At 44.9% G+C, this 144,179-nt stretch overlaps 1 protein-coding gene across 1 annotated transcript; it reads left to right on the plus strand.

Moving 5' to 3' along the window:
• Positions 1 to 11,293: 11,293 nt before the first annotated feature.
• On the plus strand, positions 11,294 to 119,076 carry FRRS1L (ferric chelate reductase 1 like). The gene is made up of 5 exons (XM_085606844.1): positions 11,294 to 11,778; positions 52,139 to 52,223; positions 58,018 to 58,156; positions 76,105 to 76,351; positions 117,053 to 119,076. Exons 1-5 carry the CDS (start codon positions 11,562 to 11,564, stop codon positions 117,223 to 117,225), a joined length of 861 nt encoding a protein of 286 aa, XP_085462970.1. The 5' UTR covers positions 11,294 to 11,561; the 3' UTR covers positions 117,226 to 119,076.
• The last annotated feature ends 25,103 nt before the right edge of the window (positions 119,077 to 144,179 follow it).

Genomic DNA, 144,179 nt, shown 5'->3' on the forward strand with positions numbered 1-144,179 from the left:
ATGGACAATACATTGATTGTTATGGTTCCACACGCTGTAGACACATTATTAAATAGGACCAAGACACAACACTTGACTAGTGCGCGATTATCAGGTTATGAGCTCACACTGTTAGCAAATCACATACACATAAAAAGATGCAATACGCTGAATCCAGCTACATTGTTGCCAATTCCAGCAGACTCAGACGAGATTGAGCAACATGACTGTCTGTTCAGAACAGAAGAAGAGACGAAAGGAAGAGTAGATCTAAAAGATACTCCCCTGACTGAGTGTGATGGCACTTTATGGGTGGATGGTTCATGTTTCAAACTCCCTAATGGTGACACGACTGCTGCATATGCTATCACGACTTTACACACGGTCGTGGAAACTGCACGAGTGCCACATAATTCGGCCCAAGCAGCGGAATTAATCGCCCTCACGAGAGCATGTGTGTTGTCTGAAGGAATGAGAGTAAATATATACACAGATAGCCAGTACGCCTTTGGCGTGGCTCATAATTTTGGGCGTTTGTGGAAGGAGCGTGGGTTCCTGACGTCGCATGGAGCTAAAATTCAGAATGGCAAGTTGGTGAATGATCTCCTTGAGTCACTGACCCTACCGTTGCAGGTTGCGATCATGAAATGCAGTGCGCACAGGAAAGTCACAGATGATGTTGGACGTGGGAATGCGTTTGCTGATGAGACCGCGAAAGAAACAGCACAGAATGTGAAGACTAGAATGTATGTTGCAGGCCCCGCAAGATGGGTTAATGATGTGGGAATGTGTGAGAACACAATAGAGAGTGTGAAGTCGCTTCAAGCTGAAGCCACAGAGAAAGAGTTAAGCAAGTGGAGAGAAAGTATGGGTAAGTTGGATGAGAATGGTTGTTGGATTGATCTGACAGAACATAGGCGATGGTTGTTGCCTGATGCATATGTGCTTCCAGTGGTTACTATGGCACATGGAATGGCACATATCAGTACGAAAGGTATATGCAAGTTGTTGGCTCCAGTATGGCAGAATGCTGGGATTCCCAAGTGTGCAGAGAATGTGGTCAAGAATTGCATAGTATGTTTGAAGTACAACCCTGGTAGGGGAACCCCAACTCCAGCTGGTCACTTTGCACCCCCATCATGTCCATTCGAAGTTTTGCAGCTGGACTTTATTCACATGGAAAGGTGCAACAACCTGAAATATGTACTGGTGGTTGTTTGTGCTTTCTCAAAATGGATAGAGGCTTATCCTCTGAAAGATAACACTGCCCTATCCACAGCCAAAGCCCTTGTGAAGGAGTTTTTCCCTAGGTTTGGAATGCCGAGAATGGTGTGGTGTGATAATGGAAGTGAGTTTGTGGGTAAAGTGATGAAGAATGTATGTGAAGGGCTAGGGATAAAGCAGAAGTTCCACGCTGCAAATCACCCCCAATCAGCTGGATTAGTAGAACGCTACAATGGAGCCTTAAAGCTCAAGCTGGCCAAAATCCAGGCGAGCACCGGTCTTAAATGGCCTGACGCTCTGCCTTTAGCACTCCTGTCCACCAGAATGACCATACACTCACGAGTGGGACTTAGCCCTTACGAGGTTGTTTTTGGCCGTCCGGCCAACGTATGGGGTGTACCGAGGCCTACGAAGTTCAGTGAGATAGAGCATCCAGTACTGCTTGATTACCTGTATGATTTGACTGTTAAACTGCGTGTTTTGCACCAACAAGTACATGATACTCTCCCTCAAGCCTCTGAAACTCCTGGACACCCTATCAACCCTGGTACATGGGTGCTCGTCCGAAATTTCCAGCGCAAGAGCAACGACGAGCCTCGCTGGATCGGCCCTCATCTTGTTCTTCTTTCGACAAGATCAGCAGTGCGAGTGAAAGGGAAGAAACACTGGATCCATGGTACCCACTGCAAAGTAGTCCCCTTGCCTCTGCCATATGACCAGTGGGTCAAGGAGGGTATCGCCGACTCTGAGACGGACACTGTACCTCGTTTTGTACCATTCAGTGACGCACGCATAAAAGACACAGTTTCAGACCAAGAGAGTGACAATATTCTGCAGGAAGCTGTGCCACCATCAAATCGACTGGACACCACTGAGCCTGAACTTTTGTTTCAAGACCAAACAGCACCTGGCCGTCTCCGCTATAATTTGAGACCTAGGCCCATGGACAAATAAAGATTTCCTCACTATTTCCTTTTTAACATTTTTGCTCTCCCATCTGAAGGACTTTCTTGATTTTTGTTTTTCGAACCACCATCCGGGTTCTGCCGCAGGGTCGCGGTGCCAAGACTTTGGGGTACAGGCCGAAGACGTTAGGTCAACGGTTCTGGTTGGTCTGTTTCCCTGGACTGACAGGCGTGCCCCTTAGCAGAAGACACTCATCCACCGCGAGCGGCCCGAGTAGAGGATGGAGTTTTTTAAGATGGAGAGACCGATTGAGGAAATGAACTTTAACGCAAGGATGTGTAGAATTGTAAAAAGTAAATGTTTTGTATTTTTGTGCCTTTTTACACTGTGTAGCATAATGATGTTTATTGTAGGGTTTGTGTTCTTCTCCGCTCGAAAGCCCATTGAACCCACTGAACAGCCTATACCTCTTTCTACTGCCTCCTCTCACTCTTTTCACCCTTTGCCTGAGCACAAACAGACCAGACGATCAGAGTTCATAAATAACTCGTTTATCCAACTCTTGCACCAGCACCAACTGGTAATGAATACGACCAATTGCTGGGTGTGTGGGTTAATGCCACATACCATTAACAAGGGTATTCCCTACCTGGTGCTGCCGTATAGTTACAATGGATCGTCATGGGCATTCCAGACCATGTTTCTCTATGCTCTAGATACATATTCCCCTCGCCAACCGCGTTCCATCAGACCTATCACCAATAATAAGGCTTTGATAAAAGGAGTTGCCGATATGAGTAGGGATATCGATGCATACTCATCCATTCCCAAAGAAGAGTTGAGACCTTATGTAGGATGGAACGCGACGGGGTATAGTATTAGTCTGGGTGAAAGACAGCGAAAAATCTCATCTCCAATCTGGGTCGTACCCCACATGGGTCGGTTCTGCTTACAGGGTAATGGTCAGAATCCTAGAGCTCAACTGGGAAGAAGTGACTGTACTGAAACGTACACCTTCCCGTCACAGTTTTCCCCTGCGTTTTTGGCTGCCAATGGCACATATTTCATCTGTAATGACCGAGCATATACATGGCTGCCCCCTGATTTCTCGGGCACATGTTATATTGCGAACTTGCTACCGCCGACATTTACTGCTGCCTCTGACTATCACAAGACCAGAGTTGTGAGAGGTGTGATTAGTAAGGAGGATACTGCCGGTCAGGAAGCAGGAGACTTCTTCTTGGGTTTCCTGCCGTTTTGGGGACCTATGGTCAATAGTAGGAACCTGAGACAACTGACTCGTGTGGTTGAATCCACTGTCAATGTAACGGCTGGTGCCCTTAGTAATCTGACAGCTGAGCTCCAAGCGGATCGCCTTATGACTCTGCAGAACCGCATGGTTCTAGACGTTATTCTTGCAGACCGCGGTGGGGTATGCAAGGTCATCCAATCCAGTTGCTGCATTTTCATACCAGATAATGCTCCAACAGTGTATCAAGCCATCTCCAAACTCCATAAAATATCTGAATCCATACACATGGATAAGGGAGATTGGTCACTGGTGGGGTGGTTCTGGGAATTGATATCTGCCTGGGGTTGGAAAGTTCTGATGGTCATTGGAATGATCTTAGCCATTCTTTTCCTGTTCTGTCTGTGCATACAGTGTGCTCCTGCGATATGTGGCCTCTGTGCTACCTTATGTGTAAGGAAACCTGTATCGAGGGACGAACTAAGTAATAGGATGATGCTACAGCAACATCTCCATGACTTTGTGAACATTGACCTAGACTCGGATTAAGATGAGTATAGTGATTGCCTATGTAAGGGCAAAAGGAGGGTCTGTCGTACTTTAATCTCTGGGACCGCGTAGGGAACAGGGCCCTACCCCTGTCTATCTTGGTATTAGCAAACCGCAAATGGTAAATGCGGCATGTACGAGTGCTTTATATATCGTTCTAGCTATGAATGCACTGTGTACACGTTATTCTGCTTCAACTACGCGGGTTCCATTTTGGAAGCAGTGGCCATCTTGTCATTGCCCTCACATAGGCTATAATGGAGTAAATACGGGCCTCACAGTACATGGGCTTCTCCTCTGACTTTTCTGTGACCTGGGCAGCTGGCTCTGCTGCCCCAGGTCAAACCGGTCTCACGAGCTCCCCTTCCTCCGTCCACCTGTGATTAGCATCAGGGCTTGACCCGTCATAAAACCCTTTCATTCTACACAAGCCTCCGGCTAATCTCTTTCACACCTGCTTGTTCCTGCTTTATGACTTGTTTCCCAAAACAGGAGATGCTCGTGTTTATTGGGGGGTCTATTGACATCCGACTTGGGATCTGAACATTACTGTGTAAATCATTGTGGGCTGGCCGAACTGGAATGTGGGATGGTCATCATGACTCTGCTTTTTCGTTTGTAATGTATACTTGTAATGGCCATATCGTAAACCGAGGAATGTGTGCCTGAAGCATGATATTTTGTATTTAAGGAGAAGCCCGTTCCTATGATTTTCAGCAGTCTCCTGAGAACATACACGCTGTTGTACTTCTAGGATACCTGTAATTGGTCTGCAGCCAATAAATGAATCTTTGACTTCACTCAGAAGACTCTGTGTTTCTGTAGGTCTGGAACAGGGTGAACCCAGAAGTCATAGGGTGTGTGCCCCTGCACCGCTGGGACTAAAATACCCAGTACTTCATTCTCCCACATGTACAGTTTACCTTAACATGGCCAGAATGGAGTGGTAATAACATTCTCCTTGCTTTCTGCTCCTTTTTGGCAAATTGGTAAGGTCTTTAATACCAATTATTTATTCTATTTTAACAATGCCTTACTGACTCACCTTTTGCTTGCAGCTGTTAACGCAGAGCACTTTCGTTAGAGTACATGCTGTTTTGGAGCCTTTCACTACATAAACTAACTTACTCACGAGCAATCCTTTACTGACATACAAAAGAGGTCATTAAAACACGGAGCATTTCAGTCAGCATTTTTCATAATAGAATCCTCAGACTCCTATAACTCCGCTTCAAAACCTATTATCTTAGTGCTGCCATTCATCGTTCAATTCAGGCCACCTCAGCCCTACAAATTAAGCTCCTTCTGACTGTCATTTTACATTCACTTCATTGCTACTGCGACGATAATTTTATCAAAGGGGCAGTGCACTGTCTATCATATACACAAGCCAGAGCCAAGCTCCACACTCAGCTCCTTCTGGCATGTACCTTTTGCACTAACTACATTACTGCAACAATAAGTGGTCTCGTGGCTACGGAGGTGCAGTGTCTATTGTTTTGGCATTCACCAAAAATATAGGGCAGATACCCTTGTCTATCATTCTCATGGTTCTCTGATTCCGCCACAATCCACAGTTTCATTACTGTTTTGCTATTGATTTTTCCTCATTACAACTATTTCATCTGCTAAACTTCCTCGCCACTACCATTTAGATAAGTTGTCTTGTGCTACTGTTATTTGTACTCTTTTACTATATCACAGACAATATCCAAATGCCTAATTTCAAGAACGAGAGTAAGAACTCTAAGCAGCCTCTTTTCACAGAAGTTCTCAAACAACCCCAAAGACTGGCTGAGAAAGGCTCAACCTCACCAGTATCTAATCCATCTTCGGCTACCTCCTCTACAATGTCAGGGGCAACTATGGATCGCATTTTACAAGAACTCTCAACTATCAGCTGCCGTTTGACAGATTTAGACATTAATATCTCCTCTCTCACCACAGAGACCAAATCAATCAAAGATGAGTTTGTACAATTCAATGCTAAAACAAATGGATTAGACCAACGACTAACAGCAGTGGAAACCAAGATGGATTCTATGCAAAGCAAAGATCAAGAACTCTCACTTCTCCGTAGTAAGCTTGTTGATCTGGAAGATCACAGTCAACGAGATAACATCCGTTTTTTTGACTTTCCTGAAAACATTGAAGGTCAAAATGCTAGAACCTTCTCATGCAATGTCCTTCCCAAATTGCTGGATATCTCCTTCACTCCACTGCTTGAAATCCAGCGTGCTCATCGAATCGGTCCTCTGCGTGCCTGCCTCAGGTTCTCGACCAGGACCCCTCATTGCTTGCTTTTTAAGGCATGAACAAGTACGTCAAATACTACTGGCAGCACGCACGCAAGGCTCCTACATCTATGCTGGCCATGAAATCCGTATTGCAGCTGACTTTTTCCGAGAAACCAATGAACGGAGAAAGGCTTTCCTCTCTATGAGGCCCCAATTACGGAAAATGGACATCAAGTATGGTTTATTTGATCCTGCTTGTTTCCGCATTACCAAAAATGGTGAATCCAGAGACTTCTACAATCCTGCAGATCTACAACACTTTATAGATGAACTGCATATTCAGGACATGGAAATACAACATACATCTATTGAACAGTTACCTCACGATTCTCATCATCCTCCACCACTAGTCGATACTGGATGACGCACCATTAGTGAAACTCGATCTCGTGGTAGAGATATTGAAAGATCAATATGTATTCATGAAGACAAAATCTCTGCCCTTCAAATAGCATCTACTTTTACGCAAGATCTCCATAGAGACAAATCTAGATCTCCCTTAAAATCTGCCTCGGATGAAGAATGACTTTGCTAATATTTACATTTATGGTCTATGTAATCGATAGTTCAGATTTTACCTTGTATAACATTTATTTTCTCTGATATTGCATACTGTGGCTCATAATGATGTGATTGATAACTCCTATCTTCTTCACACAAAACAGAGAGTCTACCTTCTATAACGGGGGCTATCTGCCTTCTCTGCAAAATTGTTTCTCAACCTAGAACAGTTATAGAATTATTTATTACATATTTCTTATTGCAATGCATTACTAGATTTTACTTGCATCTATTATATTTGATACTATGTATTTAAGGTTTTGTGGTGTGGTGGAGAAGGAGACAGGGAGACCGTGAGAAAGTAAGGTAATAAAGGGGTTTATTGACCGAGGCCTCTTAACACAAAAGGGACAAAAAGTAAACAATGTCCGTTGTGGAGTTCTTCCCTCTCTTTCGTCAGAGAGTAGGGAGTCAGCCACTGAGGTTCCAATTCTCAGGCACACCAAACAGCAATCCCCCGCTCCGTGTTGCCAAGGAAAGAAAACAAAAGAAAGGCCTGGTAAGGGGGGGACGTTTCCATGAATATAACACACAAGGAAAAGGGAGTGAGGGACTGGGCACCCAACCGTCACCGTGAGACATGCTACTTCCCTGAAGTATGTTATGCGCGACTGGGCTTAAACCTAATCAGACTGCCCACACATCTCTCCCGCCTTCCCCTTGTCCCACACGGCCCGCAGCTGGCCCCGTACCTTTTGAAGCCACGACCCTCCTGGGCCATGGCTGGCTCTCGCGTGTTGCATGAAGCGGTCCGGCTCCCCCTTTTCCTCGTTCCGGGATGGCATCTCTCTGACCCGCTGGGCTTCCAGTTCGGTCCCGACGAAGGTTCCCGGCTCTCCGAGTCCCGAAGTGATGAAGAAAGTTTCTACTCCTCTCTCTGACCTCCACGACGCCGACACTCCGTGTGTTTGAATCCGTGGCAAGCGCGCTAAACCTCCCGCGTCCTGCTCCTTGAATGGGAGAAGATCAGCTCACCACGTGATCCCATCCGGAAGCCGAGGGCGATGGAGACTTAAAGGGCCAATGCATCTTGGTTGTCCCGGTGGAAGGCTGGAAATAGATAAGGGACAAGGCAACAAGTAAGGGGGCAATTGGTCAGTCAATGCACAGGAGGAGGAGGAGTCCGCAGGCAGCTCCTCATCACAGGTTTACTCTTTCACTTTCAATAAGTAGTTTAATTACTTTTCTCTATAAGTTAGAATTATAGGCATTTGACTATGTCCCTTCACATCTTCTTAGCTTCACTTTTTCCTTTTACTATTTATTACTACCTATGTTATTATTATATATTAGATAACATCTATGTTTATAACTACATTTTGTTCTTAAATGTTACCTATTTAATGATATACATATCTATTTATGCATGTATTGTTACTTATCAATTAATGGTTGCACATTTTATGCCTTTACTTATACATCCATGGATTACTGCATCTTTTTATATACTTCTACATTCATGGATTAATACATATTTTTTAAATATATATATATTTGCATTGTATTAGTTCTTCCTCAATCTTTTCTATATTAAATTATAGATATTCCACTTTTATAATATCTATACTTCTATTCATATACAAGTTTATAATACTGATTTTTTCTATTATGATACGTCTTTTTATATATATATTTATATCTGTTTTACTTTACTCTATTTCATAAGCGCATATTTATTCTTTAATAAATATTACTTACAGTTATTAATAATCAATAGCTTATTCTGTATTTTGGTTTGTATTTAGGCGATATTGTTTATATATCTTTCTGTACTCTATCAATCTATGTCTCTTCCCTTTCAGCGCTCATTCTTCTATATACTTGACTCTATCCCTCTTCTTTACACACACTTGGCTGCTCAGATTCTTTTGTTTCTCTTACATAGTCCTCGCCATGTTTCAACTCTCCTGGCGGGGGCCATACCAGTGGCGGTGCTCTAGTGAACCCAGACCCGCGGCTAACGTTCTTTTCCTTCCTTTTTGTTTTTGTTTTTCATACTTTTATCTTTTACATTATTTTTTCTTCTTTTTTCTGACATCTTGTTTCTTTAGATTCCTTTCTCCTACTAGATTTCCTTATACTACACGGTATCCTATTAATACTCTCTCTCTTTCCCTTTTCCTTCCTTCCCTCCCTCCCTTTTTTCTTTTACACTACTCCTTGGATTACTCACTTAATAAATCTTGTGCTTGCTCTCTACTTAATTTCTACCTTTATCTTAGTTCGTTACTTTCTTAACTTTTTCAAGCGTTCTGTTTTCTACTTGAAGTATGACTACTACTCATTCTCTGCTAAACCATTTCCTGGCCCCAATGGAAACAGGCGGGTATTTCTACTCTAGATCAACTTATACATACTGGTGAGCTTAAACCCTTTACCCAGTTAGCTGAAGAATTTGGTCTTCCGTCGCATCAATTCATAAATTATACTCAACTTCATCTCTGTCTTATCAAAGCCTTGGGGGCATGCCCATAGTCTCTCCAAGCTTCACCAATCCTATCCTATCTATATACTTGGGGGACTCATAAAGGGGTCATTTCTGGTTTATATAAAATATTCACATCTCATTTATTCTCCCAACCCTTATCATGTGCTCTTCGTCTCAAATGGCAAACACACCTTTCACTTACATATAATGATGAAGACTGGCTTACTCTTTTGGAAACTTTAACCAGAGGAGTCATAGCAGCATGTCAGAAATTTTGCTCATTCAAGATTTTACATGAATGGCATTGGTCCCCCTCAAAACTGCATAAAGCTGGACTTCTTCCTCATACTAATTGTTGGAGATGTGCTATTTCTGGTTGTGACATAGTCCACATCCTCTGTTCTTGTGCTATCATCCAATCCTATTGGTCCTACATCGGTCAGGTTTTACAACACACTCTGCCTTTGGATTTACCATTAATACCAGCCATCATTCTTCTGCATGATTTACGAACTTTACCACACCTTTCCAAACCACAATGCCGTCTTTTATATATCGCCCTAACCACAGCCAAAATATACATACTACGGCAATGGAAATCTTCGACTCCACCCTCTTCAGTATCTTGGCTGGTGGCTATGGTTCAAACTGCCTCTTATGAAAGAGTTATCCACAATTTGCAAGATCAGACACAATCATTTAATCAAATTTGGGCCCCCTTTCTACAATTGAAAAATCCTTCTGTGATATACTATTCCGGTCGCTCTATAGTGGATTCCACTGTATCATAACTTGTTCTCTCCTTCTATTTTACTCTTGCTTCTAATTTTCTTCTTTTCTCACCTTTACTGTCATGCATTTACATATCAACACTGAAAACCTGTTCTAAATCCGCTCTCAGCTTATTTCCGCCAATTTCTTCCTTTTTATCTTTGGTTAATTTCCCTATATAATTTTCTATACTGTACGTTCTATTCTTTTATATTTTACTGAATTTATACCTCTCCTTGATTATTCTTCACTTTCTTTCTACCAACATTTCCTGTCTTTCTCTCACTTATTCGTTTGTAATTTTATGCTTCACCTTACATCAAGTTCTTGATCCTTTTTTGCTTTAAAATTACTTTTTATGTCACCGTAAGTCATTAGAGTTTTTCAATCAAATAGCTTATTGTTTTATTCACAACTGAATTCTTTTATCCTCCTTTCATCTTATTATTGTATTACTTGTATTTAAATAAGATGCAGTCTTCATCCTTATGAATTCATATATATTTAACTTTATGCATTACTTCCAATGTAATTTATGTTCTCATATGGCACATTTCTGTGTTGTATTGCTTTTATTGTTTTATATTTAATAAATGCTAATAAAACAATTTCAACACAAAAAAAAGGAACATACCCTTGTATGTATAGCGCTTCTGGGCCATTACAAAAGACCACAGATCCCACCCATGCAAATCACTCTTAACACTCTCCCAGGAGGGCAGGTCAGCCCTAACTGCCAGGCCACGCCCACTCTGTGTGGGAAAACAAACAGTCCCTGATGTATCACAGCCTTATTGGGCCTCATCAGTGATCTTCAGCTTGATTTGGCCTTTCGCTCATAGGTGCATATTGACTTTTTGGGCACAGGGAACAGGGAGCCTACACTTCGATCGTCCACAGCGCCATGACAAGAAGGATTCCTGAACTAATTTGAGTCAGGAATTCATCCCTTAAAATATAGAACTTTTTTCCTAGCCTCTTTCTTAACCTTAAAACCCTCTGCCTGAATCCACCAGTGCCAAGGGGCAATCGTTGGGGGTGAGAGAGAGAATAACGATATTTAAAAACATGTACATTGTTGTTTGTGTGTGTGTTGGTCTGGTAAAGAGAAGACAAGCACAGGTATTACATTGAATTGTACCATTTGTGGCAATAAGTAGCATCCCAATCTCTGTTGTCGCTTTTTGTGGAGACATAAACATCGAGGGGGGCGTGATAATAGAGAGGCAGGGCATCGGATGGACGTGCCCGCGGGGCCATCTAACTCCAAAAGGGGTGCATTTTGCCATCCGCCGCGATCCGTCTACTACTCCCTCCGATCCTTGTCTTTCTGGGGGAGGGAGCGAGAGCAGCGTGGGAGGGGAGTGAGGGAGAGGGCGACGGGAAGCTGACGGAGCCTGGGAAAACACAGGGTAGTTAAGGCCGTCGCGCGGCGGCAGAAAGGTCGTTTCTCTCTGCTCCGGTCCAGGGCAGTCCCATCTCCCCAGGGCTCGGTTCCTGCCCTCGGCTGCCCGACCAACATCCGGCCCCCACCTTACCCCTCCCCCCTGCTGTCCCCCCACCTATCTCCAGCTCATCCCCCGGCTCTCGCAGGGCCATGCTGATGATGATGATGGGCTGGTGGTGGATGCGCTGCTGCCTGGGAGGATGCTGCTGCTGGGGAGCCTGGTGGCTGCTGCTGCTGGCCGGGGCCAGCCCCGCGGACGAGAGCCGCCGGGAAGGGGGGCGGGATTCAGGCCTCGACGACCTGCACCAAGACTCATACGGCACCTTCGCATCCGAATTCTACGACCTGCGATACCTCTCGGAAGAAGGTGAGGAGAGCACGCGGTCCCCCATCACTCAAGCAGTGCTCGGGGTGACAGGGGTCTGTCTGTCAAGGGACATTGACATGCATGCCCCTTTCCCAGTCTACCCTCCCCCCTGCCTTATCAATGTCGCTGTTTACAAATGTGATACAATGGCGTTCGAGCAAGTGTCCTCAGTGTTACGGGAGCCTTCAGTGTGCACATCTCGGGCTGGGAGAGGGGTAGGCGGCTTAAATGCGCTATTTTTTCACAACCATGTTGGCGATGCAAGCGGGGGCCTCCCAGCGCGTGCTGTGCATCGAGTCTTATGAGCACGCCAAACTGCAGATTCGCTTTATGACTATTTCTTCTGTGTCCTAATAAGTGATGCAATGATAGTGTTGCTGTGGAAAGAGCGTGGATGTTTAAAAGGGGAGGGCAAGGGAGTGAGTGGGTAAGGAATCAAATAGCGGGAGCTGTCTCTGGAAATGCCCATATGGACGCACGTACAGATGCTCTTCACTTCAGCACAAAGGCCAGCAACTTCCGGTGCAGCAGGCAGCATCTCTTGATTTAGCGAGAACACTTTCCCGAATGGATTCGTTTTATGCATCGCGTCACACACATAGTGCCCACGTTTAAAGAGCCACGTGACAAACCAAAACAGAGTACGTTGATGTTATTCTGCGTAAGTGGTGACAGACCGAATAAAGAGGTGTCACAGAAGCATGTGGAGTTTGTATGCCTTAGTGCAATCATTGTTGAACCATTGTTGAACCATGAGTGTGCTGGGCGGGCTCCCCATGGGTTATCAACTAAAAGCAAACCAAAAATAGGAGTACAAACCTTCCTGAAATTATCCCGGACCACCTCAGGGTCTATGTTTTTCACTAGGCTGGACATGATCTCGTCGTGGCTAATCGAGATCAATTCCAGATTGTGAATTGCCAGAAACTGGGAAAGCCATTGCTGAAATCCAGGGGGGTTGGGGTCCCGCCAGGCTGATGCTATACACAGTCGCAAAATTGCAATATAAATAAACACTAGATCTTGCCCGGCATCACCCAGCTCCTCTTCCGCCACCCCTAACACAATCAAGCTTCAAGAGAGGGAACATTCTACTCCTAAAGCTTCCTTAAAAAATTTGGTGATATCTTGTTTTAACCTCATGAGCATATTACAGGAAGCAAAAATACGAACCAGATCTGCATGGTGTAATGCACAACGAGGACAATATGTCCCTGTGCCCCTCCCCCATTTAGCAATCTTATGTGGGATGTAATAGGGAGAAAAACAGGTCTTGCAATATTGCGCTTGTAGCCGAGCAGCAATTAGAATATTCTGTGCCATTTTAAATGATTGCTGGAATATATCCTCCAAAATACCAATTGTCTCTTACCATTTCAACAACCAATGCTCCAAATCATCTCCCATCAATGAGTTAAATAGAATATAGGTGCCCCTATTGCCAGATCCCTATTCTCTACCAATTTGTCTAATATAACATTTCTGGAGAATCCTATTGGTCCGCCTCCTTTCTTAAATAAAGAGTCCCGTATTTAAAGATATTTGAAGAAATCCCTCTGATCTAGCTCAAACTTTTCTTTAAGATCCTCAAAGGATACAAAACCCTCCAGAGAAAAGAAGGACCCTAGTTTAGTCAAACCAGCCTCCTGTCATCTTTTAGTCATTTGGTCCTTACACATTCCTAGTAGATTTAGGTTATTTGTTAGTGGTGTTAAAAATTTGAGCCTGCCAACACCAATTAATCTTTCGACTGTTTTCCACACTTTAAAAAACCCCAGTAATGTCTTAAAATGAACTTTTTAATAATGGTTATCGTTTAAATATCGCCACAGCCATCCCCAGGCCTCTTCCCCCATTATACGTTTAAGGGGGTTCGGAACCTCTTCAATGTTCCTTTCAATCGGTTTCTCTTGCAACAGGACCAGGCTATGCAATAGTGCGGTGGCCCAATAGTAAAGTCTGAGATTAGGTAAAGCCCATCTCTCTCTTTCCCTGGGCAATGTAAGAAATATAAAAGCCCTTCTTGTTTGGCATATGCTCATACAAATCGAAAGAATAAATCTTCTAATTTCTTCAGCCATTGAGTTGAAAACTGTAATGTAATTGCACGGAAAAGATGTAAAATCTTGGGAAAGAATAGCATTTTGACTATATTACATCTCCCCACAATAGACAGATGGAGATTGTTTAATCTGAACAAATCCTGTTTAGTTTTGGCTAATAGGGGTTACCTTTACCATGTCATCAATGTTTGCAGAACTATTGATCCCTAGATAGGTTGCGTTCTTTACCACTCTGACATTATTTACCGTTATATTACCATTGACCACCACTTGTGTTTTATAGCGATTAAGAGCATAACCGGAGAGTCTCCCAAACGTCTCTGCTTCCTCTTCCTGAAGAGCGGTTGTAGGGTCAGGGTTCACAAGGGTAATGTTGTCAGCATAAGTCAGCGCATGGAGAAACTGCTAAGTCATGCAATATTTAAGTTGCGGTGAGAATAAAAAAAATGTTTTAGCAGGTATGCTGTCCATGCCTGTAGCTTTTCCATTAGGAAGGCTATTAATGCATATTAGAACATTGGAATGTTGGGAGCTCCATTGAAGACAATGGAGTGCTCCCTGCTTCTACGGGCCGGTAAAGGCCCGCAGAGCAATATTCCAATGTTTTACAAAGGCCTCTCGGAGCTCGAGAGGCCTTTGTTTTATTTATTAGAATATTATGACCTCTAGTAGCAGAATGTTCTATTAGTATCAGGGCTATACCGGCTATTAAAGTCCTGCTACCTTGTTAAAGTCCCTCGCCTTCGGCTCAGGCCTTTAACGTGGAAGCGGGCCTTTAAAAGCCGGTATAGCCCGCTAGCACGGGCTAGAAGACTATAGTAATATTTCTATACATTGTGGGAGATCATCTAGCTGTTGTTATTCTTCTGAGGAAAATTGCTCTCCTGGGGTTAAGTCCAGATATTCCTTGATCTCTCTAGGGTTCCCCTTTAAATCATCCTAATATAGGTTTTGATAGTACTGATGAAATGTGTGTCGAACACTAGACCCCTATTTGGATCCCGAATCTCCCGTATTAGGTTTTACATCTTTTTTTGCCTAGCTCTCATTGCCAGGTGGTGCCATATAGTCTCACTTATTTGAACACAGCTCAGCAACACATGCCTACCCTCGGGTGCAATTTTGCTGTAGCAGTACTGAGCAGCTGTAAATCTGCAGCTTCTGCCTTAAACCAAAACCAGGAGAGTCTTATGCACTCCGACACCTGGACCACACAGATCGCTTTCTTTCATTCTTCTTCCTCTGGCAGACTCCACCAGCACCGGAGTCTCAACGCTTCTGGATGTTCCGGGACAGTCTCACATTATGCAGGTTTGACAGGCTCCTCCCCTTTCTCAGCAGGCAGGGTGACTTCTAGGCAGCTCAGGTCAGATAAACAGCTTCTTCCAGAAAAGGAAAACTTAAGTCAATGTCTCCTCATCAGGCAAACATGAGCCCTGGTTGAACATCAGTAGTGGCAATTTAAGGGGCTAACCCAATACCCTGAGAACCTGGGCACAATTGTACATAAAAGCAGTGTTTCCCATGGGAGCAAATAGTTCATTGTGATTTTAAAATATATTGAAGAAATGATAATTGATAATAAAGCAAAAAAAGGACAGAACTGCATAAACAAGAAATATATTCACAAAAAGTGCTGCAATTGTTCAAAGTGATGCAGCATAGTGCACAGGTGAGTAGAAAATATCATACAGTAAGGAGTACTTCAATTAAGCAATGACTGTCAGATGCAAATAATAGTGCATGAAATAATCCGCTAGAAACCTGCAATGGTCCTAATTAGTTTTAGAATCAAACAGTCCAAGGAGGTTACCCTCTATGTTTCAACCCCCATTAGTCATTTACAGAGTCATCATCAGGAAGGGGTCTTACACAATTGAAGTAAAAGTAGCAGCCTAAGCTGTGATGAAAAAGTATAACTCAGAGTGAGAAGAAAGGAAAACCTGGTGCACTCTTGCTGTGGGTGAGTTTTTGGCTTTATTGGTTAGAGATTAGGCCTCTCCTCAACTTGTTATGGAAGTGCCTGACTGCCATGTCAGTTTCAGCAGCTTGTGTCCATCCACATTATTGTTAGGTTTCTTTCCCCTGCAGTGGCGGCCAGCCGGGATCAGGGTGATGGGGCGGGCGTGTGGGCGGAGGGGTAGGGGGTGTTAAAAAATAAAGAAAATAAAAACACTTATCTTATCACTGCATCAGACTCGGACCGCAACAGGAGGCATCCAGGGTCCCCTAAGCCAAACACAACGCTGCAATGCAGCGTTGTGATTGGTCTGATTGCCACAGTTTGGCGCTCAGACAGGGAATGGGAGCCTGGGCATGTTCTCCACCCAGGGTGTAATGCAGCCTGGGTGGAAAACATGCAAAGTGCACATGACTGTTTGGCCGGCACGAGACGGCCGGCCAAACAGTCATATGTACTTAGTGTGCCCACCAGTCCTCCTCCCCCAGCTCTGTGAGCAGAGCAGTCCCACCCCACCCCGCCCCACCCCGCAAAGCTGCAGCAGCAGGAGAAAATAAAATGACAATAACCTCAAGTTATTATAATTTTATTTTTCCTTTATTTCACTGCTGCAAAGCAGTGAGTGGGGCAACACTCCTCTGCCTTAGCTGAGGACCTGCCACTGTGCCCCTGGCCCTTTGTCCCCCTTCTTTAGAGGTAAGTAGGAGCAGACTTAACTCGCATAATTTGCTGTAGCCTATTTACACAAAATTACTGCAAAATCACACAATATTATACAGAATTACATGAGGAGCGTAACCAAGCAGTTAGCAACATTTACTTAGCGCAACACACACCTTTGCATCAAAAATGGACCAGAGGATGCATTTTGTGCTAAGAAAACAGCACTTAATCCAACAGAACACTAAATGCAGCAGCCATTCACACTCACTAAATTCATTGTTCCTGTGCACCAGCTGGAACATTTTGTTGTGCCAAGTTACTCATAATTAAGTGAACGGGTGCAATGGCATAGTTTTCACTGATTTCACATGAAAAGTGTAATGCAAAATTACAGAAATTACTCCTGTAAGCTTTGTTTGCATCCTGGACCCTTCAGTACTTATTGGCTGTTACTTGCCTCTCAGTCTAAGTTATTCTTTCTTTCCTTACAGCTCAGGTTTCTGTTTTTTCTTTTGCATGGAAGTTTCATTATATTGTTGTGTGACTGGCTGTATTGAGTCATCATTATGTAATCTTATATAATGAATTTATAATTTCCAAACCCTTAAACTTTTGAATATCATCTTCTATAATTGACATTGATTCTCAGGTTAATTGTTGGCATATATTGTGCAAAATGTCCATATTAAAGGCAGAGTAGAAGCTTAATGTACAGTCTGAGTCCATCTTAGCTTCTACAATAAATATATGAAAGTACCCATGATAACTGCTGTAGGCCAATTATACCAGAAAGTAGCCCTTGCAAGGCAGTGGAACAGGAGCTATACACGTTGATTTGCATGGTCTGAAACGGGTCTTGCAGGTTACAAGTGGTAAGAAAAACTAACAACCTTTTTTTAGAATTTGGCAAACAGTGTACTCTGCCAAAAACTTGGTGCAGTACCCTGTCCTCCAAACTCATGGTTCCCCCACTCTATTTAGAGTCAGAGCAATCACAATGATCCCAGCGGCGAAGCCTGCATTGGTTCCGTCGGAGGAAACCTTTCACCAAAGACCCGACTGACATTTGGCCAATAGTCAAAGTGCCCTAGACTATTGGCCCTATTTAGGGCGATTACTCTTGGAAGGCCACTGAACACCGATTATTGCTATATTTTACTACTAAACAAGCAGACAAGTGCATTTATCTTGCAGGCGCAAGGGTTATGATTTGAATAGTGCAGTAGGTGCAGTGGCACAGGGGCCACAAGTTCTAGGAAACCCACTGAACACTGATTCTTGCTATAGGTTTCTATTATAAATTTAGTCACAAGTTCAGTTACCTTGCAGGCACTAGGGTCTTGATTTGAATGGTGCAGCAGGTGCAGCGGCACAGCTGCCAAAAGCTTTAGGAAACCCACTGAACACCGATTCTTGCTATATTTTACTACTAAACAGACAGTCACAAGTGCAGTTACCTTGCAGGCACTAGGGTCATGATTTGGATCAAGCAGCTGGTTCAGTGGTACAAGGGTCAAATACTCTAGGAAACCCACTAAACACAGCTAATTTATATATTTTACTATTAAACAAACAGTCACAAGTGTTGTTACATTGCAGGCACCAGAGTCATGATTTGAATGGTGCAGCAGCACATGCCCCAAAATTTCGGGGAAAAACACTGAACAATGATTATTGCCATATTTTAAACTAAAAAGTAGTCACAAGTGCCATTAGCTTGCTGGCGCTAGAGTTATGATTTGAATGGTGCTGCAGATGAAGTGGCACAGCGGCCAAAAGGTCTAGGAAACCTACTGAATGCCGATGATTGCAATATTTTACTGCTAAAGAAGCGGTCACCTGTGCAAAAACATTGCAGGCGCTAGTGTCATGATTTCAATGGTGCAGCCGGTGCAGTGGCATGGGGCCAAAAGGTCTAGGAAACCCACTGAAGGCCTATTATTGCTATATTTTAATGCTACCCCCAACTCGGAACCAGCTCTGACCTCTATGGTTCCACTCCTTAGCGACTGTCTGTCATACCAATACTCCCGATGGTGGCAGGCCTTCCTGGTCCTTCCTCTATTATCTCACAGGCTCCATCCCTTACAGGCTTCCTCTTCTCCTCACCTAGGCCACTGGCGCACCTTCAGAGTACAGATCACCTTTGTTCATAGTACAGCCAGCTTTTATAAAAAGCACTTAAACCTTCTATAACGTATTTCTGCGCTTTATAACATTACCAGTTATATTGCTCAAATACACTTTTTTATGGCTCTGCGGAGATTCCATTATTTGGCATGGATCACAGGATGTTGAGCTGATGCAGAGACTCGAATCCGATTCCCCAAGTCTGTACCTCTCTCTGTTATTTCACATCTTTATTATAGTTATCTGCCACAGCTCCAAAAAACATTGACAAAGACTATAGATTTTGCATAGGCGAACCCTATTGGCTTTGGCAGTTCTTGCTCTTTATTATTACATATCATACAATCATTAAAAACATACCTTCAGGATGTGCGCTGTGCGAAAATGTCTCCAATATTTGATTTTAATAAGTGTTGTCCATGTAGAATAGCAACCCAGGCCATCCAAAGGGTGCACATAACTGACTTGCCTCTAAGTTCATTATTGGCATTGTCAGAGTGGGAGGAAGCATGAACGTTTCAAAATTCATGTTTGAAAACTATTCCTTAAAAATGATTACTTGCACTGATTTAGTATAATGGTCTACTACTACTAAAATGAAACAGTGCTGTATGTGAATAAAATACATTTTTGGAATTTTTAAAGAGACTTATTAATATTTTACATGTTTGTTGCAGAATGTTAACTGTGCAGGACACCCTAGTTACTTGCTTTCTTTCACATCGATTAACTTGTAAATAAATGCTTGCCTGTTTTGGATTGGGGGCAGCATGCACTTACGGCCCCCAGACTATAGATTCTAAAGGGACGTAATAGTAAAGATTCTACAGTAGCGCTGGCTTCAGTGCAGCATAGCTGCAAGTAAAAAAAAAAAGCCTATAGTGCAGTCAGTGCTGGCTATGTCATAAATCTTTTATTCTTTACTTTTAGCCATTTGCATCATTGCTAAAAAAAATTGGCTATGCCAATAGATCTCGCATAGGCAAAAGCTATTGGTTTTGCGAGTGCTTGTTCCATTATTGATTTTATATTCCTTTCAGCTTCTCTTTCGAGTATCATTGTTAACATAAGGATTGTTTCCAATGGGCAGAGTTGTCATAACCCTGTTTGTCTTTCTTTAATTTTGGTTCTTTCGCCAGTTAGGCTTCCTCTAAGGACCATTGGGTCTGGACTTAAGTTGTTCCATCAGGGTACGAGGTTGAGGTGATCTAGGGTTCTCCCAGCAGATTTTGAAGTTGAGTTGTTTAGCAGTTGTGCTAGTGATTTTATTCCTTGTTTTTTGACGAAGCCCTAGCCAATGATATTTTAGGTGCGGTCGATTAGGTTGGTAATTTTTTTTTATATCAGTTGATCATTCGAATTTTGCCAACTCTACCACTTATAAATAGGTTGTTCGACTCTAATTGTTATAAACCACACAGAGAACTAAAGAGGGCCATTAGTTCATGCCCTAGAGATAAAGTGCTAATAGTCTCAGGTAGGCTGGCTTACAAAATGCAGTTGAAAAGGCAGCAGATATTTCTCAATGATGAGGCTTGGGATGATTTGTGGCAAGCGAGTTGTCTTGCAAAAAGTGCCCCATTTTGGAAAATTATCAACCCTCCGATTTTCTCTGGCTCTGATACTGCAATAGTTTGTTCTCATATTGCCCCTGATCGCTGGGTGAGACACTTAGAGAGATTTACAATGCCCCACTTGATGACTGGGATAATGTATCTTTGCCTCAGTATGAAGATTTTTCTAAGCTGTTTTTTTTCCTTCGAGGGAGATAAAGTTGCTATTTTGTGATTATCAAAAGATAAAGCCCCTGATCAGTTGGGATTCCAGCTGATCTTTACATTAGCAACCCAGATTTGTTGGACCCTCTACTTATCCAGACTCTTAATGGTGCTGTTAGGGAGGTTCCGTTACCTTCTTGGTCTACCTCTGTTATTGTTCCGGTGTCTAAAAAGCGTGGCAAAAACACCCTTCAATGCTATAGGCCCATATCGGTGATCGACTCTGTTGTGAAGGTTATGGGCAGGTTGCTTCTAATGAGGTTATCTTCTTGGATGGAGGACATTCAAATTCTTTTGATCCTACAACATGGCTTTAGATCAGATCTGAGTATCATTGATCAATGCATGAATTTGCACTGTATTATTAAAAAATATATAGTTGCCAGACATGGTTCTATTCATGGAGTCTTTGTAGACCTCACATCAACATTTGACGGGGCCAATCAGGTACGGTGTAGGTCTCGATGTGGTTTATTTTATGAATGACTGCACATGAATATGTCTGCATTGTTCTCCTATAACTCTGATGGCTCTTGTTCAGATTCTTTTAAATTCAGAAGAGGAGTTCATCAAGGCTGTATCTTAGCCCCATTTCTGTTTCTGGTGTATATAAACCAACTAGAAATGTTTTAGTTGACTTGATTGATTGATTTTTATGATTTAGAGCTTCAAGGAGTTTTACATAAAATGTACACATAGTGCTAAAACACCAATTCTTACATTTATTATACAACAAGATCAAATACATTCTAGAAGCTAACAGTTTAAAGATCTCACAATTGATTATATATAGTGTATAGTCCGTAGCAGCAAAAAATAGGAAAAAACACACTCCATGTATAATAAAAGTCCTTAACGCATAAAGTGCATGTGTGCCAATGTGTTTAGAAAAGATACAAAACCTGGCCAACATATGACATACATTGGGGACAAGTGTGCAGTTCTATTATGGTATCTCAATACAATTCAATACAAACACCTTTAGGCAATATAAATACTCTAACAATTTCAACAGTACATTTCCTAATACCCTATGATTCTACTTGTAATGTACAAATCTTGTTACCCCACAGGGCCATATTTACCATGTCCAAAGCAGAGAACAATATCATGATCCTTTCTAAAAAATGTTTGAAAATTGTTTAAACAAGATAACATTTTTGAAGCATACTGATTCAGAGGGTGGGGGCAAAAGACAATTCCGGGCCTCCACTGCAGAGGTAGTAATATACTTTCGGAACACTGGTCTTAATAATCGACGTCGTACTGGCTGAAGTAGGGGACAGACAAATAGCACATGGTTTAAATCTTGCATCCAATTTCCATACAGGCGGCAGAGTCTATCCTCACTAGCTAATCCCTCGCATGCTCCTGTTATGATTAATAATGGGAGCAAGTTCAGCCTTAGTAACAGAATGGTTCTACGCACTCCATGGAGAAGATTCCATAAGACATATGGTTTAGTTTTTTTGCACATGCTACTCCCCACTATAATGACATTCCTAATGTGCCATGAACACAGTACAGTATCTCTTTTGCAACTAACTTAATAGATTATTTTTTTATTTAAAGTTTTCAAAACCTGCTTTGGAAGAGGGCTTGCTTTACTTTGCCCCAATCTGAACATAACTGAAGCTTTCTCATAATTTCTAAAAACAACACTTTTTCCCTTCAGACAAGAGAAGACTTCATATTTTATCACAGCCCCTATAGAACTCACTTCACTATTCAATAAGTTATTATTACACCACCTTAGGTTTGCTGCCATAGCAAACACATTGGCCAAAGAAGCCCAAATTCAAGCCGAAGCGGTGCTGGAGCTGCTGCACAATTCAGCTTACATATTTGTGCTGAATGTACCCTTCTACCTTCTCAAAAAAGTCCCAGTGCTGCTCATCCACCGATTTGCAAGCGTAACTCAGTGAGGGCGGGATTTTAATCTTATAAACTGCTAAAACGTGGGTAAAATGTCTTTGTCCGCAGCATTTATAAAGTCTGCCAATTGCAGAAGCCTGAGATGTTGCCTTACCACTGCACTGATGAGTGTGCTCAATGCTAGAGCAGTTGTTTGAAAAAAATTGTACCTAAATACGGGTACAATTTTATTGCTTCTAGCTTATCTTTCTCCAAAAACCAGTGCACATTTTTCCTAAACCCTGCATCTTCGGGACCAAAAAACATAATTTTGTCTTGGAAATGTTTATTTTTAAGCAATATTCATTGGCATAGTGTTCTAACTCATTGAGACGCCACTGTAAGCCAGGGTTAAATATAACAGGGTAGCGTCATCCGTGTAGAGTATACAGCCAAGTTTAATTGTTCCTAATTTCGGTGAGTCCCCCTTGCAGGGCCCCACCCTACCAGGCAAGTTATTGATATAAAGGGAAAAAAGGAGAGGTGCTAGTAAACACACTTGCTTCAACCGATTATGGGTTTCTACTTTATTTGACACACCCTGCCCCCTCCCATCAGGACATGAGACCAAGTGGAAGAGTGCCATGCAATAGTCAACCTAAGCAAGTACACGGAAATTCCCATTGTGACCAATTTCCTCCACAGCGTCCCTCGGTCGATCCTGTCGAACACTATGGAGAAATCTATAAAGGCAGTATACAAGGCGATTTACTCACTGGGTACTTTGCAATCAAGATTTCAGAACTGTGATGCGCCACTATGCTTACGGAAACCCGCCTGCTCCCCAGGAACAAAATAATTAGCAAATGCCAAGTCCTCAAGGTGAAGATGAATACTCTTAGCAAACAATTTTCCCATCGCATCTAGCAATGCGATCTGTCTAGAACTGGCAGAAGAAGTTTTAGGACCTACGCTTCCTTTCCAAGAGGATGGAATAGTCCCATGTACATAGCCATATTAAAGCACCGGATGGAGAAAAGGGGCCCATGCGGAGATATCTTGTTTAATAATGGCTATCGAGAGAACGTCCGGGCCCATCGCCCCAGAGTACCTTGCTCCTTTAATAAAACACTCTATCTCCTCACGAAAAAGAGGGCCATAAGCATTCACCTAATGGGGAATCACTGGTTGATTCCAAATAAAACCCGCCCCTAGAATTTAATGCATATAGTTGTGAGATGTATTGAACTTATTCAGCATCGGATATTAAAATGGCTTCAGCTTTAATTCTGCAGTCACAGTATTTGGCTATTAAAGCCCAATATTTGCGCAAGTCACCAGAAAGTTCAACCTCTCTCAGTTTAATCAATTTTTTATTCTCTGCTCCTCTACGTTTAGATGCCTTCAATCTCGTTCTTACCCGCTTTAATCGATTCATTTTCATTTGCCTCACCAATGATGGCTGCTTAAATTGTTCCTTACTAGGGAGTTCAGCTCCCGGTCTAACTTTTTACCTCCCAAGAGGGAGCCACTAAGTGGTTAGCACCATTAGCTCGCTTCTTGCTCCCACATGATCTAAATAACACCAAATGCTGGAGAGTTCTCTGGAAATCTCCCATTTAAACTAACAAGGTCAATGGTTCTCAGACAATCAAAAAACATAAACCTCACCTTTCTAATCTAATGTGACCGAGCAAATATGTCTCAGGGATGTCCCATACACCTCCCAATTCCTGATTACCAAAGGTCAAAGAGGGACAATTTGAGATTTTATCATTGAAATCTCCCACCATAATTATCAATGGGCATTCTTCTAAGATTTTAATATTACGCATGAAAGAAAACATGGATTTAACCAAAGAGTTAGACGGCTTCACAGGGGAAATAGAAACATTTACCAATAAAAAAGTTGAGTACTGTCCTATAACATTACCCAAAGCCAATGTTAAGCACAAGATAAAAATTTTACAGTTATGCAAAGATCACAGTATTCCAATTTATACTACCGCTAAGTAAAATAGCTAACCCTCTGCCTGCATGACTTTTTACTGAAGGTTTTGCTGTACAGCAGAAAACAAAATAGTTCTCATAATTAAAATCTGCACAACTCCATGTTTCCTGCAAACAAATGATCAATGGTTAAAATAACATTATTAAACTTTTACTTGAAGCTTGGGTGTCCTAAACCTGCCGTATTCCAGGACAAGATTTTGCCCAGGGGACTACCTCTGCAGCATGGGGAGTTTTATGTTTCCTTTAGAAGCATTAAGGGAAACGGCTACCCAACTCCAATGGGCCAACTCATCTCCCCCTCTGAATTCCCTGACCCTTTGGCCAGCATATCCCGCAATACTATTCACTCTTTTCCCTGTAATGCTGCAACCAAGGTTAAAATACCCTTTGGATTCACAACCCCCTGCCGTTAGATACGACTCTACCCTAACCCTAAATGTCATCCCTACAAGAGTCTATTTGATCGACCTCCAACTCCCCTAATGGGAACTCACCAATCCCCTTTCTGCTGAAATGATCAATATGAGCTGAAGGTTACTCTGGAATCCAGAAGTTTTCTCGAGGATCCTGAAATACCTGATCATTATCTCTACTTGCTACCATTCTCAGATCCCCGATATCAGATAATAACTGCAGTAGAAAACTTCTATTAAAAGGTCCCAGTTCCCTATCGAACAAGAAAATGAAAATGAGAGAAGTAGATACATGTCCTGACTCAGGTCCTATAACTGCCTTATTGCTGTGCCTCTTTTCAAGCCCCAGTTTAAAAATTTGTGCTGGTGGAGAAGTAGAAGCAGCCCCCCATTAAAACATTTCCTGTGATTAAGAACAATCCGTACAGGGAGAAAATCCATACAAGAAAGGGTTGAGGGAAATCTATCCGAGGTGTGTCCTGCCCCTTGCAGATCCCTATTTGCTTTTACTGTTATATTCTCAAAATCCACTGTCATGTAGTTCCTATAAATCTATATAGGATCTGCGTGTTTGGACAACATAAACTAAGGAATTTGTATCCAGATTGATTCCAGACACCCCCTAAGGATATGTTAGTCTGTAGATCAGCTAGCACACAGTGCCACAGTAAGCCCCACAACCTTACCAATAAGCAAATAGTTTCTGGCAACTGTCGAACAAGAAAACCCTGACCCCTCAGGGATCGTGAAAACAGTGCAGTACTTTTCGCTTAGTCACTCGTGATTCCTCTGTCTCTAAGAGATTTACTGAATAAACATTGGGGACTTTTTTTTAATACGCATTTATTGAACCAGTCTCATTCTATTATAAAAAACGTGTGCTGCAACAACCATTAGACACAAACAGATGTATATGATTACAAGCACCAAAAGAGTAAGTGAAATGGAAGAATTCTACCATGGTGCTAAAACTCTGAATATATGCAGGCATATAGAAACATGGCAGTAATCAAGTGCACTCCTATGATGCAACCCTAGCTAAGTGTACGTAGGTGTACCTAGCATGTATGTAGGTGTAAAGCCAAGAATCCCCCAAGGATAAAGTTAACCCCATTACCTTATGTGAGAGAACGAAGGACCCCGTCTTGGTCTCAAGATGGACACCCCGTGAGGGATGTCCGACCACTGCTTGTTGGAGTGTCTGTGTGCAGGGACTTCAGCGTCTCGTGTCAGCATGGGAAGCTTCTCTTCTGGTTTACCCAGCGAAGAGGTGATACTTACATACCCGAAAGGTACCCTCAGGGGTTCTACCTAGATGTGTCATTGTATGTCGGCCAAGGATGACGATACTGGTGACCCTTGTACAGTTATTATGCAGAAGATGGTAATTCTGCTTTGATACTAAGAATCCTCATGCATAATAAATGAGGCCAGTTTTCGGAGAAAACCACACAACATTTATTCAGCACCTAACTAGGTAAAAGGTCAGCACCAGAACCGTTATGTAGAGCAAAGTAGGACAAATGTAGGTAAAAGGTCATGCAACTACCTAGGCCTATATTTGGGGTACATTGGGGTTCATAACACCACCAAACCTATACCTGCTTCATCATTCTGTAATCCAGTGCCCAATCCTCCCCAATTATTATGATCTGATATCCCCATGTCCGTAAACCCTTTAATGCCCTTGTCAACCTAATACTGGTACATCTTTTATAACAGGAAAAGAGAGAATTTGCTACCAGGGACCCCGACTCCTGACCATCATGAGGCCCAACTATATTCAACTCATTTACTTCTTGAGGCTGAATAGTGAAGCCAGACTCTTCTGGGGCATTGGAAACCTCAATTTGTTGGCTTACATTTCATAATAAGCTGCATCCTTTTCTTCTTCTCCTTCTGTATTTTTAACCCATTGCAATTCGTGTGAGAGGCGCCCTTCCCAGTAGATCCTTCATCCAGTATGGCCCTTGACAGATTAGCAATAGGGGGGGTCATTTTGTGGGCCTATATCACGAGATGGAGGGATGACCCCTTTTTTAAAAATCGGGAAAATCTGTGGAGTATACTTGAGTGCAGATGCATATACATTTTCCCCTTGAGCAACGGGGCAATGGTCCCCAGGTACCTAAATTTGGGTGGAGGAACAAAGCATAATATCTGACTTGTTGATATCTTCAGAATATCCAATGGGGAAAGCCCTCGGGCTATCATTAGTAACCACTTAAACTCCCATTTTTAACATCCCATATGACGCCACTTTGTTAGTATGAGAAGCCTGAGATTTCAGCTCAATACTCATTTTCTCCTCCCTATACATAAATCGGCAGAAGTCAGGTGCTGCACACCATTAAAATGCGTCCAACACATGGTCAGAGTTAGCAATTGATTTGTCCAGCAAAGCCAAGATTGAAGAAAGGATCCTCTCTAAAGCATAAAGAATATCGGAATTAGCTGTCCCTCCACCATTCCCATTAGTTCACTCATTCGACAGTCGCGATGATGCTTGAGTCCCTCCACTTAAGGACTCCTCTATTTTTATCAGTCCCAATGAGCATAGAAAAGATACACTTGAGGAAGGTGTACTGCTGTACAGAGCTGGAAGAGGTGGACGACTGACAGGACAGTCCAATGGCAGGCTCAGAACAGTTTCTAGGGCAACTGACGATTTAAAATTAGCTTCCAAAACTAGATTTTATTCCATATATATTGCGATGTCCTGCAAAGAAAAGTCCTCCAATTCACCAGGATCAAGGCTGCGTACATCCCCACATTTCTCATTATGTGACACTCAGGGGACCTCTTTAGAATGAGACATTTGTGGTACTGACTCAACTTTTAAGGGAAAGGATAGAGCCGCAGGCCTCATAGGCTCAAACGTGAACATCGGCTCGGAGATCAACCTAATACCAACACCATTTGGTTTGAGACCAGCCATAGCGTCCTCTATATCCATATCAATTTCTTCTACTGCTTCCACTATTTGACATTGGTTGATGAGCTGAGTATGAGTGATAGGTTGCACTGGGTGTTGTGTGATGAGATTTAGCTGATGCAGGACTGTGTCCTGAGAGAGGACCGTGACGGTACCCAGCTTTTCTTCTATGGCTGCACCTGTAAGCGTCCACATTTCTTTATTTCTTACTACTCTGCCCCTGTGTCCCTTAGAACTTATGGACAATACGGTGGGATGGGACTTCAAGTAGAACAGATGGACTTGAGGCTTCTTCCGCCGGATAATTTTTAACAATTTTGGGGAGCTGGCGTAACTAGCTGCTGAACCAAATAAGTCTGAAGTAGCGATTAGATGACTGTAGCCCAGGCACCTTGATGGCATCTTTAACCACCTTAAGAGCCTAAGGAGATTAATCACAGATGTCCACTTTGCTACTTGACCACAGATGCCACAAACATCCTCTACCCTTCATTCTGAGACACTTTCACTGCAGATCCACAGTAAGCTCTACCTCTTCAGAGGGTAGAGCGAGTGTAAGGGCGAGGGCTCCCTAGGGACACAAAGGGGCGTAGAGCTTACGTAGAAGCACTAGGAATGCATACTGGGAGCAGCCCTCCATCATGGGGCACAAACTGAACCAACCTAATGCTGACTGCTTCCTCACCACCAGGGAGGGGCTGTGGCCTAGGCCTCCCCAACACACGATGACCAGCCTCCCTCACGATTGCTTGATGCTTACTTGCTGCTTTACTGTTTAAACTCCCTGTGCTGTTTGTATTTCTGTTGTTTATATAATATTGTGGGCTATTGCTCCTACTGCTTCTGCTGCACCTTCTATGGACCGATGATTCCTCTACCTTATGAGGTGATGAAATGTAGGGATCGCGCTAGAAAGGTGAGCTTGTACAGCTCCAGATTTATTGAACGCTGCCCCACTGCTACACGGCCCGTAGGCTAGAGCAAGGCATCCAAATCCAGTATTTGTAGAGCACAAACTACTCACCCTTAAGGGTCTCAAGGCGCTGGGGGCATCGGGGAGATTAAGTGTGCTATTGCCCAGAGTCACATGGTGCTGAGCTGCGGCCGGCACAGGGGATCGAATCGTGAGCCACACGCTCCGGAGTCAGCTGCCCTTTTCTGTTACCACACGTATTTCCCAACGCAGAATGACCTCTTATGCAAATTACTCAGTTCCTAGAGACCCTGAAACACCAATTACTAAATGCCTTTTAGAGCTAAAAATTGCCTGGTACAACACAATGGATTCAGGCGGGGTCCTGATTTTTGAAGCAAAAACTGCTTTATTTTCACAGCAAATTGCCTGTGCTTCGATACAAGTTAAAGGAGGTAAGAGAGACAGCTGATTACGTTTTTTAAATCTTCCGCCTTCCCTCTTCTAAAATGTTGTCAGTGAATCAAAGTGATTCCTACACTCACCTGACATTGTGTCCAGAAGTGTGGCGCCTTTGTACTGGGTGCCACGCAGCTGAGCTGCTTTGAGACATCAGGGCTGGCAGGACAGGAGTGTCCTTCTCTGTCCTATCCGAAGTCTTGTTTGAGCTGTCAGCTGACCTGAGCACCTGCGTCAGGCAGGCTGGGACAAGTACGTGTTGGTGCATGATGTCTGGCGGCTGGTGCAGCAGCATGTGGGCGCACAGAGAGTGGCAACATGTTTTAAGATGACTGCACCAGGCTAAGACCACCATGGATGCGTGCTGTACCACTTGTCAGGCCAAGAAAAAGTTTAATCCAGGCTGGAGCTGCCGCGTAGACCATTGACTGCAGAGTCCCCTTCATGCCTGGAAAAAAACAGAAGGCATTGGTGAGTGCACTTGCGCTGGGTCTGGCGTGCGCTTGCTGCTACTGTTTGTTACTGAGCAAATGCTGTATTCGTTTAGAAAGATTGGGTCCACATGTCCCAGAGACTGTAGCCAGTCCTGGCCACAGTAGGCTTGTTTTTTTCTCAGCCCTGCTCAGGCTTTGCGAAAACAATGTATAACAGGCACAGTTGATAACTCACTGTAGCTACGATTCCAATGAAAACGGCAGCTGTGAGTACAGAGCCGCAGAGCTAATTAAGTTGCCTGGGGGCAGGCAGCAGCAAAACAGCAAGTGCCGATGCTCTTTTGTTGTTATTATTATCAGCGCCTCATGGCACATTCAGTTCAAAGGAGCTATAAATGCGTGACTTAGGGCCAGATGTAGGTAAAACCGAAATACTGAGTTCTTAATGGCGAATTTTACCGATTCGTAATTAAGAACTCAGTATTTCAGATGTAGATAAAAAATCGGTAAAAATTACCGATTCGGTAAAAATCGGTAAAAAAATTACCGGATCCCCATTACCAAATAGGTATTACCGATTCCTTAATACCGATTCGGTAATTAGCAAATCCGGTATTTTGAATAATCCCAAATTGTTGAATCAGCCAATCCTGTGCTTCCTCATGACCTCACAATGCAGCTGCACTGATCCTGAAGCTGTTGGAGAGGCAGGGAGCACAGCAAACAACCCAGGAGCAACTTTTCCAAGTTTTTGCTGACATCCCAGTCCTGAAATGGACAACCAGGAGAAGGAAAAGAAGGCCGGAGAGCGCAGAAGGAAACACAAATTCAGTGACAGGGAGCTGGAGGTCCTGATTGAGGAGGTTACAAAGGACCATGATAAACTGTTTGGAAAAAATTCCCTGCATGTCCCTGAATCACAGAAGAGGCCGATATGTCTGGTTATCCAGGAAAGGATTAATGCCATTGGTGTAACCCAGTGCTCCATTGAAGAACTTAAAAAACGCTGGTATGACCTCAGGAAGCGTGCAAAGGAGAGGTTGGCAGAGAGAATGAGGCAAGCCAAGCAGACAGTTGGAGGGAGATCCACAGCACCTGCACCAACTGCCCTGAATCTCCTGGTGGAGTCCACCCTCCAGCCGGAGAGTGTGAGTGGGATTGGGGATGCAGACAGCTCAGCCAGAGCTGGCAACAGGCAAGGTAAGATGCATGCACAGCATGCTGTGCCCCCCACTCCCTAACCCCAATCCCCAATGAGGCAGTATGATTCCCACTCCAGTACATAATTTACTAAAAACCAGCAATGCATTATGGGAGCTGTAGTCAGAAGTAACACATATCATAACAGTCAGTCCACTAAACCCAAAGGCATGTGACACACATCAGCAATTAGCAAGCAGAGGACAGTCAGTTTGATTGGCAGTCATGAAATGTATTATTACGCAAATGCTGCCAGACAAGTGAGCAAATGTACATTCTGTCTCCACAGGCGAGCCATCGCGCAGGGCGGCAGAAGGGGACACAGGAAAGGCACCCATGAGAGGGAAAACACAGGAGGAGGAGGTCTTGTCGCCTGCAGAGCACACCACACCACCACCACCACCACCATCACCAGCATCACCACCACCACCACCACCATCACCAGCATCACCACCGCCACCAGCATCACCACCGCCACCACCACCGAGAGCCAGGAGGCATACAGTGGCTAGCCTCCAGCAGATGGTGGTGTCCGAGGAGGACAGCATGGGAGGCCAACATTCAGGCGTTCCTGACTGCGGCAGAGCTTTTTCCGAGTCTGATTGAAACCTAAAAATAAAAGGACACCACGAGTCAACTTGTGTTCACTTTCTATGTCTACAGTAAAAGGACACCAGAAGAAACGAGGATCTCTCATATATGAATCTCCATGTAGGAGTTACTTTATCAACAATTAGATTCATCTAATACGGTTTGGCAAAAGTATATAAAAACGAAGATTGAGCTGTTTGCTCGTCCCGAATTCACAAAGGGTTTTTTGTGCAATTATTAACTGTCCTGAAGATGGTCTGACGGACTTCTGCCACCAAGACCGAAACGTCGACACCGTCATCTAATTCCACATTATTTGATAATTACAGCTGATTTCTTTTCATTTATGAAATTAATCTCTGTTAAAACCACCTGGAAATAGATGTTTTCTGATGAAATGTGGATTTAAGTTAACCCATCTTTCATGTTATATTGCTTGAAATTTACTGTTCCTTTGTGTATCCCCCTTATCTTGATTTTGATTGATATATAAAAAGACTTGTGTTTTATTCACAATCATTCCCGTGTGTGTAATTTTTATCTTTGATAAGTTCTTGACAAACATTTATTGTATGTGTATAATTGATCTAAAATACACTTTCAATCTTAATTACAAAGAAATAGAACTAAGTAACCTCAAGTAAAATCCCTTGTTGGCAATCTCACTATATCAACATTCCACGCTGGCAGAGGGTGACAACAGTGCAGGCACATAGTTCCCCACCGAGCGCACCCACACAGGTGTCAGACGCCGCAGAGCAAGGGCAGCCAGTCCTGTTGCACAGGGCGAGGATCCAAGTGTATTCGCCGGTCTTGAGGGGAATATGCTCAAGGTGCAGCGCCTGCAAGGCAAAGCAATCAGATCAGTGCAACGGCAGATGGTCCACATGAATAGACAAATGCTGGAAATCAAGGAGGGCATTAACAGCATGAAGAATACTGTGGCTGAGGGCATGAGGGACATGTCAGAGGCAGTGAGGCTGCTGTGCAGCAAAATGGATGAGGATCGTTTGGTGAGGCGCAGGGACCAGTAGAAATTGGATAACTACACTAAGGCGGTTAACCGCCTCTCCACTGCCACCTCTGTGCTCTGCAGGTGCTCCGTGGCCATGCAGGAGGAAATGGCCCACTGCAGCCGTGACGTGGCAAGGGGGCTGGTCACAAATAGCCACTACAGGTGCAGGTGATGGGGGGGATAGTGAAGAGGCAACTAGCCGCAGTAGCATCACGCCCCCGACAACCGAGTCCAGGAGGCGCAGTGAAAGCACAGTGCTGCCACAGGACAGACCGCCAGTGAGGACAGTGTGCCCAGGGAACGCAGCAGTGCTGCACGTGGGCGCAGGAAATAATGCCAGCCAACACCTGTTGTTGTGAAATGGGTGATGTAACCCATTTCGCCTTTGGAATGTCCATTGCATATTGGTCTGGCATGTTGAGGCCTTCATGTTGTGGCGGTGTGCTATGCTATTGCCTGAGTTAAGGTTAATAAAATACCATCACTCAATGACAGTAACTGGCTGTGTCTCCTTAATTACTCAGAAATAGTTGCATGTGATCTTAGCCTGTCTGTGTCTCCCATCTGGTGCTGCTGCCACACCTGCTGCGCTGTGCTCTGGCTGTGGACAATCCTCACCCTTGTCCTCGGAGTCAGTTAGTTCCACTGCTGTTCCTTTCTTTGTGGCAAGGTTATGCAGCATGACACATGTTGCTATTATTTTACAGCAGATGATGGGGCGGTACTGATGTGCACCTCCACTTTTGTGGAGGCAGCGGAACCTGCTTTTTAATAGTCCAAATGTGCGCTGCCCAACATTGCGCGTAGATCTATGTGCCACATTGTAAATTCTCTCACTTGGGGTAGATGGGTTGAGATATGGAGTCAGGATAAATGCCTGCACGGCATATGCGCTATCACCTGAGTGAGAAAGGAAGTGCCATTAATAACAGTCACCAACACATTCATCCAAGGTATACATCAGCGTGTGTCACATTGATTTACCTAGCAGGTATCCTTCTCCAAATTTGCCCCCAGCCAGACGTGTGTAGATCCCACTGTTCCTGAATATGTAGGAGTCATGGGTACTCCCTGAAAATTGGCACCAATGTCAGTGATGATGTGGTCCGCATCGCATATTACCTGCACGTTGATAGAATGTATAGATTTGCGGTTCTAACATATGTACTCCGTAGATGCAGGTGGGCAGATTGGTATGTGTGTCCTATCAATGCACCCTATTACATGTGGGAACTGTGTCTTTTGATAAAAATCCATCTTGGTTTTCTGCAGTTCCGCCTGTGTGCTGGGGAAGCGTATGTAGTGATGCATTCTTTGCATCTTGGCATCCAGGAAAGTGTTTAAAAAAACGTGGCATCCAGGAAAGTGTTGAAAAAATGGGACAGGCAACTCTGTGACACACCACCTGCCACAGCTATCACCCCCTGGTAACTACCTGATGCAAGTAGGTGCAGGCTACAGAGCACCTGAACATGTGTTGGCATAGCGTGCGCCCTTGGTGCACGATGCTCCAGGAGTGGGTGCAGGTCCCGTATCAGGTCTAGGATGGTTTGGGGGTCTAGCCTGTACCTCTCATGGATTTCAGCCTCAGTCAGTTGGAACAGTGTACCGCGCAGTCTGTACACGCGTTCCTCCCGTCTCCAGATCCTCAGTCCTGCTGCTTGCATACGAAGCCGCCTTGCAATGACGTACCACCTGCTTTGAGTCAGTGGTATTTAGCGACTCCTAAATACCGAAAAATTGAAAAATCGGTATTACCGAATTTCGATACATCAATTTGCGAGTTTTTAAGGATTTCTTATTTAGCGATTCGGTATTTGAGGTTTCGGTGTCTGCTAATCGCAAATTAAGGATTCGGTAAGTGGTCTCCCTTATTTTTACCGATTCCTTATATGTGATGGCGTTTGGTGTTACCTACATTGTACATGGCTAAATACCGGTCGGTAACGCAGAAATTCTGTGAATTTCTGCGTTACTGACCGGTATTTAGCCACCTACATCTGGCCCTAATTATTTTAGTATGGTGATGCGGACACCATCACTAAAATGCGTTAATCTAACTCATGATGCGTGGCACTTGATAGGGCTGAGAATGGTTTTCAGGTACTTTTGGTGGTGGGTGTGATTTCCTCTTGTTTGATTGGTGTACCCACCTGCTGGTTTCAATGTGGTCATACAGTAAAACATTCGTCGAGGGACATAGCTTCACTGTCATTTTCGTAATGACTGTGTATTCAGTTACTGCTTGCATATGTGGTATTTCCTAAGGGTTGTAATTAGACACAATTTTCGGCCCAGATTTCATTTAGTAATTTTGTAATTTGATTTTCTCATTATGCCTTGGTGTTGACATTTTCATTGGCCATAATGTATAAAATGTATGGAGATTAAAGGCAAATCCTGTCCATCAGTTGCATCTGTTTTGTTATGAATTCCTTTTGTTGCGGTTTGAAATCATCATATTACTATCTAATCAAAAGAAGCATTTGTAATTTTTTTAAAAGTCCATCTGCTGCTATATCCAACACAGGTAGATTTTTCCCTTTTTAAGTCTCAACCTACCAGACAGTGCAGCTGTCTGGTTTGCTAATGATATCTGGGGCATATTCAGAAAGTTGACCTAGAAATGCATTCCGCCCATTGCTTACCATTGCTTTGTGGTTGTAACTCACACTTTCTGGTTTCTATTTACTGGTTTTAATTGCTTTAGGCTGTTCAGCTCGAGTTCGTCTATCCCTTTGCCCAACCTTAGTTTACTTTATTCTTCCATGAACTCGCTTTTTGTAAACAGGCCTTTAAATCTTTTTCTTATCTTGTTACATTTGCTGTGCATTCAAAGACAGAGTTCAAATGCCAGGCAGTGTTTTCAAGAGAGCTTGGTGTTTGTTTTTATTTCGCTGCCTTCAAAGTGAGTGGATTTGTGTGACAATCATGCTGGCTCCTGGGGCTGTTTGAGGAAGGGTGTACATGTTATTTTGTTTTTCTAGCGCACAACAAAGTTTAAATGTCTGTAAATGAACTCTACTGATGATCAAATCAATGCATTGGGTGGGGGCATTTCCACACATTATCATTTGTGCAATGTATACTTTTATCAGTAAAACTGTATGCGAGTGCAAATGTAATTGCCATTTCAATACAAGTCGTGCTGCCGGTAATGGCAGTACGCTACCATGCCATGCATACTCCATGTTGCCCTACTCCACTCTACTCTGCACCACTCCACACCACTGCACTCTACTCTACTCTACGTCACTGCACTCTTCTCTGCACCACTCCACGTCTCTATACTTTGCACCACTCCACTCTACTCTATGTAATGCACTCTACCCCACACTACTCTACTATGCATCCCTGCACTCTTCGCCACTCCACTCTGTCACCTTACTCTACAATACTACACTGCATGTCACTGCACTCTGTGCCAATGCACTTTACTCCATACTACTCCACTGTACGCCAGTGCACTCTATGCCTATCTCCTCTATGACACTCTAATCTACTTTGCACTCTACTCTGAAACAATCTACTCTGTGACACTGCCCTTGGCACCATTGCGCACTGTGCCACTCCACTCTGCACCACTGCACTCCATGCCAATGTACTCTACACCACTTTACTCAAAGCCAATGCACTCTATGCCAATCTGCTCTGCACCACTGCACTCTACACCACTATTCTCTATGCCACTGTACTCTATGCTATTGTACTCTCACTGCACCCTGTGCCACTCTATTCTACTCTGCACCACTGTACTCTACACCACTGCTCTCAATGGCACTCTAGTCTGTGCCTCTACACTCTATTCCAAACTACTCTACGCCACTGCACTCTATGACAGCATACTCTGAAACACTGCGCTCTCTGCCACTCTACTTTATGCCACAGAACCCTATGCCACTGAGCTCTATGCCACGGAACTCCATGCCACTGAACTCTCCCATCACTCCAGTCTACACCACTGCACTCTATGCCAATCAACTCTAAGCTACTCTACACCATTGCACTCTACAACACTCAACTCTGTACCACTGCACTCTACTCCACTCTATCCCACTACATTCTGTGCGCCATTGCACTTTACATTACTGCACTCTAAGCCACTTCCCTCAAATTCAATACACTCTATGCCACTGCACTCTACGCTAATCTACTCTACACCAGTGTACTGCATGCCACTATACTCTACTCCGCTGCAGTCTACGCCACTCTACAACATTGCACTCTGTCACTTTACTCTGACTGCTCTACGCCACTGCACTCTACACCAATGCACTCTATGCCAATCCACTCTACATCACTGCATGCACTTCACAACACTCTTCCATGCAGCACTGCACTCTGTGCCACTGAACTCTGTGCCACTGAACTCTGTGCCACCCTACTCTGTCACTCTACTCTGCGCCACTTTACTTTATGCCACTGCACTTTACTCTGCACCATTCTACTGCACTCTATGCCAATGCACTCTGTACCAATCTGATCTACTGTGCACCACTGCATTCTATTCTACTCCACTATGCAACACTGCACTGTTTGCAACTGCACTCTACACCACTCCAGTCTAATCAACTCTACTTGCTCCACTCTAGGCCACCTCACTCTGCAACACTGCACTCTATGCTACTTCTCTAAACTCCATTCTACCCTGCACTTTTAGATTCTACCCTGCACCACTCCACTCAACCCTGCACCACTCCACTCTACACCACTTCACTCTCCTCTGAACAATCTACTCTATGCCTTTGCACTTTACGCCACTCTACACCCCTCTGTGCCTCTCCATGCTATGCCACTGCAATCAAGTCTGCACCACTCTACTTTACTCCACTCCATGCCACTGCACTCCACCCTGCACCACTATCTCTACCCTGCACCACTCCACTCTACTTTGAAACAATGTACTCTGTGCCACTGCACTCTATGCCACTCTACGCCACTGCACTCTATGCCTCTGCAGTCTACACTGTACTTTAAACCACTGCACTCTACGCCAAATGCACTCTACACCACATTACTCAAAATCAATGCACCCTACAGCACTGCACATACAACAAATTCTTTGCACCACTGCACTTTACGCCACTATACGCTACCATATTCTACTCTATGCCACTGCACACTACGAAACTGCACACTACATCACTCTACACCATTGCACTCTACGTCACTGCACCCTACACCATTCTATTCGACTCTGCACCACTGTACTTTGTCACTGCTCTCTGCACCACTCTACGACCCTGCACCACTCTACGACTCTGCAAGCTATGAACCTGCACACTACAAGCCTGCACTCTGGCACTCTACCCTGCCTGACTTGGCTCTGACACTCTACTCTGCATGACTGCACTCCGTACCACTGCATCACTCAAATCAACACCACAGCTGTCCTCGCCACTGCACTCTGTTTCTGCACTCTAGGCCTCTACACTGTACCCTACACTACTCCACTCTACCCTGCACCACTCCTCTCTATTGCACTTCACTCTTCACCACTCTACACCTCTGCACTCTACGGTGCACCACTTCACTCTATGCCACTTGACTCTATGCCACTCCACTCTACATCTCTACACTCCACCCTGCACTACTCCACTCTGCGCCACTCCTTTCAACGCCATTGCATTCTACACCACTATAATCCACTCTATGCCACTGCACTCTACACTACTCTACGTCATTGCACTCTACACCACTTTATTCAAAACCATTGTACTCTATGCCACTGCACTCTATGCCAATCTACTCTGCACCACTGTACTTTATGCCACTTCACTCTAGGCCACTTTACTCAATTCTACTTCACTCTATTCTATGACCCACTACTCCACTCTAATCTATGACAATCTACTCTGCTCTATGTCATTCTACTCTGCAACACTCTTCTCACCTCTTAGCAACACCCTGTGCCACTCCAATCTGCTCCACACCACTCTACAACGTTCTATGCCACTCCACTCTACAATGCTCAACTCAGATCTGACACTGTACTCCACTCTTCGTCACTCAACTCTACGACCTTTATCTCGACAAGACTCTGCTCTCTCCATGACAAGCCACAACACAAAATGCTATTTCATGACACTCCACTTCACTCCTCTCCACACCATTCAACTCTACTGTACACCACTCCACGGGACTTAATGACACTCCACTCCATGCCACTCTCCTTTACCCCACAGCCATGCTGAAGAGAAGTCACTTTGGTGTAAAACATTGCTAAAACATATTGGCAAACCCAATAGCTCTTGAATAGGCAAGACCTTTGCCAATGCTTGTTAGAAAATGTTATGGATTCATTGCTGCAACTGCCCTCTAGGAAGTCCTTGAATTAATTGAATAAAGCATATTTGCTGGACTGATACCATTCATAAATCTTGCGCTGACTTATCCCTTGTTGGCAAGTGACAGTTTTGATTGTTATGTGCTGCTGAAATGACTAATTCCGGACAGAAAGGTATCAGTTACTCCAGGGAGTCTTATTTCCGGTTAGTGAAATAAAATCACAATTTCTGTGTATAAGTTTCTTCCACCACAGCAGGGCAATGCATATGGATCCGACTGTTTAACTGTTTATTAAATGCATGCTGCCACGGAGTCTATTTGCTGTTAACAGACAGCACTGTTAGTTAAGTATTTATGCTAGGCAGTGCATGTGTTTTATTATTTCTTTTTTCATAAATGTCACTGATTACAATGCTGATTATAATGTTAGAATTTTATTTTTTTTAAATGCACATTTAGGTTAAGGGGCAGCACCATTAAAGACATGCATGTATACATGCATGGTGCTACACTTCCTCCTTAATGCTAACATACAGAGCATGCAGGAGTAGACCCTGTAGTGGTCAGTTATTTCTGCTTGCCTTTTTGGAAATACAGTAAGTAAATACGTTTTACATTCGAAAGCACTGTTCGCTGATCAATTTTCCAAAGTGATATAACCAATTATTGACATGCACTTCCTTTAGGGAGTTACCTACTGTATTGTTTATGTGTGAAAGCTACCATCATTGACCATTAAACAAAATAATAGTTACAAAAGGGTAGAATAGGAGGTTCAGAGTTAGCCAGATTTGTAGGACAGCCACACACCATCTGTATGATTGTTGGACACCCATATGTTAGAGGCTCTTACAATCTCAAAAATGTGTTTCTTCTTATTCAGTGCCAAATTAAGTCAAACTGTAATGACCAGGCTTAGAATTTGGGCCCCTTTACCCTTGTCCCTTGCGATGGAAGGTTATGGGTGCCTGAGGAATAAAAAGAATACGGATCAATTACAATTTACCAATTACAGTGTAACCCATTTGGCCAGACAGTAAAGCTCAAAGTCGATTGTTGGGATTAAGTATAGATTTATTACACAAATGCATATCCAAGCTGATATAAATCAGTCGCAGAAACATATAAAATATAGACTCAATAAGGGATATTCGAAAAAACATAAAAAATATCCCATCAATAACAGGAAGCAAATTAGGAATTCTGTAGCTGCTATACAGAGAATGAGAAACAAAGTCTGATGAGTAGATTGAAAGTTTCGATCCTTCTGCCTATTCTTGGAGTTGTCTAAAGGATCTACTGAATCGTATTCTGAACTAGAAATCAGGACAAACCTAATAAGTCAGGGAAGCAGAGAAAGGTGTCAGCATAGTAGAACCTCTGTAGAAGTTCTCTAAAGGGAAAGAATATTGTATAGCATAAAGCCACGCAACAGAGATGTTACAAAGTGGTCTGCACCTCCCAAGTCTAAAGGGAATCTGAAACTGGCTAAGGTATGCTCCTCAATTATACCTACAACAGAACCTTCAAGAATCCCATGTCATATGTGTCATTAATTTCCATCTTCTTTATTTTTATTAGATTTTGAAACAAACAACACCAGGTGCTCAACAGCGCACCTCCAAACTTTTCTGCATTGGCGTGGAAATACATTTGTGGTATGTTCATCTGAGTACAGCACAAAGGGCCAGATGTATGACCCTTTTTTTGCCCTCGCAAATGGGAGATTGGCCTGTTTGCGACCGCAAAAAAGGGTGATGGCATGTACAAACACAAATAGCGTATGCAACTCTCGCTATTAGGAAGGGGCGTCCCTTCCTAATAGTGAGACTCACTGCCATGTACTATTGTTTTGCGACCGCATTTCCGGCCGCAAAACCCTTGCAGTTTACCACTTACTTTAAGTAGGTGGTAAACCACGCGCAAATGGTAAGGGGTCCACAGGGGACTCCTTCCCCTTTGTGAGTGTGTGAGAAAATATTTTTTACAATATTTTTTAAGAGCAGGCAGTGGTCCCAGGGACCACTGACTGCCCTTAAAAAATAAAACTGAAAGGTTTCTTTTTTAAGTGCATCTTGTTTTCTTTTAAGGAAAACGGGCTGCATTTTTTTTTAAAAACTACTTTATTTACAAAGTAGTCCGTGACAAGGTGGTCTGCCACCAATCCTGGGGGTGTTAGCCATTCCTAATGGGGTCGCAAATTTCGCTTGCCTGATGAATATTGATGAGGCATGCAATTTGCGACCCCATTGGGAATCGCTAACAGTGTCTGTAACACTGTTGTACATTGCATTTTGCGAGTTGCAAAGCGACGTAATTTGCGAGTCGCAAACTGTTAGGGCTGTACATCTGGCCCTTAGTAAAATCTTGCACAGCAACTACATAAATGGTATATAACATGTAATACCTTCTGAATCATATTATCAAGTAATGGGTCAGTGTGAATGGGGCCGCCCCCTTCTCCCAGGTCTATACAATAATATTCCATCCATGGACCCCATATTTTTGGGATCCCTCGGGCATCCTCTAACTTTATAGGAAGTTTTTTCACATCCATGTACAGATCCATTTCTGTTTTCCATTTCTGAATGGTTGGTATCCTAGTGGCACCACAGTACGTGGTCATTTCTCTCTTTGCTACCATGAGGCCTAGGTTACAGAATAAGTGCTTAGTGGGAGGAAGGCCGACCTCCATCGATACACCCAGTAGGATATATTTGGGGTCCATTGGGATAGTTGTTGCTAGTATCTAAATAAGCTCTCTTTAGATGGCGTTCCAATACAATATTTTTTGGTGCAGCCCCATAGGGTGTGTAGGAACTAGCCCTATTCTGCCCTACATCCGAGGCAGTAGGGGATTCTGCTCTGCCCATTCAATGTAAACTGGCCCTTTCATAATACACTCAATGTAAAATCTTAAATTGGATCAGTCTGAATCTGGTTTTGATCACTACCCCTCTCAGGTGCCAAAAGCAGTGGTATTCAGGCAAAATATTGAGAGAAAAAAATATTGAGGTGCAGAAACATCGAGTTTTAAATATTGTGACTCACATGGGGAAAAGGTAGGCACATTTGGGAAGTGCTGCGAGCACAGGAGATCAGAGCAGTTGGGACTGGTTCCTATATGTTGAGCAGAGAAGTTGTTGTGACCTGTGGGAAGAGAATAGAGCTAAATCTGCCACGCAGTAGAATAGGACTAAGTGACGCCAGGACCCTATTTCCTATCATTTGATGGCTGTATGGATGCCATGCAGGTTAATATTTTGTTTTGTAGAGTTTCACATAAGTATTTTCTGAACACAAGCCCGACAGATGGGCACTGAGCAAGTGTGAAGATGGTCTGATCAGTAGTGTTCTCCTGGTGGCCGGTCATGGCTCTCACAGGTTATAATTCGGTCCAGTCGTCACTCTGTGTGACTCCTGTATCAGTTCTGTGATATTTTACAAGAAATAACCTATTGTTTCATAGAGCTTATCATCTACTTTCAACACGCATACATAAACTATGTTGGATCTTTCCATCTCAAGTCCTACGATATCTGCTTTGGTGGGTGAAGGGAGTTTGGGCCAGTCCATTCCCACCATTACCAAAAACATAATTCACAGTTCCTAGTCCACTTGCCCATTTTAAATAGAAGGATGTGCTGTACGGGATATGGCGCACTCTTCATTGGTTGGTTGTTGGTTACTTGAGTGCAAAGCCCTGAGTATCAGGTCAGTGGGCAGTTTTGGGCTACACATGTAGCCCTTAGGGTGGTCGCTTCATTGTGGATGTAAGTGTTCTTCTTCGGCTGGGATTAATCTCCTATGGCATTCTTTGTGTATGCCATTCTCATTCACCCTGATAATTTTCTTCAATTCTTTGTAGCTACAAAGAGCTGCTATGAGAGTGGTAGGACACATGGAGCTTTAAGTGTACTTTCTTAGACCTTGCTCCATTCTCTCCGGGCTCATATGCTGAGTAATTCACTTGTGTTGGTGTGTGGAAGAAAAATAGCATTGTGAATGCTTGCATATTAGTGAGAGGTTGAATGAGTGAACTTGTAGCTTGTTGGCTGAACATTTGAGACCCCTGCACTACAGTATTGCAATAGAGAATACAGCACACAATTATATCTCCTGCACCTCATGCACCAGATCATCGATTCAATTGAAATGTCCTTTGAAGAAGGTTGAAGGATGTGGCTGCGTTTGGTGACTCAACTTGTTTTTGTAGCTGCTTCTGTCTTGTCCTGACTCCCTTGTTGAGGTCCTCATATGAGAAGTGGGGTTGAAAGTAAGGTTTGCTAGGTGGATTCCTTCCTATCTTGGTTTGTGTTTGGGTTGTTACTGTGCTATGTTTCACCCTATACCTCTCTCGATATATCCTCGACCTCGCCTTTGACTCACCCCAAACCTCTTTCTTCTACTCTGATCTCCCAAAAAATAACCCTTTCTAGAATCGTCCCTCCTTGGACCTCCCCAAACCTCATTTTAGTACTATGATCTCCTAAACAACCCCCTCACCTATCCCTCCTTTGACTCATCCCAAACCTCATCTTAGTACTATGATCTCCCAATAAACTTTCTACACTCTTCCCTCTTCTATCCTCCCTGTTTCCCCCATTATCATTTTCAATCCAACTAACAGTCGCATGTCCACCACTCAAAACAACTCCAATTGTACTATACTAATTCACCACTAATCCTTATTGGGTTCCGGAGTAGCGTGCTACTTGGCAAAAAGTGCTTTGATCCTTCATCAGGGGTGGTAAGTGCTACATAAATGTAATTATAATACAATACAATGCAAGGTACATTAAGGCTGCCTCCCAGTCCATGTCCTCCATTTTACCGATCTCCTGCTCCCACTTGATCCTCAATTTGATCAAGTTATTAAGTGTGTTATTGTTGATGGTTTTCTTGGTCCAGGAAAGTGCCTTAGCCTCTATTTCTCCTTTGAGAAAACTCCCTTCTAGTGGGGCATAAGGATTTCTGCTACATCTAACCTCTTTGCTCCATGCATGATTGAGTTGTATGTATTTAAAGTATTGCAACTTGCTCAGCTTGTATTCCTTCTGCAAGAAGAAAAACAAAATCAACATCTCTCCTTTTATAATATCCCCTAACCTGGTATCCTAATCATATCCCAGGCTGTGAACCCCTCCAATTTGGGGAGAGGATGTGGCCTTATGGCTAGAGCGGTCGACCTTGAAGCTGGGAAACTGGGTTTGAGTCTCGGCAACAACGCTCAACATCCTGTGATTCTGGGCAGATCACTTAATCTCCCCGTGCCTAAAAAAAAATGAATGTGTCCATCTGTAATGAAACTGGTGCTCTTGTAAAGCGCTCTGATACCCAATGTCTCAGGTCAAGTTTGCGCTATATAAAACTCTAAAAAAAGAAAATTACAAAATCTCCCAATCTCCTTCAGAAAGGACCTCACCCACAAGTGAATCTAATGAGTGACCCTTCTGTCCCATCTCATATATTTTCTCGCTTTTGGCCAGGTGTCAATGGCCATTTGAGTTGTAGTTAGCAGTTTTCTAAGTCCACCTCCACCATATAAGTAGTGTAAGTAGGATCTAGTCTGGAACTGTTTACACTCAAGCACGTAGGTGGGGTGGTCACCCTGCATATGGCACCAGTCATTAATTGCTAGGAAGTGTGCTGCCCAATAGTATGCGCATATGTCTGGTAGCGAAATCCCCCTATTATATAGATAGAGCTGCAGTGTTTTAAGTGCCACTTGTGGGTGTCCTCCACTTTATAGTACGTTAAGGACCTCCCTGTGTACTTTAATGAATACCTCCTCTGAAATGGGTTGGTAGGTATTTTGGAGGATATACAAGAGCTTTGGCAGGGTTATCATTGTATACATGGTAGCTTTCCCTAGCAGTATAAGGGGTAAGGACTTCCATTGCTCCACATCTTTGCATAATTCAGCCAAAACCCTCCATATGTTCCGATTCCTACTATTCTCTTTGTCTAGTGTCACATACACAGCCAAGTATTGGAACCTTGCTGTGTCTACCTAGGGGTAACTTGGGAGGGCTGTTCTATCTATTTTTCTCCCTATTGGATAAAGACAGGTATTATCTCAGTTTACGTTGTATCCTGCCTGTGACCCATACTGCCCAAAAACCTCAAACACTAATGGTAAGGTCTCTGCCAGGCGTGTGACGTAGAGAAGAATATCATCAGCATGTGGGAAGATCCTTTCATACCCTATCTCATTTTCACCACATCGGAAACCCGAGATATCTTGGTGGACCTGGACCATGCACGTCAGTGGCTCCAGCACTAGGGTAAACAGTAGTGGGGAGAGGGGACAGCCCTATCTTATTCCCCTCCCTATGGGAAACTGCACCGATTTATCCACATTCAACCTGACAATAGCAACTGGGTTGCTATACAAGAGTTCTATCCACACCTGGAAATAGTTGCCGAATCCAAACCTTATTAGAGCTTGCGTCTAAAAGGGCCAATGGATGGAATCAGATGCCATCTTCGCATCTAATGTTAGGAGCAGATGTGGATCATCTTTTTTCTGTGCTACTTCTAGCCAATTATATAGTCTACGAAGATTAAGTCTGGTTGACCTCTTGGGCATGAAGCCCGATTGATCTTTATGAATCAAGAGGGCTATGATGGTTATCAGCCACATGGCTAATATCTCTGCCAACATCTTCATTTCTGTGTTCAGGGCGAGATCTGGCAAAAGGAACTGCAATTCATGGGGGCTTTCCCAGGTTTCTGAGTCACTGCTATTGTGGCACGACGAAGGTTGGGTGGTATGAGGCCCTTCGCCCCCATGTACATATTGAGCAGGTGTGGTCCCAGGAGTTCAGCATTATTAAATAATTCAGCTGGCATACAGTTCGGGCCTAGGCTTTGGCTGTTTTGAGCCTGCCTTTTGCATCTATACCTACTGAAGTGTTATTTCCTCTTATAGCTCCGCACGATCTTCAGGCGTTATGGTCAGGACTAGCAATCTATCTCGAAATTCCCTGATTTGGGAGGCGTCTGCTAGTGGTAGTCCCTCATAAAAGTCTATATAATATCATGCAGATTCCCGGGCTATCTCTGGGGCAGTGGCATAGTGTTCACCGCTGTCTCCCTCAATGGTGTGTACCCATCGGGTCGCTGCCTCCTTTTTTCCCAACCATGAAAGTAAGTGTCCAGCTTTTTTCCCAGCACCGTATAAACGATGTTGCTAAGCTAGGATCTGAACTTTTACTTCACTATGGGCAAGAGCTTGGTATTCTTTCCGAAGGATTGCTATTGCACAGAGAGTGGGGTAGTCTGCCTCAATCCCAGGCTGCTGTTCTAATTGTAAAAGACGCCCTTTCAGAGTTTTCATTTCCCTTATCTCTTTCTTTTTCTTATGTGTTATTATGTTTTGTATCCTGTCTCTGATCACTGTTTTATAGACCTCCCATAAAGTGACTGCCAACTCTATGGAGCCATTAATTTCAAAGAAATACAGTTCTGTATCTATCTGAAGCTCCTGGGAGACAATCTTGTCTCTTACTTCCCAGGAATTCAGTCTCCCCCCCAATTTTACAGAGTTGTGCGCCAATTGTGATCCAAAGGGGTTAGGTCTGACAGACCTCTTACCACGTATTCCGCTGTCCATCTCGGCAGACTCTCCTGCCATAGCAAAACTGTGGTCCAGTCTTGAACACACCTTATAAGTACTCGAAAAATAGGATTATCGTCGGTCTTCCAGGTGTGCAAGGCACCAAAGTTGAGGTAGACCCAGGGTATGCACAAACCCTGCCAGGGGCGTCTCTCTCGTGGTGGTCTGGTTGTGGCTTGAGCGGTCTAGGTTTAGGTTAAGGGTGTCATTGAAATCTTCCCCAATCAAATGTATGGAAGAGGCAGTTTCTAACAGTATTCCGGTCACCTTCTCCATAGTTTGTTTTTTCAGTCTTAGGTGGGGGGGCATAGAGACTGTGGGGAGGGTGTCTTTTAACCAGTTAGCTAGGAACATGTTGGTGTCTTTACCCTCCGCCCCTTCCGGGAACCCTATAAAGCGTAGGTTATTGCTTTGTGCATGGTTTTCCGCATCTTCTAGGTGCCACACAATATCATTGCTCATAGATTTTAGCTCACTTAATTCTTTTTGAAGATCCTGAGCTGTGTCTCCGACCTTTGAAAACCTGATTTTGGCCTCTGTTACTACGTTACGCAGGTCCTTGTGCTGCAATGAGACCTCCGCACAGACCTCGCCAATCCTACCCACGACCCCCTCCAACACTTACCTCAACACCTGAATTGCCTGAAGTTGTGTAGCGTTATTGGGCATGGGCTGGGCCCCTAAGGGTCCACTTCAGAAATTACGACCTTGGTATAACGGTCCACCTTGTTTTGGCAAGAGTTCTTAGTGTCCTTATCTTTCACCATCTTTCTAGATGGTCAGAAAGCGCTATTGCACCAGGAGGAAACCTGGTCTTCCCCAGGCGGTCGCATCGAGAATACACCGGGGGGTGTATGAGGATGTGTCCACCAATGGCTAGCAGCGTGGTGAAGGCATTGTAGTTAGTCAATGCTACCAGCAGGGTAATGTGTATCACAGATCCCCCTCCACTGATGCTGAAAGTCTGGAACGGTGGGTGGGGGAAGCAAAGGAAGCCCCTGCACACTAGACCTTAAGTCTTTCACCACTGTAAAAAGTCACCAATCTTAAGACCTCTCAGTAATGTAGGTGCCATATCCCCTCTGTCCATTTATCACAAGGCCCTCCATCTCGTGCCCCAGCCAGCATTGACTACCACACCCCTCCTCCATGCGGTTCACTGCCATGCTACTATGTAGTAAATCTCCTAAATCGTGTGTCTTCGTTGGGGCGGTTGGGTAGCACGGAGAGACCAATCTAAGTGATTAGGAAACTATGTGGGAAACAGGGAGAACACCCCAGAGACAGTCCGTGCCCGACGCCGCAGTCCATACCATCCGTGTTGGCAGCCTCTCAGCAGCGCAGCACAGATTGCGGCTCCCAGGGGGCACTGCCCTCTCCCGTAGATTGCCGTCCAGCCCATCTAGGGGCTGCGCTGGTGGAGTTGCCACCCGGGGCAGGCACAGCAGACTCACGCAGCCCCTGACACTCACCGGTCTCCCGAGGGGCCCTCCAAGCACTGATGTGTCTAGGCCACGGGAGGCCCCGGCGTCCTCCCTGCTCTACTGGGGGAGTGTGGTTGCTGTTTTGCTCTCCCTCTGTGAGATGTGGGCATCAGCCAGGGTGACTCGCCCTCCCGCCCAGTGTCCCTGCCATCCTTATTTCGTCCGCCAAACACTCAACAGATTCTCCACTGCATGCCCAGAAGTGTAACAACTCCCCCTCTAAAGTTCTTCTTCTCCCTCTCCTCCCCCTACGGCCCGCGGCCAGGTCGTGACCTTGATGCCTGAGTCATCCACCCGATCTCACACCCTGTTGGCAGGTCCAACAGAGAACAGGCATCCCACCCAAGGCACCAGCACCCCAGTCCAGTCACCGCCGTGTTGGGGTGGACAGGTGGGCCCACAGAATCCGACAGGTGCTCACCTCAGTCTGCCACAGTGTCTCCCCATGGTCAGGTCCCAAATTGGCCCACCGGTGGCCGCTGGCTCAGTTGGAAACTCCTCCATTTTTGTTTCAGGGCCTTTGGTGTAGATGGGAGCACTCCCCACTACTCTGTCCATGGCCTGGGGTATGCTCAGGAAGAATATCCTTGGAATTCCACCATTTTGAGTACCAGCCGCAGGGGCTTGGATATCGGCCGTGTGTCACAATCGTAAGGGGATTTTAGCAACAAGAGCCCTTGATCAGTGATTCAGCACGACCCCAGTGTGGTCGAGTCGTATGGTCATCATATATTGGCCCTTGTCTAGGCAGGATTAAGGTCTGATTCGTGTTGCACAGCCAGAGCTCTCAAAGTGTGCTGCTACACAGCCATGTTGCTGGCCACGCCCCCATTAATTTCCATCTTCAAACAACAAAACTTGGCATATACACTCAAGAGTTCTTTCCTTTGGTCCACACATTAGAACGTCCTTGGATTCCTCCCATCTCCTTAGTCCTCCCTTCGTTAGTTACAACTTCTTGCCCTTGCAAAAAGATACTCCTTTGAAGCCTTTCTATCTCTTTTACACAATGGGCCTATCTTTAACCATGAGCTCACGCAACTGCACCTGCAGAGGAGAGAATTGAAAAACATTCCATCCACAGTAAACATACACGTTAAAGGTAAAACATTTAGAAATTCCAGTACTTAAGGCCTTTAGTCAACCTAGTGCAGCAAGAATCTAAATACACGTTTAAATGCACGATTACAGATACATATATGGTTACACTATAGATGTAAAGCACTATTCAAATTTCAGTTATAAAATAAATGCTAAGTATTATTTTAAATGAATGAGAACATATAAGAATTACAATATTGTTAACCCCACACAAATACAAATATATGCGAGAACTGCAATTGGTTGTTACTGTAAGGGAAAACATTAATATACACACTCATATAGAAATGTCGAGAATACACAGTAAATGCCCTTTCTATATCTGTTCAAGTGCACTACATTACATTAATGGTCTATCTCACTAATACATAACGCCATGTATAAGCATATATGTGGCCTAGTCATAAATGAAAGTATAGTGTCAAAATGAGGCTGCTCCAGTAAGATGGAAGATCCTGAAACTTCAACGGGATAAGTTAGATTTTTTAATAATTTTAACTGATACGGAATCTGTATGTGTGTGAATAATGGCTTAGCTAATATTTAGCCCAGATTTCTCCTCGCAAATGTAAGCAGGCATCCACAGTTACTGACTGACTTTTACCAAGCAGAACTTTATCAATCTGCTTAAAGATTTGCCTCCTTCAAATCCCATCAAAATATAAATGTAGTTTTCCTTACAGTTACCCGAATTGAGGAAAACATTAATCCTCAGTTTAAAACGTCAATATGTGAGCATAAAATGAACTTGGAATTAATGAAAAAAATGCTACAGGACTTGGTACTTGAGGCCCTCATTAGCTAAAAATATAAACTTTAATTTATTTCTTTGCTAAATGAGGCACTCATTAAACAGGCAATGCCTCGTAAACTTTGCCATTTAGAGATAACCTAGGCGAGTGCCTCAGTGGCTTAACGAAACTTGAGGGGGCCCCCTGCAAAGTACATGGAGAGTGGCCCCCTACTCTCCGGATACAGTCAGGAGCGCTCAGCTCTCATCACCTGTGCACAGTGCGCCCTGGAGCTCGCCCCCCCCCCCCCTTACAGGGGCTGCGGGGGCTATTGTTACACCACTGGAGTGCCTGCCAAAATCAAACGGCGCCAAGTAAAATGTTATTGGCATAAGAAATATGATTAAGAGTAAAGGAATGGTGGAGTATAAACAAAGGCTGTTAGTCGTAAAAAAATGAGTACTATACTAATAAGATAACAGCATCCAATGTACAGAAGGAGGTATTTAAAGATATACAGAAGTTGTCTTTAACTGCTGGACTTTCTTCAAACATAAGACCTTAGCAAGATTTCTGTGTCAGCGTAACTCTTTTTTGTTGATACGATTAAGGCAATTAGAGAGGGGACAGCTAAAGAAACTTTTCAAGCAGTCGATGTGCTGATGAAACCCAGTAGTGCAGGTCTATGTGAAATACCTCAAGTTGATTTAGGGACACTGCACAATTTGGTGATGAAAGTCAGGGACTCCTTGTCCTCAAGATATATTTAAACAAGTAATTTGCAGTCCTTTTGCAGCCATGTTCAGTGCCTCGTTGTTCATGGCAACATATGGCAATCATTCAAAAATGCTGCTGTTTTGACAAGTGGCGGCTGGCGTCTACCTGGGGGGGTGAGCGATCGGGCATGCACACGCAACTATTTTAATTAAGTTTAATGAAGAAAAAAAAACGAACTCAGCTCTGGACCTCTTCTCAACAAGACGATGCAGTGCGGGCACCAGTGTTCGTGAGAGCAGAACCCTGATTGGCTGGTGTGGCCTCTCTCGCTGCTCCCAAGGACACTGGATCCCTGCATTTACTCTGACCCAGATGTCTTAAAACAGCTGGGTTAGAGGTTTCAAAGTGCACATGAGTGGCGGGCCGTCGCAAGACAGCCGCCCAAAAGACAGGCCCACGTTGAAAAGTACAAACACAGCCCAACCTCCTCCCTGCAGCTGTCCTTCAGCAGCGGCCCCACCCCCATCCTGATGTGAGTGTCAGGACAGCAGCATGAAAAATAAAATGGTTATGAATTACCATTTTATTTTACACCTTTGGGGGTAATTGAAGTGGGGTGGAGAAGTGGAGAAAACAGGAGAGTGTGCATGACTGGTTTGGTCGGCCCTGAGGCCGACCAAACAGTCAGCGCCCACAAGATTGGGCTAGCCACTCCTCCCCAACCCTAGAACCAACCAAACCCTTCTTCTGCTTTCTCGCAGTGCGAGAAAGCAGGAACATAAAATGATATTTATACCATTTTATGTTTCTGCTTCTCGGACTGCGGTAAAGCAGTGAGGCGACACTCCTCCGCCCACGTGGAGGAGCCGCCCCTTCTTGAAGGATCTCTCAGCCACCTTCAACTTAATCGGTCATGTAATTTTGGGGGATCGTCTAGAGGTGACTGGCTTTAAAAACTCAAGCATTTCAATTTTAGACAGGGCTTTTTCAAGCCCTGCAACTTTACAGTGTGGAATTCCAAAGGATTTCTCCTTGTTTCCACATTTATTTAATATCTCGCTGCAAAGTATGTCAACTTTACATGTATACCAGTGATTTTCAGGATTTTTAAAATCTTTTCTCACAAATGGCATTCCAAAACATAACGCTTTTTTGAATTGGATGGGACTTAACAGGCTGAAATTAAACTCAGAGAACAATAACAAATATGACCTTTGGACTATTTCATACTGGCAACCTGAGATGGTTACCTTGCCCACTCCCAATGATGCAGTAACAAGCGTGGGGGGAGGGGTCATCAATGGTAACTTAGCATGAAACCTTGAAACCTGCCCTGGTTGCAAAATGTATCTTACTGCTGAGACAGATTAAAACGCTTATGCCTTATCTCGCTACTGAGGCTCTTATAACAGTAGTGATTGCTCTGATCACTTTGAGGTTGAACTATGCTAATTCAGTGAACCTAGGTCTTTCAGCCACTGAGCAGTATAGTTTGCAAATGGTACACGATGCAGCTGCTAGCGTGATAACAAGAGCTCCTAGAATTGCCCCTGGAACTCCACTGCTTGGATAACTGTACTGGCTGCCAATAAAGTATAGAATACAGTCCAAGTTCTGTTGTATTGTCCTTAAGGCACTCCATAGCTTAGCTCCTTCCTTCATTCAGTGAGTGAATAGGTGCATGCTTCCACAAACACTATTATCCTCCTCGCACTACTTCCTCAACTCTGACCTTTGTTCAATCAAAGTTGGGAGGACAGTATTTTAAGGTGTGGGCGCCAAAACTGTGGAATTCTTTCCTCATAGGCCTGAGAGCTGCATCTGAGCTGTCGCCTTTCAAACGTTCTATAAAAACCTGGCACTTTAAACCCGCATACTTGTGTTAATTGTATTGTTATCTTGCTCAGCGCCAAGAAACCGTTTGTATCAGTGCGTTAAATCGAGTGCTGGTAAATGAACATCCTGTCTACAGTTATTTCTGCTTTCTATCTTTCCAGGTTACCCATTCCCCACTGCTCCACCAGTGGATCCCTTTGCTAGGATTCGAGTAGACGATTGTGGGAAAACTAAAGGATGCTTCAGGTTAGTGGTCAAACAATGTTCAACATTCTACACCTGACATCTCATTTGCTCCTGCTGGAGGTTGCTGACACAGGTAATGATGAGTAGCTACGTACCAGCTATAGTATGGCCTCTGATGATGTGTCCTTGATGCATTAAGTATAGCAGCAAAAGCCAGACAACCTAAATAATGGGCTGACCATGAAGCATCATTTTATGGACTTGGTACAAATTAGTTTTTCCCATTTTCTTGAAGGTTTGTAGATAATCGTGTTTGGGATATTTTCAAGGAAGTTTGTGTCAAATGTCTGAAGCAAGCAAGGTTTCTTAATCTCGTTCTGTCCTCCAGCTCAGCTCTTCTTTCTTGGTGGTGTACTGTTGAAATAAGGCCTGGTGAGTGTTTGTTTTCCACAGGATCAAAGGTTAACTGCATGCAAAAGCAACAAGATAATGTAGGAGGGGAATGTAAACACTCAGCCAAAACAAGCTGTGCTAGGTAAAGTTAGGACATTTAAAAGCTGAAGTCAGAAGTACTTCCCCGGCTTTCTCGATCAATTCAAAATGGACATTTCATGATAATAAGGATAAGTTATCCTTACATAGTATTGGACAGTGATAAGTTAAAATCTGTCTTTAATTGGACATATTTTATGGGGGCTATGTGAGACACTAAGACATCAGAACATTAATAACAGGCAGTTTGTAGTGTGCACAAATTAAAGACATGCAATACAAAAATGTACAATGGAAGGACATAAAAGTATAAATAAATAATTTCCCTCGAAACTGAGTGTTAGACCTAACCCAGGCAAAAGTAGAACTGGATTTGTCTATTTTTTTTAATTGCACACATATTGGTCCATAAGCATGGCCTTACACAAATAGATATTTCCCTTGAACTGCGCGCCCACCAGACAAATCTCCTCCAAACAAACTATTAGCAGTTGCCAGGATAAATTCATTCACGCTTCTCCTTCGCAGGAGCAATGCCGCATGCATGCACCAGTTCGGGTTTCGCTTCATTTCTACTCACAAATGGAATTCTAAACCATAATTATCCACAGCCTATTCCTGCTGCCCAAAAGCCAACACTAATAACCATTCATAAACTCTGTCAGCCCCTCTAATTTTTCCCGAGAAGTCCCCACATTTGCTTGGCCAGTCTCAGATGTTTCATCATCTCCCTGTTCTAAAATATTTCAGTTCAATGGAAATTCACCACACAATGACCCAGCAGAATTTCTGCCTCCTCCTTATTGGAACATTAGTTCAGCCACTCCGGTGCCTCTTTATGTCTAAGAGATGTGAGAGCTTTTCTTCATAAACCTACTCTGTACACTTTGTCTGTCCTGGTGGACCATGGTTCTATTACTAAGTCCAGCATGCTAGATAAAAGAGTGCTTAGCCCTTTTCTTTATTTATTTGCACTACAACCTGCACATCTCCCTTTTCATAACCAGCTTTTTTGTGTGTTTTTTATGCCACCTCCTCTGCCCCCACCATGACTTTTGTGGCTGATAGAGAGTAAGCAGACAGCCTGGTTTGCTTCAATTCTCCTGGCCCTTCACACTCCCCCCACTCAGCATGAATCGAGCCCCACCAGGCACGCAGAGATACACCCGCATTGCAACGTTTCCCCCTCATGACCTTGTGGTCTGTAGTTCGGGTGTCCCTCTGCATCAAAATCTTCGATGCTGGGGAGAGAAAGGCAGCAGCACAGATATGATATCCCCAATGCTAAACGATAGACCAGGTTACATACCAGTGCCGTCCTTCCATATTATAAAATTGGGCAGACTGGCCTGCCACCTGCTGTACCTGAATTGTCATTCACACTGCACCTAACCGACTGGATATCATTGTAAATAGATACAAAATAGACTGACTAGAAAATAGCACCCCCCCCCCGGAAAAAAAAAGACCTTCAGCACCTCAATAATGCACCCTTTTGCCACATTGCCCGCTCAGTCGGTCAAGGAACATTAGAAGCTAGTGAGATAACCTGAAGAGATTCACCCATCTCGCTGTGCAGTTATGAAACTGCCAAGTGATCCACTCCTGGGGGACCGATGATCAATTACAATCTGTGCCATAGCTAGGCTAAACCAACCTAGGCTGACCCAACCACCCAATCACTCTGGTGGCACAGGACCAGGATACGGCTATCTTCTCTATCCCCACCAACCTTGAAATGCGGCTGTGAACTAAGACTGTCTTTTGTGAGCAAAGCTACACCATTGTTAGTATCGTTATTAATATTTTTCTCACTTATCTTATTTTGTGTATTTATAACATACATTATTATTTATTTTCCTTTATTATTTTAATATCAAATAAAGTGATCAAACTGAAAAAGCTTAGCTTTCGACCTTCATAGAATAAAGGTGTTTCCTGTCTTTAACGAAGTGTTTTTTTAAGTAGTTTGTTTGCTTTTAACACCTCCCAGGATAAACCCCAGTGAAACATTTTACTGTGCAACCCTTAGGCTGCCCGTTCTTTTTTAACTGCAACTGAGTAGACATTATAAGCGCACCCTGACAAAACAGTGGATATTCAGTTTTTTTCTGTCTGACTGATGCTGCTCTCCTCAATTGCTTCTTCCATCACTTTCTATATATAATGGTTGCTACAATCTTATAGAAAATGATTCAATGGTTTCCATTTAAAACTTTGCACATATAGAGTTTGCTTTTTTATTCTTCTATAGTTCTCTTAATTGATTGATCATGTATTATAAGGAATAGAATACCTCCAGTGCTTTACGAATCCTTAAAAAGGCTATAATGCGTTGTTGTTATTATGTCTCCATTTGTGTAATTTGATATCATGTTTACCTTCACTGAGGCATGTACTAAAAATAAGGTCATCTATGTGGTGCCATCATCCCTCCTCCCTCGCCAAACTAACCCCTTAACTGCTGAGGCTTTTCTATACCCAGTGCTGAGCCCTTTTTTATTTTTGGGGTACTCTGTTCTTATGCCTTCATAAATCTTTTTCACATAAGCCACCCTCACCAAGCTTCAAACTTTTTGGGAATTCTAAAGGTACCCAGGATTTGTAGATTCTTCTGGAGGGAACTGAGGAAATAGTCAAAATATAGCTAACTTTTGGATTTTTTTGGTGAAAGAAGTGCAGTGCAAGAAAGCGTATGTTTTCTTAGAAAAATGGCATCAACAAACAATTTTCTCTCCCAGGACCTAGAGATAACATGTGTAACCCAGCAAAATCAATATTTTTTTTTACAGTGTGGAATTTTGGCCCTAGGTCAGTCACTACCCAGGAAAACCTACCATACCTAGATATTTCTAAAAACGAAATACCCAGGAAAGTTCAGGATGGTGTGACTTGCATAGATCTCATGACATGTTTCTACCCACAAGCCCTTGCTAACATCAAACTTTGGCTAACAACGTGGATTATCCTCACATTTCTGTGAGGGAAAGTTCTGAAAATGGCTGTGGGGAGAGGATGGCCTACATTTCCGACCATCCCGTGCTCCTACACTTGCCCTGATAGAACAGTATATTTCTTGTGTTAGTCGGCCCAGGGCCCACAACTAGAAGGGCTCCAATATGCAACATAGGCAGATCATATGTTTTCACTTAGAATCAACCTTTTTTTTTCAATATGGGTAGCTGTTGATTTTGGGCCTGGGCTCAGCTGTGACCCAGTGAAACCTACCAAACTCAGATAGTTCAGTAAAGGAGACACTGTGGAGAGTCCCGGATGATTTGGCTTGAGTGGTTTGCATGATATTTCTCTTAGCCAGAAGGCATTGTAAACTTCAAACTTTGCCTAAAAACATGCATTTTCCTTATATTCCTTTGAGAGAAAGTTGCAGAATCTACAGAGATCCACAAATTCATGCCATCCAACAGTCCCACACTTGTCTGGGTAAAAACACTGCCACACTTTGTGGATAGGCCTCGCGTCTGCAGCTGAAAAGGTCGTAAAAATACAACTTCGACAGATCAAATTTCTCTACTCAAAAACAACCCTTTTTTAGCAATGTGGGCAGCTGTTGATTTTGGACAGGATTGGTGGCCACCTAGGGAAACCTAAACAACCATTTATAAAAACTAGACATCCGGGGGAGTCCAGGTAGGTGTGGCTTGCATGGATCCCACAACTCATTCATACCCACAATACCCTTCAAACCTCAGACTTTGGCAAAAATACATATTTTTCTTATTTCTTTGAGAGGAATTTTCTGAATCTGTATATCCATCCAACTTTGATCTATCGACATTCCTGTCAAAAAATTTCCTGATTTGGTAAAGAGTGTAACAGGGGTATATAGGGTGGGGCTAGGCCATCACCTAGGGAAACCTACCAAACCCACAAGTGTCTGAAAACTATCCACCCAGAGGAGTCCAGGATACTCTTATTTGAATGAATCGTACAAATTATTTTACCCAGAAGGCCTTGTAAACCCCAAATTCGTCTAAAAGGACACATTTGTTCTCATATTTAGAACAGGGAAAGTTTAGGAATCTGCATGTATCTAGACAATTCTTCCCACCCAGCATCTCCACACTTCTCCTAGTAAAAATGCTCTCCTACTTGTGCCACCTAGCATCAGTGTAGGGGAGGCACCAATCAGGAAGTAAAACCAGTGGACACTAATCGCGCCCACTGTTTTCACTTCCATCTGTGGCATCAGCATATCCTATGGTGCAAATTCATCACAGATGTGCGGGACAGGGTTCGGTGCTTAAGTGGGTATTATTCTCTTTCGTCCACCATCTTTGGGAGGGAAAAAAAGAAGTTCTGTTGCTTGCGCAAGAGTTTCAGTTCATAGCCTCCCCAGGGTCAGCTGCTGGCCAACGTTCGTAATGGAGAGGTAGTGCAGGTGTGAACGGCTGGCCAGTGGATGCACTAAAAATGGCAATGTGGCTTCTTTGCTGGTTTTGAGGAATGGGCCTGATCCTTGAGACACCCCTTCCCCTTATGCTCCAACATGTCTCTAGGAAAGCCTTTGGTATCTCACAGCACACTGCCTAGATTAAGATTAGCTGAAATGTGAATTCTTTCTAGGCCATGTTTCTTATTCCTCCACTTGCTTTGTAATGCCAAAATGGCATAGAGCTTCAGTGGTGGAAGGGTGCAAGCACCATCTACATGGAACATGCCCCATAGATATGCAGCTTGGCCTAACCTGACAAGCTCACCAGTGTGGTTCACCCATCACTGTGTAAAGGAATGGCTGAGCAGTAACTTATTTATTGACCAGCAATACCATATACGACTTACATTATACACGCGTCTGTGTATTCCTGTTATTTAGATGTACTCTCCATTTAGGGCTAGGCTAGCCTTTTCATCAAAGATTTTGTTTGGCTGCTTTACTGTGTGTTTTGAATGGTATACACATTTCACCCAATGTAAGAATGCCTTTTTATGTTCATAAACACTACATTTTGCTTTAATCCGAGCTTTTGTGGTTTCATGTTTTTCTTGCTGAGAATTAAAGATCATCTACTAATATGTTGGGTATCACCTCTAATAATGTGCAGCTCTAGAATATGTGATTGCCTCTTATTGTTGAATATAAATGTGCTATTGTACTGTTTCGTGGACGCCATTTGAAGAGTGATAATTTGCAATAAATGTTATTTCCATATAATGTGGTCTACCGAACCTCTTATGTCAGTGAAGGCCTTGGTGTGACCAATCACACTCTTAAGTGTTATGTCTTCTTAGGAATGTATGTATTATAAAGTATTTCAGAGTTATAATGCAAAGTGTACTTATATTTATAAATTAATTACATTCCCCTTATTCCACTCCATGATTTTTATTTCAAATACTTTAGGTATGGCAAACCTGGGTGCAATGCAGAAACCTGTGACTATTTTCTCAGTTATCGACGTATCGGAGCTGATGTCGAGTTTGAAATGAGCGCTGACACCAATGGCTGGGTGGCAGTGGGATTTTCTTCTGACAAGAAAATGGTGAGAAGAACTTGACACGAGCGATGCTTGTTGTTTTAATATGTGCATTTCCATTACATCTGCCATCTGAGAAAACTACAAGTGCACCTATTCACAATACACGGGCCTAATTTTGAACAATTATGCAAATATGTTTTCTTTCCTCATATCCGGAAGAGGTCCAAAGATATAGTTGAGGTCGAAGCAAGTTCAATACTGGCTTGACTCCAGATCACCGTGTTTAGCAACAGGGCAATTGCCAATGCCCCAAAAATAAATCTGCTATTCAGGGTACCACACAAGGGGGTCTATTCAGCACCCCAAAAGACTACCCACTCCCTTAAAGCCCTATAATTATTCCATTATTGGCTGCTACTAAAAGATTGTGCAGTCGAACTGGTCTGATGGGCACCTCTGAGCTAATTAAACCCGTCATTGTGGGCTCAACAGAACCTATTTACTCCCATGAGTGGAATCCTACCATAAAATCGAGAGCTTTCAAATCTGAAAGTCGTAAAACTGTACATCTTCACAGCACTGGATCGGCCTCCTGATATTTTTGAGTCAAAAATTACAAAACTCTGAGAGATCATCAAAATCAGCTATATTCTCTGATGATGGTACAACTGGATGACTAAACAACTGGTCAACTACAAAGTGTTATGCACACATTTTATGTATTAGGGCGCGTTTACCCTGTTTGCGCATGGTGCACCTTAAAAGAGGTACGCCGGGCACAAACCGAGAAAGTGCGCCCTATTACATAGAATGCGCTGCCCCCAGGGCAGCCCCAAACCCGTGCTTCCCTGGGGGCAGTGCATTCTCCTGTGAAAAACAGAGTGGCTGCTTTAAAGTCGCTCAGTGTTTTCACTGTGCAGGCGGCTCTTGCCTACACTTTCAGAGGGATTAGAGATCCCCCTTGCACTCCAAGTACTTCATTCGCTGCCTGTGAAGCTAGAGCTGAGGTTAAACATTACTGTATCATCCACAAAACATTTCAGAACAAAAGTCCATTGCAGACGCAAAACTACTTTCCAGCAAGGAATGTCTAATCAGCTACCTTACACTATAATACTCAACAAAATTTGTAGATACTTAATCATAAAGGCTGATCTCTAAGGACCTCATTACAAGTTCGGTGTATTGTGGTGCGTCGATACGTTAGGGCCAGAATTACAGATTGTGGCCACTATTCATGCAACAAAATACGCTGATTACAAATGTTCTTCCCTGATTGGGGAATAAACACACACACACACACCCCGGTCCTTTACTCTGTGGTTTCCTCCAATTCTGTGGAGAAAATTGCAGACATTTTCTACCTGCTCTGTCAGGTGGTAAGTGACTAGAATAGGCCAAGGATAGGAGGAGGAACAGGGGTTAGTCGTGCTTCATCCTATCTGGGGGAGCATTTTTTGCTCCCCTTCAAGCTGCTGCAAGGGTCAGGTGTGCCGTGCTGTTCAGCTGCCAGCAGCACCAGCCACTACAGCATCAAAGCAGGTCTGTTGTCTCAGGGGCCTGTAATAATTACTGGGTCTAAAGTTTTGCAAATTGATAATTCATGAGATGCTTCAAATTGTGGGTGGTGCCATTCCACCCGGAGATAGCTCACCGGGTGAAATTGCACCACTTGTAATGAGGGCCTAGAAGTTCAAGGACTATAGCTTTATAATGTCCTGAACCGGACCTTGAGGGCAGAACCCAACAATCTGCACTTCAGAAAACATTTAAAAGCTGAGTGGTTCATACAGCTGTTGAGTAATGTCTAGATTTTGTGGTAGTGAAGGAAGAATACCAGCAAGGGCAATGCCTGACATGCACTTCGACTACTAACCGCCCATCTCTTGGCAGTATCTTTTAACCTGACATGTACCTGCTGCAGATCAGAGCTTATAAATTCTCCCTGCTTCCACGGACAGAGTAATTTCACAGTCATACGCACATACACTCATCATACACTGGGGCCCATCACACCAACATTCATTCTATTACCCTATCCACACTGAATATACGAGAGAACTCCTAAATCAATCTGCATCTAAACTGAGGTCAATGCAACCTAATTGATTTGTCTCGAGTCATGATTTAAACAATTAAAACACATTTGAGATCTCAATAAATTGACAAAGAAATAACCACCCGACACTGTAATTCAAACAAAGGTTATTTTATCTAAATTAATTCAAATGAAAGTCATCTAATAGCAAGAACATTATTCTCATAGTTACCTATTCTAGCTAAATGTTAGGACAGGTCTCTCAAAGAGTCTCCCGAGTCGCCGTCCTCTCGATCAGCATCGATCCTCTCGAGCATAAGTTCGGGAAGAAGTGGCCTTAGACCCTCACTAGTCTAACAATATTTATACTAAAGCTTACACATTAAAAGTTACTAACAAGCTCTAAACGTCCGTTGAGCAGAGCGAGCAGGAAAGGATGTTGGCTCGCAACATTTAAAAAAACCTCCGCTCTCGAATATCTCAAAAATAAAAACACGGAAAAAGGAAGCACAAACTACATTCGCAAAATCCATAGATGCTCTTCTCCGGAATTATAGTGAAGCCACCGCAAGTTTATCAAAATGTTCATTGTGACAATTGTTCTCTTCCAAGAATATCTGGCGATGAGCCCAGAGCTGCTGTCCTTTCACAACTTTTACCTTCAGACAGAGGCCGAGGTCATGGTTTCAACCATATTCAGCGAGGCCTCTCTTCGTATTTCATCTACTCAAATGCAGGCTGTAAATGTCGGCCATCTTTCAATAGGGCAGAATGGACAATCTTAATTAAAAGAAACACAAAACAACGTTACTACATCGTATTGATTATACAGTGATAATTCCCACTAATACCCTTATGTGTATGTAATTATCTCGCCTTTTGCGACATAAAGAAGCATTACAGCATATTATTTTAAAGCGCAAACACATAACAGATATCACTTTAGCCACACATATTTAATTAATTTGCTCACCAACTTAGTTCACGTATTAATTAAGCCACATAATTGCATCCCCAAGTGTAATTCTTTCATTAGTAAGGTTGATTAGTCAAAACACTCAACAACAATTAATATTTAATAATTAGTTCTTAGTAATTTTAATTATGACATATAAAACATAAACTGAAGATTGAGTTTAAATAGAAAACCCTGCTCCAGCATACCGTGTTGTAAAGAAACCAATAGGACGATGCACAGCACTTTGTAAAACTTTCAAATAGATAAAGTCATTATTTTAAATTGGAGGCCCTTAAACCCTTTCCTAAAATCTTAATACTTTCTCCTTTTTATTTCCGTAATATTTTCTATAATATTTCCTTAATAATAGTGGTTACTTGGGATATATTGCATCACACAACTGTTTTCCAACAAGAATGAAAAGTTAACATATATTTTATCAAAATAGTATATAAACGTATGTGTGTACACTCTTAGTTAAAGTCTGAAGCTGTTTTTTTGAATGTTTGCAAGCCTTTTTACTCTACACATTTTATAAAAGGTAGATATACATTCACAGCAGAATTAAAAAGATGAAATACTTCTAATAATTGAAGGCAAGGCTAAAACAGCATAAAGTGTCAATAGAGTTTTTATGGACTCCCAAGTCAACAGATCTACATGTTTCAGCCATAAACAGTTGCAAATCTGGTAGGTGCCTTTCTTCAGGACCAATTCTCTATACGGATCCCTAATTATCATATATCTGAGACTAAATACTACTTGAGCAGTCAATATTAGTTAGTACAATTCAAGCATGTTTCTGTCTGTGCCTGCCTTACATATGCAACTATTAAAGAAGTACTTTCTCAGTGCTTAATTTTTCTGTCTTGACTCTAGCGCCTCATAGAGTCTAAGAGATGTTCGGACCCTATTGTCACACTTTCGTCAAGGGAAGCACCCCTCCCAAGAACCTAAGCGTGTCCTCTAAGCTATGCAGAGCTATGCAGAAGAGGTGTGGCGCAGCGGCCAGGGTGCCTGACTCCGGACCATGAGGTTCATGGTTCGATCGCCGGCGGCAGGTCAGCCCAGCACCATGTGACTCTGGGCAATAGGTCGCTTAATCTTCCCGAGGGCCCCCAGCGCCGAGAAAGCACTTCGGATGTAGCTGTGCGCTTTACAAATTCAAGGTTATTATTATTATTGCCAAATGATCCTTTAGTAAAGTCTACAAGACACAGGAGACCTGCAGACAAGTTTAGACAGAGATCCCTCAGTAATACAATCAAAGCTCCACTGTCTTACAGCGTAGAGCCCGACCAGGTACACCAGGTATCTTGGGTGAGGACCTGAGGATGAAGCATGCCACTAATAGTTCTAGTTGGTGAAGATCATTTTAAATTTAAATAAATCGGAATACTCCCCACTGTGCTGATAAAGATTCTTGAATAGAATCCAGACTTAGTTTTTTTCTCTCTTGGTTATCAGCTTAACAACAGGCAGGCACAGCTGTCACCCACTGATGACAACTGGCTTTTGTGATTAATTATTTTGCATAAATATCTTCACATAGATATTTTCCAGCCTGTTTCGGTGAATTAGATAAAACTTGAATGCACCATTGACCTAAAATAATCTCTTGCTTTATAATTGTGGCATATGAAAGTCCCCAATAAATAAGACTGGAGGATCGCAACATGTAAATGTAATGTATTTAATTTATTTCTAAAGCATACTATCACCAGAGGCATCATAGTGCTGACCTGCACAAAAGACAACATAACGCACAAATAACGGCTTTTAAACAAAAAGACAAAGGAAAAGGCACATGAAGTCTTGCTAACAGAAAAAGGTGCTTTTCTGAGAGGGCTTGTCAGAATATACAACTGTAAAGGAAGACCATTCCAGATTTAGGGTCTAAGTACTCTCAATGATCTACCATCTTAGAGGGCTACTGGTTATCTAGGAATTTTCCAGAGAAAGAGGGATGCAGATCATAATATGTGCAAAGGCAAGTGAGGCTTAATCAGATTAGATAACAATTTAGGTCCAGTTTGCAAAAAAGACCATTGCATGATGCATAACACCTTATAATGAATTAGTTCCTTGATAGAGAGCCAGTAAAGGCTCTACATGCATTCGGGATATGGCCATACATTGGTAATCCTTTGAATTTTCCAAAAATATACATTCTTCTAGTATAGACTTATCAGGGTGGCTCTGGGTGCTTCCCAAGTCTCTCAAACCCCAAAAACAGTAGCCATTGTTTAAAAAAAAGAATTTGGTAGTCCGCAAAGGAAGCAAATCAATGGAAACACATACATCAAAAACGTTGAGAACACAAGCACCAACTTTAAGCAATGTTGCCCCATGTTCAGATAGATTCCTTAGAATGAGTGTGATTTTTAGGTTTTTGGAAAACAGCGAAGTAGTCTAAAAGGTATGTAGGTGAATACCTCAAGGAACTCTGTAGAATTTGTCCAGTGATGCCATCTTCTATTAAGTGCATCTTTTCAAGTAATATCTGATAAATCAAAATTCACTTTCACTCTCTCTTTTCTGTTCTTGCTCTAGGTTGCACCTATTCATTTCATGCATATCACTCTGTTACCTTAGGGCTTCATTTGCATTATACAATTCCATTATAAATATAAAAATAATTATTGTCCCAGTACCATCGCTTAAGACGTGTTCAGTTAGCTTCTCCTGGTTTTATTATGGACTATCAGACGTTAGAGTTTTTGTGTAAGTATTTAATATGCAACTAGAAAATGTAAAAAAAAATATGTGTAAAGAAATGTAAGTTATTGCATAGCCCTATTGCCTAGGGTGTGCAGAGGAGTTTAGTGCGAAGCACTGGAGCAAAAACAGTGTGTATAGCAGAGGAATACATTTCAAAATATCTTCGTTGTGTAAATTCTATGCATAGTCTGACTAAAATCATGATATCCATTTGTTTCTGTCTTCCTATACAATGGTATCCTGCACCCACACCTCCTACAATCCTTCTAAACATTGCCCTACTCACCTTCAGTCTTCCAAGTTGTGTACTTTTTTCGATTCTGATGAGGGCACGAGAGCTCAGACGTGTCTGCTCAAGCCAAGTCATGTTAAAGACTGTTCTTATCCCCAGGAATATTACCAGATTTAAAAATTGAGTATCTCTGGTCAATTATAAGAGAGCAGACCCAAGGATGAATGCAGAGCTAAAAAAATTATGAATAAGCAGTCAAATCCCACCAGATGAATGAAGGACGGGCCAGAGATTACGGCCTCCATTAATCAGGAACACAAAGAATCCAATGAAATCTATAAAAACTCCTATAACAACAGACATGTGGTTCATAAGAGGAGCAAGAGCAATGACATGGATTTTGAAGTCTGAGCTCTTCTCTCTGTTTTTCGAGGCTAGTTGACATTAACAAAATCAAATCAAGGTGCTCATATTCACACCCTATGCAATGGTCAGTACAAGGATCAATATGTTATAGGAGCCTCTGTGTTGTGGTTTTCAATTATGAAACCTGTATTGGTGGCCTGAAAGAAGCCAGAGAAAGACTAACCTGTGAAACGCATGATTGTGAACTAGACAATGGATGGATAAAAGAATGAGTCTACTTTACTACTTACTCTGGGCACCTGTGGTCTTCATCACCCACAACACCCTGGAATCAGGAGGAGGCAGCCCACATCAGTCAAGCTCTTTATACTGCCCTTCATTCTCCCTCAGCACTGGACTCTTCTACTAACTCTGTGCGCCTGTGGACTGCCTCGCCCACAACACCTTGCCATCAAGTGGAGTCAGGGCACGACAGCCAAGCTCTTTACAGCGCCTCATTCCCCCACAGCACTGGATTCTGCTACTGACTCGGGGTACCTGTGGTCTGCCTTGCACAGCACACCCTGCCATCAAGAGGAGTCAGGGCACAGCAGCCAAACGCTTTATAACGCAGGTCATTCTCCCACATCGTGAGACTCTACTACCGACTTTAGGCACCTGTGGACTGCATCCTCCACAACACCCTTTTATGAGGAGGAGGCGTAACTGGCCTACTTCTCTTGGCCCCTCATTAAAGGCTCAGTTGACTAAGCACTGTAATTTTCCCCAAGGTGAGGCTGTTTTGGGGAAAAGAAAGCTTAACTTTGCTTCTAGTAACAAGCCATCTGGCCCACCAAACTCGATAGTTAATTTTTTGACAAAGGCGACGGGGGTTTTAAATAACGGAATTACCAGTATGGACGATAGGCTGGCTGGCACACATTGATCTGTGAATAACTTACATATACATGTTGACAATATTATGTTGAGTTAGCAAGAGAAGCAGTCTTGAGCCTTGTGTGCCTATGGACCCGTTATTTTTGGTTTCCTCACCCCAGGACAGCCTGTCACCACCAAATTATAAAAAAACCTGTAGCTTCTCACCCTTGTGCCAAGACTCTTGCACAATAATAAGGGGCTGATCTTAGAGGGAGCAAAGGTAGTATAACCGATAATGAGGATTTGCTCAATTATAAAAAGGGTATCACAACTTATGTTAACTTCATTATTAAGGATCTGGAGTCTCTGTTCAGAGACGCATTGGAATCTATGCTTGGGAGAATCGAAATTTGCCTAGCATAGTAACGGTAAGTCTCAATTCTATTAAGGACACGGAGGCGAGGATAATGCTAATTCCTTCTTCGCTTTATTAACATATTTTCTCCACAGCAGCCAAAAATAGAAACCAACAACATTTCTATCCTCAAACAAGGAAAAAACGATCTGGAGAGAGTCACCATGAGCACCACCAAAGTTCGCAAGACTACAGCTCCCATCAGTCTCAGTCTCATTCCAACGTAGTCCTTCCTCAGTGTTAGCTTCCAGTAGAAGGTCTGCCACATCCGTTGTCCCTCCTCTTTCTTCGCGCGAACGCCTCCACGTTATTGGTCTTGTTTGGATCCATCATTCCCTAAAGGCAAAGTACAAGGCGTAAGAACCTGAAACTGCATAATGTATCACCACAGCATCGTGAAACAACGAGCAGACATGACATCATCCTGAAGAGTAACAAAACATCTTACTTACTGCCATACGGGAGGGTTCGCACAGATTGTGCTAAGGGAGGGATAATCCTCGCCTCCGTGTCCTTAATAGAATTGAAACTTACCGATACTATGCTAGGCAAATTTCGATTCTATGGCAGGACCGGAGGCTCCGATTATGCTAGTTCAAAGCTTACTTACCACCAAATGTGCTAAATCCACCACCGGTTTAAAATAAAACCGTTTAAAAGTCGAATCCGAAGACCAGTCCGCAGCACGCATTAAATCCTGCAATCGAGCCCCCAGGGTGAATGCTTTCGACGCCATTGCTCCTCTGGCAGAATGAGCTCCAAACTGCTTTGTGTCTATCCCCACTTTTTGCATGACCCACCGCACCCACCGAGCAATGGTGGGTGAGGAGACTGCCTTGTGCGGTTTTCGTAATGCAATGAGAAGTTGTCTTTCGCCAGGAGGGCGTAACTCAGAGGTTGTATCCTCATAAGCTTTCAAACAGTTCACGACACAAAGTTTGGGCATCTCTGGAAAGGCCGGATATGATATTGACCTTGAAGCCGACTTCGTTCGGCGACCAATGGTAAAAGTCACGCCATCCGGAGAGAACACTCGCGCCGAAATGTCCAGCGCACGCACATCCGAGACTCTACGACAAGAGACTAGACACAGTAGCATGGCTAGCTTCGCCAAGATCTCCTTCAAGGAGAGGTACCGATTCGACTGCCAAGATAAGAACAAGTTAAGAACCACATTGACATCCCATAAGACGGAATAACGAGGTTCCGGGGGTAAAGACAAACGAATCCCCCTCAAAAGACGACAGACAAAGGGTGTTCCCCCACCGGCACACCCTCTACAAGACAATGGGCCGCTGAGATAGCCGAGCGCATTGTGTTAATGGTTCGATATGCCAGGCCGTCCAAAGCCATTTCGGCCAAGAAATTCAGGATGGGAACAATGCCCGCGACCACGGGATCCAAACCCTGTCGAAGACACCAACGAAACCACTTCGTCCAGGCGGACCGATAGCGTTTGGAGGTGCTTGCGGCCCAGGCCTGTGACAAGAGGTTCTCAGCCGATCCCGAAAGGCCTGGGAGCGACCAGCGTCGCCGGAAAGCCGCCATGCCATCAGGAGGAGAGAACCCTGAGCGATCAGGTGGTGTTGTTCCCCGTTCGGATTCAGAAGAAGATGAGGAAACAGGGGGAGTGGGATTGGAAAATCCCAAGAAAGTTCCAGAAGAACTGGAAACCAAACTTGGTACCTCCAAAATGGCGTCACCACGACCATCTCCGCTTTCTGCCGGCGAGACCGTGCCGCCAGCCTCACAATCATGGAGAACGGAGGAAACGCATAACTCTGTTCCTGGCTCCACTCCTGCAGAAAAGCATCTGTTGCCTGTGCCAGAGGGTCCGGCCTCCAACTGAAAAACCTCGGAAGCTGGTGGTCCAGACGGGACGCAAACAGATCCACCGAGAACGGGCCCCAAAGGGTGGCTAACCACTGAAAAACCTGAACGTTCAGCTTCCATTGACTGGAATCCCGTAAATGCCGGGAATGCCAGTCTGCCACCTGATTGGCCCGACCCGGCAGGTACTCCGCCGTCACAGATATGTGATGATCCAGACAAAACCCCCAAAAGTCTTTCTCTAGGTTTGCCAGAGCCTGTGACCGAGGGCCCCCCAGGCGGTTGATTTAACGAACCGCTGAGATATTGTCCATTCTCAAGAGGACGCAGGAGCGAACCCTGTCTCTGGTCCAACACTGGATCGCGAACGACCCCGCCAGAAGCTCCAGACAATTGATATGGAGCCCCTGCTCGTCTAATGACCAAGCGCCGCCAGTAGAGAAGTCGCCGCAGCGAGCGCCCCACCCCGACCTGCTGGCGTCGGACTCGATCACCATATCGGGAGCGGCTCCGAAAATGGCTCTGCCATTCCAGGCATCCATGTGGGCGAGCCACCAGGACATTTCGTCTTTGACCTCCTCTAACAGGGACACCCTCTGGTCGTACGACACGCCCCTCCGAAGATGATGTGCTTTCAGGCGCTGCAGTGCACGATAGTGCAGGGGACCCGGAAAGATTGCCTGGATGGATGAGGAGAGCAGACCCACCACCCGGGCAATCTGACGGAGGGAGGTGTGGGACTTGGAGATAGTCTGTCGTAACAGGTGCCGAATCTTGGCCAACTTCCTCTGGGGAAGGCTCAAAGACACACGAACCCCAGGAAGACTATAGTTTGAGTCGGGTGTAAGATCGACTTGTCTCCGTTGATGATGAGGCCCAAGCTTTGCAAGAGCGACACCGCCTGACGCAGGTGAGAAAGCAACCGCTGCGGGCATTGCGCCATGAGAAGGATGTCGTCCAGATATACGATCATCCGCACCCCTTGGCTTCGCAGAAACTCCACCACCGGATGGAGCACCTTCGTGAAGCACCAGGGTGCCGAGGACAGCCTGAACGGAAGGACGGTAAACTCGTACACGTGCTGTCTCCACTGAAACTGCAGAAAACGGCGATGAGGAGGGTGGATCGGAACAACCAGATACGCGTCTTTTAAATCCAAGCGTGCCATCCAGTCTCCCTGAAGGAGCACATCCCGAAGGAGGTGGATCCCCTCCATCTTGAAATGGCGATATACCAGCCAGCCATTGAATTCCTATAGATTGATGACCGGTCTGCGCCCCCCATCCTTCTTCTCCACAAGGAAGATATTGCTCAAGAAGCCCTGGGGATGCAGAGTCGACCGACAGATTGCCCCTTTGCGGAGCAGCGCGGAGACTTCCTCGTCTATCAGACTGGCATCGTCCACGGAAAAACTTATAGGCTGTGGGAAGCCTGCCTGGCGGGGTGAATCGTAAAACTCCATGTGGAACCCTCGAATGGTCTGCAGAACCCAAGCATCGCTCGTAATGGCTCCCCAGGCCTCCCTGAAGTGCGCCAGCCGGCCCCCAATTTGAACTTGGGAAGGGGAAATTAGACTTACCGCCACCTGCGGGTCCTCCAGTGGTGTTCTTGTAGCCTCCACGACCCCGGAATTTCTGCCCTCTGGTCGGGTAGAAAGTGGTAAAGTTGGCGGAGGTGTTATATTGACCTCGTCCGGAGCCTTGTCCCCTACCAGGGTTCTGTTTTCCGCCACGGCCGGTCGCGCGGCCCCTGCCACGACCGGCCCCGCCGGAAAAACGAGACTCAAAGACCCGCTTAATATTGGACTGGGCCTTGTCCAAACTCGTGAAGGTGGCCACAAACTTGCCCAATTCCTTCACAAAGGGCTCGCCAAAAAGCCCACCTTCTGCGACCGCCCCTGCCTCGGACGAAGCCAAGTCGCCTAGCTTGGGGTCCAATTTAATCAGGAACGAACGCCGACGTTCCGTCGAAAGGGCACAATTGGCGTTGCCCAGAAAGACCACCGCCCGCTGCGCCCAGTTCGAAAGAACATCGGGAGAGATGGAGGAACCTGTCGCCTTGGCCTCCTCGGCCATATCCAAAATCTTTGTCAAAGGCCCTATCACGTCGAGGAGCTTATCCTGACAGGAGCGCCAGGAACGGTCTATGCCCTTACGGGGGTCCTTCATACACTTGGCCAGGAAAGTGGCCATCTTGGAATCTAATTCCGGCGTAAGGGCCACCTTCCCGTCCAAGGACGGCCTAGGGCACTCCGCCCTTAGACAACCTCTAGCTTCTTTCTCTAAGGGCTTCCGGAGACGACTCGCTACAAACTTTGCCACCCTGTCACCGGGTGCCCAGGCCACCGACCGCGGATGAATGATGTCATCCGGGTTCAGCATACCCGAGGCATCCTGCGGCAACTCCGCGACAGAGCCAGTAGGGCGCCAGGACCGCGAAGACCCTTCCTCCTCGTCCGAATCCGCCGGCGAACCTGCGTCCGGGGACGGGGAATCCGGAACTACGGACGCTGTAGGAGTTGGGACCGGGGATGGCGCCGGGGGCGACAGGGGCGCCTTTGCTAGGAACGCACGCTTTAGACGGTCAAACGCGTCTCTGTCTACCCCCCGCGGCTCCCCGGAGCCTCCCTCCGAGCGACCCTTTTTAGGTACAGGCGGCCCCTCCCCCGGGGAAGGGGTAGAAGTGGAACCCTGGGAAAAAGCCAATTTTGCGCACTCCGCAATAATGCGGTTAGAGAGGCGCTCTTCCATAGGCCCCATCACATCATTTACACATCTATAAATGGAGTCATCCACAGCCTCAAAAAACTGGTCGTCTAGGGGCAAGTATTGAACCTGCTCCTCTTCTACAAACTCCGAGTGGCTCATAGTAGCTAGGCAGCACCTCTTCGCAGACACCAATAGCACCAAGCGCTCACCACCCTAGTAACCTGGCGGCAATCCCCTTAACGGGAAGACAGGGCAAGCCTCCCCTTGGAGTATCAAGGGGGTTCAATAATGGGGGCAGGAACCCCTCAGTGGTATGTGTGCAGCTGGATAAACTGCGAAAAGATGTGGGAAGTGTGAAACACCGCAATAGAGGCCGCACCCGCCTCACGCGCGCAGCCCCCACTTAGTGGCGGGGCCCAACCGCCAACCAGCGCGCCAAAAGCTCTGAAGAGCGAAGTGCGAATGAAGTGTATGCCTGCAGGCAATCAGCGCGGCACTGCCGCTGTACAGACCCCCGCCTGGGCGTCAAAGTATTTATGCGGGAATAATACGGACCCCCACCGGGGCGTTCAGGTGTGGCGGCGCGGGGGACAAGGCTCGTCGGACCGCCGGTCTCGCTTCGCACTCCGACAATCAAGGAGACGCGCAGCGGGACCAACGAGACGTGCGAGCCCACCCTGGCGGCGGTAATTATTAACCGCAGAGGTGGAGAGTCCGCGAAAGGAGCGAAGGCGCTCCCGCGGCACCGGGGAATCTGGAAGAATGCACAGAAAGAAAACCCCGACAAGGAGCCTGGGAACCGCTTAGAAAACGCCCCGAAAATACCCAGCAAACACTGCAAATACACCAAAACCGGCGAGAACAGGAAAAATGACTTATCTGTTGCACCGGAGCAGCGAAGAAAGAGGAGGGACAACGGATGTGGCAGACCTTCTACTGGAGGCTAACACTGAGGAAGGACTACGTTGGAATGAGACTGAGACTGATGGGAGCTGTAGTCTTGCGAACTTTGGTGGTGCTCATGGTGACTCTCTCCAGAACGTTTTTTCCTTGTTTGAGGATAGAAATGTTGTTGGTTTCTATTTTTGGCTGCTGTGGAGAAAATATGTTAATAAAGCGAAGAAGGAATTAGCATAATCGGAGCCTCCGGTCCTGCCATAGAATTGATGTAGTGGAATCGATTGCAGCCATCTGTTTGGAAGGAGTTAACAAACTCAAGCCTATTATAGCTACTCAACAGCATGTAACTGATGTTATTCCCAATGTGGTACTGACTGCAACTGAAAAGCCCCTGGTGTCAAATCTTGCAGATGCTACTGCCCAGATTAGCACCTCGTGTTCACAGTATAAGCAGTGTTTGTGTCCCAGGTCCCATTTTGATGGGCATTGAATAAATCTTTGACATGGTAGTGAACCGACAATACATTTTAGCGCTGATAAACCCACCGTTTTAGATGTGCCTCCTCAGGCAACTCTTTATGTCTTAGTTTTGATGAATGTACTTACAGTTGACTCGTCCCAAGAGCTTGGAAGAGCTGTGCAGTAAGTCTGTCCATTGGCTGGGAAAAAGGGTTGGATTGTCCAGGGATCTCTTTAAGCATATCATTATGGCACAGAGAGTGGACTGGTTGGATGAAAACACGCTATGGATACATAACTTTAGGTTTCCTCCTTTAGTAAAACTGAGCTTAATTTAAAGGAATCTGAGTCTATTTCTATCAAAGCAGTCCAGCGTTTTTTTCTACAAACCACCTGTTAGTGTTAAGAGTGTGGTTGGTTCCCATATTCTCAGTGTAGTAAACAAACAATAGTGGATTTTAATGTACCTACTTTTAATCATTTCCTCCCTTTAGGTGTCTGCGATAATAACAACTGACTGCTGAAGTTTGCGACTTGTGTTCAGGATAATGCAGCACGTAATGCTACCCTAAAGGTTCTCCACACCATCAGCATATTGTTTTTAAGCTAGTAAGATGCTTTTGATTGATAACAGTGGATTTTTACAATAATATTTTCAATTCAGACAGAGTAAATGTGGTGGATAATCTAGAGGGTGATCTGAGAAACCATTTTTCTTTAAGTTTTAATTATTTTGGGGGGTAAGTGATTTTGATGCACACTTATGTTTTTGCCTGCAAAGGAAGTATGTGGTTTTTTGGACTAAGACAAGGACATTTAGACATACTTTGCTCATGATGGTTATGTAGAGACAGTTAATCATTTATTGTCTAAGAACAATTTATTTTCTGCTAATGAATATATTGTTCCTCAAGTGCCCTTTAGTGACACTTTTATAGGCAGAGACGTAAGGAGCACAATGGATCTTACTTTAGATACTCATAACTTGCGTGTTTTTCTCTCTAATTTTATAACCCATCTAATTTGTATTGTTTTAGTGATTACTGCCCTCTTAGTATAGACATTAGAATCCATAATACAACAGATTGTGGCCTTAGCACCGTTCTGGTGCCCCACATTGAACTATCTAGATATGACGGTTGTAGTTTAAGATAAGTTCTTACCTAAACTGGTGAGGGACAGTTCTACACACTTTAAGATCTGTCTAGTTAAGAAATCCAGTGACGATGAGCATATGCCTTTTCAAAACATTTGCAACAGTGTTAAGATATCACTCACTGCTCTAATGGGGGGAAAAGCCAATGCTCCTAGGCTTGCTTTGGCATTAACTGTACTAACACCCTCAAGGATCTAAAGAAGGCTTTCAATGAGACTATAAGGAGTTCTGAAGAAGTTAGTACATGGAGGCAGAATTAGAAGAGGGTGCTGGAGGTAAAAAGAAGTGCAATAAAGGAAGAGACATGGAAAACGCAAGTAACCACATGCCTAATGTGGTTTTCTGGAAAGTCCTTAATACACTCGTCTTTAAAGATTCAGAAGGAATAACGATTGAGATTGCAATATCTTCATAAGAGTTAGGTGGCCCATTTTAATAGCATATATTCCAACTGTGATGTTGTTAATCAAGGTGATAAGGATGCTGAAGATCCTCTTGAGCATCTGTTAAATCTCAATGAACTAATGCCTATCGCATTCACTATAAATAAATTCACAACAGCAGTATAAACAGCTTTTTCAGCAAGGCCCCAGGTCCGGATGTGATTCCCATCGATCTTTTTAAACATATAAAAATATATTTGGGGCCCTTTGTTAACCTTAGTTTCAAGATCTATCTGTAGGATGGGTAAACTTGAAACATGGTCTAATTCTCGTATCATCCCTATTTTAAGGAGGGCTGTCGTAGTGACCCAAAGCGTTATCGCCCAATCTTACAATGGATTTACTTGTGAAAGTGTAATTTTGTTAGCGAGGTTAGAGCAGTTTGCACATCCAATACGGTTTTCACAAGGGTATTATGAATATTGACCAATGTCTCAACCTTGGCCTGCTCATAGGGACCTATACGGTGGACAAGAGGGGAGCTATGTACCTGACCTTAATTGATATGTCGAGAGCCTTCAACTTTGTTAATCACAGTAAACTTTACCGCTTGATGTTAGAGATGGAGGTGGCCAAATCTATTGTTGTTCTTCTTAGGGAAATTTATATGCGCTCAAGGGTTAGAGTCAAATACAGAATTAAAGGGGAATATTGCCATTTGTTTGAAATATTCAGAGAGGTGAGGTATGGGTGTGTGCCATTCCTTTTCACCCTCTTCATTGACAATCTGGAAGCGGTGTTTGTTGAGCAGTGCAGAGACATGCCCCAAATTGTTCATCATCCGGTGCCGGCTCTCTTGTATACCAACAAGGTAGTGCTAATGTCCCGTACCCCTAATGGGCTAGAGTCTTCACTGATCACGCTCACAGATTATATGGCCAACCTTGACCCTAAAGTCAATTTATGGAAGCCTTTTATGAAATGTGGGTACAACACCAGTAAGTCTGCCTCATTTAAGATTATGGGTGCCCATTTACTTTTTCCTATCTGGGGGTCATATTTGTTTCTTCAGGCTAGAAAGTATCCCTTTGACAAATCTGTTGAAGGGCTTTTTAGATTTGTAGCTATGTTAGGAAAGAAACGCCTAAAAGAAATGGGACTCATTTTTCAGGCAAAACGTCTGGTGATAGTGACTTATGGTACAGGAGTATGGGAGTAAGTTGATGTAATAAGTTCGCAGCTATGGGAAAATGCTTTTTTTAGGAGTCTGCTTGCAGTACTGAAGAGTTGTCCTAGTTATTTGTATCATAAGGAACTGGGTTTGCCCTTCCAGGATCATCTTATTGGGATCTGTCTTCTACTATTATGGCATAGGATTTGTCACAGGAAGAAGGCAGCTTTAATGGATTGATAGTGATTGTTTAGAACTATCTTTTGTTCTGAATATTCCATGGTTAAATGAAATTGACAATGAGACAATCTGGGCAGACACGAACTTTTCAATGCTCCAAACTCAATAACTACAAATTAGCAAGAAGGAGCTCCAGACTTTATTGATGATCTTGTTAAATGAATAACGATACAATAAGCAGTTTAACAAACCCAGCATTAGGACACATATCTTGTTGCTCATTAAAGATGATTTACAACCCTACTTGAGTATGTTACTACCATCAAACACAGATCTGTTCTCATGAGAAATGACTTGGTCCAGGTTACTTGCTATATGATCCTGTGGAGCAAAGGACTGCACTTTCCATTCTATTGTAAATATTACAATAAGCCAAGATCAAAGTTTATTGTATCACTAATACGGAAGTTTAAATGTAGTCAATGTAGACCTTCCTTAATATTTCTGTAACAATTGCACACAATTGAGATGTGTACCTCTGTTCCTCATTCATTCAGCAGGCTTTACCTATAAGAAAACATATGGTAGAGGCATAATTAAATCTTGACGATCTGTTTCTTTTTAATTTCTTTGTTAACATTTCAAACAACCCACAGCAATGGACAAGTTATGACAGTAGCGTTATTCAGTATAGAAGCTTAAAGCTCCTCTTCTTAACATCCCAAGATACATTCACTGATCCGGACTTTATATCCCCTGGTGTGAGACACAGTTTCGCCCTGTAGGGTAGAATATAGCTACCATCAAACAACTGGCATGTGTTGCAGTTCTTTTTAGCTCAGCTTTAATATTATGGAAAAAAATACCCAACTTAGTGCTGGATCTTGAGATTCTATCTATTGTAATTTGTTTAGATTGACTATGTCTATTCATTTATTTATTTTAGCCTTTTTGTCTTTTAATATGATGTTGGGCTGTTGACTCAGAGTTTTTAATGGTTTTTAATACTTTTGGTTAATAACACTGTTATGATATGCATTGTACTTTTATGGTGTTAAGAATAAGTAAACAAGTTTCTAATGAATGTGTCCTTTTTGGTTGGAGTTCAAATGTAAGTTATTTTGCGCTTCTGACAATAATTATGCCTTTCTTTAGTCACTCTGAGATACTGGTCTCTCAGGAGGAACCATCTAGATTCACCAGAAATGTTGATACACTCTGTTCTGAATATTGGTAGAGTTTTGAGTGTGCTTTTTTACTGAAAACTTGGGCAAATGCTATTTTCAGAATTGTTCTGAAACTGGTAGCATGTCTGGATGTTTCCTTATTGACTGTGGCTTAAACAACAAGAGGTCCCGCACCATTCTCAATAATTCTGATTACCATATACTGAAGTATTTTTTACTTTGGATGGCATGTGAGGCAGTACAAGAGGTTAATCTGTCATTAAACTATTTCAGATATAAAACAAAATCTTATATTTCCAAAAAGTTAATAATGCCTGCATCTCGAAAGATCTCTTGTCAATTTAATTGGGAAAGATCATGCTACCCATGTGAATAGATTTACACAGAGGCTGACATAAAGCTCTCCTGGGTGCATCTGCAATTTTAACACCATTTTCATTGCCTTTTAGGGTGGGGATGATGCCATGGCCTGTGTTCATGATGACAATGGAAGGGTTCGCATCCAGCACTTTTACAACGTTGGGCAATGGGCTAAAGAAATCAAGCGAAATCCTGCCAGGGACGAAGAAGGAATCTTTGAACACAATCGCGTCACTTGTCGCTTCAAACGCCCTGTTTACGTCCCCAGAGATGAAACGATTGTAGATCTCCACTTGAGCTGGTACTATTTGTTTGCCTGGGGTCCAGCTATTCAAGGTATGTTAATTTATTTAAATAGTTTCGCCACAGTCGTTAATGAATATGCTACCATATTTTACCTTTACTCTAATTTATTCCTTTATTCATTTTAGGGTTCCCAACTATCATGGTTTTTGTACATTTAAAAAAAAATGAAGAGCAGGCCATCTGAATTTAACAATGACTCGCTATGTACATTATAAGCATTATTGGAATGCAGAGGATATGGTGATCCTGACCCCTGTCCCCATATTAATACAGAGTATCAGAGAAAATAGGATTTAATTGGTCCTCCTAATGGCGATCTTGAAGGACCCCACAATATCATTGCTATAGCTGGGTCATCTTTCAGAGCCTACCGATCTGTTGTTTCAAAAGTCCAGATAAAGCTCCTAATTAGCTCTTGTAATCAAATGATGATTCCAAATAGAAAGCTGAGTGGCCCTCTGAGTAATTACATAGATGTAGTTAAAACAGAATAATCCCAGTAAGCCGCCACCCCTAGAGGCTCAGGGCAGGTTTCCATAGTTTTAAATCCTATTTAACAAGCCCTGTTATTATGACCTGGGTGAGAAAAACAAGAGCCATTTTTCAACTTATGACCTCTTTGCATCCTGTGGAAGAAATGGCAATGTTTTGTTTCCAAGTAAAAATAGCTGGGGCTTTAATGTTAGGATGTAATCCTCAAATCCAACTTTTTGAATTTTGTTTTGTAATCATATCATCAAAATTGGCAACTCCTAAGCTTTGAAAAGGATGGGGTATAGTTAACTGCTCTAATAGCGGCGTCTGAAATGAGAGACCCTTGCTGCCGCTAGGAGAAGGCCGAAGGTTAAATAGTGTGTTTTAACTAATACGATTGTCACTTAACTTTGCTAAGAAACCATATTCTCGAACGGGCTTATATATAAAAACAAGTCTACTACTTTCAGTGTGCATCAAACATGTTCACAGTCCCTAGAGGAGTTCGTTATGCACGTCCTCCTAACAAGAACAGTTTGAAAAAATTATGGAAAATCGTTAATTTACCAAGAAACTGTTTCTATTTGAAAAAAAGCCTGAATCTAACGGGGGCAGCATTATGCCAATGTTAGACATGCAGTGCATGCCAGCAGTATGCCAAGAACAATCTCCATTATGCCAAGGCTAGCATTATCCCGGGGAAGAACATTATCAAGACATGATTCCTCCAGTATGCCAAGAATTATAACCTTTCAGACCTGCCTGATGCAAGAAAAAGCCTGTGGCGTGGTATTGGCATCCTGGAGCACCACAACACCCCTGGGTATACAGTACATAGCCCGTCTAGGTTAAAAGTGGACTTACAACCTAGAACTTCAGGTCTTCAGAGAACGCTGAATTGGAATCAGAGATGTGGCATTCTAGGTGAGATAGGAATGTCAGGCAGAGTTGCAGGCGGAGAAATGGAACACTGATAAAGGATGGCAGAAATAACAATTAGAGTGTCCTCCAAAATAGGGATACCCTTTAGCTCACCCCAGTAACTCTCAAATAACCTCAGGGATGTGCCACGGAGAGAAATATGCATACAAGAGGTAGATTAGGACTAGGGCCAGCAAAACCAGTAACATATTGGTTTGTGAAGGCTATGTAGGCTGGACTGAGTGAGTTTATACTCATGGCTAGGAGTAAAGCAATGCAGAATTACAAGTGCAAAGAGATAGCTGCCATTTCAACAGATTGAAAAAAGGAAACATAAGAAATGCATAGCAGTGGTCCTATTGTCTTGGGCTCACTGAAAGAAGGTTGGTGTCCTATTTTTGTTTCTGAAAATGCACTTAAATATGTGAGATCAAAATTCTTTGGGAGATTTCCCCTAGGAAACCCATCTGCACCAGCCCCTTGATGACAGGGTAGCCAAAGAACCAGACACAAGATCTGGAGATCTGCTACATGGAGCATGACCCAACACTGCAGGTGGTCATATGGTTCAGAGCTAGGGGCAACCTTACATTGAAACACAGGTCCTTGGTCCAAAACACCAAAGAATGAGAAATTGGAGCTACTCAGAAGTATGTATTTATGTGTTTTTTTTAATAGAGCGAACCTCGCCAAAAGCAGTGAAGCACCGTACAGGGTCAAAGACAAACATAAAGTCAGTGCATGATAGGAAACATATCTGGTGTGTTAAGTTAATGCAATCTGACATGTGCTTCAAGTCTTTCCAAAATTGGAGCTGCGTTAGAACAGTTTTGAAGAACGTATATGTTGTTCCAAATCCTGGGTGCATGGTTGGAAAATCCTGCTTGTCCTGTTATTTTATTTTATACATTTCTTAGTCTGAAGCCCAATAGTCCAGGTTTGCTGAGAACCACCAGAGTTGCAATATAAGCAGGTGTTGGAGGTGATGTCTTGGTAAATGCTGCATCTGGTTTTGAAGGTGGTGCAGACCAGCAAGGGAAGCCAATAGAGTTCCATCAGGATGGCGATTATGTGATCATAAGTTTTCAGGCACTAGATGAGATGTGCTACGGCGTGTGGGATTCACTTATGGGGTGCCATTGCAGAGTCTGAGAGTTACCACTATCCAAAGGCAAGAGTACAAGGGCGTAGACAGCAGTTCTGAAGTCACTTTCTGGAAGAAACTGTTTCACTTTCTTTAGAAGAGAGAGCAGGTAGCAGGTCATCTTTGTTTATTTGGCAATATGTTCCTTGAGGGTGAAAGTGGTGTCAGGGTGAAATCAGGTGACTTGCATTAGGAGAATGTTGGAAATCGAAGCTACCAAGGTTCATGTCATTGAGCGAGGTTTGTACATTTTCAAGTTTGTTGTTCTTGGCAAGTAACAGGAATTCTGTCTTGGTTGGGTTGAGCTTCTCGTAGGCGCTGGACATCCAAGTCTGGATAATGTGTAAGCAGTGTTGGAGAAGTTGGATGTCTGAAGCAGAAGAGACATTCACGTACAGTTGTGTACCATAATATTGGTGAATCATGATTATGTGTCTATGAGTAGAGACTGCTGTAGCTCCATGTAGAGGTTGAAGATGACAGCAGATAGTTAGTAACCCTGGGGGACTCTGCAGCAGATAGGGATCTTTAAAGACTTGAAGGTGCCCATGTGAACAAATTGGTGTTGATTGGAAAGGTAGGAGGGGAACCAATGAAGGACATTGAGGGTGAATCCCCGTCAAGACTTCAGAATGAGTATGAGCTTGGGATGGTCCACTGTGTAAAAGGCAGCTGAGAGGTCCAGCAATATCAGGAGGCAATAATCATCTCCATCTGTGGTCTTGGGGGCATCATCTACAATGTGTAAGGTAGCAATCTCCATGTTGTAGCATGATCTGAAACCAGACTGGTAATTACGTAGTAAATCAGGAGATGGTTAGCATTAATATGACCTTGGAGTTGAACATAGACTGCTTCTTGAATGATGTTGCCAATGAATGACAGGCGAGTGATGGGGAGTAGTTGAAAACATCTTCAGGATCTAGTGTAGGCCTCTTTAGGAGTGGAAGGTTCTGACCTGTCTTGAGAGTTTCTGAGAAGACTCCTTGAGTGAGGGAGGCATAAACAATGGTGAGTAGGGGATGAGAGAGAATTCCCAGAGAGAGACTTGATGAAGGACGAGGGTAAGGCATCATCTTCAGAAGAAGTGGCTTTGCCGGAGATGAGATACAGAGAGACAGGGTTTTAAAGGCTGACTGTTGCAGGATTCTCCCTTAAGAGATAGACGTAAGAGATGAAGCCGGTTTGGCATTGTTGATGTGCCATTGGATCTTCTGTATTTTGGTCACTGAAGAGATTGATGGCATTCCACTATTTAAGCAGTGGTTTATAAACAAGTTTATGTGAGGGAGGGGAAAGCAGTAACTGGAGTATCTGTCTGCAATTACAGATCTGTTGTCGAGCAAGGAGGGGAAGCAATTGCTCATTGTTTATTGGAAGAAAAGGGTCTGTTGGGCAGGGAGGTAGTCATGGGTATAATCTGAAGGTCATGGCATATGACAGCACCAGTATACGAGGTCAGCATTATACTAGTGGTGGGTATCATCATCATATTCTGGATTGCCACAATTTACCATCAATTACCACCAGCATGCCATGACTGACATTATACCAGGGGTGGTATTATCAGGTCATAGATGCCCACAACATGCTAAGTTTTATCACCTTTAGCCCAGAGTCAGCACTAACTTTGTTGAACATTATGTCACTGATGACCACAATATGCTAAGAATTATCATCATTATTCCAGGGCTAGCAGTAATTTAGGGTAGGATTCATCCTGCCATGAATGCCCACAACATGCCAAGCATTATCCATCAATTGCTATAAAATACTAAGAATTACCAATATTCCTCAAGGGCCAGCGATTTTGTGAAGTATGAGCCCCATCATTGCAACGATGCCAGTAAAATACCAAATATTACCAGTTTTGCCAAGGACAGCATTATTCTTGGAGTGGGCACATTAACTCATAATGGCTTTCGATATGCTACAAACCATTATTATTATTATGTCAGGGCAAGCACTATCCCATGGGTGGGAGTACCCCAAGGATCCGCGCTCAGCCCCAAGCTTTTCATCATCTGCATGGCCCCCCACGCCGCCATCGTCAGACAGCATGGGCTCAGCATAGTCTCTTATGCCGACGACACCCAGCTCATCCACTCTCTCACGAAGAGCCCCGAAGACACCAGACTCAGCTTTCAAGAAGGAATGAAAGACGTCGCAGCCTGGATGAACGACAGCTGCCTAAAACAGAACTCGGAGAAGACCGAGGTCCTCTTCCTTGGTCTCTCCCCCATGGCGTGGGACAGCTCCTGGTAGCCCTCTGCCCTCGGGAACCCACCCACCCCGACGGACTATGCCCAGAACCTCGGCATCATTCTAGACTCCTCCCTCACCATGACCCACCAGATCAACGCCGTCGCCTCGAGCTGCTTCAACTCCCTCCACATTCTCCGCAAGACCTTCAAGTAGATCCCCCACGAATGCAAAAAGACCGTGTTAGACCTGGCACCATTGGCGTGGGTCTCCCTTACATTTTTTTGCTGTTGCCTCCTATGTTTTTGCTGGTCTAGATGCTTTGGGCACTTTGCCACTGCTATTCAGTGCCAAAGTGCAAGTGCTCCCTATTGTAAAGTGTTGTATTGGATTAGTGACTCCATGATTGGCTTATTTGATTTACTTGTCAGACTCTAGTACAGTGCACCATGTGTGCCCAGGGCCTGTAAATCAAATGCTGCTGGTGGGCTTGCAGCACTGGTTGTGCCACCCATAGAAGAAGCTTGTGAAATATGGCTCAGGCCTGCCATTGCAGAGCCTGTATGCAGTCTGGGACTGCCATGTCAACTCGGCAAGTGCACACACTTGCCAGTCCCTAAACTTTCCGTTTTCTACATATTAGTCACCCCTAAGGTAGGCCCAAGTGCAGGGTGAATTGTATGTAAAAGGTAGGACATGCTCTGATGTGTTTGGCATGTCCTGAATTAAGCCAGTTTCTTGTTTCACCATTGCAAGGCTATCTATTCCCGTAGGCCAGAATGGGCAGTTTGATTATAACATCTTATAATCCCAACCGACCCTAGGAACAAGATAGGAAAATAACATTTAGTATGCCTGAACTCAGAGTGTTAAAATACCCCTTTTAGAGTGGGTGATTTTTACATTCTGTGTTTCAAAATACCACTTTTAGAAAGTAGGTATTTTCTTGCCTAACCATCCAGCATGCCTCTTTTAGGTTTCTGTATTCCATGTCTGGTTTGTGAGTGACAGGGGGCTGGAGAAGGCCTTGGCTCCAGCAGTCTGATGGGTCAGGGCTGTGTTGAATAGGCCCTGCATTGAAAAGAGAGTAGGGGGTGGAGATTTCCTTTCACTGACCTGAGCCTTCATAGAATAGAGAGTAGGGGGAGGAGTTTTCCTTTCAGCTTCCTGGGTCAAGTCTGCTTTCAACAATGCTGCCTGCACCTCCTGCCAGGAAGCTGCACCAGGGAGGACAGAACTAGTTTTGGCTGGGCACAGACACCCTCTGCCTTCAGAGGACAAGGATTTTGCAGTATAAATATTGGGGCCCAGACCCCAGAACTTCAAATCACTTCTGGGAATCAAGACAAACCCTTTGCCAAGGAGAAGGATCAAGCAAGCTGTAGGAGGAGACTGCCCCTGTGCTGTTGGCTGTTTGGGGTTTTACCTGCAGTTGTTACTTTATTGCCAAGGAAAGGAGAAAAGAAACTTTGTGTGTACGTTTACTATCTTGATGAGGATCTCCAAGGGCTTGAAGTTGAGCTTGCCTCCTGTTCAGAAAGCTCAGGATCACAAAGACTTCACCAACAGCTAACCCCTGAATTTCCTTGCTGGGAATTCTGCCTACAGAGAGGTGCCTGCTGTTGTTTTGGGCCCTCTGGAGACTGCGTGTCCTGGGAGCTGGAAGCACGACGCATCGAGGAAGAAGTGTGTTGCCACCACAGCAGTTGCCGTCGCATTGCCGAAGAAGCGTGTCGCCGCCACAGCTTTTCGCCGTCGTATCACCAGAGAAGTGTTGTCGCAGGGCCTGTCGTGGCTCAAGAGTCTACCGAGTCGCCGCACGGACGTCAGGCGAGCATGCATCGCATCCACGTTGTTGCATCACATCAAAGACGCCATTTTGTTACATCGCACTGGATTGTCGCATCGCATCGAGGCACCATCTTGTCACATCGCAACCAGAATGCAGTAAGAAACCGATGCATCACCTCCTCTCCGGTAAGGAACCGACACTTCAATTCCCCTGCGGTGCAGTAAGGAACCGATGCATCACCTCCCCCGAAGCAAGGAACCGACGTATCACCTTCCCTGCAACCCTTTTGTTTGTTTTGCGAGAAGCATCCAAGGTACTTTGAGAGTAAAGTGTCGCATTTACCATCTACATTGAACTAGGCTATCTCTACCAGTTTAAAGTCTTATTTTTGATTACAGTATTGTGGATTTTTGTAGTTTGGTCTTGTGTTAAGTCTACATAAAAATTACTTATTTTTCTAAACGGGTGTGGTGTCCATCTGTAGTGTCTTCACTGTATTACTGTATGTGTTCACAAATGCTTTACACACTGCCTCTGAGATAAGCCTGTCTGCTCGTGCCAAGCTACCAAGGGGGTGACCAGGGGTTATTCAGGAGTGTATCCCCCTTTCCCTGACTACAAGCAAGGGTGTCTGTTTGGACAAAGGTGCAAGCCATTGCCAACTAGAGACCCCCATTTCTAACAGACCGCCACCCACGCACTCGTAACCAGCAGACTGGACTACCGTAACACCCTCTATGCCAGAATCAACAAAACCCTGCTACACAAGCTCCAAACCATCCAGAACACCGCAGCCAGACTCGTCCTTGGAACCCCACCACACAAACACATGGCCCCGCACCTACAAGACCTCCACTGGCTCCCGATCGATAAGAGAATAACCTTCAAGCTACTCACCCATGCCTACAAATCCCTCCACAACATCAGACCCAAATACCTCAATGAAAGAGTCTCCTTCCACGTACCCAAAAGGAACCTCTGCTCCGCTGACCTTGCCCTGGCAGAAACCCCACACATCCGCAGAACCAGAGCAGGCGTAAGGGCCTTCACCTACGTCGCAGCAAAGACCTGGAACGAGCTCCCAGTCAACATTAGATGCTTCCCCTCCCTGCACACCTTCAGGAAGAGCCTCAAGACCTGGCTTTTCAACTGATCCAGAGCTGCACCCCACCCCCCAGCACCTTAAAACCCTCTCGGGTGAGTAGTGCGCTTTTAAACCACTGATTGATTGAATCCCTGTTTGTATGTTTGTATATGTGAGTGCATTAATATTTATAAAATGCAAACCTAGCTGGAGAACATCAGGGGCCGTGTTATGGAAAGTGTTATGGAAAGTGTCCCTAATCCCTTTTAAAAGTGCAGACGGGTTGCCGCCTGCACAGTGAAACTCAGACTTGCTGCTTTAAAGCCGCTCTGTATTTCACTTGAATGTGGTGCCCCCAAGGCAGCACGACTTTGCGGCTGCCCTGAGCACAGAACATTAAATCTGATACGGAACACTCTCCTTGTTTAGGCAGGGTTCAACTTTTGAAAGGTGCATCGGGCGCAAAAAAAGAGAGGGCGCTGTATTCTGTAATATGGCCCCAGACCACTGTACAACATCAAGTAGTGTTGGGAAAGAAAACAAGATTATGTCTATTAAGTGGGGTCCATTTGGTTTTTAAATATAATTAATACCAGCCTGATGTAATTTGCCTAGTAGCAGACTTGAATAAAAATGAACTGGTATCTATTGGCTTCTTTTTTTTTAAATTATTAGTATTTATTATTTGTTTTACAAAACCATTCAATTTACAATAATTAATTTCTCAAAATAACACAATGTCAAACATTGTCTTCCATTCTACAATTTCACCACATAACACATCTACAGATCAGAATTAAAATAAATAAAACCCCCTATCCTTGCATACTACCATTCACACTCTAAAGTTTGCAGTTCATGAAGGAGAAATTCTCAAACTCATGTTGTCAATTATTTGACGATCAGTTGTCCCAATATATATCCAGCTCTCCCCTTGATACAAACAGCATTTCACAAATCATGGACCATGTATTATTTAATTGTAACTTTCATTAGGACATAGTTTGGTTTGGCTGTCAATGTTTCTCCAAAGTTACCTCAATACAGGTGTCTGCAAATGCATAATTATTATATCAGTGAATCTCTTTTCATAATTATTTACCATTATTTTTTATTCTTTAGGTATCTCATATAACTTGATATCCGCAGTAAAGCTCCACCATTTTTCATTGAAATGTCTTCTGTGCTAAATTCATATAACAATGACTTAATTATTCCTGCAACCTAAAAGGATGGAAATATAAAATTCACTTGTACTCTTCCATGTCTACTCACAATAATCTAAAACGAGTTAAACATATGCATAAGTTTATTCTAACCAGGTTTAAAAATGCCCATTTAATTGACCTTAAATAGAGTCTTTCAGACATCAACTCACTTTGACCTATTAGTTAAAATCAGTTGTGGTTTTATAATTCTCACCTCTTGCTTCACAGGAAAGCTTATATGAACTCCCATCATAGCTCACATTTTGTGATCCGAGTCTTACCATAATCAGTTTCTTGAGATCAAAAGGATGGAAAAATAAAATGAGAACAGCCTAAATATTTAATGTATGCCAAAGGGTAGGCTGACTTTAATGCGGGTGCAAGAAGTCAGACATGTTAGAATTAGGGCCCTACCCCATAGAGGTTGTAAAGCTCCCCACAAGTATTTTGACATTGCAGATCATAGCACTTTTAGCTCTTGCCTCGAGACAGGCACAGATACGGAGGCATTGGACGTGCATAATTTCTCCATTGATGTATATAAATGCTGTACTATGCACCATTCCAATATAGTGACGCCTTCCATTCCACTCAATAAGGAGGGCTAATTAAAGACCGCACGCTCTAACACTTAAAGTATCAGAGTTTGGCCACTTGTAACATTTGCTACGGCAGAGTATAAAGGAGGCACAGAAAGGTATTTAGGAGTTTATAAGAGAGCTACTCCTGCCTTTGAGATTACTTCAGAGTGCTACAATTATAGAATGAGAAAGTCTGCTTTGGATATGGAAGTTGAATGTAAGACTTTGATTTGTGAGGTGAAACCTTGTCAATGTCAGTTTTCAATCGATTTCTGAACCACATGTAGTTTGATTGGCTCTCAGGTTTGGGGCTTAGCTCAACCTTTATCCCTGGATCCCAAGCACCTACCTTCATCGTGAAGCCATTAGAAGGTTTGTTGGGGGATAGGTTGTGCAGTCCTTGAGCTAGACTGCCTACGTAAGGCTGGACTTGTCTTCAGACCTTTTCTTGTGGACCGGATTGGCTCCATTAAGGCAGTCGAAGGCAGCCACCAAAGTTGAAACCTGCGAGGGACTGCCTGATTGCTGTAAAACGAGCATATTTAATATGGCCTAGTTGCCAGTTAAGTGGACATCAAAATTTCACCCTGCCTAATGCACCAAAAATATTTGCATCCCTACTGTTTCTGATGTAGGTACATAGAGCATGGTAGCACTTCTCCCGTCAGCCTTTTTAATTTTTGTGATGTTCCTATGTGGGTGCCCCTTTTGAGTGCTTTCATGCTAACTGCAGTGTCATACATTTTGACTTATTGCTTTAATAAGTCTTTATGGCGGAGGAGAAGATGTTTGTTGTGAATGTCTTAAAAATTAGTAATTTAGATTCTTTCTTTTGCTATCTGTATGCTTTAAACCAATATCACTATATTGCATATACCATATTTCACAACACTATTGAAGAAGGCAGTGAAAGCTCAGCTTCAAAGCTCTTTTGCGTCATAAAATTTGTTAGACAATTCTCAGGCTGGATTTAGACCTGGACTAAGTATTGGGTAAGGTGGTCACCTTAGTAATGGATGATTTGCGTATGATGGTCAATGGTGAGGATCCTGGGACAGTTATTAGATCTGTCAGCTGCCTTTGATACTCTCAACCACCATACACTTATCCAATGGCTATCCAACATTACAATAACAGATACCATACTGCAATGTATTAAATCCTTCCTTATGGACAGAACTTAAAAGGTCTAAAAAGGATCTTTCTCTTTTAACCCCTATACTTTGGGTTAGAGTTTCCCCCCCCCCCCGAAAATCTTCTTTCTCACTCTTATTTTTAACTAATATTTGAAACTTTTTAGCCAGTGTACTTCAGCATTTTCAATTAAATACATGGAGGTATGGTGACGATACCAAACTCTTTTTTAAGTGTAAATCTATTAAAACTCCGACCATGACCTTCAAACAGGATTGGAAGTGACGTGTATATGGATGATTAAAACCTTTGGAAATTATATCCGTTCAAATTTGAGATACTTCTGCCCACCAGAAGAAAATTAAACTTATAGAAAGATTTGTTAGAGTTAAGTTCTATAAGTATTTGCCCAGATCCACTGCTTGTTGTAAGACTAGAATAATGTCTTAATCTTAAATACGAGATTTCAATAGTGATAAAATCCTATTACCATCATTTACAAATTTTGAGCCAAATATTTCTTGTTCCGGATTTCCTTCACATAACACAGTCTCACATTGACATTTCTGATTCAGTTTATGTAAGACTACCTGATAGAAGGTTCCAGCTACTACAGAAAATACAGAACTGTTTCTGAAATTTCAGGATCACCATCATGTCCTAAAGAATGATTAGATTAAATCCCTGCAGGACTTAATTGATATCAACAGTGGCCAACTCATGTGTTCCCTGGTGGAAATCTACATCCCCTTTGCCAAACACAGAACAATATTTAGTGTAAAAAAGTAAATGAAGTATTTTCTCAAAATTGAAAATGTACTTAAGAATGTTTTTTAAATCAGCCTGCAAGGCGCATAGCATAGTCTACATTGCAGGTCTCAGATTACTATGCCCCCACTATCCATTGAAATCCAGTTTTATATGTTTATTTGTTCTGCCCATATTTTCAATTAAAAGATAAGCAGACAGATCCTTCCATGCCCGGGGTACTCAACTTTGGAATAGCTTCCCCCAGATATTGTTATTGAATCTAAGTCGGGTAAAATTAAAAAATCACTAAAAACTTGGTTGTTCAATCAATCATATTGGTAAAGCATCTCAGGCTCATCATGGGTACAGTAAAGGTAAGAGCTTTGATAGGCCAAGAGACACCCTGTGAGTATGTGTTTGTGCTTTATTCAATCACAGTTATTAACAATATTAATATAAAAAAATATATAATGTCACTGCATGATTCCCTATTTTTATTTCGCCCTCACTTGTGCTGGGTGTGTCTTAAACAGGCTTTCTTTTCTGGAGGGCATTCACTTTGCAGACGTGGGGCCTAACTTCATGTAGAGGAACCCAAACTGTCTGAAGCTCAACTCATACAAAATGTTATGTAGTATTTTTGTCTACTTTATTTAAGTTTTGCAGTCTTACAGTCAGACAAGCAACACATATCATGCATTTCTATATGTGCAACTACTGTTTACAAGCGGTTGATGTACACTTAAAAAGTTATTTTGGAGGTTACAACTTTATATCCGACCCCCTTGTGTATGTGAAAGGGCCTTCTGAATACAAGCCCCCCACTTGCTGAGTGTCTGTGTATGTCTGTGACGCCTTCTGCTCCAAGCCCATTGATACCACTCCCAGTGCCCTGTTGCGGCTAACTTACACCTGTTCTGTTTTGTCCCTCCAATTCGTTTTCTGAAGCTGGCTGTCACGCTAGGTATTCCTGATATGACCCCCAAATATTCTTGGGCCAGCAGCAGATCGGGATTAAAGCATTATAATTATCAGACATGGTTGGAGCAATAAGCTAATTCAGCATGCCATTCCAATATCTTGCGTAGTGGTCCCCGCATCCAGCACATAGCTTCTCGGCACTTTGCTAGCAGTAGGCCAATTGCCGTCAATTTGCAAACTTACTTTGGTATATCCTTCTCGAAGCCTAGCAATGCTACCAGGGAGATCTCCGGTATATGTATCTCCAACATTTCTGTTAAAATGCTAAACACTTCCCTCCAGAAAGCATGGATACCCGGACATTCCCACGTGAGGTGGGTGAATCCGGCCTCGCCAGCCTCACAACGCAGGCACCTGTCATCATCCCGCAGACTGTGTTTGTGCAACCGGGCTGGGGTGTAGTAAACCCTGTGGAGGTACTTGTAGTGTATCAACCTGTGTCTCCCATTCTGTGAAATAGACTTTATATTTTCAAAACAATGCGCCCATTGTGCTTCAGTTATTTTTACTTCCAGCTCTACCTGCCATTCCAGCTGGGTCCTGCTCAGGGCCTGAGTGTCGTGTCTCCTAGTGAGTGCATACAATGCTGTGATGCCGCGCTGTGGGAATTTAGCATGAAGGAGATACGTCAGTGATTTCATCTCTTGTGGTTCTGTCAAGCGAATCCCCGACTATACCCCTCATCGCCTGTCGCACCCTGTATTAGTGCTAAGCGTCTAGTGTGGACAAGGGGGGGGCATGCGCTATTACTTGGTCTCATGTTTTCACTGTGCCATCATGAAAAAAATCCCCATCAGCTCCATTTTAAGTTTGCGCAGAGTTTGTGTTACCGCCCTGTCATCACTAAACGGGACCCAGTCGCACCACTCAAGCGGCAGCTTAGGAGAGTATATTAGTGTAAGCCGATGAGACAGTGCTATTTTCTTCAGCTGTGTCCTTGTACAACCAGTCGGGTCTATCACACCAGCCCTACATCGAAGCCCACTTAATAGTGCTTTGGTAATGGAATGGGGCTGACCTTGTTCCTCTCAAAGTAGAGCTGTGGGAGGCTCTGGGGTCCATGTATCCAGTAATATGCATGCAACAGATGTGCGGCTCGGTAGTATCTTTCGAGGTCAGGAGCGTTTAAACCCCTTTCTGTGTATACTCTTGTCAGGACCCCCCGTTTGACCCGGGACTGCTTCTCAGCCCATGCGAAACGTATCATTAGGGTGCGCAGAGTGCCGAAAAATGATGTAGGTAATATGATGGGAATGTTCATGAATAAAAAGAGAAACCGAGGGAGAATAATCATTTTCATTAAAGCGATGCGGCCTATAAGTGACAGGGGTAGCCTAATCCATTTATCGATGGACTCTGTTAGTTTATGTATAGCACCGCCATAGTTCTCCCGTATTACCACCTCAGGGTTGGTGTGTACCTGAATGCCCAGGTAATCTACGGGATCTGTGGTCCATTTTTTTGGGCATCCGGTAGCGTGGTAGTGGACATTAGTGGAAACATCGTTGATATATGCCAGTTAATGTGTAAGCCTGAGTGTTATCCGTATCTCTCGACCTCTTGTAGCACCGATTTCAGGTTTAGATCTGGAATGCGTATGTGCTATGTAGTTATTGCCATTTTGTTACGTGAAACCGTTTGCTTTGTAAATAGCATGGTCTACTCTAAACCCTCAAATTCCAATACCCATAACATCACACCAGGATCTTCATTGATGGCACTACTAAACCTGCCCATTGATACCACACTAGAAAAAGACGTTTATTTGAAATCTATGTGGTAGACTGGGTGTCAGTTAATGTCTTTGACCCCCCTCAAGCAATATTGTTATTGGTCATGCCTGTTGGTAGGAGGTGATGCTAACATATGTAATTGTGACCCCATGAACCTCAGAATAAATCAAGATTTAAAGGTTCAAGGGGCCAGACTGAAGATGGTAAATTGCACAGCTGCATTTATGAAATTAGCTGCTGCCTAACACTAATTTCTTTTATAGTGCATTTAATCATTTGATGGTACATGCCATCATTGTGAAAGTACAAGAAGATAATGTTAATTGTTATTACATTTTTGAGATTGTGGAGTGGTGTCATCTAGATGAAGGTACCAAGGGGAAGATTTAATACATACAGTAATTGAGAATAAGTTGAATAGCATGCTTGCAGAGCAATAGATAAAAGGCAACAGCATTGTGAAAATCTCCAAAGGGATGCAGGAGTGTGTGTATTGGACAGGCCACATGAAGGGCTTGCTCCCTCCCCGCATGACAGGGCCCGAGCCCCCGGCCCTCCAGGTGTTACCCACAGAAGCAACCCGCACCCCGTCCCATACGGGACTTCTTCCCCCGGACCTCTCTGTATCATGGGGCCGAACCACTACCGGCTCCCTCGCCCGGCCCGGCCGCCATCTTGGACACTGCACCACGAGGCCTCGTGGCCTCAGCTCGACCCTAACCCTGGGCCTGGCCAGGCCCCGACATCCCGGCACCACCATCCACCCAGGAGGTGAACGGACCACTTGGCAGGTCAATGGGAGAAAGAAGTGTCGATGGCTCTCCCCCGCCAGGTGCCGATCGCCCCCCAGCTCCCCCGGGCGCTGGCTCCACCCCCCTGCTGGGTGTCTGGACTCCCTCATCCCGGACCTCCCGACCTCCAAATGCGAGGGTCCGGACATCAAAGGGCGCCAGACCTATAACTGGGGCAGCTCCAGAGCAGGAAGGCAGTTGTATCCTGGAGTCGAGAGACACCGTGAAGAACTCATCCTTGACGGACTACTGGCGCTGCCGTAGCCCTGTTTCGCGAACTATCGTCCTGCCTGCTGGCGCTGCCGCAACCTTCTGCATCCTCCATCCTCGTTGGGACCTGCTGGCGCTGCCGCGGACCGTTGTAACTACCACCTTCGCCGGGACCTGCTGGCGCTGCCGCGGACCGTTGTAACTACCACCTTCACCGGGACCTGCTGGCGCTGCCGCGGACCGTTGTAACTACCCCCTTCACCGGGACCTGCTGGCGCCGCCGCGGACCGTCGCTACCTACGATCATCTTGGGACCTGCTGGCGCTGCCGCGGCCCGTCCATCTAGAACGCCGAGCTCGAGGATTGTGAGCTATCCATCATATCATCGCATCTACCAGATTGGTAACAAGACTGTCCCGCTACCCCCTTTCCCAACCAAGAGACTAGAATCGAGGGGACCCCTGAGTCCTGACCTCCTTGTACCATTCTATCGTACCTAAAGATTGCTTATAAAGAACGTTAAACCTTATCTTTGTGTGGTGTACATCTGTGGAGGGGAAGTTACTCGTCTGTACGATCGCTGGAGACGGCTCTCCCCGGAGACCTCTCCCCTTTACCTCGGCCGACCCTCCCGGTCCGTTTAACATTGGTGGCCAGCGGCGCGATCCGAATCAACGCGTAATCGTACAGTGAGTAGCTCACCCCACGACGAAACCACAATGACAACCAAAGAGAGCGGATCCACCGAGAAATTCCAGATGGAGAAATTGGAAGAGTACAGCCATCGTGAGTTGAAACAATTCTGCATTGAACTAGGCATTGCTACCACCGGTCTGAGTACCAAAGACGATTTCAAGCACGCCATTGAGTCGTGGGCAGAAACCGGGGCCGCCAGACCCCCGGACCAAAACATTGCAGCATCAGAGAGGAACACCGCGGCTCCCGAGGAGCGAAGAACGGGTCTCTCGCAGGAAGAGATCCAAGAGAGAGAAAAAAGCAGACTACATGAGCTAGAAATGGCACGGCTCAAAATGGACGGTGAACTAAAATTAGCTGAACAAAAACTGAACCTAGAACATCTGCGACTCCGAGAAGAACGGGAAGAAAAACAGAGGCAGAGAGAGCTCGAAGAAAAGAGATTAGCGTACGAACACGAGCGCCAACTGGCAGAAATAGACCTACTGAAGCAGAACAAAGAACTGGGGGTGCCCGAGCAACCGCGCACCCCAGGAGCGACAGAAAAGAAAGTCCACATCCCCAAGGATGTCGTTCGAGAGTATTTCCGAGATGACGACATACAACAGTGGTTCAAGGCCTACGAGATCGCCATGACCTCCCACCGGATCGATCGAAGTGACTAGGGAGCCGGTCTATGGGGGAGGTTCGTCAATGAAGGCCGCGATGCCCTGTTACAGCTCCCAGACCATCTGATGTCATCCTATGACCACATGAAGGCTGCCCTCCTCACCCGATATGGGCTCACACCCGAAATGTACCGCCAGAGGTTCCGAGACTGCACCCGGATCCCGGGTACAACTTGGGTGGAATATGTAAACTATTTCAGCCGAGCCTTCGAGGGTTGGGTCAAGGGAAGCCACGTAACGACCTACGAGCAACTTTTTAATCTCATGGTGTGGGAGCACCTCTCTAACAACTGCTTCGTCGAGCTCAGGCAGCACCTCCTCGACAGTAAATTGACTGACCCACGGCAGCTCGCCGCCGAAGCTGACCGGTGGGAAAGCACCCGAGTAGGCCGGAGAGGGCCGCACGAACAGAACCGGAACAACCAAGGTCAGCACCGTCCCCGAGGAGGAGGAGGCCAGGGACGAGGAAGAGACACCGTCCCGGCCGCTCCCGCTGCCAGCACCCCGCCCCCGGCCAGCCGGGGCAACCCCCCGATGCGCCCGGGGTTCCGAGCCAACGTCACGTGTCACCGATGCCAGCGAGTCGGCCACTACGCCAATGACCCGAACTGCCCACAGAACCAAACTCCGAGACCCCGCCAGGTAGCTGCCGCCGCCCTGGGGGGAGAACAAATCTCCGAAGAACAGGAAGAATGCGAACAAGAACAACAAGAGTGGGAACCGGCCGCCATGGTTCTAGCGTTCCTAGGGGGAAGAGACATGGTCCCGCGGGCTCCCCTACCCGCCAACACCAGAAAATATAGTCAATGGGTGAAAATTAATGGACGCCGGGCCGAAGCACTACGTGACACGGGGGCCAGTGTGACGGCCGTCCGCTGTCACCTGGTAACCCCAGAACAGATCCTGCCGAACATTCTCTGCCCCGTCCGTTCAGCCGACAATTCGGAGAGTCTATGTCAGATGGCCTGCGTCCCCTTCGAATGGGGAGGAGTCTCCGGCATGTTGAAGGTGACGGTCCGAGATGATGCCCCAGTGGACTGTCTCCTGGGGAATGATCTTGAGAGTTCCCCGTGGGCCGCAGTAGAAAGAAGAGAGCACCTGGGGATATTGGGCCTCCCGGACTGGGCGTGCGTAACCACCCGGTCCATGGCCGCCCGGGCCATCCCCCCGACCAGAAGAACCAGAATGGCCAGCACCTCCTCCCCCGATTGCTCCAGTGGAGGACACCGACCATACGGACCCCCCAGAGAAAACCCCCGAAGGGCTCGCTCAGCCCCAGGACCTTCCCGACCTAGCTCAGTGGCGTCAAGAAGGGGGGCCCACCCAGGAACAGTTCCGTCAAGAGCAGAAGACCTGTCCCTCCCTCGAGGGACTCCGCCAGCAAGCCCTCGCCCAGAGCGCAGGGGACACCACCGGAGCCCATTGGATCTATTGGGACAACGACCTGTTGTACAGTGAACAGAGAATCGCGGAGTTAGGGGCCAGTCGAGTGCTGGTGGTGCCCCTCCGTTTTAGAGACTTCTTGTTAAATTTGGCCCACGATGTCCCTCTGGCTGGACACCTGGGCCAGGACAAAACCTACAGTCGCCTGGTGACCCACTTTTTCTGGCCAAAGATGAGAAACGACGTCCTCAACCACTGCCGGTCCTGCCCCACATGCCAGGCCAGCGGAAAGAGCGGCCGCAAACTTAAAGCACCTCTGCAACCCTTCCCAGTTGTCACCACCCCGTTCGAGAGGGTGGGAATAGACATTGTGGGGCCCCTGGACCACCGTACAGCACAAGGACATCGGTTCATCCTGGTACTGGTGGACCACGCCACCCGCTACCCCGAGGCTGTTCCCCTGCGAACTGTAACAGCCCCGGTGGTTGGCTGGGCCTTAATGGGGATCTTCTCCCGGGTGGGCTTCCCCCGAGAAGTCGTCAGCGACAGAGGCACAAACTTTATTTCAAAATATATGAAGTCCCTCTGGCAACAGTGCGGGGTCACCTACCGATTCACGACCCCCTATCACCCTCAAGGAAACGGACTAGTTGAGCGGTTCAACCGCACGCTCAAGGGAATGATTGGGGGGTTGGAAGAGCCCCTCCGTCGCCAGTGGGATGTGCTACTTCCGCGCCTCCTCTTCGCATATCGAGAAGTCCCCCAGAAGGCCCTCGGCTTCAGCCCTTTCGAACTCTTGTACGGACACCCTGTGCGAGGGCCCCTCAGCCTAGTCAAAGAAGGTTGGGAGATGGCCCCCCTAAAGACCCCTCCAGACGTCTTCAAGTACCTCCTGACCCTACGCAATCAGACCAGGCGATTCAGAGAAATGGCGAAAGCGAACCTTGAGGCCAGTCAGGAGGACATGAAAAAATGGTACGATCAAAATGCCTCCTCCATCGAATTCGAACCTGGCCAACAAGTGTGGGTGATGTCCCCCACCGAACCATGTGCCTTGCAGGACAAGTGGACGGGGCCCTTCAAAGTGGTCGAGCGCAAGAGCCCCGTCACCTATCTCATCGATATGGAATCTCCACGGAACCCCCTCCGGGTCCTCCACGCCAACAGACTCAAACCCCACTTTGTGCGCTCGGAGCTCAGCATCCTGATGGCTACAGACAGTGGAGCGGAAGAAGACTCCGAGCCTCTCCCTGATCTCCTAAAGACTCGTGAGAAAGATGGTTCCGTGGACGGGGTCCGACTCTCAGATGCCCTCACCCCGGAACAGCGCCAATGCTGCCGGGACCTCCTGCTGCAGTTTTCGACCCTGTTCTCCCTCACCCCAGGGGTCACCCCCTGGTGCTTGCACGACGTGGACACTGGGGACAGTCCCCCTATCAGACATCGGGCGTACCGCGTACCAGATCGGGTACGGGCCTGCATCCAAGAGGAGGTGTCAAAGATGCTCACGCTCGGGGTCATCGAGCCCTCGGACAGCCCCTGGGCCAGCCCGGTCGTGCTGGTCCCCAAAGCTGCTGCCCCCGCACCACTCCTGAGCTCCGATTCTGCGTCGACTATCGGGGCTTGAATGCTGTCACCAGGACCGACGCTCATCCCATCCCCGAGCGGATGAACTGATCGACCGCATGGGGGCTGCCCGCTACCTCAGCATCTTCGACCTGACAGCGGGCTACTGGCAGATCGGTCTCACACCCCGGGCTCAAGAACGATCCGCCTTTTCCACCCCCGATGGCCACTACCACTTCAAAGTCATGCCATTCGGCATGAAGAATGCCCCAGCTACTTTTCAGCGACTAGTGAACCAGGTCTTGGCGGGACTCGAGGAGTTCAGCGCCGCCTACCTGGACGATATCGCTGTGTACAGCCGCCACTGGTCCGGCCGCCTCCACCACCTCCGAGAGGTCCTGCAGGCCCTCCAACGGGCCGGCCTCACAATCAAGGCCAGCAAGTGCCAAATTGGTCAGGGGTCCGTGACCTATCTCGGACACCAGGTGGGAAGCGGTCTGGTGGCCCCTCTACAACTCAAGATCGCTGCCATCCAGTCCTGGCAGCCTCCAGTCACGCAGACCGAGGTCCGAGCCTTCTTGGGGCTCACCGGCTACTACCGGCGGTTCGTGAGGGACTATGGCAGCATTGTGGGGCCCCTCACGGAACTCACATCCAAAAACCACCCGAAGAAGGTCAACTGGACCCCAGACTGTCAAGCGGCATTCGAGAAGCTGAAGGCCGCCATGTGCACTGCCCCTGTGCTCCAGGCCCCCGACTACAGTCGGGAATTCATCGTACAAACGGATGCCTCCGACCATGGCATCGGGGCGGTCCTCTCCCAGTTGAACTCCGAGGGACTTGACCAACCAGTGGCCTTCATCAGCAGACACCTCCTGGCCCGAGAACAGCGCTGGAGCACCATCGAGAGGGAGGCCTTTGCAGTGGTGTGGGCCCTCAAAAAGCTCCGGCCCTATCTCTTCGGTACCCACTTCCGGGTGCAAACAGATCATCGGCCCCTGCAGTGGCTAATGCAGATGCGGGGGGAAAACCCCAAACTATTGCGTTGGTCCATCTCCCTGCAGGGGATGGACTTCACTGTGGAACATCGACCTGGCCAAGACCACGCCAACGCGGATGGCCTGTCACGCTTTTTCCGCCTCGCCGAGGAGAGTCCCCAAGGGGATGGGTGACTCTCCCCGCCTTCAGCTGGGGGGGACGCATGTTGGACAGGCCACATGAAGGGCTTGCTCCCTCCCCGCATGACAGGGCCCGAGCCCCCGGCCCTCCAGGTGTTACCCACAGAAGCAACCCGCACCCCGTCTCATACGGGACTCCTGCCCCCGGACCTCTCTGTATCATGGGGCCGAACCACTACCGGCTCCCTCGCCCGGCCGGCCGCCATCTTGGACACTGCACCACGAGGCCGCGTGGCCTCAGCTCGACCCTAACCCTGGGCCTGGCCAGGCCCCGACATCCCGGCACCACCATCCACCCAGGAGGTGAACGGACCACTTGGCAGGTCAATGGGAGAAAGAAGTGTCGATGGCTCTCCCCGCCAGGTGCCGATCGCCCCCCAGCTACCCCGGGCGCTGGCTCCACCCCCCTGCTGGGTGTCTGGACTCCCTCATCCTGGACCTCCTGACCTCCAAGTGCGAGGGTCCGGACATCAAAGGGCGCCAGACCTATAACTGGGGCAGCTCCAGAGCAGGAAGGCAGTTGTATCCTGGAGTCAAGAGACACCGTGAAGAACTCATCCTTGACGGACTACTGGCGCTGCCGTAGCCCTGTTTCGCGAACTATCGTCCTGCCTGCTGGCGCTGCCGCAACCTTCTGCATCCTCCATCCTCGTTGGGACCTGCTGGCGCTGCCGCGGACCGTTGTAACTACCACCTTCGTCGGGACGTGCTGGCGCTGCCGCGGACCGTTGTAACTACCACCTTCACCGGGACCTGCTGGCGCCGCCGCGGACTGTCGCTACCTACGATCATCTTGGGACCTGCTGGCGCTGCCGCGGCCCGTCCATCTAGAACGCCGAGCTCGAGGATTGTGAGCTATCCATCATATCATCGCATCTACCAGATTGGTAACAAGACTGTCCCGCTACCCCCTTTCCCAACCAAGAGACTAGAATCGAGGGGACCCCTGAGTCCTGACCTCCTTGTACCATTCTATCGTACCTAAAGATTGCTTATAAAGAACGTTAAACCTTATCTTTGTGTGGTGTACATCTGTGGAGGGGAAGTTACTCGTCTGTACGATCGCTGGAGACAGCTCTCCCCGGAGACCTCTCCCCTTGTCCTCGGCCGACCCTCCCGGTCCGTCTAACAGTGTGTATTGATATAATTTTTTATTGTGGTACTAAAAACACATAGCTACAAGCCTGATTGATCCAGTGCATAAAATGAAGTATTGGAAGTGTGGAGGAAAATGGATTTGTGCTTGAGTTTATAGAAATAATACTTACAAGTAATTTCCACAAATGTTGGAAACACCAGAGCAACTGACATTTTGTTGAGGGTGTAAGTCACACCTGGATTAGAGAGACAACTGTTCTCTGTGAACCAAGATGTAGAATATGGATTGATATGCAAAAGGTAAAATCTATTTTACAAAAAAAAGGGTTAATGTTGTTGGGGTGTCAAGATTGTGCATATGTCCTGTGACCAAGTCTTGAGAGGGAAGAAAGGTATGGATGGGTTTAATAGTTGGTACATTCATTCATATGATTAACTAGGCAAATTATGTTTCTCTCAAGCATATGTGAATGAATGGTGCCCATCCCTTAGTGAATAGGTAGATGGGTAATTATGAATAGTAAATGAACACTTACCTGTATATACGTACCTTGACAATAGAACACAGTTAATATTCTTGAATAAATATTGTTGCAGCATGATATTTGTAACCAAAATATTTTGTCAAGAAAATCAAACTTCCCATCCTAGTGATGAGTAGTACCAATTTCACTTACAAGGTTCCTTGTTTTATTTAAAACACTGTTTAGTCATGGGCCATTGGGGCATCAGACATACAATACAAAAATCAGTAACAAGTTAGTGAAATAACAGCCAAAATAAAAAGAAAACAGTGAGACGCATACTATGAGTTTTACCCCTAATTAGAGAGAAGGCATTTAGCAAATTGTTGAAATTCAGTAAGAAAGAGAGAACTTTTGATGTGTTCTTTGATATCTAAGGAAATAAAGAGAAGAAAAAATGTAAGTTGAAATTTCACAATATTGGCGGCACCTGTCTTCAAGGTTAGAATTCTTCTCATGGGATGGTTGCAGGAGGTCTGTAATGCCACACTTTAAGGATACTAGACCTATTCTGCAGTAAGCATGTATTTAGCAACTAAGTGAATGCACCTGACCTCATTTATAGCAACTGAAACGATCAACAGTAGAAAATAATACAGATGTTTGCATTTTACATGTTACATTTCAAAGTGTGAGGGCAGGTGGCATATATTGTAAACAATCCTCTTTTTAATTAAAACTTCATCAATGCAACATTGGAGTACAGAACCGAGAACCCCACCACACATTCCATCATTTTACACTCTTTAGATACTTTCATGCAGTTCTATCAGAAGAACCATTGTTTCAAGACCCTGAAGCCAGCCTCAGTTCAAGTACTAAACAGTACAAACCCATAAACCACCACTTTGCTGTTATCAACTCACATTATCAGGTATTAAAATACATCACTTAGTATTTTTCCATTATTAAATCTCTGAGTGATTTACATTGCTTCAACAACCACTCCACCCCTTGGGCCTGGACTAGAACTCCTCGTCTTGTAAATTAAAGAATGCTGAAACTCTTTTTGATCCCACTGTAAACAGTAGGCCTGTGATTTAAGTGTTGGAGAGATGAGTTGAAGGCAGGCTTAGAATGTTGAGTACTGACTTAAACGCAGTGGAATAAAGACTTGTAAAATTACTCTCTGTGTGTGGCATGGTTATTGGCGAGTACCTGGGCTGTCAGTACGCTACATCTGGCAACAAGAAAAGGGATACGAAGCCTGTACACTGAAAGCACTCTTCCCGAGCGTTTGCTGTGGTCCAGCAAACTGCTTTTGCGTGCCATGTATGCCACAGTCAAAGTGCAGAATTGACACTGGCACCAGTGAAGTCTCAGCGCAATGGCAGGCTGTTAAAAAAGCTTAAAGATAAAGAAAGCGACATTGAAAATCTACGTGTCGGTGGCCTGGGAACTGTATGAAACAACCGCAACTAAAAGGTACTGTGCCATTACGCAAATTAATGGCATATGCTATATGGAGTAAGAATGCTAAAGGCGGATGAAACCAGGTTACGAAAGCAGCGCTCAGCAATATTTCAGTACACATCAAATTGAAATTCATATTCTATGAAGCAGAGATTAACCAGGTATTTTGTGGAGAAATATTTAAACAGAAAGCCAAGCTACATTATCAGATTTCATTGACTTGTAGTGTACAAAGAATTATCTCCTTACCTGAACCATTAACGAATCATCGGTCTACAATGTGCGGTGAAGCGGCCCCGGAAGGAGAGTCAAAGAGGTTGTGTTTGACAGCTGTGTGGCTCACCACTAAAGCTGCGGCATAGAGGCCCAGAACTGCTTCACAGACTGCCATCCAGTAAAGAGTTCCACTGGAGAGCCAAAGCGAGATCCACGCTCCAAAAGTTATTAAGGCTGACCCGAAGCCAGCACACCACCAGGCGCTAGAGAAGCTCTGTCTGATCAAGTTCCTCAGGAGGCCCCTGAGAGACCACTTCTGTCCTCCAATGTATATACAGCTGCTGGATTCTTAAAATCGCCACCTGCATTTGAAAGTACCAAAAAACACAATTTGGGGAATAGATGGACTGCGTAGATGTAGACTTTTGAAGATTTCATAGATGCAATAGACTAGAGAGATGATAAAAAAGATTGTAAATTATCTGAAGAACATGGCTGCTAAATCAATGAAAGAAGCCATGAAAAGACACCACAAGAAGGTGATGTGGCGTATGATCAAATCAAAACAGCCCTGAATATCAAATTTAATGAAGTATTAATGTCGATTATGAAAGATACATGTTCAGTCAAGAACACCTAAGACCACTTGAAACAATTGGTGAGTTTGTTGAAAGACTGGATATTCTGGTGAGGCACTGCAAGTTCAAGGAATTTAAGAATGAGGGAGCTACCTGCCTCAGAGTAATCAATAGATGTCTGTCAGATTTCTTTCAACGATGAATGCTGAAGCAAACTGAGCGTAAAACAAGTACTCAAGGCTGCTCGCGTTGAAGATCATGCTGATCATCAGGAGACTGTCATGGAGGCTGGAGGCGCCCAAAGTGCATAATTTATGAGCATGAAGAGTAAGCCTGAGTACAAGGCCAAGGGACACAATGCGATGTCGACACAGAAAAAGAAAACGTGTTACAGATGTGGACTGTCATTTCCACATGAAGATAAATGTCCTGCCATTGGTCAGATCTGCATCTGTTGTGGTAAAGCAAACCATTTAATGACGACATGCAAGGTAAATTGATAAGTAAATGCGTCACAGGTTGAAGATAAAAGGCCGACCGAATGCTACCTCAGTGACGTTCAACGCGCTCCCACAAGGTCAAGTGATCACACCAACTGTGGCAAATCGACACCAAATTAAGTCGATCGTCATCTAAATTATTGACAAAGACTTCCTCAGTATCAGTTTCCAGTGAAAATGACCATGCCAATTGTTCAATGTCGATGATTACTTCAGAAAGACAGGCACATGTGGGACTAGTCGAATGTGATGAAAAACTCAAGGTGAAGAAAAATGGACATGAAAAGGCACCATTAACAAGCAAACATTGTTCAAAGATGACTCTAAAGATAAACCGGTGTTCGATACAATTCATAATTGACAGCCGTGCGTCAATAAATATCACTTCTGAAGATAAGTATCAAGCATTATCTCTGTTACAACTTACAAGTGTCAGGTCTGTCAGATGATTAAATGGAATACCACTAACCTGTGGTCTGCACCCAGCAGGGATGATGGGTGAGGCTAGTGCTCCAATTACCCTTCGTAATATCTCACAGGAGCATATAGATATAGCTCTCCTGAAAAGACACCACTCAGGGGAAAAGGGATTAAATAACAAACAGCTGCCACCACCGTCTGGAAGACCTCGTAAGCCACGCCATCTCTAGTGCATGAACATGAGCCCTGTAGAGGAAAGGTATAGATCAGGCTTCTCCAACGAGTAGCTCGTGAGCTGCTGGTAGCTCTCCTGAGTGCAGCCCAGCATACTAAATTAGAAGCTTTTCCTTGGCTGAATTAATATTTGCATATCAAAACGAAAAAGTGTGTTTTGGAGATGAAAATGTGTGTATTTTCAGAACTCATAAGCTGATGTTTGAAGAAGAATGATTGAATTTCCAAAATATATTTAAAGCTGAGATTAGAGTGATGTATCCTGCAGCGCTGTGAAGACTTATTACTAATATTATTACCTTGGTGCTAGGGGCATAGCTTCTATGACTTTTACATATTACCCAGATAGAGGCATTCCACATTGACAAAGTGCTCTTTTGCATTACTGCTGGCAACCGTGCCTGATGCACTGAGGTGATCAGTGCAGGTAATCTTGCAAATGATGGCAACTAATATAAACTTGCCTGATGTGGTCACATAATTAGTAGCTCAGTATGATTTTAATTGAACATAAGTAGCTTTTAGTATTGTAAAGGTTGGAGATACCTGGTATAGATCAACACAATCCGATAGAAACAACAATCATATGAAAGAACAACATAGGTGGTGATCTGCAGTCCTTTATACTCAATTCCAAACTGTAAGGTAGAAGTAATTCCTGGCAACTCATCACTTAAGATGCGTAAATCAGAGTCATATGTAGGGTAAAAGGAATTGGCCTGTCTCCTCTATAGTTACGTCATTATAAGGAATGCCAATATAACCCAACAGTCATTTCTACTAAAGTACACTCAAATAGAAATTCCAAATTTGTAATGAAGGCAATTGTTGAAATCCATAAAGGAATAAGGCAGTTCACATCAATGGAATAAAGAACAAAGCATAAGTACTTAGCTGATGTAATGGTGTTTTCCCATAGTTTGCAATATTAGAAAGCAGAAGCTTCATAAGACTCGAATAAATCCTTCAAGCCCTGAGACTCTGTGTCCAGATCGTGAAACAGTTAATGGAGCCGCCGCTCCAGAAGAATGCTCTCTGTTCGTGGAATTGCAACAATGTATCAAAAACGCCCTGCCTGGCATGTAGAAAGCCGTTCGGAAGGAACGCAGGATACACTGTAGCAAGTCTCCCCCTTTGAAAGTGCTCCTGCATGATGGGAGACCTGAATACAGTTTTCAAGCGTGTAACAGCAACACACTGAGCCACAGAAACAAAGTTACTTAAGAAACAAGCATTTACAATGCAATGGTCTCGGCAATATTATAGGTAGAGCTATTGGTCTTGCTCATTATTTTTTTTATCATTTTTGTATCCCTAAATAAATGGCATTGTCATTTCTATTAGCATTAGCTTTTTTTGCATATGTGATACCTATTGCATTAGCAGATTTTACTATTTTACAGGCAGACACAATTACAATTATCTTGCTGTAAAAGGGGCTTGATTGGAATGGTGCAGCAGGTGCAGTGGCACCGGGGACAGAAGCACTAGGGACCCCACTAAACACCAAATATTGCTATAACTAACTACGTAGCAAGCAGTCACAAGTGCAGTTACCTTATAGACAATGGGGCCATGATTTGAATGGTGCAGCAGGTGCAGGGGCACCGGGGCCAAATGTTGTCATGACTCCTCTGAACACCAAATAGTGCTGTATTTTACTACGAAACAGGCAGTCACAGGTGCAGTTATCTTACAGGCACTAGGAGCATGATGTGAATGGTGCAGCAAGTGCAGAGGCACATAGCCCAAAAGTTGTCAAAACTCCTCTAAATACATAATATAGCTATTACATCAATTAATTCTATTATGTTCCTCTTTCATTTTTCAAAATGTTGCTATTACTTACCCGCACTATACCACTAGTAACAGCACAATATATTGCCTTTTTGTAAATAGCACTTTAAGAGACGTTCTGTAACTTATATTGTACAACTATTCAGCAAGCTACAACTTACAGCAAAAAACAGCATATTATTAATCCCTTAGGCGAAGCCTAATGTATTTACCAAAGCTTGTTAAATACTGCTGGGTCAGAGACCCTTAAAACCCTGAAGTACACTTTCTAAATGACACAACATAACCATGATTAACAATCCAATTCAGAGAAGGTATATTCATGTTAAGTTAGCACAGCGACCCTACGCAAGGTCAAACCCTGCATGCAAAAACCCTGGACCTAGCAGACCTGCTCTCACCGAATCCCATATAGTTTTGACTAAAAATCAGGGGCACACCCTCCCCTCCACTCACCTCCACTCACCTCCCCCTCTCTTTTCTCTCTCCTCTAGCTCTTCCTCACTTGCACAACTCAACAATCACCTTATATACTTGAATAGCTCGCCCAACATCTTTGAAGTTGCCCCATGTGCTTCTTATAGTAGGCCTGTAACTACCACCTTTGTTATTACTAAAGCAACCTGCAAATCCAGACCTCATGAAAAGCAATGTCACTCTACAACGATCTCAGGTAACGCACAATATAACTAATTAATGCAAGGTACTGTAATGATTTGTCGAACTAAAATGTGCCATATATCCTACCTTGTAATGTGCAAGCGTCCTTTACTTTGTATCTGTTTAATGCTTATCTGCCTCTTTTTTCTATGCCTTGACAATAATACAATAAAATGTTTGAATACAAAAAAAGTTTGTACAGTGAATTAAAGTACCTGCTTCATAGCTCTTCCTGCATGGCACAAGTTTGAATCCTTGATCTGGCTGACTCAGACTGTTATCCTTAAGATGTCACTAAAACGATCCCCACCGTGTTACCCAATAATAGCATTGCAAATACCTGTGCCTAACCACGAGCATGCGTTATATTTTTCGGTTTTCTTTCAAGTCATTACGCAGAAGGTGTGAAGCAGTGGCATAAATGGAGAATCAGTGGATCTGGATTCTAATCCTCAATTCATGCCTTCCCCACATCGTGTGCTCCTGGGAGAATGGTCTATCTTCATGTGTATAGCTTTCTTTCTTCTTTTTTTTGCAGTTTTAATTCGAACTCGACCCTTCGTTTTAGGGACGGGGAGACTAAAGAGTCTGCTGGAAATACAGGCTGTTGACAGGACGCCGAGACTCGAACCTGGGTCTCTAATTCTAAAGTAAGCAGCTCTGGCCATCACGCCACATCCTTCACTTGTGGTGTATACATCAATAACAGCTGCTGCCCTGGGACATCAGCAGAACAAAACAATCTCGTTCATTATTATCACAACGGAGCTGGCATTTAATGTCGCTTGCTTCTATCTGTTGTGACTTTTGTTGTATATGTGGCCGCTGCTGGAGTCTTACGCTGTGAATCCAAGCGGATATATTCTCTATCGCTCGCTCTCTCCCTCCACAGAAAGGGACATCTGTGGCACATGAAAGGTTTTTCCCCCATACCAACACAGTACAGACACCACAAACCTGTGCGATGTCATTTACGACCTGTGAAAGGACATTAAAAAGAGGAAAACATTAACATACCGTTTTACAGCTGACATCCATTTGTTATTGTCTTCCACGCTCTGTCCCATTCTCTGCGCCTTTAATCACTCCAGGACCCTCCTTTCCCATCCATGTAAGATATCCATCGATCTGCGCGTAACTCCCTTTGATGTCACATTTACCCATGCAGCCATGGTAGCGGGGGGTGCGAGGTGCATGTTTACATTCCTGACTGAGCTGCCGTCGTCCGTCCACTCGTGGGATGTACACGGAGTCTCGCCCGAGACTTTGAAGTGCAGGGCACGAGACTATGCTGCTATATGATCATTGGAGCGTGCGCCCTGGAGAAATGTGAAGAATGCCTCCTTGCTGCTGCTGGGGGTTGGTTGAGCTGCTGCAGGGAAGGATAGTGTGCTGTTTCCCCTATTGGTAGAGGGGCACGCCACAGCTGCTGCTGGGAGGGTGTCCGTGCAGTGTCCCCTACAGCCACTAACACTGGCTGTGTCCCCGCTGAAAGAGGGTGTGTTTCCAATGTCCACTGAGGCCTCGCCATGGTACCTCTGAGGTGCGCGTGCAGAGCTCTAATGTTTCCTATGTTCAGCTAGTCCAGGTTTTTTCACGTTGCATTCCGGGACTTGTAGGCCTGTTTAAGGTTATTAAAAATTATGACCACAAATCCTAGAAAGCAAAGCAAAGCAAAGAACTAAGGGCTGTACTCCGTGGCCTTCGGTGTCCTTGATCATAAGAGATTCTAATCCCGAACCATCGGCTGCTGCCTGCCTTAGTGGTTACACGGATGGATCCTCACGGCCAGACAACAGCAAACAAGCTCATTGCGTGACAACACCGCACGGCTTCATTAGCACCTTCAAACCGAGGGGGAGAGGACAAGCACACCACTGACTTTCTCCAAGGCGAAGCAGAAATGCCTCGGAGAAACGCAGTGGCGTTTTCAGATTCGGGGGCGTGTTTCTTTTTCTCTCCTCTTGCCGTTGGCTGGAGGAGAGAAAAACACGCCTGAGAAAGGGTGTGGCTAGAAAGTAGAAAGAACAGCAAGGAACACGCCCCCGAATCTGGAAAAGACGGAGCCTATTTGGTGGGACGGCTCTCTCCTCCAATGGCTGGCCTCCGTTTAGGAAGCCAGCCAATGGAGGAGAAGCTAAAAGAGAGGCGGGCTAAATAGCCACTCTAGAAAACATTAAATCTCCGACTTCCGGTTCTGCCTTCGGCAGACCGGTAGTCCTCGACCTAAAAAGGAAACAGAACTCCGTAGCACACCAGCTACAAGTGAAGGGAAATGGAAAAGAACAGGCTAGCGTTGGAAATGCTGACCTTACAGGAAGCTTGGGTCACAGAAATGCGGGATTGTCAAGCACTGAGTTCTTCTGGTGAGGAATCTTTGTATTGGACACACAGGTGGGTGCAATTGGGACTCCAACATGCTGATTACAGGCTTTCTGAGATTTGTAGTTTTTTACCATCCATAACACATTCTTCCACCAGTCACACCATTATACACACGAGGTGTGTAAGAATGTGTATTGTGTGCGTTTTTTTCTTACTCTGGAGTATACCACCATGACACAAAGTCAAAGGCCAAAGTATTCGCATGGGCTGCCTCAATGCCCTTAAAAAGTCAAGGTTTGTTTGTAGCTATGATGAAACATAAGACAACTGTGGTACAAGCGGCTATTCATGTACTTCAAGGAACAGCTTCAAGTGCCTGTTTGCTGAGTTCTAATACTGCAGCTGATATGGGGCTGATATCAGCGAACTACAATATGAATGCTCATCATGAAACTGTAGGTCAATTTCCTTCATTATTTCATGGATTAGGAAAACTCAAAACAATGAAAATAAAGTTACACATAAATGAGTATGTTCATCCTGTTGCTCAAAGACACAGACAAGTTGTGTTTCACTTGCAAGAAGCTGTTGAAAAGGAACTTATTTGTTACTTAAAAATGACATCATTGAATGCTCCACTGGTATTGATGACTACTCCCATTTTCCATTGGTAAAATACCTTTCATCCACTACACATGAAAAGGTTATTCAAAAATGAGATGGCATCTTTATGACATGGGGTGTACCTGCAATCTTAGAATCTGAAAGCGGGGGGGGGGGCGTGGCTTGGCGCCAGCAAAGATGGCCGCCTAGTAGCGAGCTCCACTGGAGCGAAGCCTTAATTCCCCAATAATCCGGCTTTAATCCTATATGCGTCACGACAGAGAGGCGGGGAGGACCTCATAGAAGTAAGCGGCACCAGACTCTGCAGCTCAGAGGTTCAGAGATGCCTCCGTTTGCCGCAGCGTTCCCTGTGCTGGAGGTGGCTGTCGGGAGAATCTGGGAGGCAGGTAGCGGGAGCTCCCGTCTGCTGCGCACGCAACGTCCCGGCGTTAGCGGCGCCTGCCATCGGGAGGGCAGCCGGGCCTCGGAGCCCCCACCAGATTCATTGTAGTTGCGGAGGTGGACCGCACGACGAGCCGTGCCCTGGTATGTACCGGAAGACGGGGTTGGCGCTCGGAGGTTTGAAGACGCCTCCGTCCTAATAAGGTGAATGGTGCACACGGCTGCGGCCTGGCAAGCCTGAGGGCTGGTCAGTGGCACTCCTCTCTGCCATCTGTGGGACAGCCTGAAACCCGGAAAAATGGGGGCGCCTGCTTTTTGGAGGACGACCTGACCTCGGTGCCCCCCCCCCACCGGCCCCACCACATCACCGCAGTAGGATCGGGCAGTAAAATATGGCCCTGAATAGAGCAGTGGGGGACAATCACAGCTTGCTGCATGGACCTGTGAGGATTGAGGACTGCAGTGGCGGGAAGGCCGTGGTGGAGGCAAAGAGTGGGCCATGCTGTATTGCATCCTGTAACAACTGCTTGGTGACAGACCCTGCTTACATGTGCGCCCCTCCCTATGCTCCGGTGGCCCAGGACCTGATGGGCCCTTCTCGAGGGGGGAAGACAAGCCCCTGAATAGCCAAGGCGCTGTGAGACACCGCCGGAGGATGGTCTATCCTGCCCTAACGCCGGAGATTCAGGTACGGAGGCGGAAAAAGTGTGTGGCTGCCTGCGGCGAGGGAACTAGGGCCCACCCGGAAGACATCACTGCTGGCTGCATAAAGGTCTAGGTGCACCGACCCTCATGGAGGGAGGGGGCCCAAAGAGAGCACGTATATTATCTCCTTCTGGCTGGCCGGTGTGTGGACTGGGGCTGCTGGCGGAAGGAGGAGGCCCGGTTGGCACGTGGCGAACGCTCCTTACGGGGGAGTGGAGGCCCGTCAATACAGGTGGCCGAAAATCCTGCTGAGTGGTGGTGGGAACTGTGGAAAGGGGCTGCACAGAGACACCAAGGGGTGGCAAATCGTAAATCGGCCGGGAGAGTAAAATCGTTACCTGCTTACGGAACACTCACAGGGCAGTGTTGCACGACCTCCGTGCGCCCTGGCGGCCGGCGGCCTAGAAGAGAGAGACAGCAACATGAAACCTATAGGGGCTGCGGCTGCCCAAACGAACAAGCTTGACAGATATGCGGTCCCGATGTCGACCCCTCAGACCGAGGGAGCAGCGGGGGGCCAACCAGCGCCGGCGGAATCCTCCTTGGCTTCCATAATGGCAGCTACACAAAATCTAGGGACCACCCTCGAGACGAAAATTGACAAAATGTCCATTGAGATGAATCTTCTACCTGCCGATCTCAACAAGACGTCGGACAAGGCCAGAACTAATGAGACAGATATCAGGGAGCTCCAGGCCTCCTCCAAGAAGCTCGAGCAGAGGGTTAATGAACTTGTACACCAACACCGTCAGGTAGCCTTGAAGCTCGAAGACCAGGAAGGAAGGGCCCAGCGGAACAACATTCGCGTGGTGGGCGTTCCGGAAGGTTCAGACGGGCCTAGTATGGACCTCTTCCTTGAAGATTTGATCCTTAACTGCTTAAAACCGAAACAGCTCTCTACTATGTTCTCTGTCGAAAGGGCGCACCAGGCGCATATCCCCAAGCCTAAACCTGGAGCCCCACCGCGGACCATCATCGCGAAAATCCTCAACTATAGGGACCGGAACACCATCTTGCAGGCCGCTAGACAGATGGGAGACCTACAATATGAGAACGCAACAGACAGGTTCTTCCCTGACTTCACACTCAAGGTACAACGGGAGCGACGCTCATTTGATGGGGTGAAAGTGGCGCTTCGGGGAAAAGGTATTAAATACATGATGTTCTTCCCTGCAAAGCTAAAAATAACTGAAGGTGGAAAATCTCTCTTCTCCACTACGCCTTCAGAGGTGCAGGATTGGCTAGACAGAGGCGCATCGCAGACGTCGGCAAATGCTGCAGGGGACGATTGGAGAGACACCCAGGCCAAGTCACCGGGATCACTGGATGGCAGGTCTGACACAGACAGAACGAGCCAGAGCTCATGGCAATCGAGATCCCGCAGCCCTGACATGGGCGGCGCTCAGAGACACTAGTGGACTCGCGTTGATTGGAGAGGCTACGTTCCCAGATATCTGCAAATCGAACTGTAATGTATAATCTTTTCTATGTTATTGGGGGGACGGTTTGCCCGGGGCGGCGCCAACTGGGAGAGTGTTGCTTTCTCCATGCCCGGAACAGGGCAGATCTACATGGATAGGACTGGAGACACTTTCTGACTTTAATTACTTACACTGCACGGGCAGAATGCCCGACAGGCCTTGGGATATCGAGTGATGTAGTTGGTGGGGAACGGGATGGAACTGGAGGTGCCATTAGGGTCTTTTCATAATATGTGTACATATGTTTGAACAGCTACCAAAGATATGGGGAAAGGCGCTTAGCAGCTGGAGTTGGTGCCAGCGCACTCCCCACCTAACAGTTTTTCAGAGGGGGGGGGGGGGGGGGTTCTCTCCTTCCTTTGTTCGGGGCGAAAGGCGCTCTGCTAGTTGGGGATGTGGGTAGTTGTAAACCTACGTGGCAGGGTGGGGGGAGGCGGGGGGTCGACAGTTTCATTGTTATTTTTGGATGGTTGGTGCTGTTTTGGGGGGTGAGGGTCTAAGTTGGTCATGCAGTGAATGTACTTTTGGGGTGGTGCGGTGTTGCAGGCACTACGGACTATGTACTGGGATGGCTTTCAGAGATGGCTACAAGGTGGGATAAAAGTCTGAAAATCCGTAGTTGGAACGTTAATGGGTTGGGAGACAAGCTCAAGAGAAGTATAGTACTCCAATTTGTTAAACGGCATCTCCCAGATATTGTTCTCTTGCAAGAAACACACCTCATTGGTAACACAAGCCAAGCACTCATAGATGGGTATTTACACTGGCTACGCATGCCGGCTTCACTTCGGGATCCCGCGGGGTGGGCATCCTGGTGCGCCGTAACTTTCCATTTGTCATTGAGCACTCGGAGACTGACCCGCTGGGGCGCTATGCGGTGCTCTCGGGGAAGTGGGAAGGACGCATACTTAATTTGGTGACGGTTGATATCCCACCGGGACTCCAAACTCAGTCCTACCAGGATCTGGGTAAACTTCTCCTCTCCCTCCCTGAGGGGCAGCTTTTAATTGGTGGGGACTTCAACGCAGTACTATCGGGAGGACTGGATAGGCACCCACCCCGAAACGTTGCGGCGGGGCACATGTGGCTCTCCAATCTCTTGGAGGCATTCGGATTAGTTGACCTCTGGCGTATGCGCCACCCAAATCTACAGAAGTATACATTTTCTCGGGACCCCACCACACTTTTTCTAGGATACACTATATCCTTACACCTTTGCAGCAAGACACTACGATTCGAGAGATCAAACATCTGCACGGGGTATATCTGACCACTCCCCTGTATGTGCACACCTTACTATTGGGGAACAAAAGGTAGGCTGTTTTGCACCCATAAACCCCTGGTTCTTACGCAATCCTGGGATAAAGAGGGCGATCACCCGCTCGATAGACCAATATTTCCGAGAAAACGTGGGGACGGTGGAATCCCCTGCTGTCCTCTGGGAAGCATTTAAGACCGTACTGAGAGGTGAAGCCTCTCCAAATTTGCTGGCCAGCGCAAAGAAAAGGAGGCACAAATGCTTATCATTGAACGTGATATTCTCGCCCTGGAGGGGGTAGCACAGGTTTACGGGACTCCAGGGGCTCTGCATCAGATGCAGCTGAAAGCGACTGAGTATAAGGAACTAGCTACCGATGCCGCTAAAAACCTAGCAAGAGATAGAGACGGATGACTTTATGATCAAGGGGACAAAGCGGGCACATTAATTGCCTGGCTGGACAAAAAGCAGAAAGCGCAGAGGGTGGTGTCTGAGCTTCAGACTGAGGGGGGGCCCCCCTTACTGAACCTCAGGAGATAATCAGCGAGTTTGCAGCACACTTTAAAAGAGTATACAGCTGGGGGGTGGAGCGATCGGGGGAGGAATCCTCCTCGCTTTTTGCCAACATTAAGCTGCCCACACTTTCTGACGACGACCGAGAGACTCTGGACGGTGAACTCACCGCAGCAGAGCTGGCCAAGGCAATCAATGAACTCCGGCCCGGGAAAGCCTTAGAACCCAACGGCCTCCCTATTGAGTTGTACAAGCTCAAACCTGATTGCCTGGGTCTACCCCTTAAAAATATGTTTGATGACAGTAAAAGTTTGGGGAAGCTACCAGGAGACCAACGTATCGCCACTCTGGTGGCCATCCCGAAAGAAGGGAAACCTAGAGACCTGTGCACTTCTTACAGGCCAATATCATTATTAAATGCTGAACCCAAAATCCTTGCGCAGCTCCTTGCAAATAGGATCAAGCCGATACTCACCAAACTAATCCACCCGGACCAATCGGAATTCATGCCGCACCGCAACACAGCACTCAATCTGCGACGACTCCACGGGGTGTTAGGTCGCTGCCACATGATCCAGGAAGATGCGGTTGTGGTGTCGTTGGATGCCGCCATGGCATTCAACACGCTTGAATGGCCTTATATGATGGCGGTCCTTAAAAAGATGGGCTTCGGTCCTAATTTTGTCGGGTGGGTGCGCCTCCTCTACACTGAGCCACTAGCCCCGGTTGTGGTGAACAACAAAATCTCAGAGATTTTCACACTGGAGAGGGGGATGCGACAGGGCTGCCCCCTCTCACCCTTGCTTTTCGCCCTCTGCCTGGAGCCTCTTGCGGCCTGGATACGACAGGACCTCTCTTTACGAGGGCTCGGATGGGTGGGAGGACCGGATTTCGCTTTATGCGGATGACATCCTATTGTACCTGGCCTCCCCCTCCAAATCCCTCAGAGTTGCCCTAGACATTTTTACCAGCTTTGGGGAAAACTCCGGATACAGCATCAACTGGGGGAAATCATTAGTGTACATCTTACACGGCGCCCCCCCTTCAATACCGCGTGACTGCCTGATCAAGATAGCCACGGAAGGGTTCAAGTACCTTGGAATCTTTATCTCCAAGGATGTGGTGACCCACTATGAGAGAAATCTCTTACCACCTCTACAAAGGTTCCTAAGGGACACTGCCATTTGGAAGAGGCCCCCGCTGTCCCTATTGGGTCGGGCAGCGCTATTCAAGATGATGGCGCTGCCATGTTTTTTGTACGCACTCCAGAACTACCCTGATTTAGTCCCACATAAGTATTTTGTGGATATTGAGGCAACTCAAAGAGACCTGTTGTGGACCGGTATGCCACGTATATCGCTCCAGAAACTTACACTAGGGTGGTACGATGGGGGTATAGCACTTCCGGACATCCGCAAATACTACTGGGCTGCACACCTCTCGGCTATAAACCAGGGCACATATAGGAGTGAGGATGATCCCAGGTATGAGATGGACAGGTGGCTCCTTCCCGGGGGAAACTTTGAGGCCGCGCTCTACTCTAAACCTAACAAGTATCGCCTCACAGGACCTACAAGACACTCTGTCCAACTATGGCATATTGTGAGCCGGAAACTGGAGTGGGCTGACAAACTCACATTGGCAACCCCGCTCTGGGTCTCCGAAAGGCTAGGTACACTGGGTCGCACCAAAGGGTTTCGTAATTGGGATTTGATAGGGATCTCCCATATAAAGGACCTATGGGGGTCCAATGGCATGGTGACATTTGCCTCATTACAGCAAACATACGACTTGGCACAAACTGAATATTTCCGATACATGCAGATCAGGCACTCACTCCAGTCGAACATCCCACCTGGATCAATGCTTCCGGAGTCCTCCCCCTTAGAGGACAGACTGCTTGACGGTCACTTACCGGAGAGGTCTATCTCGCTTACATATAAAAAACTCATACATCACACCCCTGACCCATTGAGAAAATGAGAGACTGACGGTCTTGAGATCGAAGATGAGGAATGGAGAGAGGCACTTTCCTCCCCCAAAGAAGTAGCGATATCGGCTAAATTGAGGCTTATACAGCTAAAAATATTACACCGAGTTTATATCTCGGGTAGACGACTAATTTTGATGGGGAGGAGTGAGGACGGGCTTTGTAGACGACGGTGTGGGGAGGCGGGGACGTTTCTTCACATAATATGGGAGTGCCCTCTAATACAAACCTACTGGAAACGGGTGCACGACTATATGAATAATGTCTGGGGGGTAAGCCTGCGACCCGAAATTAACAGGTGCCTCTTGAACATCTGGGAGCCCACAGACTTGTCCGTAAAAGGTAGAATTTGGGCAACGCTTGGACAGGTAATTGCAAAACGTACTATAGCACGCCTATGGGGAGCAGGAACACCTCCAACGATAAGTGCACGGAAGAAGGACTTGGACTGGTGCATGCTGCAAGAGAAAACAGTCTATACAGCCCGGGGGTGCCCCTGGAAATGGGTGGCAGTTTGGTCAAAGTGGAATGAGTACCGGGGAAACTTGTGTGAACCTTCCATGCTCCCTCCCCTTGACGAACCATTACCGAAGCAATGATCATGTACTGATATCATCTTGTGTACTGTGACATCTGAAGTACTATGTTTGTATGAGAGTCTATGGATGCAACACTGTAATATATATAAGTGCAAATGTAAAATGACCAACAAGTTTATTTTTGCAAAAAGAAAGTTATAAAAAAAAACATCTGAAAGCGGGCCACCTTTTAATAATCAAGAATTCAAAGACTTTCTAAATCACCTCAATTTAGAGCGTAAAAAGCACTCTTCAGCCCTAGACCAATGGTCTGGTAGAACGGTTCATGACTACTTTAAAGTAAGCTGTTCAGCGTGAAATATTGGAGAAGCTCGACCTCAAAGTTGTTTTGAACACTACTCTATGAGATACTGTTTGACCCCTCACTCAACGGCAGCGGAAAGCCCTGCAACTCTCATGTTTGAAAGAGCCATAACGACCAAGCTGCCCCAATGGACCAACCTCAGATCCAAGAATAAGGAAGACTTTCATGCTACACACTTTGCTTGCAAACAGAAAAGGGAAATATATTCTGATAGACGACGTCATGTAAAAGATGCCACCTTTACAAGAGGAGATTGAGTGCTTGAGATGAGGACCACCTAACTACAAATGTCATGTATGGTGTCTGGTGCTAATCCCAGAGATCACTGATATATCCCTGTGTTCAAGTGTTGAGGGTAGGCTTAGGCAGATATATCATTTACCATGGCAGAGGTTTTCATTGTATACACTTTGCTTTTCATGCTGATTAGTTTGCTCAGTTGTATATGTTTTCTAATCGCAGCGCAGTTGCTGCATAATAGAGCATGATAGTTTCAATAAATAATGTAAACTTTCCTCTTGTCTTTCTTTTGTTTTTTATGAACATGCGTGAATGAGAAACAAAAGGTGACACTATGTTTCCTCGGATCCCCTGGGGACTAGAGATTTATTTTCTAGGTTGCCAGTTCACCTGTTATTCTGGAAAGGTTAGGAGAGCAGGCAAGGCACTGTGAGGTAGTCTTATTTGTGCCCATAGGTACTGATGTGGTATGGTGACTCATCCCCTGCATTCTGGCATCCTGTGATCCCCAGCACAGTTCAATTTCCAAACAGAATCCCTACAACCAACCCTTTACCATCACTAACACCAAAGAGCACATGGCGAATGCCCAGCATCCTGAGAAATCCCTTATGAGAGATTCCTCTCATTTTCAAAATGTGGCCCATCACTCACCAAACATCGATGTCAATGTAGAGACTGGGTCCTGACAGACTGTTGATGACTCTGTGTCTGCTGACAATTCCACCTCACCTTTGCAGTTCACTGACACTTCGACTGCCAGTTTCCGATTTCCAGTGACCCGATCAGGACTAGGCCTGGGCGTAACATTCCGCTCCAGTCGCAGAATTTGTGGAGTTTTTCTCACTCCGCATTCTAAGTAGAGCGCGGCATTCCGAAAAACTCCGGCTTGCAAGCGCGACTGAGGAAAATTCAGCACTAGACTACCTCTTGGTGAGATTTCTCAAAGCGGATGGTCGCGGCAGGTCACTACAACTCGCTTTAAGAAACTTGCTACCCGCGTTGAGGAAGCTGCTGCTTTTCTAGTTGAACATCTACTCAAGCAGCAGAAAAAAGCTGTGCCCTCTTGCGCTACATGTGGTGCAGTTTGCGCTCATTTCACAGCACAGGACAAACTCCTGGTGCCCAAAATCTGCGCGAGCTGGTCAACTTGCCTCTCTCTGCCACTTGCGGTACTCCACTAAGCACAATGTTTTTTTTTGTCACTTTGCGGAGTTCCGCATAGCGGAACTCTCTGAGCTCCGCCCATGCCTAATCAGGAAGTGTGATTTTGGCACCACTGTGTTTATTGAAGAGTTCTAATTGCCAGTATATCCATGATTATCTGTGTATTTATTCATGTAATTAATTACCTTATTTGTCTATTTTGAAAAAGTTGCAACTTTTTATTTAACTAAGTGGGAGATGTAGTGTCTTCTAAATAAAATAATACTCTAACTCTTTTGGTTCACACTGTACACCGTAGGCCTGTGACATAAGTACCTGGGCTGGCTACACATGTCAGTCTGTGTCACAGGAGGGAGTAGAAAATACCCACTGCCCTTCCAGTTCTGAGTCTTCTAGAAACTTCTCCCTTTCTGTCAGCACATATTGCAGAAAGGGAGAGTGTGAATGCTGTGCACGGTACCCTGCTGAAGGCAAAGTCTATATTCACATTGTACCCCGCTGTACCCTGCAAGTGTTAACATTTTACAAACTTGGAGCCTAGAAGGCACTATCTCCTGCCATTCTTCCAGGGAGCTCTACGTTTTTTAGAGTACTTGCTTCTCTTCATCATGCAGGCACATCTTTGCTCTGGAGAATTCTGACCTCTTCCCCTTTTATAGTCTTTTGAGTCATTAGCTTTCTGTTTATTACGAGCTACATTTATTTATTTCATGTTTTGCCTGTAGCCTTTTCAATAGTAAATTGTCAATGCGCATGTTTAGTATTCATATTTTATAGCTAATTGCTTCCTATTATGTGAGAGTTATGCCTAATAATGTTATGAATCAATGCATTGCAATGCAGGTCTTAGTGATATCTTCACACACTAAAAGTTTGAAATAGTTTTGGATGGGAATGTATTTACAATGAGTTTTTATCATTTAATGATCAATTCCAAATAAACTGTTTTACACCCTTTCATCGTTACCACTGGATAACTCAGTGTGTATTGCTCTGCTGTCCAAATAATAACCTTGAGCCTGCCATTTCTTTTGTTTTTGTAATCCCGTACTAATTTGGTAGTTTATGTAAATTTCTCAAAAGTCCCCCCTTACCTTCTTCTGGACTGAGTTGATGGACATGCCCATTCTTGAGTAAATCAGTGCATTATAAAACACAAAATGGCTGGATTGTAGCTTGAGTTTTTTCTCATTTTTTGTCTCCTAAAGGTTCAATAACTCGGCATGATATTGACTCTCCACCAGTGTCAGAGCGCGTGGTCAGCATTTACAAGTACGAGGACATTTTCATGCCATCTGCTGCTTACCAGACCTTCTCTTCTCCTTTCTGCTTACTTCTCATTGTTGCTCTGACCTTCTACCTGTTGATGGGCACCCCGTAACCACTGGCTGCAAAGGGACTGCAGGAAAACGCGGATTGCTGCTGTGGTGGTACTCAGAAGAAAATACCATTGCTACTGGAATGTCTCTCATCGTGTTGTCCCAACTGTTTCTGTCACAGCTGTTGCACTAGCCAATATGATGTTAGAGTCGCATCCATTTTTCCTTAGGTGAAGGTGCACCAACAAAGGAAAAGAAATAGACTGTTTCTATGGGGTAACATTCAATGGTGCCAAAATATTGCTTCTTAAAAAATTAAGTTGTTTTTGTAAAGCACAAAAGAAATGTCATTTAATTTGACAATAGCTACAAACAACTTAAGACTGCAAATTGTTGCAGCACGCTTATCCAAAGCAATAATAAGAATGATTCGCCCAGAATCCCAATCAGGAAACATAGCCCTGCTCACCTAAAACAACCGGTATTCTTTTAAAGTCAGGATGATATAGCAAATTCGGGATGCCTGGTCACCCTCGGATGGTACAATTGTATGGAAAGTGCTTTCTGGAAAGGTACCAGCGTAATGGCAGTAGCTGCCACCATACAGAAGGTTTCCCATATTGAGGGACCTGTAAATCCTGGCAAGTGATTGCATCATTGGGCCATTCTTGGAGTGCTTTTGGGGGTAGACGGAAGAGCGAGGTCCGGCATTGCACTCCACCACACTCTGGCCAGCTCCCTACTCATGCTGAGACAAACCCTGATATTCTGCACAGGATGGGCAAGTGCATTCCTGGAGTATAAAGCAAAATAGGAAAGCCTCCGGGAATTTCTTCCTCTGTAGTTGGCTGCACTGCATTGAATTATCTTGCCCTAAATCCACGGGAAATCTACTCTAGTCCTGCTGCGAGGGGGCCTGAAGCTCCTTGCAGACCCCTTGGGTGTTCTTTCATCCTGAGCCTGTGTCCTAACTGTTTGTGCAGGTAAACAATGTTTACCCCAAAACATTTTCAACGCAGGGAATCACAACATGGTCGTTACACCGACCGCGTTGTGATTCCGCATACCATTACTCCGCAAGTCGGAACAACGACTTGCAGGTGGGGGGGAGGTGTTGGATTTAAAATCCAACACCTTCCCTAGTGTCCGCAAAGACTGGAGTTGGAATAGTAAATTATACTATTCCAAAATCCTGCGGGGAAAAAGGCTGCGGAATAACGTCATAGATTCGATTGTGCAGCCTAAAAGCTTTCTGTTAATCAGAAAAGTGGGGGCTTCTTACAGATCCTTTCACTGCAGCAGTATGAGGTCTACAAAAGCAGTGAAGGAACACATTTATTTGGGGGCAGTTGTAATAATTACACATGTAAATCCATCAGAATTGATTTCAGCAGAAACATGAGGCGTAACATGTGGAGCTGGTTTTGAGAGGACCAGATTCCACACATTTTCCCCTTTTCCAAGTCCTTTCCCCCTAGTTAATTAAGGCAGATTTGGCCTGCCAAATTTGATCAGAGGAAAACTCTGAGAGAGTGGAATAAATATTGCTCAATTGCAATTCTGATCTCTGTGCAATCACGTGTTGCACAAGGATCAAAATGTAGCACTTATATCATAATGAGCGCCCTAGACTGGTGATTATCACATTGTTTTGATAACCATATATCACAGCATGTAAGTATTCCTTATAGCCCTACCTCAGGAGATTGCACAGCATTCTAAACTGGGTGGGGGCAGAGTTTTATAATCCTCTTAAAAGAAATACAAATCAAACATATTCTTTTGTGGTCATCTTCACTTTATATTAGCCATCACTGAAAAGAAAACTGTGCCATACGTTGTTTTATTTGAACCTTTAACCGATCAGAAAGAACTTTATAGCTCCACACAATTAAAATGACTTTTAATCTAAATGGATATACCTGTTTTTTTCATTGATTTATGTTTTTTCTCAATAAAACCCAAAGGCTAATTTTCCAAAACGCTCAGTTCCTCAAATCTGCCTTGAAGAAAGTTTGAGGCTCTTTAGTGTTTTGAAGACGGGAACGGTGGTTAATTTTAACAAAAATGAGTGCAAGAGGTCAAATGTTTTATTAGGAACCTGTTGACGGCGCTGCCAAATGCCAGGGTCGCTGATTACCACGGCTGTGTAGTTTTGATTCACTCTCATGCCTCTTCCTTCCAGCACCTTACAATCCCTGTATCTCTTCGTCCCTGCTTTCTTCATTTGCCATTGTGTTCCCAGCTTTCTTTTCCTCCTTTCTTCCTGTTCTGTCTTTTTTTTTGTTTTTTTGTAGGTGAAAGTCTGGTGATGAATAAAAAGACCTGGTCCCTCAAAATGAGTTTAATTGACCACCACCTGCGAGTATGAGGACAAATTAAGCACTGTGCAGGAGGCGCTGTCGAACGTACTAGCTGGTAACCGAATGCACTTGTCCCGACTCTCCCTTCTGATAGGATCTAAACTGATCAAACGCCTCCTGTTTGCTTGTGGTGAGAAAGAGCACTTTACATATGGCAGCATCTACAGTGTAACCATCCTAAAATCAGAGGACACACTGGAAAGGAGAAACAGTTCTCCTATTCCATGATCCCCATTGGCTTGAACACAGCCTCTGCAATACACCTGGTGCTTGCATACATCCTTTTCGCTGTATGGACATGTTTCACTGTAAAACGTAAAGTACTATTTTATTATAACATATGCATTGGGCATCTTTGCCATGGGCAGCATCATTTCCATTTATGCAAAGAGCATAAAGTATGAGCATCTCCTGTCCGAATTATACACATTTCATTGGTGGACGTACAGGTCACTGCCATCGCTGTTTATTGAATATGTAGGAGTCCTAGGTGAAATCAGTTGTAGCCAGCAGATGTAGGTGCTGGATGTAAGCCACTGTGTCAGTTGCTTAGCAGTGAATTGATCCAAGAGGTGTTTCTCTCTGAAAGATCAATGGAGAAAGAGCCTCCAAAAAATAGGTGATAACTACAGAATAAGAAGGGACTTGTGCAAAAGTGGCAAATAGAATTGGACAAAAGCCTTACGGAGTGAATCTCTTGAAAGGCTTTCAGCACCTTGGCATCGGTGGGGGTCAGAGAAAGGTAATCCACCACCCCATTAACAAAGAGCGAGAACAGGGTAGGCGCCATAACGCACCCCTGCCGCACTCCCCGCTCAATGGGGAAGGCTTCAGTAACCTCCCCCTTGGTGTTTGCTCAGATCCTCCAGTGCCTGATAGAGGCTCTGGTTTGGCTAGGGAACAACTCTTCTCCAGTAGAAGGGATCACATCATCTAGAGATAATTAGCATGTGTGTCCTTAACACTAGCACTCTGTGCGGAACGCAGCGGGGAGAGCAGCGCTTCTTCGACCACACACAAAGAATGCAGCAGTAGGAAATGCACCAAGCATGTATTCACATGGTGGCCATTTTTATTGTACTTCTTGTATTGGGAGTTGTAATTGTAGCTGCAGTACAGTAAATTTTTAATAACTCGTGAATGCCCCAATGGCTTCCCTTCCCCCACCAACCTATGGTATCAACAAAGTACCCAAAACATAAAGAAAACACAGCTAATATTCGTATAAACTAGATTGTGCGCTGCGCTTTATTAGGAGTGGGATCGGAGATGGGTGCCTCACAGCCAAGAAAGAGTAGGGTGAGAGAACAAGATAAGCCATATGAGCGCTATGGCAGGTAGTGATATGGGCTGTATCCGCAGGATGGAGACCATATTGAGTGGATCACAACTGTCTTGTGTGGAGACCAGAGTTTGACAGATGAGTGAGTTTAAAAGCTCTCTGGGACAGTGTAGGTCTCACTGTGCAACAAAATGACTAATTTATTAAAAAAAGATCAGCAGTATATCATTATTCATCATGAAGAAAAGTATACATGTATTGAACTTATTAACATCAGTCTGGCAGCTGGAACATGGATGCCTTCATGTGACAAAATATTATTTCCTATTTGTTGGTGCCAGAGATTCTCCTCAGGCAGCCTCGGCCCCCACTTCCAAGCTAACATTACTTTTTCTTGCTTATCCAATCCTATATTGCCATCATGGGATATCTGCTCAGACTTTGGAAGGTTTAAAGTCAACGCTTGTTGAGGTCATTGCATTTTCAGCTTAGGGAGTATTTTCAAGGCTGTTTCTTATGTTGAAAGTTAAGGGGAAAAGGCCTGGTGAAATCAACAGATTGACAACATGCTCTCTTGATAGAGGTTGGTATCAAGGTTACTATTAGTAATATTGTGTGGCGGATATAATTACAAAGCTTTGTCACAGTACGGGTCCAATTGTGAACAAAAACAAATAATATTAGTTAAAAGAATTTCAGATCGACCCATCACTACAACAGGTCTTAAAAATGCTATGCATCTTTGATGGTAATTAGTATTGTTAATTTACCATGGGTTCCCCGCTTCTAAACACTCAAAATTATAGTGCTGTCTTGTTTTTTCAAAGTATTATAAGTAGCCTCTGGCCATCATAACAATTAAGCTTGTATGGATTTCAAGGTAGGGTTGTTGTCCAAGGGGTGAAATATTTGGACCAAGCTTAGCAATATAACTAATGATATGATGAAAAAATGAATGTCCATTTGAGTGTTTGAAGACCCATGGTACAAAAAGTGGTATAATATTGTCTATTTAACAAAATAAACGAGATTCTGTCCTCCACCTCCAAACTGGTAGGCTACCTAACACTTTTAGAGAACTCCAGCTTGTTGGTCAGCATCTATATGCCTTCAGCGTATCTGCAGGTGCAGTGGGTACACCGAAGACAGAGATGAATACAAAGCGTTTGCCATGTTTTTTTCACATGCTTGGTATTTATGCTTGGTAATAAAGTCCAAAAGTGGAAGTTTGTCTCAGAAAAATAAAAAATAAAAACAACGGTCCTGATGCTCATGGGCTTTCTCCGCGCTCGGTAGGGCTGGGCATAGAAAACCAGTTTTGATTGCTCTACCTTTAATAGGGAGGGATGGTTGCCACCGTAACTGGGAGTAGTTGCATTTTTGATTGCAAAGCCGGTGAGGCTCTTAGCGAAGTAGGGTAAAAGTGAGTTTGGCAGGGTGGGTGGTGCTCTATTCCCACCAAACTCTAAATGAGACCCTGCATGTGTTTTTACATTCCAGTTCCATATCCTTTCTACTTCACGTGCTTGGATTGCAGCATCAAGAGCCTTATATTTTATGCGGAGGTGTCAGTATACCACAGTTGAGATTATTCCTCATAAGTCCTCCTAGGAGCTATTTTAGAGTTGTGTGGTTGTGACAAATCCTCCGACTTATGGAGCAAGGGACTGAATCCGCAGGAGAATCCATCAGTCTAATTTCCTCTACCATACCATCCTTGTATTAAACTGTATTCTGATGGTGAAGTCTCCTTCAAAGTTAGTACTTTTTCCTAAATCAGAGGATTCTCCTTTACCACCCAGCTCTAAATCTGGCTGTGGATAGACCGTTCTACATATCCACTGTAACCTCCTTCTAAATGTTTTGATCATTTCACAAACTTACACATTGTCATTTGTATGCAAAATTCAAATGACTGTATTATGGAAATGTATGTCATATACAGTACCAGAAGTAGCTTTTTTATCTATGTCAATGGTTTTCTTTTAGGAGTGTGTATAACAACTAAGAAAGATTAAGTGTAATTTTGGTTTGATTGCAATTCGAACATGCCAATCGAAAGGTATATGAACTCTAATATTCGTATGTTCATAACTGTCGATAGAAATGTGCGGTCATCTAAAACTGATCAATACTTTGGAGCTGCTGCTGATCATGTGGTATCATTTCTTCTCAATAAATCAAATGCTGCTGACTTTTCTGTTGTTCCTTGACATTCACTGCACAGTGACTACAGATATCTACTCACTGACATCTTTGATTTATCATTGAGCAAGAGCATTAGGTTAACCATGCATGGAAATCTAACAGAATCAATTTTTCCAGATTTATTCTTGAGACCGCTTATTGTTCCTTTCAATTGCCGGAATCATAAAGCATTTTCATGACATTCTTTGTGCTTCATACCTGGGGCCTTTTTCTTCAGGGCAAAAAAAAATGCAAGCATTACTCTTCAGGGTGGATTAGAAAAATGCCTGGCAAGGCAGGTGCTCCAGAAACTGCACAGGGGAACAGGGAAAATAGGATATATTTGGTTATATAGAAATTGATAATGGATACAAGAACCTATGTTGGATGGATAAAAAGTTATGATTTTAGCAATATGGGGTAAACATTGTCCAGTTCAATATTAGTGAAAAACAATATATTATTTAATGAGACAAAGTAGTATGGAGGCACATCAATAGTATCACTACTAGAGGGGGACACAAGCTTACATCAGTTTTGTGATTGTCATATCTGATAAAATGCCAGTACTGCAAGGGATATGGGCAAATCTTTAGAAAATTCGATTATCTAGAATCTAATAAGGAATTCCAACTCTGTGCAGAATTGTATGAAATAAAAGCATCAGATTTCACAACAGAGGATCTCAATACGAGTGTTCTGTATGCTTCTGATATAAGTGGTAACTCCTGTTATCACATGTGTTGGAATCATGAGTTGTAAGGATTCACACCTCGTAAATACTGGGTGTGATACAATCTGCTTCCCTTGGATACATTTCAACAGGTCAAAACTGCCCTAATTTAGCAGGGAAAATCTGCCCAGAAAATACCAGGACACAAGAAGTTTAGTGTACTAAGCACCAAAATCTGGACGAGGCCCCATTGTGTGGTCAAAACTTGTAATAGGCAGGAGTTATCTCATAATAAACTTCCAACACTTCAGTGTTGGCTTTTAACATGTCGTATAATTATTGTACAAGACACCCGTAATGAGTCCCTAAGGAGTCAAATCTGTGAACAGATACAACCATCTCTTAGGCCCTACTAATGAGTTGAATGGAGCAGTATCCCGAAGTGGATACTGCTCTAGTCTACTAAAAGTGTAAGCTTTCCAGTGTCTCTGGGGCCAGAATTAGCGGGTCCGCAAACTCCAGGCCTGATGATTTAGGAGACATCGGACCCGGAGTTTAATGCCGAGCTGAAGGTAGGTACTGCACCCCCATGCCCACCCAATACAACAGCACAGGTGGGTTGGAAAAAGCCCCCCCCCCCCGCTAAAGTTTAAAACCTTGTGCATTCCTCCAAGCCCACACTCCCCCATCCACTTCCCTATTGCTAGGAAGAAAGAAAAAAAACTCCATCATTTACCACCTGCTCCAAGCAGGTGGTAAATATTTGTTGATTTGGGGTATTATATCTGTCTGAAGGGGGAAAATTATGTGGCTTTGTCCCAGTATTCCCAGGTTCAAAAGTTATTCCCCAGTATGAGAAAAATATCTTGATCTTGTAATCCCCATTAAGTCATGGGAGATACCCAGCAGAATTGTTAATTCAAGCATAGTATCGCCCCACAGAATTAATGGGGAACTTCTAATCAGGGGATTAGCAACAATCCTGAACTATATCGGATAGAAAAATTCAATACATTAAAGCTAGTGAAGCTTATTGATCAACAAAATTGGACATATTTCCTTTGATGAATGAATGGTATATAACACTGACTACTAGCACCAGTAAGAATTTTGGGTTCAGTTGAAGCAGAAAGGACTGAATCTTACAAGATATAATTAAAGACAACTCAACAGAAAGAACTTTGAGAATGCTTATTGTTCAAACACATTTGGTCTACAAAATTTATTGGAGACTTTGTCAAACAATTTTTGCAGGTAGCAGATAACCATGTGAGCAATACCACAAGTATCAGTACTCCAGTGTTAATTCTCATAACCTGACGCAGGATTTGCTTCTTTAAAAACCTAGAAAAGAAGGTAAGCCATTTTTCCATGATGGTACCCCACATCTACGTGCGGCATAGATTCAAATTACATTGTCATTGAAATCCAGTACGTAATACAGCAATACGATGGAATTCCATATTTTATAATGTGTGAAATGTGCCTGAAGTGGTCAGCACACTATTGCATTGTGTTTTTTTTCGTTATTTAAAATATTTTTGTGAATTGTGAGATTTACATAGATCTGGATTCGAACCCACTGAGTTCTTCTCACATTTCACCAGAGCAATTTAAAAACTAGGACAAAGGACTGACATATAATCGCATACTTTACATGTTTTACCCTCCTACCTATTTGACATCTTTTGTTCCATTGATCAAAGACTATAAACAATGCCATTGTTACAACCCTACAGAACCAAGTGGTTCTGAGCACACCTGTGGTCTCCCGGTCCTTTCTTCGTGGAATAACATTGTTCAATCTCCCTGTGATTACTTTGAGCAGTGCACCCTGTCACCTAAACTCTATAAATTAATTTGAGGTGGTATGTTGGTCTCAAAATGTGCTGTTCCTTTGGTATATTTTTTATTCGGAAGTGGCTATTTACCCAGCAGCTGGCCAAATGGTACATAATCTCTGCTATTTACCCAGCGGTCAACAAAATGCATAGCTGACCACAGGCTGCATAGTAAAGATGATGTACAAGTTGGGTGGCGGCCGGATAAATAGTGTGAAGGAGGTGTTTATTTAGACTGCCATTAAGAAAAAAGCGACAACAAGCAAAGGTAAGGTGGAGGCCATCTTGTAATGGGGATGCAACATGTGTGAGGCATTTGAATGTAAGTACATGTTCAAATGTACAATAGTTTGTATAGAGGTTAGTACATACATTCATTATAGATAAAAAAAGTTTAAAATAAATATTTTTTTAAAAAGTTATGTTATTTTGATATTCAAATAAGAAATATAGGAATCAAACGTCTATTTCAGGGGGCGGGGCTTGGTTTGCCGTGCTGCGAAATGGCCGCTCTGTGAGCGAGCTCCGCCGGCCGGGACAAAATCCTTCAACAATCCTGGAAACGGAGAGCTGCTGCGGCACCTACTAACGCTCCTCGGGTGGCGGAGCTTCACGGGACCCAATTGCTGGTGCTCCTGCGGCTTGGGCTTGCTTCAGGACCGAGCTGGGCGGCAATCTGCCGAGCCGTGGGAGGTCTGACGATCCTACCCTCCCACCACGGCCGGGCGTCTCTGGAAATCGAGCCCGTGGCTGCTGATGGGCCTCGGGCCATATTCTGGCTGTGTTGCTGCGATATTCCTGGCTACATTTCTCCAGCGGATTTGAGGCATTGCCAGAGCATACTTTGATGCGGTGAGCTGCGGTGTGCCCACGGCCGCCATTTTGAGATCGGGATATCGGCATCCGGAGGTTGTGTGCGGCTGGACGGCCGGAGCATCTGTGTCACGTTGCTCCCGCTGCTGCTTGCGGGGGCGCAGTGGACCTGTGGGTGAGTGCAGAACTGCGAGGAGCATACAGAAGAGGGGTGAATCCTGCGTGGTGTACCGACCGCTTTCACGGAGGCCCTGAGTGCTCACTGTCCCCACTGTTGGGCCCATCCGCCATTTTGGAAACACGATCTTGGCAGCCGGGGCTTGGGTGCGACTGACACTGCCGAGGCTTGTGAGATGCTCTTGCCATCGTTGCAGATTGCATGTATACTGAGGAGTTGCTGTACTACAGAGCGACAGTACGCGAAGCTGGAGAGGTGGGAAGAGCCCAGCATGGTGACACAGAGCGGCGCTCCCAGTAAATTGCGCTTCCTAGGAGCTTAGATCCCTGCCCTGGCCACTGCACATTTTGCGTTTCACCTCAGCTGGCTGCTGTGAGGCTTGGCCCGGATAAGTTACGCCAGGGGTGCTTCTCCTGTCCTGCCCTCGGAGGCCCCTGACGGGCGTTGTGAGGTGTGGAGCTACATTGGCGGTCCGGAGGGCCCGGTGTCCTGGGTAAATTCCGTAGCACTACATCCGGCTGTGATTCGCGGTGTTGGACTAACCAGAGTGCTACCGTCGCCTTGTTTTGTGGAACTTACCTGCGGCTGTCAAAATGGGCAAGCAAGATGCCAAGCAGCCTAAATTGACCTTTGAGAACAAACGCTCCACGAGGCATACGGAACCCGACTCAGATGCTCAGGGGGGTGGTCAGCACAAACCGTTGACGGAAGATCATGGGCAAGATCTGCGGACCCTTATGTTGGAGATGCGCTCCAGCCTGCGCAACATAGACACTAAATTGGACACTTTAACTGCGCAACTGGATTCTGTCAAGACACTAGTTGTGACACATGAGACCCGACTGGATGTCCTTGAGAATCGGCAAACGGAATTCCATGAATTTCAGGTGGACACAAAAGAGCAATTGTTACATATGTATAAACTACTGGGAATCATCAGGGCTAAGAATGATGATTTGGAGGCAAGGTCTAGGAGGAATAATCTCCGCATTACAGGTATCCCGGAAACCACCGCCATTTCCAAAATGGAGACCTTTGTGTCGGACCTACTGCACGAGCTCTTCGATCCTCATTTGTCATCAGTGTTTGTGGTGGAGAGAGCGCATAGATCTCTGGGGCCGAAACCTCCTGGTGGCGCGACTCCCAAACCAATCCTAGCAAAGTTGTTGAACTATTAGGAAAGGGATCTCATTTTGTGCTTGGCTTAGAAAAAGGCCAACTCTCCCATAAAGGCAACACCATCTCATTTTAATCCGACTTCACCCCAGCAGTGCAAGTGACGCGTCGAGAATTCCTCCCCACCAAGCGTATTCTCATGCAGGCACAGATTCCTTACTCCCTGCTGTATCCCGCTAAGCTGAAGGTTTCACATGATGGCACTGCTCACTATTTCACAGATGCGAAATCCGCCTTGAGGTTTGCCAAGCATGTTGGTGGGAAAAAAGCAAAAGACTCCTGTGCTGCTGAGGGATCTCTAACGGGCCATCTTAGTGACAATGATTAACCTGGATTCCTCGCTTCTGCTCCTTTTACCTATAGGCCGCAGTGGGGTGAGATGGGGACTGACATAATTTCATGTCTTTTTGATTCTTCATCTTTCCTTCTATTTGGTGTTATGTGTCCTGGGGGCCTCGCGTCCTGAGGTTTCGTGTGTGACTTGCTATTGGAAGTATTGACTGCCAGCTTTTCTGCAGTACTCCCGGCCACCCTGTGCAAACAGGGAAGTTTGCCAGTGTTATCACGCCCTCATGGGAAATATCCCTTTACTACTTTGTGATTCTTTGTTTTTAAGGTTTGGGGTGGGTACTCTGCAACCTGATTGGGGGGTTGGAGTGGGACGTGGGTGGTGGGTAGGGGATGTTCGATTGTTCACAGCCAGTATGCTTGCGCATTGTAGGTCAGGTTATGAGACTGTTATTGGGTGTCGACACGTTGCCTCTGCTTGTATTGTGTATGTGAGTATACTATGCAGGACTACACGCTTACACAATACATTTTCTCACATGGAACATCAGAGAGCTGAATGACAACAGAAAGGCTAGATTCGTACATGCCTATCTATCCAGGCACAATATTGACATGTGTCGATTGCAGGAAACGCATTTAAATGTCACACCATCTCAGAGGCTTCGACATAATAGGTGGAGTAATGTGTATGCATCTATTTATTCCAACTATGCTCACGGAGTGGCTGTCCTGATAAAGAGGGGAATGGACTGCTGGGAGGGTTACACCTACGTTGATCCAGAGGGGAGGTTTCTTCTCATACATGGTAGTCTGGGTGGCGTATCCTTAGTCATGGTAGCAGTATACGGCCCTAATTTGGATTCACCAGAGTTTTTTCATAATATTTGGTCTAAGATCAGAGCGACCGGTTGCAGCACGATACTATGGGGCGGGAATTTTAATGCTATTTTAGATGACGTAATGGATAGGTATTGTACGGCTCGTTCCCTACACCCAAATGCCAGTGCTGCCTTACAAGCTATTATATCTGACTGGGATTTAATTGATATATGGCGGAGTCGTCATCCATCAATCAGGGAGGGTACGTGCATTTCCAGCCACCGCAGTGCCTGGTCTCGGTTGGACTACTGGTTGGTCTCACTCGATATAGCAACCTGGGCCTCGGAGGTCTCGTCCTTGGCACGCTCTTTATCAGACCATGCCCCCTGCCTGCTGAGGTTGCAAATTCCTGGTGCGCCCCCCTGTGCCTTCGCTTGGCGCCTTCCCCCACATGCCCTCCTTGACGAGGTTTTCAAAAAAGAAATCCGCTCAGACATTACTGATTATTTTACCCTTAATGCAGGCACAGTAGACACTGAGGCCTCACTGTGGGAGGCGTTCAAAGTTGTTATCAGGGGTCAGTGTATTGCAGACAGGCGGGTGTATTGAAGGCCTTCAGAGGTACGATTGCTTCATTAGAAACCCAGATAAAAGCTCTTGAAAACCAGTTTTATTCCACAAATGAGCCTGAAACAGCTGCCCTCTTGAAAGCCAAATTGTTGGATTTTGCTGAGGAATCCCAGCGCGAAGTCAAGTTCCTGGGTAAATACGCTGAGGATGGAGGTATGGTGAGGGTGATAGGCCGGGCCGCACGCTGGCTGGTATGATCCGTCCATCCAGGTCCGCCACCTTTATACACGAACTTCACAACACACGAGGAGACATCACCAGGGGACAGGCGGCAATTTTAGATGCCTTTTCTGCATTTTATTCTCATCTCTACACTGCTACCCAGCAAACATGCCTAGAGGGGATTCAAGAATTTTTGGATTCCATTGCACTAGTCTGGTTTAATAATGCCAATAGGGAGTATATGGATCTCCCCATTATGGTGGAGAATGTTGCTCGGGTTATAAAGAGCCTATCACTCGATAAAGCCCCGGGGCCTGATGGCCTGACTACCTCGTTCTTTAAGATGTACATGGAGGAGTTGGCGCCCAGGATGTTGGCGGTTTATGAGGAGGCCCTGAAGGCAGGTGCCTTACCCCAATCCATGAGAGAAGCAATAATTGTCACCCTGTTAAAACCCGGAAAGCCAGAACCGGAAATAGATTCCTATAGGCCACTGTCGCTAATAAACGTGGACGTTAAAATCCTCGCAAAGCTAATTGCTAATAGACTGCAACCTATGCTTCCCATGATTGTGCTCCGTGACCAATCGGGGTTTATCCATGGGAGGTCGACTGCCCATAATTTGAGAACCATTTTCTCAGTGCTACACTATCTCCACCCGGAGGTGCATGCTGCCACTTTATTTTTAGATGCCACAAAGGCCTTTGATATGCTTGAGTGGCCTTATTTGTTTGCCATACTGAGTCGTATGGGGTTCAGCCCGCTTCTCATCAACCGCATCCGGCTGTTATACACTTTGCCAGTGGCCCGGATTAGGGTGAATGGTTTACTCTCTGATCCATTCCCAATATCGCGTGGTACTAGGCAGGGGTGTCCGCTCTCTCCCTTGCTCTTTGCCATTGCAATGGAGCCTCTGGCAGCCCGCATCAGACAACACCACACGGCTCGGGGCATTGGCTTTAGTACCAGAAGCCTACTCATTTCTCTTTATGCGGATGATGTGACTTTGTACATCATTAACCCAGAGGAAAACTTGAACCCGGTCCTTAGGGAGTTTATTCGGTTTGGGGGCCTCGCCGGTGTATCAGTCATCAATTGGGCAAAATCGGTGGTGTTCCCTCTGACGGATGGTACGCCCCAGATGACATCTGAGTTCCCCTTGCGATGGGAAGCCAAGGCAGTTAAATATTTGGGTGTGGGCTAAGTCGGGACACACAGGAGGTGGGAAATCTGAATTTTGGGAGGGCGGTCACTTGGTTGGAGGAGAAGGTCAAAATTTGGTCCAAAATGCCTTTGTCAATGGCAGGGAAGATAGCATTGGCTAAAATGGTTATTTTGCCTAAGTTTATATATTTATTTGTCAATATCCCAATCCCTCTCACGCAACATCACAGCTGCTTTCCCTGGTCTGGGCCGGGGGTCAGGCCAGAGTCTCCTGGGACCTGCTGACTCTCCCGTTACGACAGGGGAGCTTAGGTGCTCCAGACATGCATTTATATGCTTTATGTGCTCAGGCCCAATTTCTACACTTTTGGGTCCATCCGATGCCCTATCAGCTCCATGTGGCAGTTAAAATTGATGCCGAGGAGATTTGGACACTGCCGGGACTCTGCGGTGGGCATGGGGGGAGCTGAGGAGAAGGGCTGTCATCCCGATGCTTTACGCTCCTTCCGTCCCCCTGGCACGGAATCCCATGCTGCCATGTATCCAGGATGGGGTCAGTAAGACCCTAACTCAAGACATGAACCTACACACATTTGCAGAAATGTATCCTGAAGACACGTTCAGGCCTCCCCCGGAGGTGGGTGCAGATCAGACGATACCCTTTGCTGAGCTCTTCTTATATCACAAACTGCGTGCAGCATGCTGTGCCTTATGGGACGGATTTCCTGCGGCTCCCCCATCGTTGCCTGCATTGGAGAATGTTTTGAAATCTTCATCTCCCCGCAAACTTATCACACGCTTATAAACCCAAATGCAAAACAAGAACCCGTTGGTTAAGCCCAAGTCCCTTCAATGCTGGAACAGCGAGCTCCTCAATCCACTAACTGAGGCCCAGTGGGATTTTTGCTACGGGCAGCTCACTGAACTCTCTCCAAACTATAGGCTACGGTTGATCCACTTTAAATATTTGCACAGATATTATAGGACGCCTGTGGGTCTGTGTCGTATGAAGCTCAGGGAAGACGAGAGTTGCTGGCGCTGTGGATACGCTCCGGCTTCGTTTTTGCATGTGGCTTGGGAATGCCCACAGATAGCGGCATTCTGGTTGGGAATTTTTGTAGTTGTGAACCAAATCATTGGTAGAACTGATGTTCCGTCCCCCCACCCCTGGGCCTACTGGGGTATGTCAAAGACACGCTACCTAGCAACGTAAATTACATGCACTCCTCCTACATTTTGCTAAAAGACAGGTTGCAATTCACTGGGGAAGGAAGAAGGTGCCCTCAATCAAAGATTGGATGAATGATGTCACATATGAACACACACAGCTGAGTACGTTTTGGGAACTTATGTCCCCGACCTCGAGGCCCCGTAACATATGGGAACCATTCCTAACCTGGGCCCAAGGCCGGCCGGAGTCCTCTACGTTTGCACACACCGAGGATGATTAGTTGTGATAGGAGCCTTTATATTGCCTTCGCCTTCCTATGCTATTTATATTATCTTGTACTTCTAATGTCCATATGCTAGGCCTGTTTGTACCCTTTAGGTTATACATCCTCTATAGATTGTACGGCAATATTTTCTTAAATGTCAAAGATTGATGCCTGAAGTTGTGAAACCGTACGTTCTCCGCAGTGAGGTATACGTGGGTCACTCAATGCCATTCATTGTCTTTTGAAATATTCTGACCTTGCCTTATATATTACTTGTGCTACTGTAACATCATGCTGGCTTTATGTGTTGTGATTGTCAGTTGTTTTTTTCTCATTTGAAAATATAAATAAAAATTAATAAAACATTTTTTTTTTTAAAAGTCCATCCCCTGGGCAGTGGAAAAAAAAAACCTTCTATTTCAGGAGCTGCAGGATATAGCACACAGATGTTTTGAACTGCAGTCTAGGGGTATTTGGCTGTCTGTAAAGAATAATGAGTATGATTTTAAAGATTGTTATATAAATGTTTTATTCACTCATGAGAATACTTTGTTTTTTTGAATATTTATGATCATCCTTTTGATTATTTTAGATGGACGTGTTATTTTTGGGCCTCTTATGGCAGGCCTTGTGCTAGATTTAGGCTTCTTTTTAAGGGGGGTTATGCTTGCTAATTAATTCAATCCTGGCAACACAGTAGCAGTCGACAAGCAGTAGCAAAGAGAGAATGAATAAAAATAAGTGAAATTTGGACCCTGCAAGAAGCAACACGTTCAGTAGGCAATTGGTGCTTGGGGGCACAGTGCTTTAAAGTGCTTTGAGACACTTGCAGAAGGTAAATTGAGTAATGGGGCTTCTGTGGAATGGGTAAGTGAAAGCAGGAGACTGGGAATTAAAGCAGCTGTATAATTCACAGGCAAAGTTCACTCTGCCTCCTTGTTCTCAGTATTAACCCAGCATAGTAAATTTCAGACATAGATGATTATTGGTCCCATGTCATGAGTGGCCCCTTCAGCCACACTGACATTTCAGTCACCTACACAATGTATGTTAGGAATGGTAGTTTTGTTTTTAAAATGCTAAGCAGTATTTTAAGTGGGCAAGGTTTTGTCTCCAATGATCCCTTAATTATGTCCTTGACAGGGCTGCCTCAGCAAAAGAAATCTTAAACCAAAAAAAAAAAAACTATGGGTGACAGGATTGAAGGCTGCACCTGACTAAATCCATTGTGGATTGGCTCTTGGGAAGGAAGGAGTAGTACCAGTAGGAGCAGGAGGATGACAAGTAGGAGAATATGGGCCAGAAGGTGGACCACCAGGAGGTAAAGGGTGAAAAGGTCCCGATCCCTTACTGGCTGTATATTGAGCAAAAGTTCTCTTGTTGTGATGCTTGCCCTTGACAGGGGGAAACCCCTAACCCCCTAATATAAACAAGGTTCAACAGAATTGTCAGGGCAAGATTTTGTTTCCTGTATTATTTATGGAAAAATTCCAATCAGACAGTGGTTCATTATGTAAGGTATTTCTAATAGTGTTGTCACTCTATCTGTGAGAGTTAGTGAAAGAACAGCCAACACATGTTTCACCCCTTTACACGTCCATCCGGCCTGGGGCTTCCTCAGGGCGTATTAAGAGTATATAATCGATGAGTTTGTCTCGTCCAAATTAAGGTTCCTTATACTTCTCTTATTATCGGGCGTAATGCCGTTCCAGAATGGCTCTCTGTAGTAGGACTAGTGCCAGAGGAATGAGGACCATTACTAAGAGGGCAATGATAGAGAGGACCATTATCAGACAGACAAGATGAAGTTGGAACAGGTAAACCAGTAGACCAGGAGGACTAGACTAGGATAGGGCAGGAGGACTGGGGGATTGGGAGAGCTAGGGAAACAAGGCCAGCGGGACCAGCACCAGAAGACCTGATACACGAGGACCAGACAAATTAGTACCACAACTAAAACCAGGACTACATGGACCAGGAAAACCAGGAGCATAAGAATTAGAAACAGGCAAACCAGTAGAATAGATATACCAGGGGAGCAGGACCAGCAGGACTAATGGCTGTGAATTAGGGTGAGGGGGTGAAAGGGTCCAGGACCAGGAATCTGTGAAACAGGAAACCCAGGATGCAAATAACTAGATGCAGGGGAACATGGGCATAGGGACCAGATAGACCAGGAGGTACAGGGCCAATCATTTCTAAGGCTAGCATGAAAAACCATGAGTGCATAGAGCTGGAGGACTAGGACCAGGAGGATCAGAATCGGATCGAAGAGAACTAGGGACAATGGCCAGTAGTACCAGGAAATGAGGATAAGCAGGACCGGGACTAGAAAGATCAAAGGGACCAGTACCAAGAACACCCAAAAGACCAGAGGAAGGGGGACTATTTGAATTAAAAGGATTGTGACTAGGAGTCCTGGAAACAGGGTTGAGGACCATGATGATTAGGACCTAGGGGACCAGAGCGTGGATTACCAAGTGGGACAGAGCAAAGGAACTGGACATTGGCTGCCCGGGAGGACCAGAGCCAAAATGACCAGGCTCAGGAGGACCCAAAAAAGGAGAACCTGGATCAAGGTGTCCAGGATCAATGGCTGCAGTACCAATAGGACTAAAATGACAAGGCAAAGGACCTGGAGGACCAGGGCAATCTAAACCAGAAAGACAAAGACTAAGAGGGCCAGTACACGAGAAGCCAGATGGACATGGATCTGCGGCACCAGGGTTATGAGGTTCAGGGTGAGAAGAGCCTGTACAAGGTGACCAGGGCTAAGAGGACCAGAAAGGAACAGTGCCAGATGGACCAAGACTGGGGAAACCAAGAAGGGCCAGAATGGACAAAAGGTAAGGTTTATGATAACAAGCACAATAGTATAAGAAGAGACAAGATGATCAGGAACAAGGAGACCAAGGCTAGGATGGTTGGTGAACCATGTCTTTGACAACTAAGCCCAGGAGAAACCAAACTATAAGCACCAGGACCAAGAGGATCAAGAACAACAGGTATATAATCTCGAAAAGGACAAGGACTATTACAAACAAGAATAGCACAGCCATGGCCACAAGTGCCATTGGAGGTGAGTCCAGGGACACCAGAGCTAGAAACAAAAGTTCTAAGAAGACCAGGAAACAAATGATTAGGGGGACCATGAAGATCAGGGTAAGGAGGATCAGGTCCTTGAGTACTAGGACCAGGGTACAATGGATCAGGACAATCACAACCTGGAGATCCAGGCCATAGAGCAAGAAACAGGATGACCAGGAAGATGACCAGGAAGATGACCAACAGAATGGACAGACCCATGAGAACCAGATAAAAGAGGACCATGATGGGTTTGTGTAGAAGCACAAAAACAAGGAGCAGGATGTCCATCGGCAGTAGGATCCAGACCAGATCCAGGAAGACCAGATCAATGCCAATAGGACCAGGGAGCCAGAATAAGCAAGGAAGATGAAGGAGCCAGTACTAAGAATCCTAGGAAGACCATAGCCAGGGGGATAAGAGCAAGAAGGATTAAAGAGATCAGCATCAAGAGGACCAGGAACAGCCCTAGGAGTGTCAGGGGAATCAAGCCCATAGGACTAGGCCCTGAGTACCAAGTAGAGCAGAAAGACCAGGACCTGGTGTTAGCAGGCCTGGGGTGATGAGGATCAGGAGGGCCAGAAGAGCTAGAGCCAGGATGACTAGGGACACTTGACCTGGATGTCTAGTGTGGTAAATAATTTAATTACCGGAACTGAATTTGATACGGAATCTTAGAAAACATAGCTCAGTAAAATAAGAGGCAGAATCCGTGGTATAAGAGGTTTCAGAATGGGCTTTATTCCAATAGACGCGATTCAAATCGGGGCCTCCAAGTTCCATCACCACGGGGGTTCAGGAAGTGAAGTACAATGCTTTATTGATAAGTCATCATTTTTATAGAACATACATTACAATGAAACCAATGTAAGAGGCGTAACAATTGATAGCTAAGATAACAATTCACATGCGTAGCCGAAAATGGGCGTAATGGGGAGTAACAAGGAAACGTTATTGGTTGTGATGTCACATATAGGTGGACCTATGAAATGATTACGCAATGTCAGCAGAAATACTTGGCAGAGATGCGCGCGCAGCAGCATGACGTGTAATTGACGTGCAACTAGGGAGTGAAGGGGACTTGACATTTAGCTCTACATGTGGAGACAAGAAGTCTGGGGGGTCAAGTCAACCTAATCCCAAATCATATCTAACATCCTATGTTTAGAGAACTATGTTATCCACAAAGGAAGGACTCTTGGACAAAATCTATTCTATACTGACTGTGTGTGCGTGCACAAGCGTCTAAGTGTCTATATGAGATGCAAGGGGCAGAAACCTTTCCATGGTAACAGGGCTATGAATTACTTGCATGAAGACAGAGAGGCTAGGCCCTTTGCTCAGTAGCTGAAGGAAATGTTTACCTAAACTACTAGACAGGAATGCATCGGCTGAGGACCGAAGCAGATAACTCGAAGGTGAAATACAGTTTTTGGCAGACCGGCCGAGGCAGGCACCGTTAGCCGCACAGGGAGTAGGACAAAGTTCATGGATACAGATGCGAGCTCAAGCTGAAGCTGTCAGAGGCAGCAAGCAAGGAAAAGGCTTGATGGCAGAATCAGGGCCTACTCGCCTGAACTGCAAAATGGAGTAACTGAGCCATATAAAGTCGGTGGCCTTTCGTACTTAGGAATCGAATATCCAGCCCATTCATGGCGGATCTGAAAGAGGACATGTTGACGGTGGACGCACATGTGTTTGCGTCTTCATAACTGGAACTGGAGGGAACATACATGTACTTGTAACATGCACATAGAACCGTTGGGGTCCAAGATAGGGGACATAACTGATCATAAAAATCCATATTTCCACATTCCCTCCTTGTCCCCTACTTGCCCATCAGGAGATATCAATCTTCATTAATCCATTGATCTGTTCATCGAGCATCATTTGTTCTTCTTTTTTCTTCCGAGATCTTGAGTGAAAACCTTGATGTGGAATACACGATGTGGCACACAGGCCACAAATCGCTGGTCCACATTGCAGGCATAAGCAGCAACTGAATAGTATAAGAAGGCCAATACCTAGGAAGGATAGAACTCTCCATCCCCAGGCTGATATCACGCTCCAAAACCACCCGGACCAAGTCCAAGTGCCTGGATTCTGGTGTATCTGGCTCACAATCTTATGAAGGCGGGTTATAGCTTTATATACAGATGGCGAATTTTCTGGTATGAATACGCAGCAGCTTGATCCGATGACCCTACAAGCTCCGCCCCTATCGGCCAGGATGACGTCAAGGACAAGACGATTTTGAAGAACAACAATCCTCATCGCAGACTGCTCCTCTGTCAAGTTGCCTAGGGCGGCAATAGTTTCATTCACTACAGCTTCAAGAGTCCTAGTTAATCTACGTATTAGCTTACTATTTGTAACTGTACCTATATAGGGAAAGAGGCCTTTATTAAAATCTACATACTTTTCCCATGCCGTCTCAGTGTAATCGACAATTGGGAGATCTCTCCGTTCTCTATTGTGTACTAAATGAATATTTCTGTGGTAGTCTGGAGGAGCTAGGAAAACAGGTGGCAAAAGAAATGCAATGTAACAGGTACCATCCCAATCTAGAGGCAGACGCATATATGCAGTCTGACCACATATGAAGTAGGAATGGCGTGAAGCTCTAAATGAAGATTTGCCTTGATCACTGAATTCTATTACAGTAGTGCATTTACTATGGCCCATATGTATGGAACCATTCTTTCTTACACATAATTCACCCTTAGCTGGGAATACTGACATGGCGGGCAAAACTGGTGCAACTTCGGATTCGACATTCAGAATCATGAGATTAAGTGTAAAATTACCTAATCCATATACTTCATTTTCTAGATCAGTTCCTGTTCTTTTGGGGCGACCCTCCTTTTCAGGATAGCAAACTTTGAGTAAAACTAGGTTCAGGTTTCCCCATACCCAATTGTCTTGATAAACTGCTGTGTTTGAATCTATGGAATTGATTAAACTAAACCATGCTCCACAGGAGCCATTGTGTGTAAACGGATATGGAAAGAGGGGCAGAACTCCCTTATAATTCTGATAGGGAGGGAGTCGGCCACACACCCAACAATTGGTAGCATTACTAGTCTGATGGGAATGATGTAACATACTAATGAAAGTGTTATTGCGCAGCGCAAATCTATAGGACAATTCATGCGGGGGTAGGTCACTAAAAGAATGTTCAGCAGTAACATTGAAAACATGTTTAGAAATAGGATAATATATATGCAACAATATACTTGCAGTTATTATTATAAGACTCAAGAAAAACAAAATTAATAACGTCACTATACAATGGCTACGCAGTGATTTACAGTACGCATGTCGTTTCAACATTTTTCGAGTTTTTCCTCTATTCAGGTCTAAGGGATACATGTCAGAGACAAATTCAACCGCTTCACCTTGGAGAGGACTTAAACAATCAAATTGTCCGACTGATTAGACCTAAGTTTTAGTTTGTATTGTTCCTGGCTACTGGCCTCAACCAAAGGTAGCTTTGAGTCAATGGGTGAAGACACACGAGGTGTGCTATTTACATCCGATGGAAGTCCATGAAATTTCTTGATATGACTTGAATGCACCCATCCTTTTCTGCCTTCGATCTTCACGGCTGTCCTTGTAGTGAGCAGAACGAGTTGAGGCGACTTCCACCTAGGCTCCAGCTGAGTCTTTCGGTCAAAGTTCCTCACTAAAACGAGATCCCCCGGAACTACGTCATGGGGTTTCACCTCAGTGTTGTCAGGAAAGGCTGCAGCTACCTGTGAACGACAAGATTGTAGTGCAGACATCAAGGAAGCCAAGTAATCTGTCAGCATATTACAGTCAACATCAGTTATTTTACGGGGTATAGGCGTCCCCCACATATTCGGTGGTCTTCCAAAGATCACCTCATAAGGGGATAGCCCTGTTCGAGAGTGTGCTACCATTCTCATGTAAAAGAGTGCAACTGGTAAAGCTACTACCCAATCAACACCTTTCTCTCTACATATTTTGGACAATCTGATTTTCAAAGTTTGATTATGTCGTTCCACGAGACCTGCTGCCTCGGGGTGTCGAACACAATGAAACTTCAACTGATATCCTAGCAAGAGTGAAACATGTTTCATTAGTTCGGATGAGAACGGCTGGCCGTTATCTGAATAGACAACACGTGGTAAACCGTACCGTGGGAAGAATTCTCGAACTAGCTGCTTGGCAGTAGTCGGGGCAGTGTAATCTGATACTGGGTACGCTTCGGTCCAGCGGGAAAGAGCGCAAACAACTACGAGAACATATTTGAATCCTCGACATCGTTCCATCTGGATATAATCCATCTGGAGGACTTCAAAAGGGTGATCAGGAGGCTGAAATCCACCCTGCTCTACGGGGATGCTTTTACCTGGGTTAAACTGACAACATATCATACAGGTACGGACTTTTTGCTTAGCTGCTGCTCGTAAATGTTTGTTGAACCAAATGTGTTGAATGCTGTCTAGCATAGCTTTCTCTCCTAGATGCGCTGGACTGTGAATTGTAGTTATGATAGCTTGGACCATAGAGTCAGGAAGAAACCATACAGATTTCTCCTTCGTCATCCATCCCTGGTCTGTTTGGATCCCTCCTAATTCAGTCCATTTCTTTATTTCGTCTGGTGTAGCATGTGTCTGTATGTCAATTACGTCAAGTGCGGGATCCTTAATCGTCATACAATGTGTTGGTATCGGAACTATGGTCTTTGTCATGTCGGATGTGCGAGTTTGAGCAGTCTGTTTAGCTGTTCTGTCAGCTAAATCATTGCCTTGAGAAATGATATCAGTAACTTTCGTATGCGCTTTGCATTTCATAATCGATATAGCAGTGGGCAGATGGATTGCGTCTAACAGAGCATGAATGAGGGACCCGTGCTGAATGTGGGTACCGTGGGAAGTTAAGTAACCTCTCTCTCGCCACAGCACGCCGAAGTCATGTACAACTCCGAATGCATAACGTGAATCAGTGTATATGTTAACTTTCTTATTTGTGGCTTGAATACAGGCTTGTGTCAGAGCAGTAAGCTCTGCTGCTTGAGCTGACAAGGTATTTATACAGATTGTTTCAATGACTTCAGTATCTGTTGTGACTGCATACGCGGCCACTAAATCTCCTGTACTTGTTCTCATACATGATCCATCTACATACAACGTCAGGTCTGGATCTAACAATGGAACGTCTGTCAAATCTTGTCTGGGTTTCGTCGTTATTGTAATAACTTCAACACAATCATGAGCTAGTGGGTCTGTTCCGATTACAGGTAAAAGTGTAGCAGGATTCAATGTATTACAGCGTCTGATTTCTATATGTGGCTGAAACAATGTTAATTCGTACCCTGTAAGTCTTGCTATGGTCAAGTGTTGTGTTTGCGTTCGGTTCACAAGAACCTCTACTGCATGCGGTACTTGTACTGTCAACGGATGTCCTAACACTATGGCATCGCTTTGTCTGATTGCTAAAGCTGTTGCTGCCACTGATTTCAGGCACGCAGGCAAAGCCTGGGCTACGGGATCTAATGTACTAGAGAAATAAGCACATGGCTTGCGTGATCCTGCTTGTTCCTGAGTGAGCACTGACAAGGCAGTACCTTCACGTTCTGTAACAAAGAGTGTAAAATGTTTATGGTAACATGGTGTCGCTAAAACAGGTGCTTGACATAGAGCTTTCTTTAAGCTTTCAAAAGCTAGTGTGTGTTCCTGAGTCCAAGGGAGGACAGTCGATGTGGCCGCCTCCTGTGTTGTCAACTGAATGAGTGGTTTTGCTAAAAATGCATATTGAGGGATCCACTGCCTACAGTATGAAGTGAGGCCTATAAAAGCCCGCACCTCCTTTTGTGTCTTTGGTATTGGCATGTTAGCAATTAACTGAATGCGGTCGGGTGTAAGCTGCCTTCCCTCCTTGGACAGCGAGTGTCCAAGATAAACAACTCGCTGGACACAGAATTGCAGCTTAGAAGGGGACACCTTGTGCCCCTTTTCGGCTAGAAACTGTAAAACCGTCAGTGATGCTTTTTCACATTCAGGTTCGCTTCGGGCGGTGATCAGCAGATCATCGACATATTGAAGCAGTGCAGTGTTAACTGGCATGTGTATACTGTCAAGTTCTCGTTTCAGTGCTTGGCTATAGATGCTGGGGCTTTCTGTAAATCCTTGAGGTGCGCGCGTGAATTTAAAACTTCGTCCATTTAAACTAAATCCGAACAAGTATTGGCTTTCCGGATCTATTGGGACGCTGAAAAAGGCATTCTTGAGATCAATTACTGTAAAGAACGTTGCTTGTGAATCAATGGCTGTCAGTAATGATGAGATATCGGGGACCACAGGAAATTGTGGCACAATGCATTTGTTTAATTCGCGCAGATCAATAACCAATCGGTAGACTGGTGGGGCCTTCGGATCAGTTCGTTTAAGAATCGGAATTATCGGGGAATTACATACATTGGAGTCAGTTTCCACAACCACTCCTTGGGCAATAAGCTCGTCAATGATTTTCAGTAAGGCCACTACAGCATCTGGTGGTAACTTGTATTGCCGCATTCGTGGTAGCACCACTCCTGCCTTTAATGTGACTCGATATGGTGTAATGTTCATGCAACCAACATCAGTAGGGCCTTGTGCCCATAAATGTGTGGGTAAAGTCTGCAGTCGGTGATCCATGTCTCTGGACACATAGTGCCCTTTGAAATCACGTAAAAACAATCTTACTCCTTCCGGAGAACAACATATTATAGCCCCTAGGGCTTTCAATGTCTTTATACCTAACAAGTTTTCTGGACATGATTTAGTAAGCAATAAATCTGTAGTTCGTGTCAAGGGTCCAATCGTGAGTGGAAGAGGCTGTGATACTTCATTAACAATAGGTTTTCCTGAAAAACCAAGGGAAATATTCTGTGAGCCTGAGAGGGGTGCCCCTGGAACTTCACTACGTTTTATTGTTGTTCGACTTGCCCCTGTATCAAGTAAAAATTTTCTATCTTGACCCAATAATTCATTGTGCACATATGGCCCCTCTTGATCTACAGGGACCTCGATAAGGGGTAAGTCAACTTCCCTCTCTAGGCTGGTTCATGCGTATCGTTGATACTCAGGATATTCATACTGTGCGGTCTGATACATTTGTCGTGTCGTGGTTTGTGTGGCAGCAACAGGCAGCGCTGGTGCAGCTGGCACAAACTGTACAGACTGTTGTGCAGCTGGCATAGACTGTTGCGGAGCTGGCATGGATTGTGCATGCGGAGCTCCTTGTTCATTCTGATCCTGTCTAGGTAGTCGTGGTCTTTCCTTTGCAAGACCCACGGCGATATTGCGTTTCAGGACTGGACAATCGTGTACATAATGACCTGGCTGTTTACAATAGTTGCATGTCCCTTTTACAGGAACTGCTGAATCTCCGGAATGTGTCACACCCTTTTTGTGACCATCCGCTGGAACTGTCTGGGAAACTAGCATTTTCATTTTAGTGTCCTTCATACGTCTTTGTTCATGTTCTTGTTCCTCTCTTATTCTATTGTGATGGTACTGTAACATCTGTAACATTTGTGATGGGGTGTTACCTTGCCAGGTACTCTCGAATTTCAATACTCTATTCTTCACTTGGGGCAAGGAATTTTCAACTAATTTTGTCACAAACAGATGTGGATATGACTCGCTACTTGCTTTTATACCACTATTTATACCAAAACATTTTTCAAATCGGGCATAGAAATGACTAGTGTCTTCATCTTGTTTTTGTTTACAGGCTGAGATTGCACCCCAATCTTCCTTTTTCGTAGTTAATAAACGTGGCAGTACCTGTACTAGCAAACCTGGTAGTGCTTTAACTTTATCCCCGAGCCCTGAACCTGCAGTTCGGCCCTTTTCTTCGGCTTCTAATGCTGTCCAGTCTATCTTCTGGTCTCCCACTTCCCACTCTTTTTCCTTAAGTTTTTCATAATTGCCAGCAGGCATTAACACCTTTAATATCGTCATAATGTCAGGATAGGTATACTCTCCCATCAGTAACATGTCTTTAATTTCTCGGTGAAAACCCGCTGGGTCTTTGTCATGACTGGGTACCACTTTCTTCATTTCTAACAATTCTATTTTAGATATGGGCGTGTATACAAATACACGTTTAAACTCATTGTCATCGCCTTTTATTGGGTGCACTTCCCGCAAGGGATTCTGTCTATCCATGTAATACGGCGTTCTTTCTTTGATGGGTAGTGAGACATGTTCCGGACATACAAAAAGAATGTACTGCTTTCTGGATTCTAGTATTTCTCTAATTAACTTAGTACCTGAACCTCTCCATCTATTCGTGAGTAATTCAGTTAATATATCAGGTAAAGGACCAGGATCGGAATGTTGGTGCTTATATAAGATAAGAAGTTGTTGAATCATATAAATCCCAGCTAAACGCTGTTCATCTGGGCTGAGGTTCAAAAACGTGTGTGCTACTGTATCATCACCATATTTTCCAGGACTGTCAATCCAATGAACGGCTGACCTGGCTAATTCTTGTTCATCCATAGAATCAAGTAGGTGATAACCCCTTCGTTCTCGGAGTACTTTGTCAGCGGCTTGGAACGAATGTTCGGGAGACCTCATATTTATTATAGGTGTTGGATAAGTTCTGTTATTATCTGGACATATCGGACGTATCGGATCAGTAAAACATCTAGTATTATTACAAGGTCTTCCTCTACCTACATAGGCTATAGTGTCCGACTGTCTTGCGGAAAATTCTGATTCTCCCCCCTCGGTTTGCTCAAACTCGTCTACCTCCAATCTCTCTTCATGTATTCGCTCTATTTCTTTCCTGATCTTTCGGCACATGGCTACTATACATCCTTGCTTATCATGTTTCCCGTCTGATATATTCTGGCTCCATCTCGTAAGGGTTTGCATTACTTCCGGGTTTACCCCCGGTC

Source organism: Triturus cristatus, chromosome 5_2, assembly GCF_964204655.1.
Source record: "Triturus cristatus chromosome 5_2, aTriCri1.1, whole genome shotgun sequence".
Classification (NCBI taxonomy): domain Eukaryota; kingdom Metazoa; phylum Chordata; class Amphibia; order Caudata; family Salamandridae; genus Triturus; species Triturus cristatus.

Coding starts and splice junctions, on each gene's coding strand:
- FRRS1L (XM_085606844.1), top strand. CDS start 11,562: ATGCTGATGATGATGATGGGCTGGTGGTGGATGCGCTGCTGCCTGGGA. Junction 11,779..52,138: donor GCGATACCTCTCGGAAGAAG/GTGAGGAGAGCA, acceptor CTATCTTTCCAG/GTTACCCATTCCCCACTGCT. Junction 58,157..76,104: donor TTTCTTCTGACAAGAAAATG/GTGAGAAGAACT, acceptor ATTGCCTTTTAG/GGTGGGGATGATGCCATGGC.